This window comes from Oryza brachyantha, chromosome 10 (genome assembly GCF_000231095.2).
Source record: "Oryza brachyantha chromosome 10, ObraRS2, whole genome shotgun sequence".
Taxonomy (NCBI): Eukaryota; Viridiplantae; Streptophyta; class Magnoliopsida; order Poales; family Poaceae; genus Oryza; species Oryza brachyantha.
The window spans coordinates 2398752-2542930 of NC_023172.2; the positions used below are offsets into that span (position 1 = coordinate 2398752).

Here is a 144179-nt window from a genome sequence, read left to right on the forward strand (position 1 = left end):
ACGTCGTTCCTTATCTTCTCGCTCCTGGCGTTCTCTTTCGTCCTATCGAGTCGGCGCTCTTCTACCAGTCGGGCCGCCTCCTCCTCTTGCCGCCTGGCCTCGGAAGAAGGTGACACTGGCTTGCTGGTGGCGAAGACCTCTCGGGGTGTCACGAAGCTTCCGGTGCTGCTGCGAGTTTCGGAAGCATCGACCAAAGGAGTCGGCGCCACCACGAGATCGGTCTCGACCTCCATCGGAACTACGCCTTGACTTGCCTACCGATCGTGCGACTGACTTGGGGGGAGGGCATCTCGGTATTGTGTGACCTAAATTTGATCTGGATATGACCTGATGCCTTCTCATCGGGCTTGAACAGGCAAACCTCTTCGTCGGAGTCGGAGGAGCTCGAGTCGGTGTACGATAGTGCACCGAACTAGTCGGTCGAGCCCGGTGGGAACTTCCTCTTCATGATGTCCGATTTGAAGTCCATCGAACTTTGCTGAAAAAAAACTTAGATCGAAAGAAAAAATAGCTCACCCCCTACCTAGCGCGCCAACTTTTGATGATTGATGTCGGCAAAAACTTATAGGGTGGTTATCGGGCTCGGAATTCGATGCTAAAGATAAAGAGGGAGACGATTTACCCAGATTCAGGCTCTTGACGTGGCGAGATAATACCTTACTCCTGCTTGGCGATCGTATTGCGTAGATGATTCTCCATGCCCTCAAGGGGGCGCCCCGTACTGCATTATATAGTGAGGGGTTACAGATATAATAGAGTCGTAATCTCACAAGACTAAGATCTATCCTAATTCGGTTACAGCTAGGGTCTGTAGTACACGACATGCAATCCGGTACATACCAAATTCCTAGCTGACACCATATAGATATAAACCCCTTCCTATTCGGTACCCCATTGACCGTACGTATTCGTGTAGGCTACGGATACCTTCGTTATATGTATCCCATATAACTCAATACTTACATGTTTGTGTAGTGATATATCTCGTATGAATCCATCTTGTTAAACCAAATTAAATTTTTTATGACATTTCAGGTGACACGACAGCATTAACACCAAATATTTATGTGATCCACAATAAACAAATATACATACTCACAAAATGCATCTTTTTGTGAAGTAATATAACTCATATTAATCTACTTTGTCATTTTTTTAAAATTCTTTCATGACTATTGAGGTGATAGATAGGCAAGAAATGAGTGAACGTCCTACAGAGACAGAGACATCATCGTCACTAAATATTCATGTGATCCACAATGTACAAAAACAGATATTAATTCACAAAACGTTGATACACGGACATCGACTTGAAAGAAAGAAACGTTAACTGAATCCCTTCGAGAGCTACGGTAGGGCGAGATCGATTTCATTTGGGAAAATGATGTGTTGGGCGCTGACACCCAGCAATCTCTCGATCATTCTCGCGCGCGAGGCTGCATATGTACATAGACGGCATTATTGCGTTGCGTGTCACACGACCAAATGGCCTCTCTCGTTGCATGGCTGCCATGGCTTCTGCTCGCTCTCTACCTCCTTGACGTCCTTGCACACTCCCGCCGCCGCCTCCCTCCGGGACCCCGCCCGCTGCCGCTCATCGGCAGCCTCCACCTGCTCGGCGACCAGCCGCACCGCTCGCTCGCCGGCCTCGCCAAGACCTATGGCCCGCTCGTGTCTCTTCGCCTGGGCACGGTCACCACGGTGGTCGTCTCCTCGCCGGGGATGGCCAGCGAGCTCCTGAAGAAGCACGACGCTGTCTTCGCCGCGCGGTCCGTGCCGGACGCCACCGGTGACCACGCCAAGAACTCGGTGCCCTGGCTACCCGGCTCGCCGAGGTGGCGAGCCCTGCGCAGGATCATGGCGACGGAGCTGTTCGCGCCGCTCCGGCTCGACGCGCTCCAGCACCTCCGGCGCGGGAAGGTGCAGGAGCTCGTGGACCACATCGCGCGGCAGGCGAGCGAGGGCGCGGCGGTGCACATCGGCCTCGCGGCGTTCACGACGATCCTGAACCTCCTGTCGCGCACCATCTTCTCCCGCGACCTAACGAGCCTGGGCCGCGTGGGCGACCATGGCGAGTCGCCGTCGTCGTCGTCGTCGAGGGAGTTTCACGAGGTGGTGGTGGAGATCATGGAGGCTGCCGGGCTCCCCAACGTGTCGGACTTCTTCCCGGCGCTGGCGGCGGCCGACCTGCAGGGCTTGCGGCGGAGGATGGACGGCTTGTTCGCACGCCTTCACCGGGTGTTCGACGCGTTGGTGGATGAGAGGCTACGCGACCGCGAGGCCGGCGAGCCGAGGAAGGGTGACTTCCTCGACGTGCTTCTCGACGTTATGGCGCGGGAAAATGACTCGTCCGGGTTGGACCGTGATGTCCTCCGGTCATTGTTCTTGGTAACACACGTACACGTGTATTCTTGCTGCCCCTCGAATATCTCCTAAATATTTTGATGCCGTTGATTTTTTTAAACATGTTTGACTATTCGTCTTATTCAAAAAATTTACATAATTACTAACTATTTTATATCATTTTATTTATTATTAAATATATTTTTATGTATATATATAATTTTATATATTTGACAAAAAAATAGTCAAATTTTTATAAAAAAGTTAACGACGTCAAATATTTAGAGACGAAGGTAGTAAAATATTTTAGTTTTTTCTATATACGAATATATATATATATATATATATATATATATATATATATATATATATATATATATATATATATATATATATATATATATAGGTTCAAATACATTAGTACGAATATGATTTCACCATAGACACATATGCACACTACCTACGTGCATGGTACGGTTAATTAACTACTGGCGGTATGACAAAGCGTCACATGACATTGCTAATTACATACACTACCCGTTCTGAAATATGAATATAAGCTATAAGTAAAATCAATTGTTGTACGTTTTAACTATAAATAAATTACCAGTAATTTCTTACCATCAGACCCATAAAAGTGCTTTGAAAAGATGTCGGTTTTGTGGCCGGTGTTAATATTTTATACAAAAATAATAGTGAAAATATTATGTGAGAGACGGTAAAAAAACTATGCGTAGTAATTAATGTAGGGGCCGGATTGGTGTATCAACATGGTCTAGACTAAAATATTATTTATTCTTTTATAGTTTTTTACGTGTATAAATAAATAATTTAACTACGAAAGAACAAAATTTTACTTTATAAAAAATATACGACAAACTTTTATATACTTTATGACAGACATTGAAAAGCATGCCCACAAGAATATTAAAATATGTTGAGAAAACGAACGGGCCAATTACTCGGCCCGAATTCGTAGTTAATCAACCCTTGGATTGTCTTCAACAATTATTTGTATTCGTCCATGGTTTTGGATCAAATGGTAAAACATTTGGTCCACATAATTTGGTTTTCTCTGTTGCTTTGACACGTAGTCACTCCTGCATTCGGCATGTGTTTATAAAGTGGAGACGGTCCAGCTCATGTATCCCGGCTTGATAATGTTGTATCTCGAGCATGAGTGACCAGAAAAATTGTCCCATCAATTTATTTTGTTTTCTCGCAAATTTGCTTTTGTTTTCGAGCATTTTTACCATCCTTGAGTAGATACTATGAGATACCACTTTTTTTAAGTAGGTACCAAAAGATACTAAAATTTATATATAAAAAAGTGTTATCTCATGATACCTAGTTAAGAATAAAAAAAATGTTCTTTGTTTTCCATGCACGTATATAGAGTATTTTTTCCATCCTTAACAAGGTATCATCAGGCACCAATGTTTTCTATGTAAAATTTGATAGTTTCTAGTATCTAAGGTACCAAGTAAAGAGGTACCAAAAATTACATACAAAATAGGGGTACATTCTTCTCAAGGATGGTAAAATTATTTCAGTGCACAAATTAAGTAATACAGAAAAGGATAATAACATTCTTATAAAAATTCACTGGAAGTACGTTCTAGCGAAACCAATGGTTCGAAATATTTATTTCTCCCTGTAAATGTTGAGTCCGTACAGGTGAATCTGAATTAACTATTAAGTACTACTGTTCTGCTTATTTGAATTTTCTCACTTATCTAATTTGATAATAACTTATTTGTCAGGATTTGTTTGCTGCTGGAAGTGACACAAGCTCTACCACAGTTGAATGGGCAATGGCAGAGTTAATGCGAAATCCTTTGTGCATGGCAAGAGCTTGTAATGAGCTTTCGCAAGTTATTGGCTTAGGAAGAAACATTGAAGAATCAGAGATTGGCCAATTGCCTTACCTTCAAGCTGTGGTGAAAGAAACGTTTCGGCTCCATCCTCCAGCTCCACTATTGTTGCCAAGAAAAGCAGAGAGCACGACGAACATAGCAGGTTATACGGTACCAAAGGGGGCGCGAGTTTTAGTAAATGTATGGGCCATGGGCAGAGACACACATACATGGTCGGCACCAGAAAAGTTTATACCAGAGAGATTTTTGGAAGGTAAGATCGATTTCAGAGGAGTTCATTTTGAGCTCATTCCATTTGGTGCGGGCCGCCGGATATGTCCTGGATTGCCATTGGCAAATAGGATGGTGCATTTGATTCTGGGATCAATGTTAAACCAGTTCAAATGGAGTCTCTCAGCAGAGATGGAAAGGAACGGGATTGATATGTCAGAGAAGTTTGGCTTGGCACTTGTGAAGGCCGTCCCTCTCTGTGCCCTTGCTACACCAGTTTCAGTCAAGCCATCCGACCATGACGTTTTATAATTTCAGTTGTTATATATTTTCCCTGCTTTATATCTACTTGCATCTCGTTTCTGTTTCTGTGGTAACAATACGACATAATTTTATCTCATTTTGCCGATCAAATCATGTACTATTGTTTTACAAGAACTTCATATTTGTATAAATTTGATCTATTTAGAATTGAATACTTTCTCGATACGTATCATTCTCAAACTATGACTACACCACGATAGACATATGGAGGCTTGCAAAATTAGCCTCTAAACTATCAAAATCAGCCTCAATAGAGATTTTAAGACTACTAGTGCTTGCCTGGAGAAGGGATGCAAGCGTTGCTCACATGGGGATAGAAATAACGTGACCAAGGCAAACTAGCAAAATTGTAGATGAGTAGAAGAAGCTAAACGGGCAGCAATCCTATGTTTGTCCATAGGCATCGCTTGAGGCTATCGCGCATTCTTTAGTTCTTCTTCCTCTTGGTAGTCCTCATACGAGTCCTCTATAATTTTGACTTCTTAAAAAGATAATTTAGTCACGTTGAGTGCATAAAGTACTCGCAAGACAGCATTACAACATGATTCATGCATTCAAGAATCAAAAAATGAGGGCTTAGATGCACAACGAAAGTATTCACAATTATTTTGTATACGTATGACATGGCAATTTTGCTAAAATGTGTTTTTCCATGACGAAGGCCCTATATATCCACCTCACCGAGCCTGTGTTGGTTTGGTTTACCGTCATGACTATTCATCTATCTTCCATTCATCATCACCTTCTCCCACTTATTGGAATAAGCCATAATTCAGTACTCTCACAGCAAATCAAGTTAAAAGGTACAGGGCCTCTTCGTTTCAAAGGATTTTTACAGGAAAACCGGAGAAATTGAATTGTTTTCTCTGAAATTCCTGTAAAATTCTTGTGAAACGAAGAGACCCATATATATAGTCTAGCCAATACTACTAGAAGTACCGATGCTATTTAACTACGAACACAACTATTAGAATAATATACTTTTATTAACATAGTGGCGAATGCACACGCCTTTCTAAAACTTCATGACCTCACCCGACGTAGCTTTGTCTGTAGATCTTCTAGTATTACAACACCCCATCCAAAGACCATGTGCCCTTGTGCACCCCCTAGCACTCTGTGTCCTGCCTTACTAGTGTAGAAAGGAGTCATGGACCCATAGATATCATGGAAAGAAAATCAATATTTATTTTATCCTTGACATGTCAATCAATACCATACCAGCCCTATTCCATGCATCTCAAATCCACACCATCATCACAACCATGCATGACTAGGGTGTTGCCCCACTAGTACGACCTTGGTTGCGTTCGGCTTGGTGTTTGTTAACCCGCATAGAAAATGCGGTAATATATTAGTACATAATTAATTAATTATTAATTATGAAAAATTAGAAAGATTAATTAATCTAAATTTTTAAAGCAACTTTTCTATAGAAAATTTCACAACAAATACACCGTTTAGCTGTTCGGGAAGCGTGCGTGTGCAAAACGAGGGGAATATGGGTTACTTGCAGTGGTAAATAAACGTGGCCCTTGTCCACCGGTGATGAGGACACCACCGAATTGGAAATGATCATACATATGCTACATATTAATAAATCAAAAGTGCATTATTTCAATATAAGATTTACTTGTTATATATTTGAACAAACAACGTTGCACCATGAGTTCTATGTTTTAGCACCACCGAAGTACATTGTGGGAGAAGAGAAGGGGGGAGTGCATGGAAGACATGCACGATCAATAAAGTTGATTGGGGAGCAAACAAAGATCTTCCCCATGTCCTTTTCCCTGATACCACGTCACTATTAGGCCGTAGAGGATAAGAGATAAAGTTTCCCTCAAGTTGGTATGGCATCCGAGCCTCCTGGTAGCTTCAACTTCAAATATACTTGCTGACGATCTAGAAGGATTCTCGAAGCTCATGAGAATTTGTTGAAAGTACATGGATTCCTTACAACTTATATACCTAGTCATATATATCTAGTAGCCATCATAAATTTTAATTGGGTTTAATTGATTAAATTATTCTACCATTATTTTTACAACATATATACGCTCGGTTTGTGAAATCTCATCTTATGAGATTCATCTATATTCGTAGGTTATTCAGATTGATTCTTCTATTACCTTGGTTGTGTTCTCAATTCGCTCATAGGATTGATGAAAAAATTTAAGGTGGGGTATAAAATCAAAAAGGGATAAAAGGTTGAGCCTATGAAGTGCACACCACTCATTAGGGCTTTTACAGAAATTATCTCTATTAAGAAATAGTCCTACTCTCAGTGACATATGGGGTCGAGGCAAGGGGACTCAGTCAACTTGACTACTCAAACCAGGACAAGGGATAACCACCGGTTAGTAGTTGATGGTATGTACGTCGGTGTCGGTTAGACCCATATGTCATTGACACCTAGTACGAAAAGAATCACCTTTCCCCATTCTACTCAAACGGCACAGAGGAAGATGGGCACTCTAGGGGAACGTGGGTACGATGGATGGCGGCACAGACGGGATAGTGCTAATGTAAAATTCATACCAGTATACCGAAGGACCGAGATATTTAATTGCTTGGCTTTCGTGAAGGTTCTAATGTTTCAGGTTCGAGGCTTGTCAGTTAATTTGGCCTCAGTAAGGTAGAAATTAAATTGGTTACATTAACTAGCCAGACGGGTGATGGGCCGATTGATGTTGTTGTGACTAGCCGATTGATATATATAGAAACACTTTAATAGCTCAATTTGTTATATGATCAGTGTTAAAGCAATAAGCTTGTGAGATATTATGAAACAGTCAAAATTAATAATAACTAAAATTTATAAAATATATAATTTATCTTATAAAGACAATCTTAACGTATCAGATTCAACCAAGAAAGTATAAGATTACACATGGTAAGAATGAATTAGTAATTCAATAGATATTAGTTGACTATTAATCGTAATGCATTGATAGATGTCGGCTATGGCCTAATATAAATAAATATATCTATTAGACTCAACCAACAAAGTAATTATCTAGCCAATACGATTACCTAATAAAAGGAACTCACTCGTGTACTACATGTCAAATTTGATGCAACCCGGTTGAGAGCTTGCTCTGTTGAAAACTACTCATATGAGTGGCGATGTGCCAAAAGTTGATTTTTTTTCTAAACTTTCTTTTCCAAAGTCCCTAGGCAAATATATTTATACTCTCATGTTCTAACTCGGTTATAAGCAACCGATCGTAATTTACTTCTAAAAGATAAAGGAAAAAACAAACTTGTAATGAAAACTAAATATTTTCAATATGGAAACACGTTATAGCATCTCCAAGAGGATGCTAATATTTTACTTTCTAAAAACTTGTATTGGGTTCATCCAAAAAAATATTAGACGTAAAATTATATACTCCTCTAACAAATATCTAAAACGGAATAAGTTGTACTGGGAACATATTTTTGTCTCAAATTTAGGATACAAGAGAGTTAATTTTATATATATGTAAATATTAGAAATGCATTTGGTAACCTATTAAAGATATATTTTCTAACCTCAATTCCTAAAATTCAGTTTTAGAAATCAATTTTAGATTTCTATTGGAGAGATGCTCATGTTTATGAAAACCACTCTCGGGACTGATGTTCACCTTGCCTTATCTGTATTTTTTTATTTTCTACGTAAGTCCTATAAAGGCATGTCAAAATTTGCCATTAGCGGGTGGTTGGAGCGATGTCAGTGCGGCATGTACAGGAGGGAGGCATTGGTAGTGTTGATATGCACCTGAGCTGGAGATCGGTGCTACCTTCTGTTGAAAATAGTCCTACGTTAGAAGTTTTAGATGTAGTACCAACTTAAAAGAGGAGAAGTCTCTCACCTTATAAGCTAGTTTTTTAGGTGTAGAAAGGCTTCCTTCCGGTTAGACTAGCGTCTCTCGGTTTAGGGCCAACAAGTGGCATCAGAGCTGAGCCCACAATCTCCGTATGGCCGTGCATACTCGTGTGGTGTAAGCCCAAAGCCAAGTGTACCGTGGGTGTGAGGCTCGTATGCGCCTATGTGTAGAGTCAGTCAATGGACCGCGCTGTAAGACTCATGTGTGGAGACGGTTAATGCTGAGGGGCACCAATATGTGACGAGGGAGATTGTTGTCAATAGTCTCACATTGGAAGTTCTAGGGGAAGTGGCACTAGCTTAAAAAGAGGAGTCCTCATTAGCTTTTGGCGTGTATAAAGGGTTCCTCTCGGTTGGACCAACAGCCTCAGCTATATGGCAAGCATGGTGACAACCTGGACCAAAGAAGGACCACCAGCTACCGCCAGTGGCGGAGCCATGGGGTGGTCCGGGTGGTCCCCGGACCACCCAAAAAAATGCTAATCAGCCCTTAATACCCAAAAAATAATATTTTTTATCGATTGGTATTCTCGCAAATGACGTAACATGATCATTTTTATTAAGCGGGATGTTTTTTAAAATGAATGCAGAAGATATAATAAATACTTTTATACCTATTAGAATTTAGAAGGCATTGACTTGATAAAAAGAAATATAGTACGGTAATATTTTTTAAATTTTTCTAGGCATTTAAGATTTTATTTTATTATGGGGAAGCCATATATGTTCTTTGAATCAAAATTTTACTTAACTACTAATTTTATATGTTTTAAGATATTTTATTCATAGATTATTCATATATTTTAGTGTACTTGTAGTCTATTCTATTATCTATACTTACTTTTATATATATATATATATATATATATTAGTATACTGTGTTTACGAAAAAAATCGGTCGGATCACCCATATCCTAAATCTAAATCTAGGTCCGCCACTGGCTACCGCCCAAGCGGCTGAGCGGCGCATGGTGGCCAAACCTGCACCAACGATGAGGGATGGAAGCTTTGAGCTGGGCCTAGCGGTGGGGAGAGGAAGAAAAAATAGAAAGAGACAGAAAGGGGAAAGAATTGGGCAGATATGATTTGGACTTTTCTGCAAATTTTTAAAGTATGTAATAAAATGATTTGTTAAGATACGATTAAAAACATAAGGAAAAATCTAGCATGATGTAATATTTTGATTATTGTGATTTTTAGTTTTTGAATTTTAAATATTGAGGATGTCCACTAGGCGAGAAGATCTGAAGTGAACGCTTCGCTCTAGGCCTGCTACTTCATACATGGATTTCCGATCGTGATACTCCATCTCATGTGTTGACCACTTGACTATAAAAACAGAGTAACGATACGTTTCACAGGATTAAGTTACGCATCCTTGTTTACACTGCATGCATGTGTACCCTCTCTCAGTTGTGTCACTTGTACGTTTCCTTTCTCCTCTTAGAAGAGACTACTAGGATTAGGGGCTGTTAACGGATCGGATAGATCAATCTGATCCGAATCCGTTTAAATTGAGAATGTGGTAGAGGTTTGTAACTAGCCAGCCAATAGGAGTCGTATTCGGATAGTGAGGTGCAGATTCGGATACGGATGTGAGTCGGATTCGGATAGTGAGATGCAGATTCGGATACCGATGTGGTATCGTTAATATCCAGTGGATGCGGATTATCTGATTTTCTTACCAGATAATCCAATAGCCATTTTGGTGGATAATCCGAGTTTTTAGCCCATAAAGCATTCAACCAAAAGCCCATCAATAGCTCAAGTATTTTTCATCCAACATTGAATGACGTATTGATTGCACGTAAATATCACATCCGGTCATAATAATCCGTTTCCGAGTCGACTCCGCACCATTTCCAACATCTGCAACAATCCCTATCCACATCCGTATCCGAAAATATCCACATTCGCTGAAAAATTCCAGTTCAAGATATGTTTGACCTAGGGGCGGAACCAAAACACAGGGAAGCATAGGGCTGAGCGAGTATTATCAAAATTATTTTTAAAATTTATAAGATAACTTCATATATAGTTTCAACAATATTTTGGACCATGCCTGGGGCTCAAGTCCTAATTGCCCCAGGCCTGGTTCCACCACTGGTTTGACCACTATCCGTCCGAATCCGCTCTGTTAACACCCCTAACTAGGATAACATGCGTAATTAGCCGTAGCCTTAGAAACTGATTATCAATGACTTAAATAAATCTGCGCATTTGATTTTCTTGCTTAATTAAACTACGAAACAAATATTACAGACTATTCGAGTCATTTGGTCCGATCTCTAATTATTGTAGTTCTGGAACCTTCGGTGATTAATTACTGAACTACTTGCATTATAACAGAGAATATTTTAGTCGTCGAGAAAGAACGTTGAGATGCTTAAATTGTTAATTCAGTATAAAATGTCAATAACTCTAGGTATTTAATTAAGTTGATGTACAGAAGTTTACACTAACATGATATATGTATTCAGGTACTTTCATAAATATAATAAAATTGTCCATTACAAAATATTAGTGACAGGGATAATAACCTAATTGAAAATAAGAAGAATTTCATGCTGTTTGCTGGAGCTGTCGTAGTGGCTGCTCTTCATTGTCGCTCCTCGTAGTGGTAGTGGGTATATTAATTTGAGGTTGTTGTTACTGTAACAGCAACCGAGTTTTTGTGGTGGCGACCTGAAGCAACACAAACGTTACACATTGGTTATACTGTTACAATTCCATATCTGAATTTTTAAATTCCGTGTTTATTGGTTGGGGGTACTGCTCACTTCTTCCAGCAAACATTTTCAATTTTTCAACGAATTAGGCGATAACTTCTGCAAACTTTCAAGATTATTCATTCAAAATGTTGTTTTCTTTTCTGAAAAATTATGTTAAAAACAATATATGCAATACATATTCTTTAATTTAATACATGTACCTGACATGCATTTGTGTAAGTTCTTTCTATCAGGCCCTCATATATAGAGGGCCATATTTGATTTGATGTACTCCAACAGTTGTTCTATACAATTGTTGCCATACACTGCATGACTCCAGCAGTTGTTACCTTCAGTTAGTTATCGTTGCACATGATCTGTACATTAATTGTACAGTGCAATTAAATAGCGCTATGAAGTCCAACGAGATCGACATATAGCTTGTATTATCTCTAAAGTGCCCATATATATAAGTAATACGCACTCCAATAGTAAATAAATACGGTCAAAACTACACCTACAAAAATAACCACCAGTATTATTTGAAAACGATATTACATATAAAATAGCACCATCCTAATTATTATTATGGATATATCATCAGAAAGTACAATGATCCAACAGTCATTGAGATACATAGTCAAAAAAGTTACATTTTGGATCGGTTGCTAGCGGTGGGACGGTGTTTGCGAGGCGGACAAATAGAAATGGTAATGTTACAAGACACTGCCATACAAACAATTACGCCATGCGACCCTCCTAAACATCCTAGGTGAAGTCCCAGAGAGACAGCCTAGAGGGGAGATGAATAGGTGTCCTAAAAATTCTTTCAAATCGCAGCGGTCAGTACAGGGACCGGACTGTCCGGTCGGCACTCTCGGGTTGGGCCGAGAGCTCTGGTTGGACCGTCTTGGTTAGAACACCGGACCGTCCGGTCAGTGAAAAATGCAGACTTAACAGTCTACCTTTTCGGTGATGTTCCTGCGAACGTGATGTGATTGCGTGTGGAATAAAATAGCAGAAAGATCGCAGGAACAAACAGAACAAGAAATCATAAGAATAAAGACACAAGAGATTTATCCTGAAGTTCGGATCTTTCGATCCTACTCTCCGTTGAGGCGCTCCTGCGAGCGGGATCTCTCTTGTTCCTTTCCCTCTCTTGGCTTCCACCCACAAGGCCAATACGGGCCTCCGAATTCACAACTAGGGACTAGCAACCCCTTTGATCGACCACCAAGGTCAAAATCAAGGCGGCTTGCCCAACCCTAGATTGCAATTCGCTCTACCCTGTAGCCTTCTATGAGAAAGCACAAGAATCCACTATCAATCTTACCTATTCCCTTGCGGAGGTTAGGCACCAACCTTCACAACTTGCTCCCGGACGATCCACAAGAATCGGAGGCTCGCGGACGACGCCTATCCGTCTATGAGATCAATCTCCAAGAGTAATAGGCCACCTTGACTCCACATGTATCCATCAACGCCCGGGAATGAACACTCTATCACTCACTAACCTTAACACTCTCTCGAAGACATGATCCAACGATTAATCTCTCTAGGAGGTGTATTGGGTTAGTGGGGAGGCTTGAGAGGTGCTAAACTTGCCCTAGCAACCAGAAAACTCGAACAGAAAGCCTCTCCAATGGCTAGATCTCAAGGGCCCCTTTTATAGACTAGCAGACGTCACTTAGCCGTTGGAAAAGAAACCTAACCGGACTGTCCGGTTAGAGGACCGGACCGTCCGACCGACACTTAACTCAACCACTCCGAGCAGGGGCCGGACCAAGGTCCGGACCGTCCTCCCACTGGACTGTCCGGCCAGGGGGCTAGACTGTCCGATCCCAGCTGCTTGGAAAAACAACACCGAGACTCCCCTCGACTTTGACTCAACTCTGGTCACTCTTGGATGCATGCTTAGCTTCTGGTGACCTCTCTTAATAGTACGAAGTTCCTACGACTCAAAAAGAAAAATAAAATACGCCTTCGAGCACTTTCGTCTTCGTAGAGCCGTCTCTTCGGGTCACACATGCTCTAAGTTTTATCAAGTAATCCTTCAATCTAATTGATCCTTTAAACTTCTCTGCAATTACAGCTCATTAGCGCACACATGCTTGGCTAGCATTGTCATTAATTATCCAAAACTCGTTTAGAGGCTAAATGCACTTTCACTAGGCGGACCGTATTGGACACAACCAGAGATGGGCTTGCCTAGGGAAGGAATGGACTCCTTGCGAAAATAGCTTATCGCAAGCGGGCCACTTAATACTACTATGCCCAAAGGAGCACAATCATCGCTGATGTTCGACTTAAACGACCATCATCTTAAGTGACCGTTTGTGATGAGTGCACAATCATTTTTACATGGTCACCCAATGTGAGGTTGAGTTATTTGGTTTAAATTGATATAAAATGTTAGATACATGCATTCCAACTTCGTAGTTGCCATTGGTTGTTGAATTTCATCGGTCTGATTCACAAAAATTAGTTGTGTATTATGCTGGACGCCTATGAGATGCTTTCTTATATTTTAGCATGGTTAAAGTAGTCCTTGCATGAGTACAATTTACCCCATACAAAACTATGATGCTACTCCTATTTGCTCTCAAGGCTAGACTCTTTTATACTATTTGATATCAACCCGGTCGTGGTATATTTTCTAGTCTTTAATTTAATGGTAGATATAAATATAGTTTAGAGATAAGTGCGTACTGATTTCAAAGTTGAAGAATCGTACAGTGAATCCACAATAATGCCTTTGAGTGTATAAGGATAGCAGAGTACATAGCAAGTACGTACGTACCATGTAAACCATAGCAAGTACGTACATAGCAAATACTGCAGTCTAACGCACCGGGTTTGATACTGTAGTCAATTTAGTCGATGTGCTTGACCTCCACTGTATTGATACTACTACCTGGTATGCTCCCCAGGCCCCGGCCTCTTTTAGACAAAGAAAACAAGGTTTCTAATTTTATTTTTTTCACACATAAAACATTTTTTTGCACGACAAGATTATAATATTAACTAAATGCATATATTGGCTGACAAAAGTGAACAAATTTCTTATGGAGGTCAAGACACATGTTTTAAGAAAGAAGAAGAAAACATGTTCTCCATGCATGGTTTGCAAGAATCAGAAAATCTGGTCAAGTATCGATGTAATATGGTCGCACTTACTGAAGCTGGGAATTTCTGAAAGACCGAAGGTCCGGTATTGTCACGACGAAATCGCTACTTCCCATGGACATGTTTCTCTTTTGTTATGTGATGTGGCTAATGATTTTACAACTGAAAAAAGTGGAGTTGGTACATAGAGCCATCACGGTTCTATTCGCACTGATGATACACGTGGTGTGACCGATGAATTAGACTTCTATGATACGATGTGTCATGTCAAAACGAAAGTGTTAATGTTTACAATAAAAGGGTTGGATAATTATCGGAAGTTGCAAAAGGAAACCCATGATCTGCTATACAATGAATCAATGGGCTGCAAAAAGAATTTTATTGTATTGCCTTCGGTGCATGAACTAATAAAGTTGAAAGCTCGCAATGTATGACCCGATACAAGTTTCAATGATTTGTTGGGGGTGTTCCAGAATCTGCTTTCTAAACCAAATATTTTATCATCCAAGTCATATCAAAGTGAAGCAATTGATATAACCATTGTCTCTTAGTGTTGAAAGGATACACGCGTGTGTGAAACACTGCATATTGTTTCACAAGGAGTACACAAATATTGATAACTGTCCAAATATGGTGCCAAATGTTATAAAAATACCAACAAGTCTCCTGAAGGTGATGTGGATGATATAGAGTTATCAGGAAATGAAAACAAAAAAATTCCAGCCATAGGGATATTGTACTTAGCAATCAAGTAATGCATGAAGCATACGTTCTCGACCCATCGACCCCTCCGGATGATGAACTTATGAGGATACAGATACCGCCTCAACGTGAACAATCGATGATCCTCAAGAAGTGGAATCGTCTAGTTAATCCTTGAAAGGACTGCAATAAAGGAGAATGGTCTAGAGTATGCTCCGGCGCAAATTTGTTAGTTACAATTATGTGCTTACCGTTATTATTACTTATTATGTTGTTTTAAAATAAATTGAATCGGTTTGTGCCGAGCAGGCAAAACCATCACGGCCTAATCAGAATGTTGCCACCATCATGAAAGATGACGGTAAAGCCACCTAGGCCGACTGTGCCACATCTATGGAGGTTACATCCAATGGTAAAATGGAAGAGATGTGAAAATCATACGAAGAACAAGATACCGGACATCCAATACAATGTAACAGCTATCGATAGGTGCAGGAAGCCGGTGGAGCTGCCCATAGTAAGCGTCAAGTTCAACAACTCATGTGGCTCACTTGTTAAGAATTTCATGCCAATCAATGCTGAGCTATGCGACAGACATGTGTTTAATGGGGTGATAGGAGGGCTAAGGAGGGCTTAAATGACGCAGTGCAGATCAGCTAGGGGGCTGAAAACCCCTTAGTCTCGGTGGTAGATCCGTCCCTGGGAGCTGTCACGGATTAAGCTGAAGAAAATATTGAAATATCCTGAAAACGCTGAGAGGATAGCAAAAGAGTTCACTCTAAAAAATCTGCACGCTTGTAGTGCCCATTGGTTATGCCTGGAGGACCCAAGATGTGGCCACACGCGCCAAGCGTTTCCAAGACATACCTTCCAATGCACTAAAATTCTGGAAGAATACACTGGGGTTCAGGTGGCTAAGGTGAACTCCGAGCACACACAGTTAGAACACAACATCGGAACACTAGGGACTACATACTCTAGCACCACAGTGATATATTATCATCATCTTTGTTAGCTAGGCGGTTGATCTCTTAAATAAATGGCAGGATAGGAGTCTTTTATTTTCTCAACTGTAAGTCAGTAATTCGCAACGGAAGCAAAGGATATTCAACCGGCCAGCTACGACTTGATTGAATACACCTACTAGCCAATAGTTTACGACGCAGTTGAAATGGAGAATACGACGTTCTAGTATCTCCTTTTGCAGGAACAAGCAAGCTCAGGTTAGTCAGCTAGCTAGCTTGCCACCAGTGCATGTTAGTTTCAAGACTTCCAAAGCAATCAATACATTTGATAGCAGTACCCGTACTGGCTGCCTACAACTATACTACTACGTAATTCTTATTATTTCGGATAATAACATGATCTATTAACTCTATATTTAACTATAATTTTTATTAGAATATATAACAAATCAATTTTTAATTTTATAAAAGTATTGTTTACGATGCGTATGCGTATCCCGTTGTTTTTCAAACTAAATATTTTAAAAATTACTCCCTCCGTTTCATAATGTAAAACTTTCTAACCTTGCGTAGATATATATAGATGCTAATGACTCTAGACATAGTTTTCAATTAATAAATTTAGATAAAGTTAGAAAGTCTTACGATATGAAATGGAGGTAGTATTATTTATCAAAGTTTTAATAGTTTAATCATTATTGTCTGAAACGATAAAACTTATAAAAATGGAGCGAGGCAGGCATGCATGCAGCTCGCTTACTACACTAGATAAGGGAGCTGAGGCAGCTACTAGTTTCATTCATAGTAGTAGCCATGAAGGAGAGAGACACGAACAAGCAGCTTCTGCCGACGCGGGCGTCGTCGTCGTCCTCCCGCTTTGGCGGGAGAGTGGGCAGCAATGTCGCCGTCGTGCTTCTCCTCGTCTCCCTGGGCTTCGTCCTCGGCCTCACCTCCTCCAACGCCATGTTCCTCAAATCTTTCTACCCCTCCTCTTTCATGCCATCGATGCCATTACTAGTGCTCTCATCTAGCACTAGTTCTAGCTATCCTCCTATTTTGCCGACGCAGTCGCCGGAGCAGCCATGGTCTTCACCACCAGCTCGGCATGACCAACAGCAACAGTGGCTGCGGCCGCCGCCAATGCACGACATGGCCGACGAGGAGCTGCTGTGGAGAGCGTCCATGGCGCCGAAGAGCCGGCGCCGTCCGCCGGAGGACGTGGTGCCGAAGAAGGTCGCGTTCATGTTCCTGGTGAGGGGGGAGCTGCCGCTGAGGCCACTCTGGGAGAAGTTCTTCGCGGGTCAGAGAGACGACCACTACACCATCTACGTGCACGCCCACCCGTCGTACAACTTCACCGGCTCGCCGGACTCCGTCTTCTACGGCCGCTACGTCCCGAGCGTGGCGGCCAAGTGGGGCGACGCGACGCTGGTGGAGGCGGAGCGGCGGCTGATCGCGAACGCTCTGCTCGACGCCGGCAACGAGCGGTTCGTGCTGCTGTCGGAGGCGTGCATCCCGGTGTACGACTTCCCCACCGTGCACGCCTACCTCACCGGCGCCAACACCAGCTTCGTCGACAGCTACGAGAACGGCGGCAGCCGGTCGCGGTACAGGGACTTCTTCGCCGGCCGCAACATCACGCTCGCCAAGTGGCGCAAGGGCGCGCAGTGGTTCGAGATGGACCGCGCCCTGGCCCTCGAGGTCGCCGCCGACGACGACCTCTGCTTCCCGGCGTTCCGCGACTTCTGCGTCGGCCGCCGCGAGTGCCTCATCGACGAGCACTACCTGGCGACGCTGGTGACCCTGCTCGGCTGGGGCCCCCGCAACGCCAACCGCACGCTGACCTACGCCGACTGGACGCGGCCGGTGAACCGGCACCCGCACACGTACACGGCGGAGGAGGTGACGGAGAAGGTCATCGGCGACATCAGGGCGGACAGGCGGTGCTCCTACAATGGCGCCAGGAGCGGCGGGATCTGCAACCTGTTCGCGCGCAAGTTCGCACCGGAGACGCTGCAGCCGCTGCTGCGGTTGGCGCCAAAGGTCATGGGCTTCGGCTAGGGCTACCTAACCTAGCTGACAGATCGACATGCATGCTCGGGTCATTCCTTGCGTTGATCGGAAGAGAAAGGTATAGATTTGATTTTGTTGAGATAAATATGGCGCCAAGCAAAGCTGGCTGCAGTTGGCGGCATGGCACCCAGAGAAAATAATTTTCGTTTTTATTATATTTCCCACCAAAACATTTTCACATGCATATTTGCCATTTTTTGGCTGATTAATTAACTTTGTTACCAACGGATGATTCCATATACAAGAGTTTTTTGATCCACCTGAGGTATTTCGTCCGTTCCTAATGTAATCATTTCTATAATTTAAATATTATACTAAATATATGTATTTTTAGCAATTAGAGTACAACTTCTTATATGAATCATTTCATATTTAAAATTATTCATATTCTACCCTCACATACCCTCCTATATATCTTACTCATTCCTTAGGTGTCAGGAGACAACATATTTTTTTTACCTTAATATATACTAAACAATTTAGCAATGTTTATATTCTAGGACAGAGACAATATTATGTGTATATATTAGTTGCTTTTATTTCTAGTCCACAATGCAGCATCAAGAGGATTAGATACTGTGACTCTTTGAAACAAAGGATATCGTGATTGTTGAAGACACACTCAAAGAGTTGACAGTAAGGAATTCTTTTACCAGGATGATCCGCACGGTATTAATAGCTTTTTACTTAGCACAGCTTGATATTCGCCTTCAAATTAGGCCCAGCTCGTTTCGTCATATGGAATTTGGATTTCTGCAGGCACGCATTCCAACCCTCAAAATCATACTAATAGTAGTTTTGATGTATATGCATCACGAGAACAGGCTTTCAACATTCTGTACAGCGAGGAAGCATCATTAGTTTTCATGTTTTATAGATCAAAAGATGTCTTTTTATATAAGAGCATCTCCAACGGCTTATCTAAATTTGATCATCCATATTTTCAATTAGATGATCATTTAAAACAGTTTCATCTTTCTTATCTCTATGTACTCCACCAGAGATCATTTATATATGGCATCCTCTATTTCTCTTTGGAGCTTAATTTGTAGTCTTTATCCTCTATTTTCAGGATAGAGGAGAAGATAGATGAGCTGTTGGGGATGCTCTAAGCATATCGAGCACAGTGAAGTAATATTTGAAATGTAAAAGTGTGTTGTTTCAATAGGTTCTATACTTAAAATAATCTCGGGTTCGATTGATTCAGTTTGAAGGTTTAGGATGAAAGTAAAACCAGTTTAAGTTAGAGATTTGAGAGCTGAAGCTAGTTAGTGGAAAGTATCTTCGGAGTCAGCTCGCCGGCATAGCACGAAAACCATCAATCCAAGCAATGTTTTAGTAGAGGATTTTAAAATTTTTATCGAGGTAAAGGGCTAGCTCCATCCCAAGTTGACTTGAGCTGAGGCAATTTGTGGAAACCTCCTTCATTATGGCTCTACCTGTTTTAGGCCTCATGATGATTAGGGCTCATTTCTACTGTAAAAACTATGTAAAAACTATTTAGGTAACATGCATGAAAATGAGCTTATATCAGTGTATTCCTTTAAGTGTATTCCTTTAAGGATAGAAGAGTTTGTTGAACAGATCCACCATCTCTTGTATTGGCCCAAGGTGCAGCTGCATCCCGGGCCCGTGTGAGGTGAGCTACCGTAAAAATCATGGGCCCTAAAATTTACAAAGTATATGTAATAGTTTTGGGTTTCTTTAATTAGAAATCAGTCTCAGTTGTCTTGCATAATAAGTATATATAACAGTTTAGTTCTTCAACATAATAAAGGTCCAGTCTAAATTCTAAATTTCTTGAAGCGATATGAGTGTTTTCCTAATACAACCATTCCATAAGTGTCATTAGTTTTTTGTTTTGGTACTCGATATTAGGCCTCTCCTTAGCGCTCTGAACTGGGCTTCATATTTTTATGGGACGCCGCTGCAAGGTTGAAGAGATTTAGCCCAACACAAACGATAGCAAGTGAGACTAATTGGCATGAGCGGAAAGAGCTTGAGCCCAAAATGATTTTTTGGGGTTAATCTGATATCGTGAGGTTTGCTAGCAGTCCTACTAAAAAAATACAGCACCTATATTCTGATAATCTCCACCTATGTTGGCGTAAGTTGACACCATATGTCCATACCAAACAATTCTTTCAGTCTCTGTCCAGCTATCAAACAAAACCAAACTAATTTCGTATGATTGTATATACCTTCACGCGCGAGCTAGCATCAACAAAAGCTAAACGAATTACGAACTAAATTAATGAAAAAAAATCAAGATAAAGTCATGTCATGTGATAGTGGACATTTGAGCTCGACCATAATTGTGAAGCATATCTTGCCTATATGAATCATTTGTGGTCCATCGGCCATCGCTAAATATATCATTTGTAGTTCCAAAAGTATTTTGGCTAGCTATTCTTTGGTTGAGTGAACCGGATATCCATATCAGGTCTGTTTCATGCGGAACGCGTGCTTTCGAGAAACTTATCACCTGGATCATATCATACATGTAGATCATTTTCTATATTTAATTTGCTTTAATTATAGTATGGTAGTAGGTCGCGGCCTCGGTATAAAATATTATTAACTGAAACGTGTGATGTTCGGATAGTAGTCTATCTCACATGGTCGTAGGGGTGATTAAAAAATCCAAATGACATATTTATAAATAAAAATAAATTTATGAATAAAAATTTTACAAACGTATTATCAAAGACCTAAAGCCAATGCTGAAAATAAACATTCATGAAACAACTCTAAAATCAACTCCAAATTTAGAGTTGAAAATTCAAAATTTGGCTTATAAGCAAAAGCGAAAAAAATAGGGTTGATTTTATTAATATTTTCTCGTTTCACTTTTTTATTTCATACTTACCATTCATCTTGTTTAAAAATACATAATTATAAAATGTTTTGTTATTATCTAATTTATTACTAAACATATTTTAACATGATTATGATTTTGCATACTTGTACAGAAAATATGATTTAAATGAATGGTCACTCGAACGAAATTGGTTATCTCTAACAGGCTTAAAATATCATATCTATCAGATAGGACACCCGTCACTAAGCAAAGGTCAGTGATGTGAGAAAATGTCTTAATCGGGTATCCAATCGTCACGGATGACACTATCTCACTCGGCCCTATGGCCCGTCACAAACGACGCTCATCCTTGACAAGCCATAATTATGGTCCGTCACGGATGAGTCTTATCTCTGACGAGTCTAGATTATGGCCCGTCACAGATGAGTATAATCTAAAAAAAATAATTTTATCATTTGTGTGCCTTTGGTCATCTCTAACAGGCATTTGGTTAGCATTTGCCCTCGCTCGTGTGCCTTTCCGGGAGGTCACCCATCATGGAATTGCTCTAAGCTAAGATTGCTTTCTAGAAAGAAAATATAATTTGTTAATAAAAATATTCTATTAATCATATTAACCCCAAGGCCAGGATGACATGTGCTAGCATCCCTAATTCATATACACTCATTCACAAACACAACCATCAATATATCTAACACAACAACATTCATATAAATTTTACTTTGGTCTTTTTACTATTTAGAAATATGACAACTTCAAACAATATTTTCAAATACTAAATAATTTCACTGAAAAATTCATCACCAACAAAATTGTATAACTCATCAATATATATAACTTTTAGTTTGTTCATTTTTCTGTACAACATTTTTTTGAACGGTTTGAATTTGAATTTAAAAATATGACAACTTCAAACAATATTTTAAAATACTAAATGGTTTCAACTGAAAAAATCATCAACAACAAAAACGTGTAACTCATCAACATCTATAACTTTTACTTTGGTCTTTTTGCTATATATATAACATTTTTTGAATAATTTGAATTTTAATTTAAAAATATGACAAGTTCAAACAATATTTTCCAATACTAAATGATTTCAACTGAAAAAGTCATCAACAAGTCGTATAACTCATCCATATATATACCTTTTATTTTGTTCATTTTTCTATACAACATGTTTTTGAACAGTTTGAATCTATATAGCATGTTCATTTTTTAGTTGAAATCATTTAGTATTTGAAAATGTTGTTTAAAGTTGTCATATTTTCAAATTCAAATTCAAATTGTTTAAAAAAAGTTATATAGAAAATGACCAAAATAAGAGTTATAGATCTTGATGAGTTATAAAACTTTGTTGTTGATGATTTTTTAGTTGAAATCATTTAGTATTCGAAAATATTGTTTTAAAGTTATCATATTTATAAATTCAAATTCAACTTGTTCAAAAAACGTTATATAGAAAATGACCTAAATAAAAGATGTAAATCTTCGTAAGGTATACAACTTTGTTGTTGATAAATTTTCCATTTAAAATCATTTAGTAGTTAAAATATTCTTTTAAGTTGTCATATTTAAAAATAGTCATCCGTTACGGGCCATAATCTATGGTCCATCAGAGATCAGGGTCATCCGTGATGAGCCATAATTATGGTCCGTCAGAGATGAGAGTCATCCATGACGGGCTATAATCTAGGCCGTCACAGATAAGAGTCATCCGTGACAGGCTATAATGTTATCTCAATCAGGCCTAAACTACGGCTCGTCCCTGATAGGTGTCATCCACTATGGGCCTAAGTTTTTTTTTTCCATCTAACATATCTGTGCATGTGCGACCATATTCAATCGGACGATTTTTCGGTCCGTCAGAGATAACTCATCTGTGACGGTGCACTAATTCCAGACATGTTAGAGCCCGTTACCGATTAAAGGTTCTGTACTGGTGGGTGAAAGTACTACTAAAGTTAATAGCATCAAATAATAAATACCGGGTAATACTTAATTTTGTGAACCAGGTAGTTATATTTGTGAAAAATGCATCATGGTATTGTGATGAAATAATGTCCCATAAAAACTATAAAAAATACATCCCAGATTGTAATTTGAAAACTTTCATTAGCATAAATATATATTTATAAACTGCACATGTCAAATATGCATTTTATAGAACATCTTGCTAATAGGTGAACGCTCAATATTCGGTTACTTATGTTAGAATTAAGCTTATGCGTCTTAGCCCATAGAGAAATATAAAATTTTCAAGAAAATATTGAAAACCCATCCCACGAGAGACATGTATACGAAAATTTAGTAATATATTGTTTATTCTAAAAGATCGAGATCTTACTAAAATCAAGTATGCTCTTCTAGTCATGTGAGCTATGGTGCGAGAGAACTAGATAAACGCATGCTTGTTTGCGTCGCTATGCACGAAACGATGGACAGATGGCGCACGTGTGAATGGTCCACCAAAGTACGCTTCCGCTTGCACAAACTTGGCTATGCAATCATATCTCGTGTAAGGTTTTGGCGAAGTGCTATGGGCGACTTCTCACTATTTGTTCACCACAACCGGTTCTCCTTCTAATTTGACCATGTTGCCTCGTTGGCAATATGTCCATGCAGCCGCTGCGAGCAATGCTTCGCTTCAGAACTCGATTCAGAACAGTCAATAATCTCAATAATTTTTCGTACTTTTAATATATATATTTATATGCAGTGGTTCTGTATACATGTCATATCTATGTGAGTTGCTTGCGTAAGTTTATATATTCGTTGTCCTGATTTATTTCTAAATTAAATTAAATAGTTCTATATCTGTGCTAATGCTACGGCTCTGCTTATTAATGCAAATAAGATATCCTAAGTTCCTTCAAATGTAATCCTATAAACCAAATATTCGAAGTTGTCTACCTATCAAATATTTGTTACGTTGATTATCTAGCAAAAGTCTAACAAAACAGCAACAAACCACTAGTTAACAGTGACTATGATAGTTTTACAAAATTATTATAGGTTAACACACATTGCAAGTGCAAACTTCTAAGTTTGGACAACAATTTCAGCAAGACCAAGCTAAATTAATGAAATATACTTTATGCAAACATGACATGCATCTCATTTTATTAAATGGAAAATTATTGATGTTTGTATATATCAAATAAACAAGACAATTGTGCAACTCTCAAATAACACATGATTCAACATCTATTTTTTGTGAGTATTAAAACAAATATCACCGTGTCTCCTTATACTAGATAAAAAAAATTAAATCAAATATTAATTCACCGTGTAATACGTAGAAAATATTTATCACATAAGCTCTTTTTAGCTCAAAAATATACTATAGCGTTAAATAAATAAATTGCAGCAAGCATAAATTAAACATGTAATATACATTTATATAGATGTTATCTAAAATAAGTATATATGTTCAGATTGACAAATAGGAAATAATGGGGGATGTTTTTGTCATGGTGGTATTCGTAATACTCTCCCGGGATTTTTCATGACACCATTGAATTTTGGATCTACTTTTAACCATCCATCTTTTAAAAGTTTTTTACAAGTATACAGTAGTCATTCTTAAACTCTCTTTAGTAATTAATAATTCAAAGTGATAAACATATGCATAATTTCATTCACATGTTCATATATAATTGACACACATCTATTCGTACAGTAATGCTAATCAATAACATGACAGAGATAAATTAGCTTGGATATTAGCTAAATTAGCGGGAGGCTTTTGCTGACACAATGGTATTTATAATGCTTCCTTCGGTCTTTTTATGAGACTGTTAAATTCTAGGTCTATATTTGACCGTTGGATTTGATGCATTAGATTTGACGTGGGAGGATAGATGAAATGTGTGCATGATTTGCAGAACCGATAAAGGGGAGGAGTATATTTGATAGTTGGATTTGATGCATTAGATTTGACTAAGGATGACAGATGGGATATGCGTGTGGTTTAGGGAACCAATAGAGAGAAAGAGAGTACATGGACCATGCATCGTTTGATTTGATTTAGATGATTTGAGTCGTTTGATTTATCCAATGAGTAAAATAAATTTGTGCTCTATAGGATAGATATATTTGATCGTTGGATTTGATGCATTAGATTTGATGTGGGGGGATAGATGGAATGTGCGCATAATTTGGGGAGCTAGTAGAGAAAAAGAGAGTAGATGGAACATGCACTGTTTGATTTGATGTAGATGATCGATTTGAGCCGTTAGATTTGTCTAATGAGTAAAACAAATTTATACACTATAGAATAGATCTATAGGGGCTCATGTTTTCAACAATGTATGAGATAGCTGCATCTTTTATTGAACTTTATTGCGAGCAGAAGTTTCTTCGATGTCTTTGTTATCTCTCTTTAGAGAAATTCTGTAGTCTTTATTCCTTAAGGTGGTAACTTTATGAAACAAACCAAATTTAATTATAGTACTCATATGCAACGGAGAGTGTTATCTCGCATGCCAACGGCCTAATCCATAGGTTTCCATAGGTTGGTACCAACCTCCAATCTCTAAACCCTTTCCATGTGTTAGATCACGCATAATCTACGGCCAGAATTTCATAAGCCCTCTGCTGGATCACTGCATGCGGAGTTAGTGGAGAAAATAGAAGCTTCTTTACGAAATTTATATAATTTTTAATCGATCAATTCTTATTTTTAACTCTAAATCAGAACCTGCACATGTCAGATGTTTCACATGGAATTTACCTAACGCATGTCCAGCTCTTTACATGGAAATAAACAAGCAATTTTGTGACTTCAACCTGAAACTATAGCACTCTCCGTATTTCAAAATGCTGGGTGTATTTCATTTTATTAAAATAAGAATGCACTCAAACATTACTTTATTAATATCATTTATGTAAGTACAATCATAGTATAAAGCATTTTATAATATAAACCTAACAAAATTTATTTTGTTTTATTGAAGTTATATATAAGTAAGGTTATGTTTGGACGCACACCTCTTCTACCAAAACAAAATACGGCCGTTATCTTAAAATACTGGAATTACATCGCTCTAATCGCAATCACAATTTCCCTTTCATCATGGCATGCAAAGCACCCGCCATATATTTTAAGGCCAGTCTCTATGCATAGTTTTATGGTGTAGTTACCAAGACCGTAAACTAGATAATCGAGCCAGGGATGAAACTCATCTCTTATCTCATGAAACTCACTCATTTAATGACTTTGCCAAGTAAAGAACTTTACTGATGTAGCATCCTATTTAATATGCATGACACTTCCATTAAACATACATATTGAGACTGACCTAATGCAAAAATTAACAGCACACGCTGCCACTCGCCGTCCCGTACCATTCATAGGAGGAGTTTTACTCTCATTCTTTTTTTTTACCTCAAGGTACCGGTACCTCGTGGTACCAAATCTCTGATCGTTGGATCCAACAGTACACATCCTACTTAGCTAGATCTTATGGTGAGAAAAGATTTGGTACCTCGAGGTACCGGTATCTCGTGGTAACAAATCATTTCTAATCGTTTTATCTAATAGTGCATATCTGCTTAAATAGATCCAACGATGAAAAACGATTTGATAACTCGAGATAGAGATAAGAGTAAAACTCTTATAGGAGACACCACTTTCTTGGTCGCTCACTCACTCCTGCACTACACAACTGACACACCGATCGATAGTCGCAGCAATGGTGGCTTTGATTCCATGGGCTCCTCGTCTCCCTCCTCTCCGTCTACCTCCTCGACCTCTTTGCACGCCGCCGCCTCCCGCCTGGTGGCTTTGATTCCACTGCCGCTCATCGGAAATGGTGGCTTGGATTCCACTGCCGCTCATCGGCAGCCTCCACCTGCTCGGCAACCACCCGCATAGCTCGCTCGCTGACCTCGCCACTACCTACGGCCCTCTCATGTCGCTCCGCCAGGGCGCGGTCACCACGGTGGTCGTCTCCTCGCCGGAGGTTGCCCGTGAGTTCGTGCAGAAGCACGACGCCGTCTTCGCGGACCGGTCGGTCCCGGACTCCATCGGCAACGACCACACGAAGAACTCCGTCATCTGGCTGAACCCGGGGTCACGGTGGCGCGCGCTCCGCAGGATCATGGCGACGGAGCTGTTCTCGGCGCACCAGCTCGACGCGCTCCAGCATCTCCGGCAAGAAAAGGTGTCGGAGCTGGTTCGCCACGTCGGGCGGCTGGCTCGCGAGGGGGTGGCGGTTGACGTCGGCCGGGTGGCGTTCACCACGACACCACCAGCGTGAACCTTCTCTTCGGCACCGTCACACACACACCCCGTCACAACATTGGTATCCTTTAGCACTGACCGGCCTCACACATGTGGTCCCACTGATCGGTCTAACACATAGACACATATGGACCTCACACCCGCGGTCCACTGGGCTTCGGGCTTACGCCACCCGAGTGTGCACGGGCACTAGAGATTGTGTGACCAGCTCTGATACCACTTGTTGGCCCAAAACCGGGAGACGCCGGCTCAACCGGGAGAAAGTCTTTATACACCCTAAAAGTTAGCCCATGAGGTGAGAGACTCCTCTACTTTTAAATTGGTGTCACTTCCCTAAACTTTCAATGTGGCACTATTCCCAACAATCTCTCCGTCACACACTGCATCACCAAAGCCCACTCATGGTAGTTGGTCCTTGTCAACGGCGGGAGCTCCACGGCGCTAGAGTTGGCCATGACACGCTCGGCGGCACCCGAGCTCGAGTCTTCTCCGATCTTTACTGGCGAGCTGTCTCCGATCTTGGTCATCCGGCTCTGATACCAGGTGATAGAATCAGCCAGGAAGACAAGAACAAAACTCGCTTTCTCTCACACACAAGAACGGCTGGAGGTTGAAGATGAACAGTGGAGTTGCAACGACGAACGCCGCGGAGCTGATGCTGGCTTTATTACTGGACTTAAAAACGGAACTGGCCTGGGCAAAGTAACAACGGAGCACTGGGGCTACATATAGGCCACACCTACGAGGAGCGAACCTCCAGACGTCCGGCCTCTTCATGCCACGATTCGCACGTCTAGCTCGCAATATCCGAGAGCCTCTCGCTCCTTCCGGGCATCACGGCTCCTCCGCACGAACCGGCAACCACGCACACCACTCCATCCTAACTAAACTAACTAACTACGACATGCACGATCACTCCATGCAGCCTACATGCAACACACTTGCGTGCAGCCATGCATGCATAGAACCTGCAACTTCACTCGCACGGCAGCACTACTGGACGAACCGATCTAGCCGAAGCAACCGTGGAGCTAACTGGACACTACGACGCGTCGCGGCCGCAACACAGCGCGACGCACACGCACGGGATCGAGACTCTCCACGAGTCCACGGCATGTTTATTCCTAACACTTCTCGCGTGACCTGACAAGCCTCGAAGATCGCGGCGCATCCAAGGAGTTCAAGCAAGTGATCACGGACATCATGGAGGCAGCGGGGAGCTCCAACCTGTCGGACTTCTTCCCGGCGCTGGCTGCCATCGACTTGCAGGGCTGGCGCCGGCGGCTAGCTGACAGGGCTGTTCGACGCCGAGATGGACCGTCGTAAGCAGCACGGCAGCCATGGCACCGGACAGCACGGGAAGGAGAAGGACGACTTCCTGGAGGTGCTCCTGAGGCTCGCCGCGCGGGACGACGACGTAGCGGAGCTTAACGGCGACACGCTCCGGTCACTCTAATTTATAGTAAGGATGATTCTATCGAAGTCCTCTGCTATAGTCTCTCTCCGCCGCATTCTACCGGCAGTATAATTTAATCAACACCGTTAATCTATTTTTATCAAATGACTATGATCAAATTATACTACCAATGCAGTGGAAATTTGATGGGTAATATCGTGTTTTTATTGTGATTCTAAATAACCTAAGATATTTCGGCGGATGCGCACACGGACAAATCAAACACCGCCGCGGGATGCTAAAGCGAACGCCACCGCGGTCAATGATGCTGCCAGTCCCGTACGTAATACACGTACATAATACATTTTTTATTGATAAAACATATCAAAATTACAAAATACTACTAATCAATTAATTGACAAAATAGTAAATTATCCTTTTAATAAACGGCTTGGATTAATTCTGCTGGTACTGTAACACTTTCAGTGGAATGTACAGGAGAGGAGAGGACACTTCTTAGGCGATTAAGATTTGTCCGAATCCCAGTCCTTTGCACTCTGGGATGGTGGTTCTCTCAAGCATTATATATTCTGGGAATTGCTGACGACAGGATGCTTAGGTTTTCATGTGCGTCAAAACTTTGAACCGACGCTATTTGTTAAGAAGACAGCAAATTGACAAACAACCAACCCTAATTTATGTTATTCCTAAAACAAGTGAGATGAAAAAAAATGTTGTGCATGCTATTACTAATTGTCACCACCATTTCAAACTATGTTTCATATTTTGTTTCTGCAGGACTTGTTAGCTGCGGGAAGTGATACAAGCTCAAATACGATGGAATGGGCCATGGCGGAATTACTGAAAAATCCACTGTCAATGGCTAAGGCATGTGAAGAGATTGCACAAGTTGTCATCAAAAAGAAGAATTGAAGAATCAGAAATTTGTCAGTTGCCAGCCTTATTTGCAAGCTATCGTGAAGGAGACATTACGACTGCATCCACCTGTTCCACTGTTACCACATCGAGCTAAGATGGAGATGCAAATAATGGGTTACACGATACCTAAAGGTGCGAAAATATTAATAAATGTGTGGGCCATGGGTCGAGATAAACGGGTATGGACAGAGCCTGAGAAGTTCATCCTAGAGAGATTTCTTCAGGGCATGCACACTGCAAAATGCATCACCGAGGAGTTTCAACCTCCAGCTAGGACAAAGCAGGTTTAAAACAATTGTTCCCACAATGCATGCATCCCTGTGTGGGCCCTTGCAACAGCCTTTTCACTTCCTCTCTCCATAGCTTTCTCTCTTCTACTCTCATACCGCACGTCTCATCTTTCCTTCTCACTCCTCATCCTCTCAAATCCTCCGGCGGCAAACACCTCCAGGTCGACGGGGACAGCTTCGGGCGGAGCTTGGGCGGGAGGAGGCGGCAGCCGACGGCGACGGCTTCCGACGGAGCTCGCTGCGACGGAGCCCGGGCTCGGGGGCCCAGGGAGGAGGCGGCAGTGGACGGAGGCAGCTAGAAGAGCTCGGGGGTAGCGGTTGGCGGGCTCCAACGGCGGCGAGGCGAGCTCGGCGTCGGCGCGGTGACCTCGGTGGAGGGTGGCACCGACCGCGTTGGCGCGAGATCGGCGGCGGCGCCAACCGCGTCGGCGCGAGCTCGACGACGGCGCTTGGGGGCTGGCGGCGGCTCTTCGTGGGCGGCGGAGGTAGGCGACCGGGGGTGATGGATCTGGGTGGCCGAGCTCGGGTACTAGTGCTTTTCGTGCCACTCTCCCTACCAAACTGACGAGAACACCGTCCCCTCTGCAGGATGCGAGCAACCCCGCAAGGGTGCGGTCCATCGCGAGCTGGCGATGCTGCGCCGACGTGGTGGGCTGTGGCTCCTCGCCACGTTGGCGCACTGTGCATGGGCTCACAAGACAATTGACTTCAGAGGTGGGGATTTGGAGCTTATCTCATTTGGTGCAGGACACCGAATTTGTCCTGGAATGCCATTAGCTATTCGGATGGTGCACGTGGTTCTTGCATCACAATTAATTCATTTCGAATGGAAACTCCTGGTCGAGGACAGAGAAATTTGGCTCGACGCCAGTAAAAGCCATTCCTCTTAGTGCCATGGCCACACTAACTTGAGCCAACAAAATTCAGCGGTACGAACAATAATGGGCTGCTCTTGTCTACTGATGCAATGTATCATACATGGAAATATTTGAAAGTGCATCTAGGCCCCTAATTTGTTTTGGTGATTAATGACAATCAAATGATGAGGACTAATGACGTGTGTGAGAATGTGAAGGCATAAATAGTCCTCATGAAAAAGTTGTTGTTGCGCCACCCACATGAAAAAAAGAAGTAAAGTTGGTATATTCGTGTTGGTGTGTGTATTTACTTTGAATTTAAGTCAACTAGGAACGCCGTACTATAAAGAGGGTGTGCAAATGAAATCTAGTAATGAATCAGGTGCTCGGAAATGTTTTTGAAGTGCATCTTTTGCTATCTTTTTGAAGTTGTGCTGGACTTTACGGAAGTTCCGAAGGAGCTAGAATCGGTTCTGTAAGTTTCACGGAAGTTCCGAAGGAGACCTTCGGAAGTTCCGAAGGAGCCAGAATCGGTTCTGTAAGTTTCACGGAAGTTCTGAAGGAGACCTTCGGAAGTTTCAAGGAGCCAGAATCGGTTCTGTAAGATTCACGGAAGTTCCGAAAGTGTTGACCGGAACTTCCGTTGACTTGACTTTTCGCAGTTGACTTTGAATTTTCTAAGTGTTGGGGGCTGCTATTTTAAACTGACCGGAAGTTCCGAAGGAGACCTCCGGAAGTACCAAAGAAGGAATCCTTTGCCCCCAACGGGCAGAAATTGAGCGGGGGTATAAATACCCCCCACCCCTCAAGCTAGAGTTGCTGCTTCACATGTTCATCTCTATGCCCTTGGCTTGTTCTTTTTGAGATTCACTTTAAGCCTTGCTTTCTCACTTCCTTCTCTCCACGGATCTAAGTGATTTGGATTTTGTGTGTGTGAGAGTTGGTTGTTTTGAGTTGGTTTGAGTGCTTGGTGTTGACTTCGTGAGAAATTTCGTGAGCACTAGATTCATCCCAAGATCTCCTTGCTAGCTTGTTACTCTTGGTGATTGAGGACAACTAGACGGCTAGACGTCGTTCCTCGAGCCACCGAAGCTCTTGTGGTGTGCCGGGAAAAGGTTTGTGAAGGTTGGATCTCACCTCCGAAAGGAAAGAGATACCTCAAGTGAGGGGGAGTGCACGAGTGCAACCCCGAGGAAAGGGTTGTGGAACCCGGCTCAAGTTTGAGCTCCTCAACGGAGAGTACAATCCCCTCAAGGATTGGAACTTCGGTAAAAAGTCTTCGTTTACACTTGTGGTGAAATCTCTCTAACTTGTTATTTAAGCATTGCTTTTGGCTGCCGCGCGTACTCTAGGTGCTGTTTGTGCAAAACTTGGAGGTGGTTTGCTTTTTGAGGTTTGGTTGGCTAGATCTACTCCTTTCTCGTTCTAGATCTGGTGTTGAGAGATATTATTATAACTCATCATGTATGGAGTTTTTCTAATAATGAGGGATAACTAATTAAGTTGATAATTGGATATTTATTTATTTTTGAGTACTTATCAAGAATCCTGAGAAAATAAATCAAGGAGAGATGAAATACAAGTGAAGTGATGAATTCTATGTCTTTCCAAATCAACTTAAGATTGAGGTTCAATTTAACGGGGTGAATGTGATCTCGCATTGAAGGGATTTTTAATTTTAAGTGATCATGCATATAACGATATCTCTGTATTGTTGGTATAATGCTTCTGTGCTCATCAATTAGTTAGTTGGTTTTATTCCCCTTTTTTCAGACAATGTACCGTACGTAGTGACAATAGTATAGTATGTATTTTTATAAGTATATTTATCTAGTTATCTATTTTAAAATGATGTATAACATAATTTTATATATTTTTATTTTAATTTTACACTTATAGAATTTCTACTACACATATTAGCAGTGTAGTATAATAAATATAGAATTTCTACTACACATATTAGCAGTGTAGTATAATAAAATTAGAATTCGTTGGATCCAAAGCTATGGATGGCTCACAATCATTGAGGGTACCTTAAAAAAAATCTTGCTTTCCTCTTTGTTCCTGTTCTGTTTTTGTACTGCGGTTAGAGCTTGTGCGGTAAGTTCGCACCAGTGTAGGATCATGATGTCGACTAGACGAGGGTGAAAACGGCGATTAAAAAAAATTACCCCTGATTAAAACTAACCTAAGTTGCTAGGCTTGGTGAGGACAACACTAACTAAGCAACTAAATTAAGTTTTGCAATCCTAGAGTGATAGTGGCTCAAGTAACACTAGAAAAGTAAATTATGCTTCCCAAATAAAGTTTAGCAAACCTAGGATGAAGTGATCACAAGTATGTCTCTAGAAATGTAAGTTGCACAAATGTAAACGAAATAAGTAAAGGAGACAATAGACAAGGAATTTTTCACCGAGGTTCGAAAACTCGTCGGTTTTCTAATCCCCGTTGAGGCGAGCCCAACTCCACCGCTCAACCACGAAGCCACCGCACGCCCCCTTCGTCAAGGGGTGGGCAAGGCGGGAGACGGCCCAAGGAGAGGACTACCCAAGACTTGATCACTAGGGTTATTCTTCCTCTACTCCGAAGATGGCGAAAACCGAGCCACTCACAAACCGACGCCAGGCCTCCTCCACAACTTCTTGGAGAGATCACCAGGGAACTCCTCCACAAGCCATCTAGGAGGCGGCAACCACCAAGAGTAACAAACGATGACCCGACGTGGAGATGATCAAGTGCCATACTAGCTCTAGAATGAAGCAATGCACTTGACTCTTGGCTAGAACTTTCTCTAACACACTAAATGGATGAACCCTAAGCTCAAATGAGTGAGAGAGATGCAAGGGGTGTGAGCAATTAAAATGGCAGCCAAGAGAGCTCCCTTGCTGCTGGTGGGGGAGTATTTATACCCCTACCCACAAAATCTAGCCATTGTGGTCGAAATGCCCCAAATCTATCCTCTACCGGTCAGACCGGATGTACATGGCCAGTCAGGCCGTGCTAGTGTCCAAACCAGAGTTGAGTGGCCGGTTTGACCGACCTCAGCTTGGTCTGACCAACTGTGGCTCCGTCGGCTCTCTATCGGCCAAACCAAATGGCCGAAAATCGGTTTCCAGGAGACCGATCAGACCGCTCAAGTACCTGCTGTCAGACCGGCCAGTGGCATGTGGTCATACTGCCCTATCACTCTTAGTCTAACCGACCTTGGTCTGGCCGACTCTAGTGAATGTTGCAAGAATAAAAATATGTTTCAAGTGTTTATGCAAATGACCTAATGTGGCAATTAAAATCAACTCTTTGCTAGGTCATTACCCCTCTTAATAGTACGGCAAAGCTAAAAACAAACTATCAAATTTGATCGCCCTTCACCTCGATCAATTCAAAGCTAATGCCCTAGTTTTACCGTTTCTTTTCTTCGGTCCGTGCCTCCAATCTTTTAATCCTTCGATAATCATCCATGTGCAGCAAGGACGTGGTACTAACTACAAATATTTAACTCAAAGAAAGCGATTAGCCCACAATTAGCATTTGTCCTTAATTACCAAAATTAACAACAACCAGAGCGCTTGCTTGAGCACGATCTTGGCGTTTGGGATGGCAGGCGTAGGGATGGCAATTTCCCCTGCGGGGTCGGAGCCTCGCCAGAGCCCCGCCCATATAGGGATGGGGACCTGCGGGGATTTGTGGTCGGGGCCCCGGTTTTGGTCGGGGCTGAGGGCGGGGAAGGTTCAAATCCACAAGGACCTGGGGACCTATATAAGAGATTGAAATGTGAAACATTGAAGGCCCAAAATCAAAGAGCCTACTCAATTAAACCCTAACCCCACAGCCCTACCCTCTCACTCTCTCCTCTTCCTCTCTCTCTCTCTCTTGGTCTGACCAGTCACCATTCATGGGAGTCACGAAGGCAGCGGCATGGAGGGGTGGCGTGTGGCGTCGGGTCGACCTGACGGCTGTGTGGCGGGCGGAGTCAGAGGACCCAGCAAGGGAGCCACGGAGCGGCCGCGTGGCGGGTAGTGATGTGGTGAGCCGTCAGGCGTGGCAACTGTGGCTTAGCGGGCGGTGTCCAGGCAGCCGGGCAGGGGCACAAAGGGACGGCCGCACGATGGGCGGAGTTAGGGCGACGATGAGTCCGTACTCCTTCTCTCTCGGCTTTGTGGGGCATTGGTGCCCCGTTTGGTAACGAGGATCCACTAGGGAGGAAGTTAGCCCCGATTTCGTTTTTGGGGAAGAAGTTCAGGGTTGGGGCTGGAGCTGTTCTTGCCTAACCAGGCCCCAACCAACCCCATTGCCAATCCCTTGGCAGGCACTTGTGGGATCTTGTCTGAGCAATTCGGCCCTTTGTGACACATTGTTATTTTTCCACTTAATAAAAGGAAGAGTCCAAGAAGAAAATGCTGCAGGGTTTTATGCAGTGTCAAATATCTCTGAGTTCCAACTGTTTGTGTTTATGCGTTGAGCGATCAATTGCAAGGGTTTGCTGTCAAGTGCTATCGGAGCCACCGCAACGGCCCTTGAAAGAAATTACCCACTCTAGCAACCATAGCCATGCCTGAGAGCTCTCCGAGTCACCGCATGTATCGTATCTAATAGGCATTAGAGTTAGAGTCTGATCAGGGCTAGTTTTTTCCTTTTATCTATTAGGAAACATGTGTCGTATCCGATATGGATTTATTCACCCATGGGTATAAATATGTATACTCGTGGTCATTGTAAATAATCATATGATCAATACAACTTTTGGTGGATCGCCGATACTTTTGACAGGAGCGTGCTCTCGGTGCGAGGATAGTAAACTTCACAGTGTAAGTTCGTAACAGTTAACCCGTCGAATCGACTAGATAGAACTGTCTCTATTCAGTTTGATCTTCTATTTAGTTTGTTTGACGGTTTATCTGAGGTTTACTGGTGTTTCGATCTACTCTCCAGTTTGGAGCAGTAGTATATCCTCGATCAAGGTTCATACTTCTGTTTTGTCTGATTTGTTGAGATCGGTTCGATTTATATGATTATGTCTCGGTTTAGTCCGATCAATCTTATTTTGCTAAATTATGTCATAGATTAGATTGAATACCCGTATATTCCTTTTGCCAGAGTTCTAGCCAGCATTATCTTCAGTAATCTGTTAGTTTATTCCTTAAATTCATAGATCGTCATGTTTTTTTTTGTAATTACATTGGTTTCGATTGCATACAGTCTTGGTTTGGTCCGATATGTGTTCATTTGATCCGATCTGGTTCCAGATGCTCGTCTGATGTATCAATTTTATCAAATAGGTTGATAGATTACACTGATTTAATACTTTATTATCTGTATTGTGTAATTTTGTGTTAATTTCATGCATGATCATGTTTAAACCTAAATTACCTTGGTTTAGTCCAATCTTCTAGGTTTAGTTTGGGCATGCATGTGGTTAATTATGTTTGTTATATCCTGATGATTAATCTAGTAATCCAGTTGTATGATATTTAATTTATTTTAGATCATATCTGTTGCTGACTACATGTGCGATAATTGCCGAATCAAGCTGATCTGTTGATTAATCTTGAAACTGCCTTAGTTAAGTCCAACCTTTCAGGAGTGGCTAGTCGATTATCCTGCTTTGGTTCTTATCATACTCATAATTTAGCCGATAAGGTATTTTAAGCTTATTTACTATGAAATTCCTTTAAAGTCAAATGACTTAGTCCATCGGCTAGGTTCTAAAGCGATATCGGCTATCTGACCGATAGAATCATTGGGTTAACATTTTATCCATGTTTATTTATATCTTATCAGTTACATAATTGACCGGCACATCCTTGTTTTCTAATAGATTGACTTCCAGGCATTTGTGTGTGACGCTTCATCAAATCAGTTTTTGACGTCAACACCATAATATATAAGATAGACTAGAACTAGAATAATATGTTGCCTTCACGGTAAGGTATAGATCCAATCAAATAATACCATGTAAAAATAAGAAAACTTAGTCATAATCGGTTAGGTTCACTACATAACCCTGACCATCATTATATAAGGAGAGAGGAGCGGTCCCTCAAGAGCACAATGATTAACACCCACCATTATACACGACAAGAGTACAAGCTGCCACGATTAGGATTTTACTCACATTCAAAGACCCCAATTTTTATAATCCTAATCTTCTACGCATCATCATGCTTTCAGCGTCACGTACGTACCACCCCAATTTTTACAATGCGGGTTATTTTATAGGCCTATTTGTGAAAGAGAAATAATTTATGAATAAAACTTTTACACATATATTCTTAGCGATCTAAAAGTAATGGCTAGAAAATAAATTTGAGCAAAATAACAAAAATTTAACCCAAAATTTAATATTGAAGATTTAAATTTTAGGTTATAAGTGTAAAGAAAAGAAAAAAAAGATGAATATCAACGTAGACGAAAGTTCAAGACAAGTACTTTGAGCGCACATAGCAGGTTTGACTTTCCGGCGACCCACGGCACCTCATCTAGTTGGTTATTTGGGCTCAAGCACAGTCGCGTTTCAGCTAGCTAGGAGGAAGAGTAATGCAAGAGTTTTTCTCACCATCGAAGATTTGAAGGGATATGGACAATAATATTTGTATGGATAAGTGTGTGGTCCCAACCTATTGAAGACGTCTAGTTTGTTGTATGAGTAATATTACTTCGTTCATCTTTAAATATTTCACGTCGTTGACTTTTTTTATATACGTTTAACCTTTTATCTTTTTAACTTTTTTAAATATGTAAAGTTATATATATGCATATATAAAAGTATAATAATAAATAAAATAATATAAAAATAATTAGTAATTATGTAAAATTTTTAAATAATATGAATGGTAACGGCGTCAAAATATGACCGAGGCAGTAGTTTCTTATGGAAACTAATTAAGTGGAGCTAGCACTGAGATTCACTGTTGGGCTGAATTATTGCTCTCAGAATGTGATGGATAAGTATGCGGTGCAGTTCCAGTGGCCGGACTATACAAACCTTGCCGGTCAATACCCTCTGCTTCGTCTATTAAAGTCATCAACGGAAACTCGTGCGTAGGCTGCAGTCGTGCAATAGCCGCTACAGTATGTGGGTGAGGTATTTTCGTCCCTCACATTTAATATCCACTCTTTTTCAATGTCATGTCAAATACTCGTTAAATTTTTTTTATAAAAATATAAGATAGATTAATATGAGATATAGCAGTTCACAAATAGGTTTAAATGGTACGGGTTGTAAAATAAGAAATTTAACTGCAGCTGTAGGCTGAATAGTTAAAATTTATTTTTAAAAAATAGAGAAATCAAATTTAAATTTCTATATTTACAAAATAGTATATCTTATACAATTATAAATGAGTGGATCATCCATCGAGAGAGATGAAAATCCATCTCACAGTTGTTTGGCATTGCTTTGCTCTAGTTTTTTCTAATTTGCTCCACTAGCTTCACCCAAGAGCAGCTCTGCTGATAAGTTTGTGAAGTAGAGGGTTATGTTTGGTAAGCAGCGTAGCTCTGGCTTCAAAAACATACGATTTATGTGACAAAGATAAGTATGCCCCTGTTTACAAATCACAATGTTAGAATCTCAAAAAATTCATGTACACCGATTGCTTAATTCAGTAATAAAATTATTAATGAATTAATTAGCATGTGCAATCTTCTTATAATTCAATTAAGTTATGTTTATAATTTGAATTTTATTCTCTCGGAGATGTTTTGCCCCAAAAGTTGGAAGGCGGACGAGGGAAAAATAAATTGATATATATGCTTCTAATGAACAAGCTAGTATAGATCGATGATGAATATTTTTATTGAGATTAATTTTGCACATTTTATATTTGACAATCCCCAAACCAATGAATTGGATCATTACAAGAGCAAATTAAAGGAAGCTACTAATCACAAATTAGCTGAACACGTGGCCGCCGCCTCGAAAGAAGCTGAATCCATCGCCATGGCCGCCGTCGAGGTAGTACTCCCCAAGCAGCACGGCCAAGAAGCCGTCTTCGTCGCCGGCTCGCCGCCGCCGCCGCTGACGCCGACGTGGCCCCGCGGCAGCAGCAGGACTCGGCCGGTCGTTGTGGGCTGAACGGTGGGAAAATGTGTTGAACGCTTCAGGCGGCGGCTGTCGACTCGATCCGGTCGGTTTCGCCGCGGCGGTGTCCAGTCGCAGCCGCCGCCGCCGTCGATGATGACTCCGTCTGCCGGAGCTTCTTGCGCAGCCGCTACAGTATATTAAAGTCATCAACGGAAACTCGTGCGTAGCCTGTAGTCGTGACATGGCCGCTACAGTACGTGGGGGAGGTATTTTCGCCCCTCACATTTAATATCCACTGTTTTAATGTCATCTCTCAAATATTTATTAAAAATTTTTTAAAAAATGTTAATAAGATAGACTAACATGAGATATATCAATTTATAAAATGGTTTAAATTCAACCTGTGCGAGTTATAAACCAATAAGAAATTTAACTGCGAATGTAGACAGAGTGGTTTTAATTATTTTATTTTTAAAACTATAGAAATCAAATTTAAAATTGTATGTTTATAGAGTAATATATCTTATATTAGTTATTTAATTATTTTTAAACACATTAACAATTATCTAGATGAAAAATGAGTGGATCATCCATGAGAGAGAGATGAAAATCTATCTCACAAAGTGCTTCATAATTCTGCTACAAAAGCGCTAAAGGTGCAATTGATTTCATTAGCTTGGTGCCTTCGTGTTACACGACGCAATTTCTTAAGGCTTAATACATATTTCATGGGTTATCGTACTAGGATATTACATCAATAAAATTACTAACTTGATATAGGGTTATTAAACGAGGGAGTTTCATACGATAAGATAGGAGTTTCATCCTCATAAAATTTATCTGACTTTATATTTTAGTAATTATGTCATCGAAATATGCTTGCATACCGGCCTAACGGGATCACACACCGGAACACTGACGCCGTTGTCTCGTCTTTTTATATAGTGGCAAAATATCCGTCTCCTCCGCACACACACGTAGCAATGGCGGCTGTGCTTCTTCTATGGCTCTCATGGCTTCTGTTCTCCCTCCTCTCCGTCTACCTCCTCGACCTCCTTGCACACTCCCGACGCCGCCTCCCGCCAGGGCCACGTCCGCTGCCATTCATCGGCAGCCTCCACCTTCTCGGTGAAAACCCACACCGATCGCTCGCTGGCCTCGCCAAGAAATATGGCCCCCTCATGTCCCTCCGCCTGGGTGCCGTCACCACGGTGGTCGTCTCCTCGCCGGAGGTCGCCCGCGAGTTCCTGCAGAAGCACGACGCCGTCTTCGCCACCCGGTCCACCCCGGACGCCGTCCGTGATCACGGCAGGAACTCCGTCCCATGGCTTCCCCCCGGTCCGAGGTGGCGCGAGCTCCGCAAGGTCATGGCGACGGAGCTATTCGCGACGCACCAGCTCGACGCGCTCCATGAGCTCCGGCAGGAGAAGGTGGCGGAGCTCGTGAACCACGTCGGTCGGCTGGCGAGCGAGGGCGCGGCGGTGGACATCGGCCGGGTGGCGTTCACCACGAGCATAAACCTCCTCTCGCGCACGATCTTCTCGCACGACCTGACGAGCGTCGACGACCGCGGGGCGTCCAAGGAGTTCCAGCGGCTGATCACGGGCATCATGGAAGCGGCCGGGAGCCCGAACGTGTCGGACTTCTTCCCGGCGCTCGCCGCCGTGGACCTACAGGGGTGGCGCCGGCGGCTGGCCGGCCTGTTTGGGCAGCTTCACCGGCTGTTCGACGCCGAGGTGGAGCGTCGCAGGCTGCACGGCCGCGACGCCGGAGTGCATGGGATGAAGGATAAGGACGGCGACTTCCTCGAGGTTCTCCTGAGGCTCGCCGCGCGGGATGACGACACGGCTTGTCTCGACCGCGACACGCTCCGGTCACTATTCACGGTAAGAACGAGTTATCATCATCTTCTGTTGCAGAAACCTCGCTACAGTTTTTTTTTAATTTTCGGTTTGGTTCCTCTAACGTTTAGAACTTTTTTAAGGTACCAGAGATAATTATGAGCCTTTTATTACTTTGGATCTAACGGATCTGATTTTGTTATATTACATCATTGGTATACACCTGGTAGAAATTCTATAAGGATAAAATTAAAACTAAAATATATAACTTTGTAATATAATTATGTCATATATCGTTTAAAAAAAGAAATTTATAAATATATCTAACGAAAATTTTGAAAAAATATTTAATATACTTATAAAATATATTATTAGATATAAATTTTACTACACTCCTACAAGTAAAAGGTATGAAACCTATCGTCGATCTATGGGCGATATGTCAGACAGTTAAAGTTAGGAGGCGCTATCTATTTGTCTTTAGGTGTATGTCTGTGGATCTTGATCGTTCCGTCTGCAACTAATGCAGCTGTGTACTGCAGGCTGCTAAAGCTTGAATGTTCTTTTGACCAATAATAGTAGGGACTGATAGCTTAACTTGGTTGCTGTCATCAAAAACTGTGACATGAATGATTGAAACTCCTCTGTTAATAGTCAAAATATGTTGCTTTGAATTGTATACAAATAAAGTGATTAGCCACTGAGGACACGTCCTTTTCACTTATAGGTATGCTTATAAGCCGAAATTTAAATTTTAGAATTTAATTTAAAGCTGATTTCGGTGTTTTTTATCATACTTTCTCGAGTCAAAAATATCTGCAAAATTCTGAAATTCCAACAAACAATTAATTTTAAAATGCTTAGTTTAAATGCAAAACAAATTATATAAATAGATTTTTTTCACAAAAGGTACTATCATAATATTATAAACTCATTTGGTTTTATCAATTTGTTCTAACAAAAAATTGGTTGTCGGAACTTTACAAGTTTGATTAAATCTTATTCTAAATGAAAAAAAAATTTTACAAGAGTGAGTAGTTTAAGTTTTGATCTTTTCTTTTAAATTCTTAAGAACATGTAGATAAAATTTTCAACCATAAATTATTTTTAATCATTAATAAATGGTTTCATTTGTGCTTATTTCAAGCATACTGACGAGGCTGAAAGAACTTGACTGTGAGTGCAAAAGGAGGCCCTCATGTAAATGTAATAGCCAAAATAAAAATATATATGCTCAATTCCATATAATAAGATGATTGGCCCTACCTAGATTCATCAACAATCAAAGAATATGTTCTATATGTCTCTAGATTGATTAGCATTCATATGAATAAACATCTTATAATATAAAAACGGAGGTAATACATGTATGTATAATATAACTAAAACATAGTTTCTTCTTGCCTCGGGTAAAATTACAGTAGGACTTCTAAAACAGCACGGCATAATAGCCTGAAAAACTTGTACGTTTGACCTCTCTATTCTACTCAAAAAGTATATATTATCTTTTAATTTGGCATTGCTTGAAATATCCTATCATCTTCACAATTAATCTTATTCATAAAAGCACCTTTCTTTAATTACCAAATCATGCTACCAAGTATGTAATTAGTTTTTTAATAAAAAGTATATACTATAGTTTTTTTGGGTTGGGAGTGACGGTCGGCGTGTGTGCGTTGGGGGTGGGGGGAGGGGGGGGCTTTTTTCAGCGATCATGCGGAGATATGTCGGGCAGATAGCAAAAGCGGATACACTAGCTTTTAAGCCCGCAATGATTCCTTTGGTTGCATGTGGTACAATGAAAACAACAGAAATATCCATTATGGTATTATATATTTATTCACTACAAGCATATTAAGTTCACTAACAAAGCAAATAAAACTGCACTTTTTAATATATATATTCACTACAAACATATTAAAAGTCTATATTTCTGGTAGCTGCTGCTTCTTACATAATCTTTGAAAGTCAGAATTTCTCCCAAACAGCGCGCAGCTTTTGAAAATCTGAAATTGTAGAATCTAGAAAATGGACTAGAAGCCAGAAGTTAGGAAACCCAATTTTTTTAAATCCTAAGAAGTTGGCTTTCCACATGCTGCTTCTCGGAATCTTAAGCTCCTCCAACCGAGCCCTAACACATATTAACTTGAACTAACGAAGCAAATAGAACTGCACTTTTGATATACATATATGTTGTTTTCGTTTTCATGTGTACTGACATATGATCTGAATTTTGAAGTTTTCAGAATTATGTAGACCTATCGCATAACAGGACAGGGTTAGGAACTTCTCCCAGAGAAATGGAGCAATTGATTATCGTATAATTAATATAGTATTAGGTAAAAAAAACTTTAAAATTAGTTTAATGTGCTTTTTAAACAACTTCTCTATGAATTAGTTTTACAAAAATACACCATATAGTAATTCTGAGGCATACACTCAAAAAGCCAGGGAGTAGAAGTTAGAAATACACTCAAAAAGCCAGGGAGTAGAAGTTAGAAAAGGACATAAGAGAACACATATATACCCAAAGCTAACATCAAGGGGAAAAAAAGGCTCACTTTGTTCTGTTGCGTTCTTGCCCTTGAGTCAAACATCTCATATTCTATAGTTGACTGGCTAATTGCATTAGTACAATATATGGTTAATTACTCGGTAAAAATTCAGAGACAGCTCGTTGTACAATTAAATGCTTCTTACTTGCATAGTTTTTGCTCTATTGCTCTGCTCTCTATTTGTTTGAAATGAACCATGTAACACATTATCCATTTCTACATATAAGTTAGAAGAACTCACTAGTTTGCATATTAGCATAGAGCATCTCCAACATCTTTATTTTTAACTCTTTAGTTGTCTATTTGGCCTACTAGCTAAAAAGATTTTCCTCCATATCTGCTAAACACTCCAACGGCATCTCCATTTATAACTATCTAAATACTAATGTCTAGACAATATGTGTGAGGTCTGCCATTGGTAAGGCAATTTTGGCTAACCAAATATGGCTAGCAGGAAGGGCAGTTTGGCCAGCCGGATGGCTAGGTTGGCAAGTTTGTTGAAGCTAAAATTCAAAATTGGCAAAATTTGGCTTGGAGGGGTATAAAGCAACTTCGTTGGAGATGCTTTTATCAGTTATAACACATTATTTATTTTGAGTTGGTTTTACGATGGTTCTTTTTTGCTAACATTGGTATTTACTATCTCCATTTCATAATGTAAGATATTTGACTTTTTTGTTGTAACGTTTGACCATTCATCTTATTCAAAAATTTAACACAAATAAAAAAATAACAAGTTATGTTTAAATTTCTTTTGATAATAAAGTAAATCATAAGCAAAATAAATGATATTTTCATAGATTTCTGAATAAAACAAATGATCAAACGTTGTAACCAAAAAAAGTCAAATATCTTACATTATAAAACAGAGGGAGTAGACAGTTAGAAAACGGATAAGGAATTTAACCCATAAATTATATTTTTTAACTGTATTTTTGGTTGCTTCGTTTGACTTATCATTATTAGAGCATCTCCAACAGATATCCAAAATAGACTCTAAAAACTAAAATTTGGAAAGTAGATCAGCAAATACTTCTCCAACATATGTCTAAATCTATTTCTAAAATTTAGGTATTTCTAATATCACCTCAATTGTATCCATGATTTGAGACGATCTTGTGCATTCCCAAATACGGTCCAGCGTGTGGAACGTGAATCAATCGTGTCCTTTTCTCTGTCCAGTTCACGCTCTCGATTCCAGCAACGGCATCTCTGTCTCCACCCCGCCGCGTGCGTCCTCCATCGCGCTGCACGCGGCGTCTCCAGCCCGACACCCGTGCTAACTCCAGACTCCAGCTCGCTGCTTCCGCCATTTCTATCCAGCCCATCGCTCGCGTCGTCTCTAGCCCTAAGAGCATCTCCTCATCCATCCCATCCTCCATCCTATAAATAGAACATCATCTATTTTTAGATGTCATCCATATTAGAAGAAAGAAACTCTCTCTAATCCTCTAAATAGATATAGAGGATGTCATATATAGATGATCTGCTGAAGTACAAAGGAGAATATGAAGGATGAAAGTATTTTAGATGATCATCCAAATAAAAGTATGCATGACCAAATTTAGATGAGCTGTTGAAAATGCTCTAAATCTCCCGCATCCACCACAGCTGCATGTGTTCCTGAGTTGTTGTCTTGCTCAGGCGTCCCTGACTTCTGCAACAGCAGCATGGCCTTTCGACTCTGTCCATACACAGTATTAGCCGGCGTTGCCGCTGCTCCATACACCAGTGCATCTAAATCAACCAGTGTGATAAAAGGTATCGGTAGAATACGTAGCATTGTTCAAGATTCTATAGCTTTGCTGTGTTGAAGAATATGTAGTTTTGTCTATTAAAATTTTATCATAGATAGAGTAAGGATACATAGTTTGGATCGATTGGTCTAGTCAATAATTAGTTGAAAAGGGCTGACATTAGTGATTTTTTAGCCCAATATTTTTGGGATGTTCCTAATACATGAATATTGGGACTCTAATTTTGGACATCTCTCGGAGATGCTCTTAAGTAAATAATGAAAGCTACCGATACATCTAAGCACTAATAATGCACATACCGTCCACACTGACTCTCGGACGTCCATGTGGATTTTTTGTTTCTTCGGCATACGCGTAAATAAGGTGCAAGCCTAGCATTAAAAACTGGGCACGGGGATGCTGTAATTACTGAAACCCAACATATTATTTCTTACAATGCTCCAAGATGTTTTGGCCGTCCATTAATTTTATTTTGATCCAACGCTTGATATTGGCACTACTCCTAGGAGATTAACCTTAAATAAAGGAAATAAATAATATGTTGCACTTGCTATTTACAAGAATGACTAATAATGAATGCGGTAATTTCACCAGGTATATGCCTTCTTTCAAATTCAAATCACATATAGCTGGTAAATTTCACTTTCAAAACCATATAAACATCATGAATGAGTAATCCAAAAATTATAAGATCAAATAAGATCCAAAAAATTAACATAATCTGGTGTTTTAAACTATATTTTGTGAAATTTTAACAAAAAGTTTATAGGAACACATTTTTATTTCTATTTCAGCTATTTGAAGTTCGATTATTGTGTTTGTACTAGTTATAGGGCACAAGTGAGCCCAATATTTGTGTCGGTTTTGCCATCAACCGACACAAATAGAACATTTTTGGATATTTCATTTGGCCGGCACAAATGAGCCCCAGTTATGCCAGTTATTCTTAATACCCGTTACCCATAGTGAGGTACCGACCATTGCTTTTTTTTTTTTACCGAGTTTGCCTGGCACAAATGCGTATATATTTGTGCCGGTCTTTGCTGTGAGCACACGGGATGTCCCAGATTTAACATTATTTGTGCCGGGTATTGTACAACCGGCATAAATATCCTGACGAATTTGTGTAGTTCTGTGGTAGTCATGTTCAACAGGTACCAAAGAAACAGTCGATATCGAATAGCACTAAGAACATATGTTGATAGAAGATATCACTCTTGTTTTAATCAAATGAGTCATAAATTTGGACTCTTCTTCCAAACAAATCACTGTGAATTGTGAAACAACGTTTAGGCTATGTATGAACAGAAGCCTACACGTCAAGGGTCACCGTTCACCAAAACCGCAAAACGTTTCCATATATATGGAAGTGGATTGTTAGGTCGGTCATCGAAGACAATTTAAACCATTAGATCTATAATTATTGACATGTGCAGACAGGTCTGAATCTTTGATAGAGCAATATCAGAAACGAGTAATTTATTATAATAGTCAGTTCTAGACATACATAATTGAATGCTTAAACAAATACTATACGCATCTGGTTATAAATATTTAATAATAATTAGTCACAAGATATAGTTAAGCTTTTAAAACTTTTAACCTTCAACTTCAAGATGTGGATGCACAAGTTAATGGTTAGTATTGATCCATGGTGTGGGTACTGTTCCACTATTGTGTGCTATTAATTCATTGCCGTTTAATTGTGTATTTTTGTGTTGTAGGACTTGTTCGCTGCCGGAAGTGACACGAGCTCTAGCACAGTAGAATGGGCAATGTCAGAATTGCTTCAAAGCCCATTATCAATGGCCAAGGTATGTGATGAGCTCCAACGAGTTCTTGGGTCAAGAAGGAGAATTGAAGAATCTGAAATTAGTCAACTGCCCTATTTGCAAGCTGTCATAAAAGAAACATTTCGGCTACATCCACCTGTCCCATTTTTATTACCTCGGCAAGCTACGAAAACGATTCAAATATTAGGTTATATAATACCTAAAGGTGCAAGAGTGTTGATAAACGTTTGGGCCATGGGTCGAGATGAAGATATATGGCCAGAAGCTATGAAGTTCATGCCAGAGAGATTTCTGCATAAGACAATTGAGTTCAAAGGTGGAGATCTAGAGCTCATCCCTTTTGGTGCAGGACGACGAATCTGCCCTGGATTGCCATTAGCAGTTAGAATGGTGCATGTAGTTCTTGCATCACTATTAATTAATTTCAAATGGAAACTTCCTGCTGAGGTCGAAGGAAATAAGATTGATATGACAGAGAAGTTTGGTGTGACTTTAGCAAAGGCCATTCATCTGTGTGCTATGGCCACACCAACCTAGGTCAATAAGCCACTTGTCTAGTAAAAGGTAGTAAACAGCTCTTACCAATGAAAATATTCTATCAGTAATGAGATTATTTGTGTAAACAACTATAAAAAAACTTTTGATGAATTTCTGCTTATGTTATTAAATGTATCGTATCAGATAAGTAAATACTCATACATGAGTATGTATATTACTATTTTTTCAACTAGTTCTATGAAGAGTTTAAAAATAGGCAAAGAAACATGAGTTTTTTCTCCTGATATGCAAAACAAGAAAAAGACAAATACGAACCAATAAATTGTACACAAAAGGGTGCAAATATATTGTTAATGATTTTAACCAAAGCGGACATATAGGGTGTGTCTAATATGCCCTAGCATACCCTGCACTCCTATACTCATAGATATATGTATTTCAAAAAATAAAAAACACTAACCTCCATGCGGCAGGACGCGGGGGGCAAGGGCAGACTAACTGGCGGAATTAAAAAAATATATAGTAAGTGTTACTACCTCTTATGATTTAGTGAATTACACCAAAATAAAGATTTATAAGTTACTCATCACGACTCAACGGTAGCGTCAATTAGAGGTCGACGGGGCTGCTATGGCAGCAGGTCCTACGACAAGGGCAATATGGTTTTGTATCTATTCATTTTGGTGGTTTTCTGCATAGACAAAACGGTTAGTGGCGTCTCCAATGGGGAGATGAGTAGTCCAAACTATAGATGGCCATATGAGTAGCTTGACATGGCCTGGCTCAGGCATGATAACGGCACGACCCAAAGACTTCCAAGCCAGCATAGCCCAACTGTCACTTTGTATTATGTTGGACGAGCCCACAAGTTAAGCTTGCGGCCCAAGCACGACGCAATTAATAAGATGTGGGTCATTCGCTACTTTGCTCAGAGGCATGATCAGGGCCAACTACTATAGTCATGCTGATGGGCAAACTCTATGTAACCTTCAATACTATGTTTTTGTTTAGATTTTGGTAGCATGGGCAAACTCCATGTAACCTTCATGGCGGCCACGGTAACGGCAATGATGTCACCACACGAGCAAGCATCTTCGTCGTTGTCATTGTTTATCGACGTCACATCAGCGCTGGGTTGTGGCCAGGAAGCTGTACCACGGCGTCTAGCAACGGTTATGGTGTGGGAGAAGTCAGCAGGAGAAATTCAGGTCCCATAGAAGGCAGTGTGTGCGACTCAGCACCTTTGACACCTTCCAGGGTGCTGCCCCTGGCCTACGACAAAGCCACTCTCGGCTTCCATGGCTGCTGCGCCAAGCTCATCTTCCCGGGGACGTCCCTGTGATGTCTAGCTCATGCTTGTACAGCATGCCACGCTGGACGCTTTGTGTTCTAGCTGGTGACCGTGTTGCTGTTGCGAGAGCTATACCTCGGTGGTCGTCAGGGAATGTGTTGCATCCATCGGATGGCCAGTCGCTGCCAGCAAAGGAGCCCTCGAGCTCCCTATATTCCATCTCCTCAACCATGGCCCATGGGCTTCCATAGCCACACGCAGGCATTCTATCAAGGTGTGTTGGCCAGCACGTCGTGCCGAGGGAAAGACCCATGCATGGCCAGGGCGGAGCCACTGTTGTGGCGGTGGTGTCAGCTAACACCAATAGATTTTGATTAGCCTAATTGCTATGAGTCTATGACACCATCCATCCAACATCCTGGCTCCGTCCCTGTGCATGGCTCCACGGTCAGATCAGGCTGACATGAGCCCAATAGTATTCGGGTTGTGTCACGCTTAGGTAGTACCAAATTTTCATGCCTTGAGTTGGGCAATCAGGCATCAGCCTTTCTAGCCAACTAGAGGGCAGATCAATTGTATCCGAGCTTCATCTTATTGCTGAAAACGAGGTTTCCAGGACATAAAGATTAACTATCAGTGTGCAAAACGAGCAGAACAAAAATTAACACTAATTACCATATAAGTATCTTAGGGAGGCTATGTAAAACGTTTTCTAGCTTGCTCAATATTGGCTTTCTCCACCCTATAGAAAGAAAGAATAAACAATCCAGATGAGCAAACTGAAAAGGGCAAGGACATGTTTAATCAAGAATAAATAATATCTCCTGGATAGGAGCAGAGATAATAAAGAAAAAAGTAAATAACTAGAAAATTTGTCTGTGAAGTATGGTGCATGTCAGTATTTTAATCCATCGATCACTAATATATACTTTCTTTATAGGTATTATGCATTAGCTATAAATTCAACATATAAACACGCTATACCATCTTTTTCATTCACTAGCAACTATTATATTTAAAACTAATACAAGCATGCTACATAAGCTTAACATGCAAAAATATCATATAATAACACGATCGTAACTATTGGATTTAAACCTTATAAAAACAGAGTAGATCATGTACAATTTATTAGATTCTAAATATTAATATACAAGCATGTCAAATCATTCTGCTCCACATCATTCTTACAATATTTTAATGTATATCATTCATTATTTTAATATGCCTATTTAACATGCATTCATCTATATAATCCGTAACAAGGACATATCACATTTTAACATATTTAAGACGTATTTAACCATATATCTCGTAATAAAGTGAGGAATGCCATGCAGTAATTTATTATGAGTCCTCATTGATTGATTTTTCTTTCGCCATTGACAATTCATATATCGATAGCTGTTTCATGCCGGGCATGTGCAGTCTACAATATTAATATCTCCTGGTTCGGATCAGGTTAGAGCTTCATTTTAGGTATTATTTATCTTATCATGATTAATTATATGTACATCATGGATGTGCAATAAACTATTATGAACTGAAGCGTGACGTTTTAATATTTAAGGTGCGTCATCCAAGGCACTTTTTCCTGATCAGCTTATGTTATTCGGAAAAACAAATTTAAAAACTGGTGAATAGAATCATAAATCGCCTCCTCAACCCAATGATCAGGGAAGATTTAAGAAAACTAACACATTCACCTAATTCTTGTATGGGTCTAAGATAAATTTAGCCTGATGCTCTGTAAATTAGCATTGACAAAGCAACTGAAGAGGGCAGAACTAAGTCCATTGACCGGCTGATCAGTAAGTCAACGGCGTTATGCTATTAATCTCAACATATAATCATGCCATATTATCATTCGCTAGCAAATATTATATTTAAAACTCATACATAAGCTCAACAAACAAACATAACACACTAGTAACTATTAGATTGAAAGTTCATACAAACATACTAGATCATGTGCAATTTATTAGATTTTAAAGATTAATATGTAAGCATGTCAAATCATTCTTCTCTATATCATTCTTACAATACTTCAATTTTAACATATATCCATCCATTTTTTCGATATGTATGTTTAACATACATTTATCAATGTATTTCGCAACAAGTATATTCGTCACATTTAACATATTTAACATACATTTATCATATATCTTAGATAAATATCTCAAAACAAAGCGTGAGATGTCATGTACTCCCTCCATGTGTTTCATGTTCGTTTCATGTTCTTTATATGACACTATTGATTTTTATGGTTACGTTTGATGGTTACGTTTGATCATTAGTCTTATTTAAAAAATTATATAACTACTAATTATTTTGTTATAATATGATTTATATTGTAAAAACTTTAAGTATGACTTATAATTTTCCATATCTGAATAAAATCTTTGAATAAAACGAACGGTCGATCCAAAAGTTAATAGTGCTATATAATTAAAAAAATATGGAGTAAGCAGTAATTTGTGAGTCCTCATTGATAGATTTTCCTCTCGCCATGGGCGATCCACGTACCGGTAGCTGTTTCATGCCGGGCATGTGCACTGTACAATATTAATATCTCCTGGTCCCGATCAGCTTAGAGATTCATTTTAGGAATAAGTTATCTTATCATGATTAAATATATGCACATTATGGATGTGCTATAAACTATCATGAACTGAAGCGTGATGTTTTAGGGTCTCTTCGTTTTACACGAATTTTATAGAAATTTTAAAAGAAACAGTTTAATTTCTCTAGTTTTTGTCTAAAAATCCTTTGAAACGATAGGCCCTTAATATTTTACGGTGCGTCATCCAGGGCATTTCTTCCTGATCAGCTTATGTTATTCGGAAAACAGATTTAAAAACTGGTGTCCTCAACCCAATGATCAGGGAAAATTTAAGAAAACTAACACATTCACTTAATTCTTGTTTGGGTCTAAGCTAAATTTAGGCCGTGTTTGGGATCGGAGTGGGGTGGGGAGGGTTAGTTTTATCCGACACGGAAAACGTAGTAATAGATTAGTACATAATTAATTATTAATTATTAAAAATATAAAATAGATTAATATGGTTTTTTAAAACAACTTTTCAATAGAAAATTTTAAAAAAAATATACTGTTTAACAGCTCGAGAAACATACGCGCGAAAAACAAGGGGAAACCTAGATAACTTAGCCCCTACGGCGAACGCGGCCTTATGTAAATTAGCATTGACAAAGCAACTAAAGAGGGCAGAACTAACACCATTGGCTGGCTGATAAGTAAGTCAACGGCGTCACAGAGTATATATGTTTGGCTACCTCCAACATCAAAGATAACATACTATCCCTAAAATTTTAAAAGACAACTTCTTCGATAGTCTAGCTCTAGCAAATAATATCTCATAATACAAATGACCATATAATTTATTCTCACTTGATATTAAAATATGTGCAAGTGACTATATCTTGATTAAGAAATAGTTTTTATCTCTCTTCTACTAAAAAATTGTATGGTATATCTTATAGATAGCTTAGAGCAGGTACAGTAGTAGACTATAAGTCAATCATAAGTGTATTTTAAAGAGATAAGAGAGAAGAGCAGTGGACTACTAATTTGTAGCTAGCTATAGCACGGGCTCCAAGACATCATGTATATATGTCATGTTGGACCATATATTAAATTTTTGTAGGTAAGTATCGTATAAGTTGACTATTAGATTGAGTATAAATGAATTTGAGCTAGTAGTTGGCTATACTATTAAACTTGCTCTTATAGATACCTATTGGAGGTGACCTTAGAGTATAAGCCAGCTATAAGTATATTTTAAAGAGATAAGAGGGGAGAGAGATGAGAGATGAGCTACTAATTTATAATTTATAAGTCAGCAACACATGGGCTCCAAGACAAAATATATGTATGACATGTGGGACATGTATTGATGCTTTGTAGATAGCTATTGTATGAGAGCAAGTTCAATAGTATAGTCAACTACTAGCTCTAATTCATCTATAGCCAATCTAATAGCCAACTCATACAATAGTTACCTACGAAACATTAATACATGGTCCGACATGTCATACACATATTTTGTTTTAAAGTCCGCGTGTAGCTGGCTACAAATTAGTAGCCCACCTCTCTTCTCTCTCCTCTCTTATCTCTTTAAAATATGCTTATAGCTGGCTTATAGCCTGCTATTGTACTGTTCTGAGTTGGCTATTAGATTGACTATTGCTACTGAAGTGGTTGACATCGATGGAATCTTAAAGGCTGTCACCAAAGTGTCAGTTTCTGAATCAAATCACACCCAGGAGTTGACGCTGACACCTGCCGTCATTTAATTTAGCATTTATAGTACTATTAGTACTAGCATTTTTCCCATTTGTAGTTTGTCGAACACACTGAAATGCGTAGCCATGGCAGTTTTGTTGCTTTGGCTGTCATGGCTTCTGCTCTCCCTCCTCCCCGTCTACCTCCTCGATCTCCTTGCGCACTCCCGACGCCGCCTCCCGCCAGGACCCCGTCCGCTACCACTCATTGGTAGCCTCCACCTGCTCGGCGACCAGCCCCACCGTGCTCTCGCCGGCCTCGCCAAGACCTACGGCCCTCTCATGTCACTCCGCCTCGGCGCGGTCACCACGGTGGTCGTTTCCTCGCCGGAGGCTGCCCGAGAGTTCATGCAGAGGCACGACGCCGTGTTCGCCACCCGGTCCGTCCCCGACGCCACCGGTGACCACGCCCGGAACTCCGTCCCATGGCTGGCCCCCGGGCGACGGTGGCGCGAGCTCCGCAAGATCATGGCGACGGAGCTGTTCGCGACGCACCGGCTCGACGCGCTCCGTCGGCTCCGGCAAGAGAAGGTGGCTGAGCTCATCGACCACGTCTCGCGGCTGGCGCACGAGGGGACGCCGGTGGACATCGGCCGCGTGGCGTTCACCACGATCCTGAACCTCCTCTCGCGCACCATCTTCTCGCGCGACCTGACGAGCCTCGACGACCATGGCGCGTCCAAGGAGTTCCAGCAAGTGATCACGGACATGATGCAGGCAGCCGGAAGCCCCAACCTGTCGGACTTCTTCCCGGCGCTCGCTCCGGTCGACCTGCAAGGCTGGCGTCGGCGGCTGGCTGGGCTGTTCGTGCGGCTGCACCGGCTGTTCGACGCGGAGATTGACCACCGCGGGGTAAGGGGCGGTGGCGCCGCTCGGCATGGGCAAAAGGAGGAGGAGGACTTCCTGGAGGTACTCCTGAGGCTCGCCGCGCGGGACGACGACACGGCGGGGCTCGACGGCGACACGCTCCGGTCTCTGTTCACGGTAAGGATGATGCACCTCTTTTCGAATGCACAAACGTCTGGCAAGTTCTCTTGTCATGTTCCCGTTTACCACTACTGAAACATGCATTTTCTTCCGGTCCGCCAGCGATCAAATATTTAAAAATTTTAATTCTATCAATCAAATTCAATCACTGTTATTGGACGATAATCTAAAGGCATACACACAAGTCAAAAATCTCATACACGCCCTCTCTATCTAGTCCCCCATGCATTGCACGCGTGTTTGATAGAACAACAATAAATCAAACGTTTAATCAATAGTAAAAGTTATTTTCTTCTTAATAGTCCACAAGGTAATAGTTAAAAAAACTCATATCGTTAAACTATTAGATAATAAATAATTATTTTTATCCAAAAGCTAGTCAATAAGGTGAGTGAATCTCCCACTTATATATTAGGTACATTACCTTCCAAACCAATGTATGACGACTATTTAATAATTTTATTCTTCACATCTGTTTCCCTTAATCTTCAATCTCTTTGCCATACCCAACGGTCTCTTAGGTATATTGGCCACACAAGTATCTACGGTCCATGGGACCTTCGCACCCTAGTATTCATTGGCTATTAAACTATTAGCCTAATATGTATGTGGGAAAGTCACTCTCATTGGCCAACTCTTAAGATGATAAAGATCATTTACGGTTCTACATAATATCTACTAAAAACTGTGGTACTCTTTTGAATCACCTAAATTGGAGGGCATAATTTTTGGGAGCAGTACTCATTGGAGCACATTTTGCTTCGACCTCTCTTTTTAGGTTGGTTTCTCGAACATGTCAAGATATGGGCCTGATAAGTGATAACACAGATGGATTTTCAGCCCTTGACGGTATATGCCCAGGTTTCGTCATATGGTAAAAGCAGTAGGTTATCACATCTTCTACACGAAAATCTTAAGTTAAACTGAATCAATATATCAAGAAAAATAACAAAGTCAACTGCAGATAGTTGCACTTTTACTATACTCTACCTCCGTTCTACAACAAATATATGCAACAAAACCTCAAAATTTTAAATAATTAAAATTATTATTTGATATCTGAGCATGGCATTACTATATTTTTTGATAATTATATATTTAATATTTTTACAAATATACAATTAGAAAAAGGTTGTGTCGATCTTCAAAGCGTCCTGTAAAAGGAACTGACGGAGTACTAATTTGTTGTTCCCTGTTAGGGATATATGATACTTAAGTCTAGAAGGACTAATTGTTTTATAGTTTTTTATAACTATTTGGACCATGTGTAAGAAAGTGAGCCTGTCCTCAGGCGGTTCAAATAGTTTTGGGAGCATTTGTAAATTTGTCACTGGTTTTTTCTAAATTGCAAGGACGCTATCCGAATGATAGTTTTAGTGGTATTTTTGTAATTTTCTAGTGGCAGTTTTGCAATAACGTTTTAAACCAATGACAAATTTACAATTGTCCCAATAGTTTTCCGTGAAGACTGAAGTAACTCTAAGGCAACATATATTAAAAAAAACGGCTTTGGTTTTCTGTTTCTTGTTTACCTGAGGAAAACATATTGTATTCTAGAGTTGACTGGATAATCCCATTAGTACTCTATATGCTTTATTAGTCTCTATTAGTGTGTAGAGTAAATTTAAAATTATATGTACTTAAACAAAATATCACAAAACTGTAGATTTAACACAATGTATCACAAAACTAAAGATTTAACACCAAATTTAGGACAAACCAATAGATTTAAGGTTAAAAATCACAAAAATACAGGTTCAATATTAAAATTATCACAAAATCACTGTTATGTTGAAGATATAAATGTTTTCCTTTACTGGTGAAATTAACACTAACACTAACATGTAGTTTTGCGATAAGTTTATTTATAAATCTGTAGTTTCATGATACTCAATGCTAAATTTGCCTATGACAGATTTGTTGTTAATTCTATAATTTTGTGATGCAATGTTTTAAATCTGTAATTTTATGAAAGTTTGATCAAAATACTTGAAGTTTTGCGAAATTTACTCTAATTCGTATTTATAAAAGCTCATAGCACGATTGAATGGTTCATATTTACTCTGTTTTCTTTGAATCAACCGTGGAACACGCTATTGTTTTTATACAAGTCAGATACATGTAGACACTCACGTATATACAAGTCAAATTTTGAATCAATATAGGACTTGTTTGCTGCTGGAAGTGACACGAGCTCTAGCACAGTAGAATGGGCAATGGCAGAATTGCTTCAAAACCCACTATCAATGGCTAAAGCATGTGATGAGATAGGACGAGTTCTTGGATCAAGAAGAAAAATTGAAGAATCTGATGTGCTTCAATTAACCTACTTGCAAGCTGTCATAAAAGAAACACTGAGACTACATCCACCAGCTCCATTTTTGTTGCCACGGCAAGCTACAAAAACCATCCAAATATTGGGTTATACAATACCTAAAGATACAAAAGTATTGGTAAATGTGTGGGCCATGGGTAGAGACAGAGATGTATGGCGAAAACCTTTAACGTTCATGCCGGAGAGGTTCATAGAAAGGTCCGTTGACTTCAAAGGTGGAGACTTTGAGCTCATTCCATTTGGTGCAGGAAGACGAATCTGTCCTGGATTGCCATTAGCTGTTAGAATGGTTCATGTGGTTCTAGCATCCCTATTACTTCATTTCAACTGGAGACTCCCAGATGAGACACAAAGAAATGGGATTGATACGACTGAGAAGTTTGGTGTGACCCTAGCAAAAGCCACTCCTCTCTGTGCCATAGCAACACCAAATTGAGTAAAGAAGTTTGCAAGCCACCCCAATGGTAAGAACAATAGGCAGCTTGTGTTGATGGAAACATTGCAGCTGGCATGAGATGATTGGTGTGAAAATTGTAATAAATCATCAGCTGTATTCATGGGGCATATGTTAATCCAAGTGGGATAAGTAATGTTGGAATAAACAAGTTAGGATTTGGACATTTACTTGTTCTTCATATTGATAGCTGATAATAACCTATAAATAACTTTCGGGATATTTGCAAATGAACAATTTCAATATTTTTATTTTATTATTTTCAAATTTATTTACAAAAATGTTTTTCTTTAGCCTACACTTTTTATTGTGTCAGTTAGCTTGGCAACTCCGTGTATTTTAGTATGTTTTCCAAGCTATTTGACTTCTTAAAAAATGTGTACATAAAGTTTCTTAAATAAATCCATATTCAACTTTACAATATCATACCCGAACCAATCTCATTTCGCATGCATATAGATATGAAAATGGATGACAACCTCGCTCTACTAGATTTGTTTACATATTTTTTAGGAATCGGATCATCTAGAAAATTGAAATCAGGTAGTATCTTGTATTCATAATGAATCTCTCTAAGTGAAAGGGGAACCCTGAAATGCAAAATTGGTGTGCCACAACATAAAAAAATATACAAATCATTTGATCCTCGCTCCAAATGTTGCAAGTCGTTGGATCCCTTGGATGGCAAAACTTCTTCCACCTCTTTCAAAAAACTTCTTTTACAATCATGTCCTTCCACGTCCCTAAATGAAAAATTCATGTTTCCTCCCCCACCCCTCCCCCCTTGTCCGCCTCCCCCTAGGCCACCCAGCCTCAGCACTTCCCTACTGCCGCCACCTCCTCTCTTCATCGTTGTATCCACTTGCCTCCTCCTCCTCTGTGTGCCTCCGCATCCTCTTCCTTCCTCCATGTTGTCGCTGCCTCTGCCATATCCTCCTCCCCATGCCAAGCCCTAATGCAATCTCCTCTGCATCCCGTCTATTCATATCCATCACCTTCGTGTCTCTTGCCCTATGACACTAGGAATCGTTGTGGCGATCCCAGTGGTAAGATGTCGTCGAATCTAAAATGGCGGCGGCGCATGGGGTGTAGCTTCGATGGTGCCGATCGTGACTAATGTGTCACCGGTTACTGCGAAATACTCTGTCTTACATAGTTTATATGAAATCAGACCCTGCTCTAGGAGGAAAGAAAAATAAGAAAATTTTCTGTTAAAATAATATTAATATTAATACATAAACAGCTCCCCAGCTTAACTAATACATATGAGCTCATAATGTTAGCCACCTAATTTGGTTTACATGATTCAATGGAAAATTAATGTGACCTGCAAATCGGTTTATTACTTATGAACTCATGGCCTTAACCAACTAATTTGGTTTGCATGATTCAATGGAAAAATGTGTGAATTTTTCCCTCATGGCAATTATTTTCTGGGAAATTTGCATCATTGAGCATACTGTTAGTAATTGTATGCACCTGGAGGTCCTGTGGCAAGTCAGTAGCTTGCTGCACTTTTTACATATCTCAGACTGCATTTTCTTACATATGAAGTGTTCCAGGAGTTTAAATACTACCTGAATGTTTGACGCCGTTTTTTATACAGTTTGACTATTTGTCTTATTTAATTTTTTTATCAAATATGTAATGCTATATATGTGCATAAAAGTATATTTAACAATAAATACAATGATATAAAAATAATTAATAATTATGTAAATTTTTTGAATAAGATAAAGAGTCAAACATGTATAAAAAGTCAACGGTGTCAAACATTTAGGACAAAGTGAGTATAAGTAATATTTTCATAACTCAGATTGTGAATTGAGACATGTGTCTTCTTTTCATAACCCAGGATTTTAGTAAATATAACTAATATTCACATAAAGTTTTCCAGTATTTTCTTTTCTAACTCGGATTGTGAATTGAGACATGCATCATTCATTTTTAAATAAATCATCCTTTTCATTTGGGTAGCTACAAGTGTTAAGGATCATCTGATTACAGCAGCTGCTGCATAACTGCTATTACAACTGTTTTAGGACCAGCTTATGTAAAATCTCTGTGGAAGCTCGTACCCTCTTTTTTCAGGTCGTAGGGGTTAACATATTTTAGTAATCGCCTATTTTAGTTTAGTGTTAAGTAGGAGCAGTAGATATATTTAATGTTAATTGTTACCAAATTTAACCGTCACTATCCAACCTAACAAACAAAATTAAACCATTCCTATTGGCCTCATCTTTTTTTATAACTCAAAGTTTAAATTTTAACACTAAATTTAAATTTTATTTTTGGGATTTTATTTGCCTCGTCTTTTTGCTTTAATTTTCAACCTCAAATTAGAGTTAATTTGATATATTTTCATTGTAGTTTATTGATTTAGTCCGTAACATTTAATTTTTTTAGCTATATTAATTTCAGAACCACTACATTGTCAAGTTCACATATAATATCATATATATATGTGTGTATATATATAAATTACTTTTCATTTATAAATACTAGCAATATACTTGTGCTAATGCTATACTCCAATTTAATAGTGTAAATAAGATATTATAAATTCTTTTTAATGTAGTTCTATATGAACCAAACATTCAAATTTATTTGTCTATCGAGCATGTGTTAATTTGATTATTTAAACAAATTTTGACAAATTAGTAGCAAAACATCCATTAACGGTGACTCATAGCTTGCGTAATTAATTATAGGTTGGACCATATTGTAATAATTTAAGAGTTTTTACATTTGAATGGTAATTGTAAAACTTATAAGGCCTTATTTATACGTTAATTTTACAAACATTGCAACAATAAATTAATAAATTAATACAGTCATTTCAGAATCACTATATTACATGAACAATTTTAATTAAATAATTTATTTACACTATCTAATATTAACATAAAATTTAAAGTCTATAAGACTAAATTTAATGAAAAACCACTTTATTCAAAATGAGTTGCATTACAAGACTTTCCGTCTTTCCATAATAAATGAAATTTTATTGGTATTATATCTATCAAAAGTACAAAATAATTGTGCAACTCTCAAGCCTAAATATTATATGAGTTATTACCGGTACGTGCACATATTGTTTTTCTTAACTAAAAATATATTCTATAGCAATGTGTTATTTGATAAATAAAAAAATTACTTATGTAAAAATTTACTTATTTCACATAAAATATTTATATTTTATCAGAGATTTATGTTGATATTATCATTAGTGATTTAATTATTTAGGTGTCCAATAACAATAGTATTTGGATGTCCAATAATAATGACATGCATTGATCTTATGTTTACTATGGTACAGCCTTGATCACACAACTTCATGACATTTATATCAATATTTATGGTAGTGCGTTGATCACAAACTTCATGACATTTAGGGGTGTTTGTTTCCTCGTGAATTTTTTAAGTCACTGTCACATTGAATATTTGAACACTAATTAGAAGTATTAAATATAGACTATTAATAAAACTCACATTACTCTGCACTATTTTACGAAACAAATCTATTGAGCCTAATTAGTCCATGATTAACGAATATGATGCTACAGTAAACATTTGCTAATCATAAATTAATTAGGCTTAAAAATTTGTCTAATGAAATAGTCTTTATTTATGCAATTACCTATATTTTAATACTCCTAATTTACATCCAAATATCCAACGTGACAAGAGACTAAAAAATCCTTAGATCCAAACAGCTACTTATATCACAATCGCTGTTCTAACGTGACTAAAAATAATGATTGAACTTTAATTTTAAAAATTTAGATATTTATGATTAAAAGATTTATATAGTTATCTTATATGAAGTGAAAGTGTTTCTAATTGTTTTATGTTTTCTAATTGTTTTATCTTTATTTTAATCTAGAAAGTCAATTATATATGAAAAGTCCTTTTAAAGAGATAAAAAATCTGTCCTAACCTTCCCATTGGAAATGATGAATGAAATAGGTAAAATAAGTAAATATACTTCATGTACCCCTACCCCCGTTTAGCATGACTATATACCATCTACTTCTACCGCACCCTTAGATACTGCTTTCATATATTGGCACCCTTCAGAGTTTTGGGGTTTATACATTGGAACGTCGTACGTATTGTCTGATTACTGAAGTCGTTCAGGCAAATGATAAGCTTATTTAATTAGTTAACAATAGTAGCTACTTAGAATGACTACCATATCCTCTAGCCATCCTTGAGAATCATCCTGTCTAGCTAGCGCCGAGAACATGGAAAAAGAAACTTAATAGAAACACGAAATGCTGGCCTAAATAAAAGCAACAAAGAGACTGACAAAAGACAAGCTCTGTATTAAAGATCCAGCAGGTTTCAGAGAAGATCGCGCAAGCTCACAACTACACATCACCAAAATTGGAGCAAGTTTGGGGGTAAATGTCCGCTCACAAAGTCCCACACACTGGGCATTTATTTTCTCGATTCTACGAGCTTTTTTAACTAAGTAGTTCCACCGGGAAGTCAAGTAGGGATAAAAGTGGGCCATCTGTCTTCACAAAACCCATGCACACGATAGCAGTGGGCATGATATTCACCGTCAAGTTTAGTAGGGCTCCACCGGTGCGCGGAACTTGGCGCCGGCGTAGACAGCAGCCGCACCAAGCTCCTCCTCGATCCTAAGAAGCTGTTGAAATGAGAACAAGATGAGTTCGACCGCTATTCTTGAGTAGCAGTATGTTAAACTGATCTATGCATGACTTCGTGAACGCCACAAGTATGCATGAACTTATGAATGCGTGTATACTCAACCAAACATGAAGAAATCTCAGAACAAAAATACTCGTGTAATCAATGGCATAACGATAGAACTAAGTGCACAAAAGAAATGCAGCGATGGGTTGGTTCGGTCACAAGATTGGTTTTACAGTGCACGACATGAAAACTACTTGCCTGGTTGTATTTGGCAAGGCGCTCTGAACGGCAGGGTGCCCCGGTCTTGATCTGGCCCTGTTTCAGAAAGAAAAAAGGATAAGCCCTCATATCCATTACTAACTAAAACTGGATTTAGTACAAGCTGCCTACGGTAGCACAAAATCTTACCGTGGACAAACCAACAGCCAAATCAGCAATAAAGGTATCCTCAGTCTCACCACTGTGCCAATGAAGACAGGTTAGCATACAAATGGTAGCAAGTTAGACCAGATCCATAAGGAGCAAAGACAGGTATGCATTAGAATACCTCCTGTGGCTGGTCATCACTCCCCAGCCAGCATGCTTCGACATCTTCACTGCCTCAATACTTTCAGTGACAGATCCGATTTGGTTAACCTGTTTAAAGGTAAGGGTGATATATCCAAACATGCAAGATAAAAATTAAACATGAAGGAAAGAATCAATGGAACAATACCTTCAGCAGAAGAGCATTGCACGACTTCTCCTGGATTGCCTTTGCAACCCTCTGCATAACATATTGTTAATATTAATTATCGATCATGCTAAAATAGTGATCATATAGAAAAGAAAAATATAACTAAGCACTCACGGTTGGGTTGGTGACAAGGAGATCATCACCAACAATCTGCACTTGCTCTCCAATTTCACCTGTCATCTTAGCATAATGTTCCCAATCATCCTGGTCAAATGGATCCTCAATCGAGACAATGGGGTATTCACTGACAAATGACTTGTATACATTCTTCAGGCTATCACCAGAGATCTTTTGTGAACCATCATTGTTCTACAACAAAAAGAATCACAGATTCCCAATAACGTTACAGAATTATATACAGCTACAGGAAATTTATAGTGGCCAATCCGTACTGATCTTTCAAATAAAAAATTTTGTCACCTACCTCCTCCTTGAAGTTAAGGTCGTAGGTTTTGTCCTTGTCATTGTAGAATTCTGAAGCAGCAACATCCATTCCAATGACAACCTAATATGTCAGTAGCAAACATGGCTCAATACCTTAGTCCATCAGAAACATCAACTTATGCAGACAGGTAATCAACAAACTAAATAAAATCAGACAAACCTTGCCAGTGTATCCAGCCTTTTCAATTGCAGTCTTCAGGAGCTCAAGACCCTCCTTGTTTTCCTGCAATATCACAACACAAACAATTCAAACCACATGCTAATTATATTCATTTAGATTTTTTATAACAGGTTAGCTTCAGACGTCAACATCAATCAAATATAAAGCAAAGCAAAGAAACCTAATTTAAGTGAAGCACCTCATGGACTAATGGCATAGTACAGTACCTGGATGTTAGGAGCAAAACCACCTTCATCACCAACATTGGTGGCATCCTGGCCATACTTCTTCTTGATGACAGACTGGACATAAAATAAAAGGTAATTCAGTCAGATGAATGATGAGAAAACGTTCAGAATGGTTTCTTGATAACAGACCGTACAAAAAAAATTCAGTCCGATAATAAACATTCAAAACGAAGATGAAAGAATTACCTTCAGGTGGTGGTACACTTCAACACCCATCTTCATGGCCTCCTTGAATGAAGCGGCTCCAGTGGGAAGGATCATGAACTCCTGCAATATAGAATGGATTATTAAATAACATTCCGCACAACAGGAAGAATGAGATCTTAGTTAAAATCATTGCCTGCATGGCAAGCTTGTTTCCAGCATGTGATCCACCGTTAATAACGTTGAATGCAGGTACCGGCAGTACCAGCTGCTTGTTTCCAGCAAGGTTGGCAATGTGCTGAAAAAAAATATATTAAGATGATAGCTCCAGCAAACTACAAATACATGAATGAATAACTGAAAGCATAATAAACTGCACATGTTCAGTTGCTCAAAAACATGTTAACATGCAGCAAACCTGGTACAGAGGAATCTTCTTGATGATAGCTCCAGCCTTGCAAACAGCCAGTGACACAGCCAGGATAGCATTAGCACCAAGCTGAAATATTACAAAATGGAAGACATTAGAAACCATTTATAAATGGTACAACTACGATTTTCACGACTCTGAAAGCTAAGGTACATAACTATATGTATTAGACAATACCTTCTGCTTGCACCACCCCCACTCATTTTTGGTTCCATCAAGCTGCTGAACCATGTAGTTATCAATCTCAGCCTGTGCTGTAGGGTCCTGCAGAAGAAATGGAGCATATGATGAATGCTAGGTTTAGTCTCAGAGTACAACAGAACAGGTGAAAACTGCCTAAGACAAACCTTGCCAATCAACGCTGGGGCAATAACCGAGTTCACATTGTTAACAGCCTGAAACAACAGAAGAAAATGTAAACAAAATAAAAGCAACAAAAAAGAAACATTGTAACAGGTACTTAAAACAACTTGACATCTTATAATCAATGATACAAGTATACCTGATTAATGTAATAGGACCAGTATAGCAAGTTGCCTTATTATTTTAACAGTTAAAACGTGAACAAATCGCAATTGAGTTGACTTGTTTTTTTAGTTTAACCAAAAGACAATATGACTTTCTCATCTACCACTGATTATTTGATAGAGGCAACATAGAATCTGAACTCTGGAGTACATTTAATTGTAGCACAAGGAATACAATTAGAAACATGCTCCGACGAGCAATTTAACCAAAATAGATATTGTCAATAACCAAGAAGCTTTGAAAGCTAATAGAGCAAAGCATATTACAAGCAATTTAACCAAAATAGATATTATCAACAGTCAACAAGCAATTTAACCAAAATACATATTTAACATCTGATAAATTGCATGTAGCATGTTAAAAGTGTCAGAGACATACCTTGGAAACACCCTTTCCCAAGTAATCAGATCCACCGTCCCTCAATTCAAGAGCTTCATAAACACCTGCCAAATAGGGAGACATTTGAATAACTTCTAGCAAAACCATAATTATATCTTTTTTAAATAGAGTAAAACCATAGTTATGCAGAAACAGAGAGTTTATGCTGGTCTAGTAATAAAATAAAATGATAGCGAGATAACCCACCCGTTGATGCACCACTGGGAACAGCAGCCCTTGCAAAGGTTCCATCTGAGCAGCACACATCAACCTGATACCACATATATTATCAACATCAATTAAACAATCAAGCCAAATATTCGCTATGATACTGTCGATAATATCAAAGGTACGATAATACCAAAGGACAAGTATGGACAGGTGAAACAACAAAATCCTTGGTATCAGCTACAACAAGTAGCTCGTAAGCGTTGAAACGAAAATCACACCGATTTCCTCAAAACAAAACAATTACTGAACGCAGGACATTGACCACTGATCTCAAATCCAACCTGTAGCGGTTTCGTATTTGGACACAGGCCGCGAAAATGTATATTCTGAAACAAACCATCGACAATAACCATGCATGACCCACAGATCTGTACCATGCATCCTTCAAGTGGGGAATACTGTGCAAACCACAGCACCGCACCAACCAAACTAGGCAATATCCTAACATCCGCATTAAATCCTAGACAAAGGCAGTTAAATATCTCCAGATCCCAACCGCTCAACCAAAACCCCTCAAAAACCGTATAAACCCTACATCCCATTCCCAAAAACATCCAAAAAAATCGCCTAGAACCAAAAAAATCAAATCCACAAAACATAGCATCCGCCCCATCACCCCCCAACAGCGCGGGATCGATCTAACGAGCACACCGGAGAGGCGCATCTGGCCAGATCGGACCGGATAGCACGCCAGAGATCAGATCAGCGGCGGAGAGTTCGTCTCCGTCGGCGGCCGCCGGCGTACGTGCGTACCTCGACGGTGGGGTTGCCTCTGCTGTCGAAGATCTGGCGCGCCTTGACGGACACGATCGTCGCCGCCATCGGAGGAGAAGAGTTTCTTCTAGAAGGGGCCTAGCGGCGGAGACGGGAGATGCGCGACGGATTTGCTAAAAAAAAATTGCGTGTGGGCTTTCGGTGGAGGCGAGAGGAGTTAATTTATAACGAGGTGGGGAGGTGGGTTGGGAGCGGAGGGATGAAGTAGCCCTAATAGTTAGGCGCACGCGGAGGCGAATGTGCGGACGAGGTGCCGCGCCGCTGACGGGTGGGCCCGGGGACGGAGTGGTCCCACGTGGAGGTGGGGGCTGTCGATGTTCTCGATGCGGAAACTTGTGGGCGTGTGAGGAGGCGCCGCCCCCGCGGCCCGCCGATGGGAAGGAGTTCCCCAGCCGTCGGATTTGGAAAAGGTAGGGAGAGAGAGCACGGTTTTGCGGTGATGGCCGGCTTGGCCTTGGTTTTGGTTCTTGGCGCTGAGCGGATGCACGCGATGGACCCGCAGGCCCGACCCCTGGGAATTGTTGGGCTGTCAAAGCAGGTACAGTAGCCGACTATAAGTTGGTTGTGAATATATTTTAATTTAATGAGATAAGAGAGAGAAGAGAAGAGCAGTAGGCTACAGATTTATAATCAGTTACAGCATGGACTCTAAGACATAGTGTGTGACAGGTAGGACATAGTAGTATATGTTTTGTAGGTAACAATAGTAGTTGGCTATACTATTGAACTTGCTCTTACGATACGTACAAAGGGCTCTTATTGTCGTCTCTATCGTTATATGCTCGCTTATATGAAAGAGAGAGGATAGAAGAGAGAAAAATGGTTGTTTGCATGGAGTCAGCAAAACATCGGCTCTTGACGCATAAAACAAGGAGACAACCAGAAAATATGCTTTGCACGTGTGCTGACTCTAATCAGAGGCACTGATAAGATAGAATGTGAATGGGGAATTAATTATCAAGTAATTATAAAGAGTTGGCTTAAAAGATTGTACTTTATATAAGGAGTTTTTTCTGCTGACGGGACTTGAGATAGAGCACATAATAGGCTATACCATTGAACATGCCCTAGACCAAGAGCATGTTTGGGGAGCTTTAGATTCTGAGAAGCAGCTACTTGGTAGCCAGCTTCTGAGAATCAGAAAAAGCTCCTAAACCTAGCTTCTAGATTCTTAGTTCATTTTCCAAAATATGTAGCTACAGATTCTCAGAAGTTATGGACCGTTTGGAGCAGCTTTTAAAAAAAGCTGTAGCTAGGAGAAGCTCCCCCAAACAGGCCCTAAGGATGGGCTGGCTGGCTACCCGTGGGTATGAGTTTAGGGATGGCAAAATCCCACCGGGGACGAGGACCAGCGAGGCCAGGGAGCCCTAAAATGTTTTTAAGAAAAAGAAAAAAGAAAACCCAAGACTCAGCTACTGGGCCTAGCCCACTCGCCCACACGGCCCACTCTCAACCTACAAAACCGAAACCCTAGCCGCCAGTGTTGGATGCTCCGTGGAGGCGTAGACGTGAGTGGGCAGTGACGGAGTGTGGCTGCTGCCGGCCGCTAACCCACTGCCCTCCATCGGCTCATCGCCCTCACTGCCCCCAACCCTTCGCTCCTTGGCGCCCACGCCCCGCGGCATCACGGCGCCCACGGCCGCTCGACGCCGCCCGAGTGTCGACGCCTCCTGAGTCCCGACGCCACCCACAGCCGCCCAACGCCACCCGCCTCTACCTCCGATCCGACGATCCGTCAGGTCTCTCTCTTCCTTGCTTACTTGGGTAGTTCGGAGCCCGTTCAGGAGCGGGGCTTGGGACCATCCCCTCCACCCCGAATTATGTTTCGGGGTCGGGGACCTAGTTCGGGGTCGAAGCCGGGGGCGTTCTAGTACTCCGCGCTCCCGTCCTGCCCCGTTGCCAACCCTATATGGGTTGGATTGGCACATTTATCTTTGAGAAAATATAAAAAATATCATTAATAAATGTCTAAGTCTAAGAAATATCATCGATGAGGGTGGATTTTATAAAATGTCATTATACAAACGACTTTATCTGAGAAATGTCATCGTTGTTAGGATTCCATCCCTTTCTGCTATTAAACACACAATTCATACTATAGCACTTAATGGGGAAATGACAACGGAACCCTAACGGCTATGCATTTCTTAGACAAATTTATTTGTACGAGACATTTTGTAGAAACTTGCATTCGTTAATGGTGTTTTTTAGAATTAAGTGTTTGTCAATAGCATTTGCTAGATTTTCTCGTTATCTTTACTAGTTATATATGTTTGTGCTTCGGAATGAAAATATATTTAATAAGAAAAATAGTTAGCTCAAAACTAAATAATTTGGAGGGGTGATACCTTACGCTCTTTTGCCACAAGACATAAAGGAGTGTCATTGTCGCTATCGTAGTTGAAGAGAGTTGGTGCCAGTGGTGAAGACTTGATGGTGACGGTTGCCATCCCTTACTCGTCACTTGAACTTGAGTCGCTCTCGGAGTCAGAGGTCCATTCACCACCAATATGAGATTGCCCCTTTCCTCCTTCTTCTCATGCTTGCCCCTTGCACTTCTTGAAATGTCTCTCCTTCTTCTTCTTGTCGTCATCGAGCCTAGGACATTCGACGATGAAGCTTGACTTGGAAGGGAATCCCTTAAAGAAGCTGCTTCTTCGCATGTACTTCCCAAGCTGTCGAACAAACAAAGTCATGTCATCCTCGGCTTGAGAAGCACACCTCAGTCTCCTTGATGGACTTAAAGGCTATGTCTTGTTTCTTCGGTGTTGAGCGTTGAGAAATGAAGTTGCAAGCATTTTTGGATTCTTGCTCCATCAAGTCATGACCGAGGATTCGCCCAAGCACGTCATGAGGTGTCAATGTCTTGTAGTCGGCACGCTCACGAATGAGAATTACCAAGGTTGAGTTCCTTGATGTGATGGCCCAGAGCATCTTCTTCATGACATAACTATTCGTCATGTTCATGCACCCAAGTCCCTTGATCTCGTTGATGATCTTGCTCAACCGTTCGTACATCTCACTTTGGGTCTCCTCTGGCTTCAACACGAACCTCTCTAATTGTCCCTTCAAGATTTCCACCTTGGACTCACGCACCCCATCGGTGCCTTCATGGACGTTGCGAAGGGTCTCCAATATTTCCTTGGCGCTCTCGAACCCATAGACGTGGCTGAACTCACTTGGACTCAATGCACTAAGCAATACATTGGTAGCTTAAGCATTCTTGTGCTCATTCTTATCATCTTCTTCAGTGGGTGTCGTTGGGTTCTACAAAACATAGTCATTTACGACTATTCTGCAAACAGACGTGTTAATAGACTTTAAATGCATCTTCATCATATGTTTCCAAGCGGTATACTCCGTACCATTGAAGTACGGTGCCTTACCGCTATAGGAGGAATAGGATGTAGACGTGGCATAGTCATGCCAGACGGCGGAGTATTCACCACCGCTACGGGTATGAGTAACAATGGTGCTATCATCACCCTTCTTCTCTCGGAGAGACATGATCTCTCCAAGTGGTTAAGCCTAATAAGGAGTTAGGCTCTGATACCAATTTAAAGAGTAAATCAAGGCCTAGAGGGGGTGAATAGGCGATTAAAAATTAAATCTAAAAAGCGGAAGCTGAAACTTTCGAAAGTTTCCATCAGAGCTTCGGAACTTCCGGCCTTCAGAAGTTCCGGTTACTTTCGGAACTTCCGACAGCACCGGATCTAGAACAAAAAATGAGTAAATCTATCCAACCAAAACACAAATGTCACGCCCAGAAATTCCTCACACGAATTTCTGAACTTAATTATGTATTAAAATCCCTGTCCAGGACCAGCCAGGGTACACAAGTAGACAATGTTGATTACATAACCATCGTTCTTAGAAACAACTGAAAGTAACACTTATTCTAATGAAAATGCAGCGGAAAGGAAAGGTAGACTAGCTCTAGCGGATACGGCTCCAGTCCACAGACAAAGCTTCGACGGTAGACCAGCTCACTCCTGAGAGTCTCCTCCATCGGACTCCACTTCTAACTCTGGAGGGGGGAATAGGGCAAGACTGAGTACAAACCATCGTACTCAACAAGTAGCACGGAAAAGAGGGCAATAAATGATGCATAAGGATCATCAAGGACAGGTTTAGGGTTAGTTGCAATAAAACAACATTTAAATAAATAACAAGGATCGAATCGAATAAAGGTAATTAAATACATTAAAGGATAAGTAAATAATAATTGTAAAATACCATAACACTGTCTAACGTTACACCATGTTGTAACAGGCCCAACCACTGCTCAACGTTACACCACGTTGTAGTAGTCCCAAGTGAAAACCAGTTTACCCAAGTCATTAAAGGTTCACTAATCACAGTGAAGCTGGGAGTCCGCCCGTAACCATGGGCACGACTATTCGAATAAATTATACTCTAATCAGAGGTGTACTACTGTACCCACAAGACACGACTCCACTACACTTGAACGTGCGCCGACATACCACCATAACATACCAAAAAGGAGACCGTGATAGGACCCGTCACATAACTCTCCCTATTTAATCGCACCGTACTTCAGGTTTCACCTCCTCCTTTACACCAAGTCGGGCAGTCCCCTCTTGTGCCTTGGTAGATCCAGAAGCAGCAGCAGAGGCTTTCGTTACACCACGATTGCCCGTTCATACTCCATCATGCATACCCTTGCCTTGGTACGTCAAATAGTTCGAAGCCATGCTCTAGATCCCACCTTACCCATTCGGCATGTGGTTAGTACTAACTTACTTCCAGGGTTTCCCGTGAATCGTTCCTTAATTGCCATGGATGCGACTCTCAAAACCATGCACCCACAGCCCACCCTTCTCAATATTTTAGTAGACATTAACCCGAACCGGGTGATAAATCATAATTAACAGCTATCCAGAACTAGTGATGATTAAGTGTAATCCCATGAGCTACTTGTTCTAAGAACAGCTAAGCATTAACCTAGACCTAACTCTACTCAAGTTACCCCTGGTCTAACATGAATAAAGTTGGGTAATCAACGACATAATAATAAGGATTACCCGAGAAATAAATACAGTAAATATTTTAATTAAAACAATGTATATTTGAATAAATAAAGCGGAGAATTTGTAATAATAGGTTCAATATGATCAAAGATGATTGCCACTTGCCTTGCTTTGGCCCCTGAGGAACTTCGGCGACGATTTCGAAGTAAACCGGCGCTTCGGCGGGGTCCGAATCTAAGCGACAAAGCACAAAAATAAATAAAATAGGCACAAACTCTACTGAAACAGTAAAAGAAAGTATTTTAATGGATTTTTGATAATTTTATGAATTTAATGAAATTTGAATGGACCTAAACAGAGACTAGATAAATTAGATATGAATTTTAGAAGTTTTCTGGGTTTTAACTAAACAGAAAAGTCCTAAATCAATTATTGCGCAATTAATAGGGTTTGCTGACGTCATCGGAGGAGAGAGGAGGCGCTGACGGGTAGGGACCACTTGTCAGTGGGAAAAAGAGAGAGAAAAGGGACTGACAGAGGGGGTTCACGTGCAGTGAGAAAGAGGGGTGAGGGAGGATGACGTGTGGGCCCGGGGGAAAGGAGAGGGGAAGGTGGGTGGCGCCGGCTGACGGGCGAGCCCCACCTGGCGGTGTGATGGGAGGGAGAGAGGAGAGGAGGCCTGACGGTGGGGTCCACCGGTCGGTGACCCGGGGCAGAGAGAGGAGGGGAACAACGGCGCCGACCGAGCAGAGGAAGGCGGCGACGGCGTCCGGCGAATGGCGGCGAGCGGCACGAGGTCCGGCGGGTGACGGCGAACCGGCGGCGTGAACCGACGGGCGATGGGGAACCGACGGGCGACGGGGACGGTGGACAGGCACACGTCGGTGGCGACCGGAACGCGCGAAGGCGCGGCGACGGCTCCGGCGGTGACGGGCGAAAAGGGAAAGAGAGGGAGAGAGGAGGGGAGGGCTCACCAGCGGCAATGGAGGGCGGCAGCAAGTCGGCGAGGACCTGGGACAGGTGATGACGGCCGGTGGCGCGGTCGATTGGCGGTGGCGGCGGAGATTGCTCGGCGGCGGTGAGGAGGTGGGCGCGGTGGCGGAGGGGAGGAAGAGGCGCGAGGGCGTTCGGGTGCCCACCGGCAGCGATGGAAGCCGGCGGAAGGTCAGCGAGGTCGAGGCGGCAGTGGTGACGCAGAGAGGCGACGACGTCTGGTGAACGGCGGCAGCGAGCTGCGGAGCGCGGCGGTGGTTCGGTCGAGCGGAGGAAAGGCGGCGGCGACGCGAGAGCTAGGGGGCTTTATAGGGGAGGGTGGCGCGGTTAGGGCGGCGAGGTGGTTGGGGACCGAGTCGGCCCCAGCAGCGGATTCGGCGGCAGTCGTTGCGGGTGGCGGGTGGAGTTCGGCTCGGCCACGGTGGCGGCGCGGGCTCAGTTCGGCCGGGAGGGAGGTGAAGCGGACTTCCGCGCGGCGCGCGAGAGCGAGCGTGAGCGTGGCTAGGCCGGGCCGACGGCAGCGGCCCAGGCATAGGGGGAAGGGGAGGCGCGTGCGCGGGAGAGGGGCGGGAGGCCGGCTCGGTTGGGCCGGCCGAGCGGGGAGATGGGCCGGCTCGGCTGGGCTGGCCCGGGAAGGGAGAGGGGAAAAGAAAAAGGAAAAAGAAAAAGAGAGAGGAGGAAAATTGGACTTCGGCCCAATTTGGGAAGGAGGGAAAGTGGCTCAAGGAACGACGTCTAGATGTCTAGGTGTCCTCAACCATCAAGAGTAACAAGCTTGTAAGAAGTTCTTGGGGGATGAATCTATTGCTCAAGAAATTTCTTCACAAAGTTAACACCAAGCACTCAAACCAACTCAAATCCGCACACTCTCTCTCACACAAATTCAAATCACTTAGATCCATAGAGAAGAGGAAGTGAGAAAGCAATGCTCAAAGTGAATCTCAAGAAATGCAAGCCAAGGGCAAAATAACGAACAAGTGAACCAACAACCCTAGCAGCTTACGGGGTTGAGAGGTATTTGTACCCACACACAATTTCTGCCCATTGGGGACAAAAGATGTTCTCTTCGGAACTTCAGAAGGTACCTTCAGAACTTCCGGTTAGTTCAAAATAACAGCCCCCAACACTTAGAAAAATCAAAGTCAAATGAGAAAACTCAAGTCTTTGGAAGTTCCAGTCAAAACCTTCGGAACTTCCGTGAATCATACAATATCAAAATCGATTTTCTTCGAAACTTCCGAAACTCTTCTTTGCAACTTCCGTGAATCTTACAGTATCGAAATCGATTTTCTTCGGAACTTCCAGAAACCTTACAGTACCGAAACCAGCTTTCTTCGGAATTTCCGAAGATTCCAGAAAACCTTCAAAAGACAGTAAAAGATGCGCTTCAAATATATTTCTGAGCACCGGAATCATTCCTAACATTCATTTGCGCACCCTCTTTATAGAACGACATTCCTAGTTGACTCGAACTCAAAATAAACACACACGCCAACACGATTATATCGAAATTCTTCTCTTTCCCATACGAGCGATGCAACATTCATGCTCTCGTGAGGACCTACTCAAACATTCACAATCTTACATAAGTCATTAGTCCTCATCATTTGATTGTCATTAATCACCAAAAGAAATTAGAGGCCTAGATGCGCTTTTAATCTCCCCAATAAATAAACTATATAAAAAATAAGTAAAACGTGTAACAAAGAATAATAACATATAAAATATTTCACATACATACTATGTGTGCGTGCATGATTTTTCTTTTTTCTATGTGGGGGATGATAGATGGACGGACAGATGAAACTCCTCTTTTAAAATAATGATTTTTCCAAAGCAGCCCTTTCTTGATCTCTCATAGTTAATTATAGTAACATGAGATGCATTGCATGTTGATGTTATGGTCACAATCACAGGCTTGAGTTCTTCCCTTTTCTTCTGTTTGAGACTTTGAAGGGAGCATGTATGTTTGCAGTTTTACTGACAAATTATCCTCTAAAGCAGCTCCAATTGATCACAATCAGTGGAAAAATTCTCTCAAATGAGCATATATACTACAGCAAACAAATCAAAGCTCCCTTAAAAATGAAGATTAAAATCTATACAACAATTGCGAACAGCTATGGAAATCTAGTGGAAATCCAGAAACAGAAGAACAGCTGAGAACCACATTAAGGCCGTGTTCGGCCTCCCTCTGAGTTAACTTATCCCCCTTGTTTTCCGCACGCACACTTCCCAAACTGCTAAACAGTATATTTTTTGCAAAAATTTTATATAAAAAAGTTGTTTTAAAAAACATATTAATCTATTTTATATTTTTAATAATTAATCATGTATTAATTTATTACTACGTTTTCCGTGCCGGAGTAAGTTAACTTACCAGCTCTGAAAAGAACGCGGCCTAAGAATACTTAGTAGAGAAAGGGACACCTTCCTCTCGCCATCTCGATCTCAGAGGGCGATGATGCTTCATCGATCTTGATAGCGTGTAGCCGCCATACGAGCCCTCCTGAAGGACGAGCCGACACGAGGAGGAGGGAGATGAGCAGGTTGAGGCTCACACGGGAGTGCACAACGGCGAGCACGGTGGCAATCGAGACGATGACGGGCACAACATAGTTGTCGATTGAGCAGCCGAGCAGCTCGCCGTCGCTACGGCCGAAGTAGAGTCCAAGCCTCACGTTGAACACCTCCCTCCACGTCCTGGGTCGTCCCGCCACGGCCCCCGCCACCTGCATCGGTCGATCGTTCCAACATGCAAAAGCATAACATCTTTCAATTGATTGGCATTAAGATTACAAGAAGTCACATCATGATTTCAGAGGAAAAAAAGAATTCGATTACCCAGATTGATGCTCTGGTTGATGGCTCTAAAGAACTTGGAGGCACAGAGGGAGAACATGTTGGATTTGAGGAGCAGTTCATCGTCACTGGCAGAAGAATCGGTGGTGGTCGCATACATGATTCCAACTTTGCAATGGTGCCACTTAGCTCAAGAATGAAATGGACATCAGTGACTAATTAACTGACTAATCATGGTCTTTCCTGCTCCGGCAGAGCTCGACAACGACGTTATTCAGGCGGACGACACAGACCACCCGCTCGGCCGCTCTACACCGGCGACGTCGGAGAGGTGAGACGTCCCAAGGACCTAGATGTCCTCTGGCGCAAAAAAGTCCAGCAGGCGCCACGCTGGCACGGACTCGAACCGACGTCGGGGCACAGGCACCAGCGCGACGAACTCGACAAATAAACAAATGGCTTATGTGATTATATACTAAATTAGCAAGCCCAGCCTGAATATTGGAATTAAGCCGTTTCAAAAATCTAGTCATTGTGTTCTCATTACTTTCTTTTAAACCACTATAAGTGATACAATTTTAAACACATGAAAATACTCCTGCACATTTTTGTCACCTTGTTTTAAATGTTCAAATTTCTCAAGGAGGGCACATTTATAGTATGAAAACACAAATCTTTTCCTCATCATTGTTTTGCATTCATCCCAAGTTTCAAGCTTGTTACCCACAGTATACCACCAAAAAGATGCAGAGCCGGTACATCTGTTACTAGCAGCCTTAATCATTTGAGCATTAGAGAAATCATACTCATCAAAGTGCTTGTCTACTGCTAGCTCCCAATTAATATAAGCGGCAGAATCATACTTTCCATCAAAAGTTGGCAAAAGAGAATTTACTCTTGCAAGATTATAGTCTTGTACCTTATATGCATCATGTTGATCACTCGCCATGTGTTGTTATGAGTGAAAAGGTGTATGTTGAGCACGAACGGTTCCATTCTTCTTGCGTGACCCTGCCATGGTTAGTAGCAAACAAGAAACATACACATAATATATATGTTCCTATCAACAACTAGGTTGTGGAGGCTCAAAAATCACACACACTCGAGCATTTTACCAAGCTCTTACAACTTCTCACCAATGTAAGTTGGATGGCGTCAACACCGATTCAACCGAGCACCCCAATGGAGATTGGATGTATCGATGCCTTGGCAAATACTTGCTGTACGATTGCAATCAAATCTGTGGAGCTTCGGGTAGGCTTAAACATGTAGCAAAGGAGTAGCAGATGCTCAAATCAGATAATGCAAAGTTGAATGATGGTTCAAAATCAAGTACCGTGCTAGTCCTAGGCTAGAATGTACTAGAGACGCGAGACTAGACACAAATTATACCACTAGAAAGAACTCAATCACACTCTGATATGTGAAAGAAAGCATAAAGATACAATTGATTTCTTTCTTTTTTTTCTTTTTCTTTTCTTTTTATGGTGTGACATTTTTTCCTTTTTTTATTCTCCTTTCTGCCTTTTCTATTTTTTTAATATATTTTTTTCGAATTCTTTTATTCGGTAGAACTGACCAAGGACCAAAATGTTAAAGGGACTCAACAGTAAATATCAAAAATTACAGGGACCTAAATGTAAAATTGTCATCCAAAAATTTGCTACAAAATGGAATCTTGATGACACGACGATTCCGTTTTTACAAACGGATCTCGATTCCGACAACAAATAAAAATTAATTTTCCAAATTGTTTGACACAACTCAAAACTAAGTGAATAGGGGGAGGGAGAGCACGAGTCACTTCACGGAGGGGGAGATCGGCCAGGTCAAGTGGAGGGGGAAGACGGCCGAACCAAAGGAAGGAAGAGATCTAACCAATCTAAACCTTCCTTTCTTGTGGACCAAGTAAGAAAATAAATCAATCTAGACTCTACTAAAAAAGAAACAAACTAATCTATGATTCTATGCTTCTCACGTGCAAATGTTTAGTACATAAATGGGAGAAAATTAAACCTAGATGCAAATGACGCAACTCCCAAACTAACCAACGAAAAATTTCTAAAACCACAAAAATAAAACCCTGGAAGTGAGCCAATTCCATTTTTCTAGGTCTCGATGACAACAAAGACACGGTGGCGGTGACAGCAGTGGTGGTACGTGAACAGAACTCAAAACTCTAGACGCACTAACCCTACCACCAGCAACACGACTCGACAATGCAACGCAAAACTCAATATGCAAAAACTGAAAAGAACAATGCAGTGGCACAAATATGGCTAGGTACATGATACAATTTTTTTTGTATGGCAATTTTCTAGTTACAGGTAGATAAAAACTCACCGAGCAACGAAAGCTCTGATATCACTTGATGTGCACGGGAGTGGCCTAATCTTTTAGTGAGTTGTGATAACTACGATTTGAGAGAAACATTGACGATCCGACTACAACCGTACAAAACGTTATGTTGCACCTTAGCGATCGATACACCTCTCCTTGGGTTGTTGATCTTGTCGGTGCAAGTCAACCTTATTGCTACAAGCAAATCGAAGAAACAAGAAAGAATAAGATAAAAGCAATATGATATTGCAAATAGGAATTGAATATAAATGATATGTTGGGGTTCCGAAGAACAAGCAGGCGGGTGGTCTAGCTGACACGCGCGCTGCAAGCAAGAAGCAAAGACTAAACTTTAATTTAACAAAACCCACCAAACCCTAAAGGGGTAACTAGCTATTTATAGAGGTGAAAGTATGACCAAGGGTGCCCTATGGTTGTGATCCACCAGATTGGGGCGCACTCTACTTGAGACCCTCTTGAGCCGGGGTCCCAAACAAAGTTACAAGCCTAAAAACTCATGACAGGTGAAGCAACACCTTGTTTCTTCATCTACGGATGACTGGAATGAAATTTGGCGATAAGGCTAGACCCGTTGGAAAGAGGACTCCAAGATCTTTCTATTAAGTACTCACGGACCCAAAACAGAGCTCGTATGCCAAATTGGCGGCCGTTTGAAGTCAGCAATGGAGCGGGTGACCGAATCAGATTCCAGGACTTAGCATCTTGATCTTGATGTGAGCAATGGTTGTATCAATGGTAGGCTTGGTCACATCTCACAGATTTTGTTATTAAACCACCAGGCAAATTTTTTTCCAAAACTGAACCTTTTGGCCATGCCGGTGTTGGTGGCGTGGCAAGCCAACGCTGCCATGCAACCTAGTCGGTGCGATAGTCTTGTCATGCCAATATTGGTGGCGTGACCAAAAGGTCCATACGGTAAAAAAAATTTTCCTAGAGGTTTAGTAATAAAATTATTTATTAAAAAGGTTAAAAATAAAAAATTCTCACAAAAGACTCATGACTCTAGGACAAATTCGACGGAATTAATCATCTGCAACCAAACTAACAGCTCATATAACAGCTCATATCATAGATCATATATGGAACTAATACCATTTAGTTTCCACTTTTGCGCCATATTATGCATGCATTCATGCAAATCATGCACACAAATCATGCATGCATGCAGATAATTTGCCCACTTTTGCGCCATATCATGCATGCATTCATGCAAATCATGCACACAAATCATGCATGCATGCAGATAATTTGCCGTGCATGCTAACTAACCAAAATTGATGAAAAATGAATGCTAGCCGTCGATTTATCCTGTGCATGCATGGACATCCATCCGAGGCAGCAATTACCCATCATACATGGATTCTTTTGAAAGAGTAATAAATCAAAATTATAAAGAGATAATCAAATACTTATTATATGTGTGTCTATATATATATATGTATATATATTAACACGAATGATCAACCTTAGTCCCCAAATCAACCGTGTTAAATAAAAAATAAACTGAATATTAATTTAAAAATATATTTTATATATAATCTAAAATTTTAATATACGTTTGGTTTGACAAACAAGGAATAATGAGAGCTATTTTGCATACGGTGGTAGTTATAATAGTTTTTCTTTATTTTTATATAACATCGCTGAATTTGAAATTCTCGTTTAATCGTTCGTCTTTTTCAATGTTTTTGTGTAAACATAGAATATTATACATCATTCCTACTGTCCCTTCTAATGAATTAAATTGATAAATAAATAATTTTATATGTATATATATATCAACACGAATGGTCAACCGAAGACCTCTAAATCAACAGCGTTAAATGAAAATAGACCGGATTTTAATTAAATAATGTATCATTCATATATAATCTAATATTTGTATATGCAATCAGGTTGACAATATGACACAACGAGAGATATTTTTCACATTCAGTATTCTTTATATGAATATATCAACACAAGTGAATCAACTGTGTCAAATTGAGAAGGAACAGTATATAAAATAAAATTTGTAATATATACATATGTATATTATTTAAATTATAAATTTGTGTGCTCAAATTGACCTATAGGTAATTCCGGGAGCTAGAATTTGTCCTACTCTGCTTGGTTTTTAGGTGCCGTCAAAATTTCCGATCTATTGTTGACTGCTTGTATTTTTTAAATTTTATTGCAAATATACAATACCATAAGTCATTCACAAAATAAATAAACAACTTGTTTGGGTCCAAATTAAATTATTTATTTACCAGATATGCACATGTATCATGTAATATATATGAGTTGAAGTGGCTGTCGGTCTCCAGTTGTCAATACACACATATTATTTACTTATATCACAACAGTGAATTTTGAATCTTCGTATATTATATGTATAGTACCTTTACTAATAATAAATAAGTTTTTATATGTATATATATTACATAAATGGTCAACACAAACCTATAAATCAATAGCATGGTGGATAGTATATATGTAATCATGAAATTTATTTGGTTGAATATGACTATAGATAGATAAAATTGAGCAATGTCTGAAACATAAATTTTATTTCAATCCTTTAATTTTTATTATTAAATATCACCCGACGTTAGCACATGTATGTTTGATATGTGCCTTGAATCGAATTAAGTTACAATTAGACATATTTTGGTAAAATTAATTTAACTAATGAAATCAAATAATATATAAATGAAAATATCATAGCATTAATACAAATAGATTGCTAGTACAGTGAGGACGTGGTTATAGATAGCGACCTAAGACTAAGGCCTACTCGACCCAAATGCGGTGGATACAATAATTCTAATATAAAGTCTAGATATTACTAAATTCCTAACTAAATGATGATATTATCTTCCTATCCGATAGCGTAACCTATATGGACATAAACAGATTATTGACAAAATTCAAAATAAAAAGATAAGTTTAAAAATAATTTAAAGTGAAACTTAGATAAAACGTGGCCCCAAATGCAATTTACTCTTGAAATGATCAGGACTGAACACAACGAAGCTGGAATTGAATTATCTAAATCCTTTGCGAATCAGACCAGCAAAACCTACGCAAACCCTAGCTCCCCCGATGCCTCCCGCTGCCGCAGCGGAGATCTCCCCGCCGTCCCCGGCGTCCGACGGGCAGACCACCACGGACACGGCGGAGGCTGGTGTCACGGCTGGTGAGGAGATGGAGATGGAGGATCGCGAGGAGGTGGCCTCTGAGGAGGATCCTGAGGAAGTCCCGGAGGCGGGCCCTGGAGACGGCGCAGTCGCCGCGGCTGAGTCGGGGGTCGTCACGAAGGAGGCCGGTGGCGATGGGGAGACGGCGGTGGAGGTATCCATCAAGGATGGAGGTGACCAGGAGACTCGGGATGAGCCGGTGGAAGTGGAGCCCAAGGAGGAGGTAGCCGTGCCGGTGGCCATTTCCGATGGGGGTGATCTGGAGAGAGGGGTTGAGCCGGTGGGAGAGCCCAAGGATGTAATGGAGGCAGATGAGGAACCAATAGAGCCGGAGGATGAGGATCCAGAAGAACCAGAAGAAGCAGAGGATGGGGATGAACCTGAAGAGGCTGAGGAGGAGGACCCCGAAGAGCTGGCCGGTGAGGAACCAGCAGAGTTGGAGTTGGAGGAGGAGGAACCTGACCATGCAGATGCAGAGGAGGCGGCTGAGGAAGACGATGAAGGAGGAGGTACATTTGATGGTACGCAGAATCTATGCATTTTAATTATGCAGTTTCTTAATTTGTTAGTGCAATGGTAACTCTTATTTGGCTGGATACTTGTTACTAGATGTTTCTAACCACGTAGTATTACTTGTTGGAGCCAATAAGGTTGAGGGGCTGTGCAGTGGAATGAACTAGATTTTGAATGTGTACTGCATGAATATTCGAGAGCTACATTATACTTTATTTTTAAAATCATGCATTTATTTGCTTATTCAGCACGAGCTTTTGAGTCAAAATAGCTGTATGATATGAAAATGGCAGCTTGCTGCTTTATCTATGACCAATATCGACAGTTTACCATTCTGTATGTGAGATATGTTTAGGTTGCCAACTGATACCTCGAATGTTATCTAAAACCACATCTTATGATGTCTAAAGCTTTGAGTTTAGTTTTATTTGTTCATTGAGGCCACATGTTAGAATCTACTTAGGAGCAAAGATTAGCGCGGGTCTCTACTGTATATGTTTTTTTTTAATAAAATCTCTTTAGCTAACTTCAAATATGTATGTTTATGCTAATAATTGAGCATTATATACAAGCATATTTCTATTTCATGCTTTTTGTTCAGTACCTCTTAAGTCCAACTAGACAATAGTTATAGATGGGTCACCTTTTTTTCCTTTAATACTTCAGACATGAATGAAATAGTTGACAAGGATTCAGAAGAAGCTCAAGATAACGATAAGCATGGGGATAATGATAAGGATCAAGCTGCTGACCGGTTGAGCAATGACGAGGATGCTGGTGCACGTGAAAATGATGATCCACCAAATGATGAACTTGACAAGTCATTATCTGTGCTGGATTCAGTTTCAGATGGGAATGATGAAATCATTGAATTATTTGTTGGTGGCTTGCCTAAGGACTGTGTTCAAGAAGACATTAGAGTAGTGTTTTCTCAATGTGGGGAGATCGAATCGATTACAGCAAAAAAGAAAAAGGGTATTGCGTTTGTTCGTTATGCAGATACCAATGCTGCAAAGAAGGCCCTTTCTGAATTTAAGGATGGAATTGAGGTTTTGATTTTATGATGCTCAGTCCTTGATTTCTCTGTGAATCAGTTGTTGCTTATGGAGTAATGATCCTATCCCTCTTGCATGTTTCCCTTAGGTAAAAGGCAAGAATGTCAGAGTATCTATTGCTGAACCCCATAGAAAATCTAGTGAGAAGGCTCTTGTGAAGGTAATAATCCAGTGTCAGTTTAGCATATTAAAGTTGTTCTGAAGTTCTTTTTCCCATTATTTTGTTACTTTAACTTATTTATGAGCACATATTTAAACCATTCGATGACTAGGTTTTTTAGTGGAGTCTTGAGTCAGAAACAACAATTCACTAATAACCGTGCACACAATGCATGCCACGATTGATGAGGGCATAAAAGCTGTGGGGAGCAGTGGTGGGGAGAGAAATATGAGATAACTAGATGATACCCCGTGCTTGGTTGCGGGATATATGGATGAACACATATTAAATATGTTGAAATAATATATGAATATACTTAATGCTGGATACATGGATGAATACATGTTAAATAAGTTGAAATAATGGATGTATATGTTCAAGTATTATAAAATGTTATTATGAAAATAGTAAAGAGGATGATGATTTGATATTGTTTTATATTAATCTTTCGAATCTAATAAATTATATATGATGTAGCATGATTATATAAACTTTAAATATAATAGTTGCTAATGGGTTATGACATATCATGTTTGCATGTTGAGCTTATGTAGTATGCTTGCATGAGCTTTAAATATAGTGGTTGCTAGTGACATACTTGCATGAGCTATAAATATAATGGTTGCTAGTGGGTGATGACATGACATGTGTGCATGTTGAACTTTATAGGTAGTTGGTAAGAATTATATAGGAAGTATAGATTTGATTTGGTATATGTGGGTCTGATTAACTATGACCATTGGGTGGAAGGAAAAAAATAGTGGTTCAATGATGGCCATTTAATGCTTTGGAGGCAGTTACCATAATAGGTATTTTTTATCAAGCACATTCTTTTTCATTTCTTCAGCCAAGTTCAGTACTCCTACGCTCCCAAAATATTAAACAAGCAGAGAGACAGTACTGCTATGCTTTTATGCAGATCTGGAAATAACAACACCGCAGGGTTCCAACATCCTTTGGCTTGAAGTTATTTTGCATTTAGGTTAAACCATAAAACATGGCATTTCTTTCTTGCTCATATTGCTATTTCTGTAGGTTAAAACAGTATATCTGGAACATTTTCCTTCTTCTTGGGATGAGAAAAATATTGAAGAATTCTGCAAAGCATATGGGAGTATACAGAAAGTTAACATTTTGCGGTCAAAAAAGAAAGTTTTTTCTTTTGTTGAATTCTCATCAAGGAAGAGTGCATTAGCTTGTGTTGAAGGAATAAACAATGCTGACATTTGTGATGAGGAAGTTAAGGTATTCTATATCTTTACAGATACCGCTGTTGAATACTTGAATTCCATCCAAGTACCACTTTTACTTTTGTTGTTTTGCCTAATTGCTTAACATGGTTTTTATCATTCCATACCTAGTTGGCTGCAAGTCTTGCTCGACCACAATCAAAAGTTCGACTGGCCAATGAGAGTACTAAACATGGGCTCAAGGTCCAAACTGATGCAACTTCTAAAAGTCCTGATAAATCTAAAATGATAAAGGACCAGAGAGATGAGGTTCTTTTGAAGAAATCACAGCGTAAATTGTTGAAAGGTAATGAGAGCAAGCTGCCCTTCCAAGATGATGTGGAAGTACCAGAAATATCAACCCGTTCTAAAGGAAAAGCGAAAGTTGGAAAGCGCCAAAATACATCTGTAGTTGAAAGGCCATCAAAGAAAGCACGTAAAAGTGGTATGTTCTCTATGTGGATTCGATGATGTGAATTATATTGTGATATAGATCTCACAATGTAAATTTCTGAAAGGTGATGAGAGCAAGCTGCCCTCTCAAGATGAAGGGAAAGTTGGAAAGAGTAAAAATACATCTAGCAGTGAAAGACCATTGAAGAAAGCATCAAAATATCGTATGATCTATCTGTCAACTTTGTTTTTTTACATTATTTTATTAAGGTTGTTATCAATAATAATTCACCAATATGAATTACTGAAGGTGATGATGGTAAGCTAGCTTCCCAAGGTGGCTTGGAAGAAGCAAAACCACAAACATCCAACCGTTCTAAACACAAAAGGAAAGTCAGAATGAATAAAAATACAACTGTAAACGAAAGACCAGCAGAGAAAGCATGGAAGAATCGTACGTTCTTTCTGTCAATTCTCATTTTGTAAGTTGCTTGATTGATGGAATATATTTCTTATACATGATAATGTGCAGGAAATATGAAGCGTCCTGCAGGTTCTAGATATGCAAATAACAACCAAGCTTACCCCAGTGCGGGTGCAACTTCCAGATCTAAACTACATGCCCATGATTTGGTAGTATATCACTTCAAATTTATTGACTTTGAGTTCTTAATTCGAATTCTTGCATGTTTCTTTATGCTACTGATGTGTACATGGTTTTTAGGAACCTCATGCTGGATTCATCGCTCCATCAAATCGTGTTCAGAGAACTACACATGATCACCGAAGGTTTTCATTTTTTTCAGCTTTACTCATTTGGTACTGATAAGAATCATTAGATCCGAGCCTCTTACTAATCCTACTATTTCCATGTTTTGGCAGAACTGCACCGTACATTATCCATCAGAACAGTAATTTTCCTTATGCTAGAGGTACATTGTTGAAATAATTCATTCTGTTTACATATTCATATTTCAAGTCTTAATAATATCCTACATAGTATGCATTATCACTGAGATGAGGTACATCTATTTAATTATCTTCATAACTAATCTTTGTTGTAGTTTTTTCTGGTGTTATTTTCACCTTTTATTTTGTTTTGACACAATTTATCATGGGTCTATCTGGTATTTGGTATAGTCTGTTTGACAACTTCAAATTTGTATTTCTGCTACCTAATTTGAATAATTAATGCTATGGAAAGTATGGAGCACCTATGCTTTTGTGCCATGCCCTACCATGCCCTCTAATCTTTCTTTTTGTTATGGACATTTTGCTTAGGCTGGTACCAGATTTTTATGTCAACAGATTTATCGCAATGGATGTCTCACAACTGTGGATATTCAGTACACGATATACATAAGAAAGATGTTCAGATTCTGTAGAAGTTTGCAATTTACACAATAATTTTAGAGGCTAGCAAAGCATGCGGCACCAGCTAAGTTTGTGAGCCCTTAAGTTACCCTTCTATACATGGGCCCTTTTGATTAAATTATAGCTCTATTTTCTTACTCCATGGGCAATGCGGGCCATATCATGGAATTTTTCAGCTGAACCTAGCATCAAAAGAAAGGAATAAGTACATTTATTCCCACCGTTTGTCTTAGCCCATAGTCCACCCTTAACTATAAGCAGTCAAACTTTCATCCGGTAAACTATGAATTCTGGACTTTTGCATATCGGACAGCTACAGTACTAAGTTTTGCTGTCAAGACGGCTATTCGGCCCTTCCAATCTGTCTCCTATCAAGTCTCTACCACTGCTTCGAGCAGGGATGAGCCATCAATAATTGATCTATTTGAACTTCCAATCTGGGGCTCAGGCCTGGTACTAGTTGGTTCAGAGGGGCAAAATCAAGCCCATGTCTGCAACCATCGATGCCATAATAATTCGTTCTGGATAGATCTAATCACTGGAACTGCTGCAAATATGGGCAGAAAATGTCTATTTGCTTCTGATCTTTTGGTACTTGTTGCAAAATCCCTGAAATATTTTTATTTTATTTTGGATGCAACATTGACTTAAACACATAGAACTATCCTTGTCACTGGTGTTGGGTGCTGTGGGGGCCTGAGGGTAGAGCATAGACACTGCCCTTGTAGTTGTTGAGGACTTGAGGGTGGACTGTAGCACAAGGCCAATGGGCTTGCAGAGCCAGCTACTTAGGCCAGTGGTTATGCAGGACAAAAAACTGGGTGCTAAGTTGGTTTAAAATATCCCCCACCTAAAAAGAATTGTTCACACTCCACAGGGTGTGCTTGGAGTCTTGGACTTGAAAGTTGCATTAGTGTACAAACAGGTTGTATTGTACACAAACTTCCAGGGAATTTTTCTTAATGGAAGCCAGGCTAACGTAACTTACCAGACAGAATGGTCTCAGCAAGTGGCTTGACTGGGATGAGAGGATACTAGTATGATGAACTTTGGGAAGAGAGACTTAATTGCTTAAAGAGGGGATGACAATGCTGTGCTAATAAAGAACCATCCCTAACAAATCAATCTAAACCTTCAATCTTTTTGAAATGCAGCCTTTGAACTTTTAACCTTTTCAGAACTCTTAATTTGTAGTATAATTTTTTGTTCCTTTTGCCAGAACGAGCAGCTCCGCAACCAGCATATTCTGTTCACACAAGCAATGCTGCTGGATACGAGGTTAAGTCATATTACTAATGGTGACATACTTGTTTAATTTGCTATAAATTATGAGCTAGAATTGGTTAGGAGTCAATATGAATATAACTATCTAGTGGACACATGGTGCTTCATTTGAAACTATACATGATTATGAAATATACCTCCTGAGGGCCTCTTTGGAACACAGGAATTTTACATGATTTTCAGAGGAGACAGTTCAATTCCTGTAATTTTTCTTCAAAATTCCTTTAAAGCGAAGAGACCCTAAAAGGTGTGAACATTTAGTTTCTAGAAATAGATCTTAATGTTTTGCAGTAAATGTATTGCATCCCAAATCCACGGAAATTGCACGTTAAGGGGGACATTTGTATTGCAGACCAGATGACATACAGTTATTTGTTTGAATAGTCAATATAGCAACTTTAAGGCCTATTTGCATTTCAATGGCCTGTACTTGGTTGCCCCTATGATGCCATATTTGGTCTGGGATCAATAAGGCGAAAACCCGTCTTTGGATGGTTACCAGCGCTATAAAAATCTGTTAGGACATACCTTAGGAACTCCTAATAGGTTTTGGTGATGCAAATTTAATTATTCTTTTACAACATGCTAGTAATATATCGAAATCTGCTTTGACAATCCTTTGGAAGTTCTATATCGTCTTATTCGCCATGCTGACTTTTCCTCCTGTAATGCCCTTGCAGGCTGGATATGCATACACCTACCTTCCCCCACCACCGCCGCCGCCTAGCTTATCTTATCACCCACCTCCTCCACCAAGTGTATCTTATCATCCTGGAAGTGGCACATACATCACTCGAAGATACTACTGACTGAAAATCCAAGTGGCTACAACACAGGATGCCCCAGCATGGTCTCACAATAACAGGCAATTACAGCTCGGCGGCAACCTTGACGCTGGGAATGTACGTGCGAAATTAACCGTACATAGTTTTTTTTTTCTGTTTCTTTGCGAAATTAAGTGTACATGCTTGGTTGTTTTAGTCTAGAGCCTGTTCTGGTTCAAGAATGTTTTAGGGTGATAAGACTGTGTGCCTCTCTCGTTGGCTATAAACAAAAGGTGATGATATCATGAGAGGAAAAGAATTCATTAGTGGCCAGATTAGCATATAGCACCAAACCGTGCCCCATTATTTTACAAAACGACGATCTGCCTGGAAATAATGGTCTTGTTTGGTTATTTGCTAATGTAACAAAACAGTAGATTCCACTACAGTCTGGTGGAACATGAATTTGTGAGGTGGGTATAAATTAGTACATGAACTTATAAAATACTTAGAACTTGTGAGGTGGATATAATTCAATTCTTGAACTTTTAAAATGCTTATTTTAGGACACGGACATGTGTAGTGCGTCTAATGATAGACTATGGCCGCGTTTGGCACTCGATGCAAATCTAGATTTCCTTGTTTTTCTTGTATATATTTCACAAACTATTAAACGGTTATTTTTTTGAAAATTTTCTATAGCAAAGTTATTTTAAAAAATCATATTAATCTATTTTATAATTTTTAAATTAATAATTAATTAATTAATTATTAATTTATTATTATATTTTCTGAGTCGGATAACTAAGCCTCGTACTCCTTTCTGCTGAACACGGCGTATGTCTAACCTTTAACCTTGCAAACTGGAACACTGATTAGGGCATTACATACGTATAAGAACAAATTTGTTGGTGGCATGTTACATATAAGCTTAACAATACAAATTTAGCACAAACAACTTACTATACACCTCTCCTGTGCTAAATTACTTCCCATAAGCTAATGTAAGGGGGTGTTTGTTTCCCCTTAACTTTTTTTAAGTCCCTGTTGGACACTAATTAGAAGTATTAAATATAGACTATTGATAAAACCCACCTCATACTTTGGACTATTTCATCTATTGAGCCTAATTAGTCCATGATTAGCGAATGTGATGCTCCCGTAAATATTTGCTAATCGTGGATTAATTAGGCTTAAAAAAATTATCCAATGAAATAGCCTTTATTTATGCTCATTAGTTTTGTTATCAGTTTATATTTAATACTCTTCATTAACATTCAAACATCCGATATGACAAGTAACTTAAAAAAAGTCCTTAGGATCCAAACAACCACCAAGTCTAGTTCAACAATTCACATAAAAGCTGAAAATAATCACAATTCTTTTTCTCTACAATTAACTAGTTCAACATGTATCGATGGAAGGAACATAGTGTTCTCTTAGTTTTTTTTTAAAAGGCAATCTTTAAAATTGAACGAAATCCACATAAAAATCACATCATTTTAACTCTATACGAACTAGATACTCGTCGTGAGCGGCGACAGGGTGTCCTAATCGGCATTTAACTTAGAAAAAATAGCTTCGTTGTGCCATCTTAATCTTGGTTCCCACATGTTACAAAAGTTTATGCAGTAAAACAAGCATTTTGCAAATTTGTGCACTAGATCACATTCACCTAAGAAGTTCATGTACCACCGGCGCAATTTACCCTTAAAAAATATGAAAATGTTGGTGCCAAAATTTTGTTGGAGCTGTAGCATTTCTGCTTTGCTTTTCAACTGAAGGCCAACTTTTGATAGGATTGCTGGGGCTATAATTCTAGGTTTATTTTACAGTACCAAACAACCAAATGATACAATTGACATAACGCAGCTTCCACGAAGCCAGACACACATGTCAAATTGAATATAAGAAATTAAGAAAGTGAGCCTAGAAATGGGTTGCCTTCAAACATGTTTTCATCACGATTATGAGCACTTTTGGCCTCAATGTTCGCCATACAAACCCATTTCGATCATAGGAAATAAAAAGGTACAACAAGACGGAACATAAGAATATTACAAACAATAAGTTGAGCTCATTTGGCTGTATCATGGAAAATCAGAAACTGGTTAGATTGAGCTTCACTGAAATTTGCTAAACCATTTATCAGGCAGTCACAATACTTTTTGTTCAAGTGTTAACGATCAATCTGTCACTTGAATTCAACTGGTATTTAGATTGTCTTAAAAATGCTAGCAAATTTTGAATGATTAGAAGTTACACGATTATCATGAAGTGTAAACCCTACATGATCTATCTCCAGTTAGCATAGTTCTATTTTCCGAGCTCATGGCAGTATACCACACAAATAAAATGTTCATCCTATTCGTACTTTGATTTAGTTATGAGACTTCGAATGCTTGACAACACAATTCAGTGACGCCTCAGCGTTCCTCTTCTTGGATTGAGCAGACAATCTTTTGACATAAGAAATGTAAGCGTCAACGTCAAACTTTCTCTTGCAGCCCGCGTAATTCATGTAACGTATCTTTCCAAATACTGGACGCTCCTTCCAACCCTGAGAAAACAGCAGAGGTGTAAGCAGCACTCACTTGTAGAATGTGGCTTCGCATAGTTGCTATCCCTGCGAAGTGAGAACACACCGACCTGATCATGGAGGCCACATATGGACCACATACAGCCGACATATCCACTGGGGTCCCTGCCATCTATCTCATACTGCCACAATATTGATTTGTAAGACTTTGTTGAAAAGCGTAAATAAAATCAATATAGGTACTTGCAGGCAAACAACTATTAAGACATTTCACATCCCCTAAAATTTATTTCCCCAGTTACTGTTTGTAGCTTATGAATGGTAATGAACCTCTGAAGTCCGAAACAATAAAATGATAGTCCAGCTTATCTGAGGTAAACATGACATGACTTTTTCCTGGCTATCCCCAGAAGGATGATGTTTTAACTTAAATAGAAGATAAATCTGATGAAAAATGGCCTCAAGCATATGACTTCCTGCCGTATGTGAAAATGAAATTGTATATTTCTTGATTTGACAAAAGTGAGTCAAACTGTTTTTAGTAATCAGTGCAAGAACTTATTTAAGCATATAATTCTTGCAAGTGGCAACCCAATGGTAAATTTTCATGTGAACACTTTCTTTATCATGTTTCATGTGTCAATTATAGCTATTTTAACTAGGACTAGCAAAACTATTAAAAAGACAAATACAAAATAGTACAACTCTATATATCCCAAGCATGCGCATACCTTGTCATTTAAATAAATTGCTATTGAAAGGGCTTCTTCAGGCCCACTAGTCCATTCTAGAATCTTTTTGGCCCAGTACATTCTGCAGACAACTATCGTATATTAGAATAGAGAAGAGGACTATCTTTTATAATCAATGTTGCCTCAGAACTAAGAATCAATTAGTATGGACAACACAAACTCTTATAGAAAACTAAATTTTTAACAAATGTGTTTTTCCAAATAACTTCATATTCGCTGACATAGGAAAACTATGATGTGAACAAATTCCTATTCTATTCATTAAAAAAGAGAAAAAATCCTATTCTATTCAGTGAAAAAGAGAAAAATCCTATTCTATTCAACAGAGCAGACTAATCAATTGTGTCAGCATAAATATGGCCAAGATGGGGGTGAGGGAATCAAATGCCCTTAATTAGCACCATGCATGGCTAGTTTCCCTACCTGACTGGTAAAATAACCGAATGTTGTCAACAAGTGGGGCAACTTGTACATAAGAAAAAAATATGCAGTCTTGTAAAAAGAGCAATATGCAATAAACATTTTATAATTGTATGATTGTGTGACAGTTTGGTCAAGTTATATTACCTCATGAATCCATGCATTTTTCCATGGTATACCATCTCCAATTGCGATGCATTCCACAACTGATAATCATTCAGAAAAAAAATAACTCAGTGGGTCAGAGTGACTTCAATGTCAGCAAAAGAGTGCAGGCATGTAGTAGAACTTACAGGATCATGTGTTTTTGCATTCTCAAGCTGTTCCCTCCTGCACCAATTAGAGCAGAGCTCTTTTAACTCAACATGACAAAGAAGATAATTTACTTAAAAGTGTGACTACAAATTATAAAGGACAACTTACTCACGTATAGCTGTGCTCTCTTTTATCAGCAGCATGATCCATCAGTGTCTTCCTAGCCCAGTCCCAAGCACCAGACAGCGAATCATATTGAGGTTGGTAATAGCAAAAGTTGTCAGCCAATTCCCTCCTCACTACCAACTCCTCCAAGAATGCATCGACAGACTGTTTTGAAACATTTAAAATTTCAAACATCTATTAGTGAAACAATAGCATCAAGAGTACTAGTAAGTTCACAGTAAAGAAAAACAACGTCCTCTAATAATTAATTACATTGCAGGAGGATCATAACAAATCATTTCAACAGCAGCACCTTGGGACTAAGATGTCGGCGCTTCTTTGCCTCAAGGGCACACCGCTGCACCGAGATGTGCCCAAAATGAAGGTATGGAGAAAGATCAGACAATGCCCGTGGCTTCGTCGGATCGTTCCGGTCAGTTTCGTAGCTCTTGATCCTCATGGTCAAAAAACCGTCCTTGCTCCCGAGAAGCGCCTCCATGGCTGCCTCCTCCCCAGGCTCACACCAGTCAATCTCCGGCACATTCTCTGCCTCACTGCTCCAACAAACCAAGAATCAATAGCCACATATTTCTGCACAAAACTGCCTCCCAAGACACCCTAGAATACTCATCCACACCTGCAAACCCTTTCAATGAGTGCGTCCCAGTCGACGGCCTCCGGCTGCTCCCTGTCCCATGGTGCCACCGCAGGCAATTCAGGGAACTCCACCATGTACTCCTCCATCACCTTGCTCACCTTGCTTCTGAAGGTCTTGGCCGAGTACTCCAGCTTCCCCGATGCCGCCCACACAGGCACCACGTTGTGCGCGTCCACCTGCGTGCGTCAATCTCCGGGGAATTCATTATTCACCCAAGCGAAAGATCACAACTTTTCATGGGAGTCTGATGCTGCAATAGCAGTGGCACACCCACCTGGTGCACGGCCACGCCGGGCGCGTCCTGCCGCAGGTCGCCGACCACCGCGTCGAGCGCCTCCCTCACCGGCCGGAGCGGCGAGAAGTCAGTCACCAGCGTCGACGCACCCAGCCGCCGCACCAGCGCCGGGATTTCCGCGGGCCCACCTGTCAACGAGCGATAGGAAGAGCAAGAACCGTCTGCGTCACATCTCGCAAGCCGGGTGGCCCCACATGTCATTCTGACGGGGGAAAGAAAAGAAGAGAGGAAGCGCGTACCGGTGAGGAGGAAGAAGGGGAGGCGGCGGGCGGCGGCGGAGGAGGCGAGGCGGCGGAGGCCGCGGAGGAGGAACCCGAGCTGGCGGCGCCGCGCGGAGAGGAGGAAGGGCTTGGGGAACAGCGCGAACGCGATGGCGAGTGGGGACTCGGCGGCGGCGGCGAGGCCGGCCGCGTGGAGGAGCGCCCAGTTGTCGGCGAGCCGCTGGTCCCGCAGCATCCAGTACACCACCGGCCCGCCGCCGCCGCCCCCAGGGTGGATCACCCGCACGCGGGACGGGTGGGCCGGGCTCGGGCCTGCCGGCACTGGGCTTGCCGGGCTCACGGCGGTCGGTGGCATCGCTCGCGCGGCGGGTCGGCGGTGAGGGAGGAAGAAAGGGAAGGGCGTCTCTTCCTCGGCCACCACCGCGCGCGTCGGTTGGTGTGAATTTGGGTGCACCCGGTGTAGGAAGGCTTGAGCTTGGCATGCGAGGAACTGCGGTGCTGTGGGTTCGGTGGTGTATGGACCAGTTGTTGGGGGGAAGAGCGCGAGGGGGACGGGAGTTACGGTCGGGGAGGGGCCACGTCGGTTCGAGGCTCCGGTGGTGTTGCTGTGCGCCTGCACGTCTTCAATTTCGAGATTGTAGAAAAAACTTATAGTGGTCCTTCCTCCATATAAAAATATTTATAGGATGATATTTAGTTAAAAGTTTAAATTTTTTTAACCACCAATAATTCAACAAATACTCAGTTTAAATAAAAATAAATGGTACAAATAGATTTACCTAAAAAAATACTATGGTAATATCATAAATTTACTAGGTTTATAAATCTAATCTTCTAAAAGCAGATGTGATAATGAAATCTCCCATCCAACTATTATATTGTAGTTATCAAATAGTTTAATTAAGTTGATATACCTTGTTTATGTTACATCACAGGTGTAGCTATTATATAAAGATATAAGCCATCGTTTAATTGGTAGCTAGTGTAGATATCCTAACCTTTTATTTTTATTTTATACTATGTTTAGATCTGATTTATCAAAATTATTCTTAATAAATTAACCTTACGAGTTGCCACAAAGGTATAACCTATTAAAGGTATAATGTCTCTGTGATGCATCTTAATTTGACCACAAGTACTAGAATCGTGTCATCAGAGGAATTGTACTAGAAGCGTCCCGTGGAAGTCGATTTACGCTGATCTCCCGCGGCGTATCCATATAGTGTTGTTAATATATATATATGGTGTCAGTGCCAGTGTCACAAAGAGGACGCTCTCTCGTAATCATCTTCTCTTCTATACCAAAAGCCCCCATCACCTTAGTGTTAATGTTGAAAATTGGATTTTAGCCATTGGAGGCAAGGTCATGGAATTGGAGACCGAATCAGACTATTGGGACAATCGGACTAATGATTGGAGGCTAGATCAGTCTGGTAGTCGAGTTTGGGTAATAGATGAATTGGACAACGAAAGAAGTCCGATGGGATACGAAGCATATAGAATTCAACTCGGGAGAAATAGAGTCCGCATGAAGACACGTATATGTGAATAATAGTTTATTTTTGGTATTTATTCTATTAGGAAAGATAGACTTTATATTTGTTAAGATTACTTAAAATATACGTATACGTGCTTATTCTAGGCAGTTAAAGGGGTATAAATACAAACACCATAGTTTGCAGTAGATATCAATCACAGATCAATAAACTCGTTTCAGTGCATCACCGCTGTGGAATACCCGTACTAGGGGTATCCGTAGACTATATGTATACATACAGTCGTAGGGGTACCAAATAGGAAGGAGATTATATCTGTATGGTATCAATCAGAGTTTGATTACTGTAGGCTAGCATGCCACATGTACCGGATCCGAGTTATAACCGTATTAGAATAGATCTTAGTCTCATCAGATTAGGACTCTATTTGTGAGCCTTATCCCCTACTATATAAGGGGGACAGGGGCACCCCTCATAGGGAGATGGCCAGATAGACGACATATTCAGATCGACTATCTTCTAGTTGATCTGCCCACAATCCAATACAATTGACAAGTAGGAGTAGGGTATTATCTCGCTAGTCGAGAGCCTGAACCTAGGTAACCCGACGTCTTCATCCTAACCATCGATCTTTACGCCTCGCTAGCTACCCCATTTATATTGCCGACACCCAAATCGTCGAAAGTTGGCGCGCCAGGTAGGGGAAGCTACTCCGAGGTCTTTGACGAGATCAATGGACCCAAAATCGAAGATCATGAAGACAAAGTTTGTCTCGGGCAAACCTTCAAGTTTGGCAGCATCAGATTCCTCGCTGATCAGGGTGGTGCGCTCTCCTACACGTGTTCAGATTCATCTGAGCCTGAGGAAGAGGTGTGCCGCTTCGGACCAGACAACTCGGCGCAGTTTCAAGATGAGATCCAATCTAGATCTCACCACACCGAGCTGCAGTCTCCTGAGTCGACACCTCCGCCACTCAGGATTAAGGTCAATGCAAAGCCGACTGCTTAAGTCGCCGCATCAAACACCTACAACAGCTCGGGAAGCTTCGTTCCTCCCATAGAGGTCTTCACCATCACTCGGGCAACAACGAACGAGGCTGAGAAGAAGCGGCAAGAGGAGCAAGCAGCCAAGCTGGCTGGAGAGCAGCGGCAGGAAGACGAACGCCATCGACTTGAAGACGAAGCCAGATACCAACATGAGAATCAACCTCATGAACATCTAAGGAGCCAGTCACCGAAAGTGCAGCGTGATCTACTCCACACTCGGGTTGAGGGGCATGCAGTCTTTAAGACCCCTCAACAAAACGTCCAAGCGGCGGCAGATCTACTCGGCGATGTCATTCAGCAGCTACCTCAACAAGATCTACCGATGGTTGAAACCATCAACAAGATCAAGGCAATGGTAACAACAACTGGAATCCAACACTCATTGCAACGCAACTCGGAAACACCACCGATACGGTCGGAGGCTCAGTCGACTAGGTCACCCCGATCTAGATCGAACGTTTCCAAATGACCATTTGGATCTCGGTCACTGACTGATAATAGATTGCGCCGAGCATCTCCCGACCCTGAGCAGAGGAAAGAAACAACCAGTAAGCAACGTCGCCTCAATGACGAAATCCATCGACTGGATAAACAACGCCAAGACCTTGAGACCGAGAAGAAGCGTGTCTACCAGGAAGATAGCTTCAACCTCCGCTGAAAGATCGAACGCCAACGTCAAGCCCGCCAGGAAGGTCGTCGTCGGGACCGCGAACATCAGAGCCATAGCCGGGGGTCTAGGCATCGGTCACCCGAGAGCTCAAACACCGACATGGTCGATGGTGTAGCGGCCTTCACCAAAAACTAATTTCAAGCCGACTGGTATCAAGCAGTATGACGGCTCCACCGACCCCAATGCTTGGCTAACGGTGTACACCATGGCTATCCGAGCAGCCGGCAGCGACGCTAAAGCGATGACCAACTATCTACCAGTCGCTCTGGATGACTCGGCTAGACATTGGTTGTTGGGGCTCCCCAAACAGTCTATTGACTCCTGGGCAGAACTCCGCAATCGGTTCATAGCTAACTTTCAGGGTACTTACGATAGGCCACGGCCCAAATACGACCTATACCAGGTCCAACAGAAGAAGACCGAATCTCTACGGGCCTACATCAAACGGTTCTCCGAGGTTCGCAATTCCATCCCCGACATCAATGATGACGTGGTCATCGCCGCCTTTTGCAAAAGTGTGAAAGATGAGCCATTCATTGCGAAATTCACTCGCAAAGCGCCAACTACAGTCAAAGATCTCTTTGACATGGCTAACTCCTATGCCGCATCGGCAGATGGAGTTTATGCATCTTGTCCCGATCGGCACGACGACTCGGACGACATGAACCGGGATAATTAAATCTACTGCTCATTAGCTCTTCATCTGTTTATTGAATCGATGTCTGGATGTGGTTATACGACTTTGTGGCTACACCCTACTTATTGTACTGAACCGGGTAAACGATGCTACGCTCCGCACTGGCTAAGTCCGCCTGGGGGCTGTCGGGGTGGGCACAAGCCATGAAGCCAACTCATCTCACGACTAAGAAACATACAACAGTAAAAGACTACTAGCAAACAGATTAACACCAAGCATAATTGAAGTCTGCCGAGTGGTCAAGATAAAACAAGTGGTCACCAATGACCCTAGTTTCCAGTAGAAGGTCATTGGTTCTTCATCAACTTCATCACCCTCGAGATCATTGTCACCGAATGGAGATCTCTTCGCCAAGTCGGCCACACCCGACTTCATCCTCGCCGAGTGGTGATCCCATCACCACACCGAATGCATGCACCGCCATCATGTTGGACGCATCGACTTCGTCGCCGCTAAGTGGTAATCTATTTACCATGTAGGTCACGTCTCTCTTCGACATCAGGATCATCACCACCAAATCGTGATCGCATCTATATGTCGATCGTCATCATCGTCATCAACGAGAGAACTTATGGAATATCAAACAACTAATTCCCTTTCATACTTAGTACATTTTCTATCAATGTTTTCTTTTTCTCCATCCTTCGACTGCCCACGCCGAGTGGTTTTCACCCTCAGCAAGCCAGTCGGGGGGCTACACTATATCATGTCATATAGGTATTTTTGAAAGTCTATTGTTTAAAAGTTCTTTTTTGATCCTGAGATCAATATCTGAATAAAGCTAAACAAACTTTGCGGCTATGCCCTACTTACCGTACCAAATCGAGTAATACGCTACGCTCCGCGCTATCTAAATCTACTCGGGGGCTATCGGAATGGGTACACAGCACAAGTTTACATAACCAATTTCAGATTACGAGATCTAAATCAGATAAAGTCTTAAAACAATAGCAAAACAATTTACATTACAGACAAACAAAGGTCTTACAAAAGACAGGTTACTGTTAATGGCCATATTTCCTATTTGTAGGTCAAAGGTACGAACTATGGAGTCGGCACCGGCTTCAGCCTCCTCTACTAGCGCCAACACCTTCTTCGAGTCGCAATCGGCTATAAATTCTTCAGCGATGGCTAAAAAGACTACCCAGGGGCAAATGGACTTCATTATGACGAAAGCTTGACGAGATGCAATCATCGTCATGTTCCTTACCTCCTCGGCCACACGCCCATGTGCCTCTTTAAAGCCTCTCAAGGATTTTATTGGGTGACATGGAGCTGAAGCTGGTCGCCATAGTCTCGAATGACCCAAAGATCACCAAAAGCCGCAACAGCAAACCGGTCCCGAGTAGCTTTGACTACATTAAGTCATGCCTCGAGATCGGCTACTGCGCCACGAGTGCTTTGTCGCACCAAATCTCCAAAATTACCGAACTAAAACAGTTCAACGACTCCAAATCTCCAAAATCAACTAAGTGTTACTATGTCCCTCCGTGGGCCTAGCGGACCCATGTGTAAAACTCAACACTGGTATAGTTGATACCATGTCGATGAGAACGTTGCGGGTTTATGGTTCGCCCAAACGATGACATAAAATTCGTAATTTCTCACAAGTCGGGAATCAACGGTGCGCCCATATAATGGGGCTATAACTGTTTTTACACATGCACTATTTGATATCGCCCATGACACTTAATTGCGCTTTTCAGCCTGTGTCTAAACTTTGAGTAAACCCGAATATACTCGGTATTAACTACTCGGCTGTAACGGTTAGGCAGTACTGCATAACCTACCCTAAGGGCACAATGTAATTATAAATTACATGTATGGGGAGACACGACACAAAAACCATCTCCATATCACTCGGGTTCAAATCGCTTGGAGAGAGCAACCAGAGCTGGGTACCACTCGGGTTAGGAAGTACTCAGAACAGTGTTGCTCGAGTCAGAAAACTTGAAACTTCGAGAAACATCTATTAGGTAACAGTCCATAGAAAACTCTATATTTAATTGTTACGCATTAAAGCATAGAGTCGGGGGCTACACCTATTAGGTGCATCTCCTTTCTTCCATTCGGAGCCATCCACAACCTCTACAATCATCACAGAGTACTCAGGATCGCTTGGGAAACACTCGGGGAGCGCCGAGGAAGCACTCAGATAACGTCAAGTATACTATGTGAAGATACGCCTGATGATAAAAAATCTACACGGATGATTTGCGCGGCTATGTACGACTTCAAGGGCTGCTGTGGAATACCCGTACTAGGGGTATCCGTAGACTACATGTATACATACAATCGTAGGGATACCGAATAGGAAGAAGATTATATCTGTATGGTATCAACCGGAGTTTGGTTACTGTAGGATAGCATGCCACATGTGCCGGATCCGAGTTGTACCCGTATTAAGATATATCTTAGTCTCATCAGATTAGGACTCTATCTGTAAGCCTTATCCCTGGGGACAGGGGCATCCCTCATGGGGAGACGGCCAGACAGACGGCATATTCAGATCGGCTATCTTCCAGATGATCTGCCCACAATCCAATACAATCGCCAAGCAGGAGTAGAGTATTATCTCGCTAGTCGAGAGCCTGAACCTGGGTAACCCGGTGTCTTCATCCTAACTATCGATCTTTACGCCTCGCTAGCCACCCCATATATATTGCCGACATCCAAATCATCGACAACCGCCTATTTCTACGGAGCAAGGTTCATCGACTTTGCAACGTAAGTTCATGTTTATTAACCAATTAAGTTGATTAGTTAAAACTTTCTCGGTTCGGTCCAATATTCTATCCATTCGATGGTTTACCTGAGGTTTTGTGGTTATTTCGATCTATACTCTAGCTTGGAGTAATGGCTTACCGTCGATCAAGGTTTATGCTTCAATTTGGTTGCGTTTATCAGTATGAATTGAGTAGATGTGATTCTGTCTCGGTTTAGTCTGATCATTTGTGTTTATCTAAGTCCATGTTTGTAGACTAGATTGAATGCTTGCCTGTCCCTTTTGCTGGAGTTGTAGCTAGAGTTACTTTAGTGTTTTGTTGGCTAACTTGTTAAGCTTACAGATCGATGTGCCGTCTATAATCATATCAGCTTCGATTGCATACTGTCTTGGTTAGGTCCGATCTATGTCAATTTAATCCGACCTGGTTCTGGAAGCACTCCTGATTTGCTAGATTTAACAAACGAGCCAATGAACCACACTGGATTAATAATTAATTGTCAACACCACACAATATTATGCCAAGTTTTTATATAGACACGTTTAAACCTGAGCTGTTGTTGACGTCAAAAGTTGACTAGTAATGTGTCACACACGAAGGCTGGGAAGACTTTCTTAGATCGCTTCAGTGCAAGAACTAAGTTCTTAGAAAAACCAGACGTGCAAGTCAGTTTGATCCTGTAACTGACAAGATATGAAAAAACAAGGATAACTATTAAACCCAAAGATTCTATTGGCCAGATAGCCGACATCGTTTTAGGACCCTAGCCAATGGACTAAGACAATCAATTTTGTTTGAATTTTGTGATATATAATATAAAAATACCTTATCGACTAAATTATGTGTATGAAAACAACTAAATAAACCAGCCGACTAGTCTTTCTTAAGAGATCAGACTTAACCGAGACAATTCCAAGATTAACCAGCCGATCGGACCGATTTAGCAATTATCGCACATGCAATCAACAGCCAATAGGGTTTAGTGTAAATTAAACATAGTAAAACTAGATTACCAGACTAATTATCAACGCATAACAATATTAAATAACTACATGCATGCTCACGCTAAACCCAGAAGATCGGACTAAACCAATGCAGTTCAGGTTTAAACATGATCAAGAATGAAATCAAGATAAAATTTCAACATGCTGATGATTAACTATTAGACTAGCGCAATCTATCAATTTATCCGTTAAACCCGATAGATCAGCCATACTTCTGGAACTAGATCAGACTAGACTTAACATAGATCGGACCAAACCGAGACAGTATGTAGTCTAGAACAATATAATTACAGAAAAAACATGACGATCTTCGAACTTAAAGGATAAACTCATAGATTACTCAGTATAAGGTTGGCTAAAGCTCGAGTGAAAGACTATACAAATACTCTCTCTAATATGTAAACATAAACTCGACAAACCAGATTGATCTGACCAAAAAATCAAGCATGCAAACTCATATTGACAGATTTGACAAAATATTAGCATAACCTTGATCGAGAACTAACTATTACTCTAAACTAATAAATAGATCTAAATAACATAAAGTCTGAGATAACTCGTCGAATAAACTATATAGTAGATCGAACTAAATCGAGAACACTATATAGTCGACCCGACGGTTCGCAATCACAAGTTTACGTTGCAAAGCTGACAAACCTCGTGCCGAGAACCCGCTCCTGTCGAAGATTGTGGCGATGCATCGAAAGTTGTACTGATCTGATTGTTGATGATCGTTTACAAACCATGGGGTGCTGTATTTATACCACTGATACGTATTCATATCTATTACCTAATTTATTACACACAGACTCTATTTAAAGAAATTGCCTAAAACAAACTCTAATATTGCTATATGCAGATTCTATATATCTGCATCGTTTCTGGCCCAATCAGAGTCATCTCCCAATCCGAGTCGATTTCCATGGGCCTTATCCGATTCGCTTTTCAGCTGATTAGTCCGATTGCTTCAGTTCTTGTCCAATTCGGTTGTTTTTCTCCTGCTTTTGTCTCCAATGACTAATTCCAAATTCTGGCATTAACAACTGCCTTGGTTTAGTCCGATCTTCTAGGTTTAATTTGAATATACCTGGATTTGCTCGATATTGTATAATGTTGATTATTAAGTTAGTAATTCAGGTTGGCAGGTTGCCATGTTTAAATTCATAATTAGCTTTATCAGCTGCAGAATGCAAGTATAGTAATCGATAAACGAGTCGATTGGCTGGTTCATTATAGAACTGTCTCGATTGAGTCCGATTTTCTAGGATTAGATGGTTATCAACCAGTTGTTTAATTATTATATCAATAACTCAGCCGATAGAGTACATTAGTGTTTATCTATTCTAAAATTCATGTAGAGCCGATCGATACTGTCTATCAGCTAGGGTCCTAAAGCGATATCGGCTGTCTGGCCGATAGAGTATTTAGGTTCAAAGTTTTCTCTTTGTTTTTTCATATCTTGTCAGTTGTAGTATCAAACTAACTAGCACACATGTTTCTATTTGAAAGAATATAAAAACTTAGGTCCTGCACTGAAGCGATTTAGAAGACTTCCAGACCTATGTGTGTAATATGTCAAGGTCAACTTTTGACGTCAACACTTAGCACTAGGGGGAGAACATGCGGCTGTCCATGGGCAATGTAGGTGGCAACTAGAAGGCTACTGCTCCCTAACAACCCGTTCCTAGCGACCCCTTAAGGATCAAATTGACGAGCCCACCTGCGACCATTGCACTATTACTAAACTACCTCATCCACACCGAAGCGCAGTTCGTGGGACTTCATCCCCCTACATCCTCTCCAAACACTGCAGAGGAGACCGAAAATCTTGCATCTGTGGCTTCCCAACACACCGGTCACTGACCCATACTTCCACGTTAGGCCGATCTTGATTAGGCTAAGCACATAGATTAGTGGATTAGAATGCCTATAGTGGGGCAACAATGATTAAATTATGAGAATTACTTCGGTCCCCCGGCTGGTACCTCTCGGTACCAGTACCGGCAGGACTAACTCAACTCTAACCGTTAGATTAGAGGAGAATTAGCTAGGGCGTGATGGTAATTTGCCTAGCATAGCATTAACTAGATAAGCTGCGCTGCGTCTCCCTTTTCTCGGTGGCGCTGCGGCGGCGCTTCCGTTTTCTAGGCGGCGCACGTCTCCTCTTCTCCTCCGATTTTCAGCGGCACATTTCTCCTCTTCCCCTTCGATTTTCAGCGGTGCAAGTCTCCTCTTCCCCTCCAAATCTCAGCGCCGTAGGACAGACGACATCCCGTCACCGCCATTTTCTAGCAAATCCTCCTCCGCCGCCGCCACCCTGCCACGGTTTCATCCTCCGCAGCCGCCACTACCGTGCCGCGGCTGGCTCCCCGTCGCCCAAGCCGTCGACGCCGGTAGTGGAGAGAGAACGGGAGAAGATGAGTATGCGAGAGATTGGACGAGGGGATCGATCCATCAATCCCAGTGTGAAAAGAAAAATTTACCCCAGTGAGACGCAGATAAGTTGCGGTGCCACCTCCGCAAAACACCAGTACCGATCGGTACCACCCCTCTCCTGTCCGTCCGATCTAAACACGTGTATGGCTTTGGGTTGGTACTGTTAGGTACCAGTACAATATGTGGGACTATAAAAATTCTCTTAAAGTATAAAGGGTTCTCTTTCCCATCATCATTATTACAAACCCAAAATAAATATGTCCAAAGAATGTACAATACATTATACTAGTATACATAACAATTCAATACATTAGAACAAACACAACACACACAGAGGAAAAAATAATAGGAAAACCAGACAAATACTCTATTATTAGCATTGTTGTGTCCTTCGCACCAACACCAACTGGACATTAACTCGTCTGATAATTCTTACAATTGTTGTTGTCGCACTGAGCCCCATCTTCTGATGGCTGTCTTCGCCTGTTGAGGAAGAATGACATCACTGGATAGGCTGCAATATAGGCCAACACAGGGAAGATCAAAGCTAGGACCTTGATGGTTGTCCCCATGTCCCTGTTACTACCTGCTGCATAGGCTGCAAGAAGGCCAAGCATGTCCAACAAAATGGCTGTATGCATGGGCCAGAGAGGTAGCCAGTGGCGGTGTAGAGTCCATGGAAGAAGCAGGACAATGACGACTATGGAGGCCATGAAGGAAGTGGAGTTGCTGTAGAAGAAAGCAAGGTACCTATGTTTGTTGCTTTCATGGAGAATTGAGCTGCCGGTATCATGTCCATTTCTTTCATCCGGCCATAGTCCTCCTGGTGGTTTCAGGCCAGCCTGATATGTGACACTAGCAGCCAGGATTCCTAACAGCATCAAATACAGACGCAACTCCTTGTTTCTTGAAGATCCAATAGAGCCGGTTGATTTGTCAATGTCTCCTTGCCCAGATGAATTCCCTCCTGTTTCACTAACTCCTGGTGTAGAGAGCACGTCATTTGTGGCACCACCTTGTGCTGTGAATTTATTTCCGCTGTCATGGATATCAACTCCTTTCTGTGCACATCCATGACTTCTCTTGTCAGGAATCTTGACATCCATGGTCCCATTCCTTTGGAAGCTCTGTTGTTGCTTTGGGCTCCTTTTGCACAAGAATATAAAGACCTGTATGGTTACAAAGGCAAAGACTGCAATAGCCAACACTAAAACATATATAGAGGTGCGTAGATGCCTGGAGCTTCCAGCAACATAAGCACCCACAAGGCTAAACATGCCCACCACCGAGCACACATAGAGTGCATAGCAACGTATGCCCGGCCTATAAAGATTTGGATTGACCAGAAGAAGAATCAGAACCACAGACGCCATGAAGCTCGCTGCATTGCAATAAAAGAATGCCTTGTAACGCAAAGGGTAGTTGTCAAGGAGTACCGGGAAGCCAGCATAGTGTCCAGACCCATCATCTGCTGACCAGAAGCCTCCTGGTGGGGTCAACCCAGCTTGATAAGTGAGTGTTGCTGTCAGGATTGCCAGGAGTAGCAAAACCTCACGCTTATGATCCATGTCCTTAATATCTCCAGGGCTTTCTTCGTGATCTAGTGTGAAGAATACTATGTGGATTACCACATAAACAAGCACAACACCTGCCAAAGAGACAACATAGATGGAGGTGCTCACATCCCTACAGCTCCCTGCAGCATATGCACATATGAGGCCGAACAAATCCAGCAGCATTGCTGCTTCCAGTGTGTGGCGCTGAAGCAGAAATCTACTTTCGACCATGATGATGACAACTAAGGACACCACAAAAGCCGCCGAGTTGCTGTAAAAGAACACCTTATACCGTGTAGGCTGTGTTGCGAGGAGCACCGAATCGCCTGCCTTATGTCCATTTTTGCCATCATCTTGCCAAAGGCCACCTGGTGGATCTAGTCCAGCTTGGTAAGTGATGCTGGCAACAAGAGTTGCCAACAGCATTACAAGATCACGTGCCTTCTCGAGTGCTTGATCATTCCCTGTGCCCCTAAAAAATTGCAAAAGGAGACGTGAGGAGATTTTATTGGTGCTGAAGATGCACTAGCTACAAACATACTTAAATTGTGTCATAGAAAGGAGAAATAGTGATACCTGCTCGCATGTTTAGTGATGAAGAATAAACTTTTTATGCTTTGTCCACATTTTGAGGCAACACTGTATGCAGCTAAGAGCACTTTACAACAGCTCTTATTCTTCATGCCTTTATGCATGGCTTTAGTACAGGCCACTTGCAGGAAGATGCATGCAAGAACCGCAATACCCAGACCAATGACATAGGTGGTATTATCATGCTCCCTAGAGCTTCCAGCGGTATAGGCCCCCACAAGGCCAAAGAGTGCTATAATGACGAACACATAGAGAGCAACAAACCGTGGAGAGATTTCCTTGCTCAACTTCTTGTCCAACAGAAGTATGATGATGAGCAGGGATGCAACAAATGCAGTCGTGTTGCAGATGAAGAATGCCTGGTAGCGTTGTGGGTGGTGTTTCTGTAGAACCGGAAACCCCACAAGGTTGCCATTCTCGTTGTTACCCCAGAAGCCACCTGGCGGGTTCAACCCAGCCACATATGTGATCGTAACTACAAAAGTTGTGAGCAGCATTAAGACCTCACGCAATTCATCGTGCTTATTCTCATCGGCACTCTCATCATCTCGTTTCTCAAGACCAATGCTGGTCTTAGTGTGCAACTTGGCGATGGCAAAGGCGAAGAAAGCGATCACAATATACGCAAACACAATGGACAGGATCACTACCGAGTAGATTGTTGTGAACTTGTCTCTGCAACTACCAGCAGCATAGGCTCCCATGAGGCCAAGCAAGTCGAGCACCATCACTGTCCGCAGCACAGCTGCAATGCCCGAGCTCTGCTCGTGCAGGACGAGGAGGAGGAGGCATACCACAAGCGACGCGGCGAAGGCGGTCGCGTTGCAGTAGTAGAATGCAAGGTATCGCCGGCGGTAGGCGTCCGGGAGGATTGGATCGCCGACAGGGTGGTCGGTTTGCGTGTCCTGCCAGACTCCTCCCGGCAGGTTGAGCCCCACGACGTATGTCACGGTAGCCACAAGAGTGGCCAGCAGCAGGAGGTACTTCCTCAGCTGGTACTCCGTTGATGCTACCTTGCTGACAGTGGCCATATGAGTTTTTGGTTAATTTTGGGGGTGGAGAACTTCGGAGAGGCAACAATGCTCGATTGGTTTAGCTCTATTTATAGAGCTGATGATGCTGGTGGACTGGACACAGCTTTGTCATGTGTTGGCATGGCGTGATCTGGTTATGATCCTAGAGGTCAAATATTTTGTGTGCTCACCAATATTGGCATGACTTCATCAAGTCATCTTATGTAGACTTTATTCTCTTCTTCCTTTTGTTTCTTCAGAATGGCTTTATTCCCTTCTTTATCACAGGCATAGGTGATTTTCTGTCCTTTGTGCGTCAGCAGGAAGACTTATTTAGGTGGGCATTGATCGTACGCCATGCTGAAGTTCTTGGTGTCACAGCTGCTATAATCTGCTTGCTGGTTTATTTTTCCTTAGTAGTCGTTCGTTCTACAAGATCTATTATCTATCTATACGTATACTAATTGGGCATTTTCTAAGAGCACCCACGTTAATCAGAAAGATGGAACCGTTGATTCAATAAGTCATAACATCTCAGCCGTAGATTATTCTGAAAAACTCCTTAACAGCCACGTAATTATTCCTCACGTGCAACAGAGTAATATACTCCGTATCAAACAATTAATGATTTGCATTTGTGCTAAATATATTTTAAGAAGGAAATAATAAAGAGATATGCATTTAGTAGATTAAATCTCTAATTCGAATTTAATTAGTTAATTAATTTAGCATGCAAATTACACTTCATCAAATATATTTTAATTCATATTTAAACGTCACTTACTCTGCTTAATATATGATTGAAATGTTAATATTTATAATATCAACAATAATACGTTTCACTTTTGTGTTGAATAAACCATGTTGGAAATGCCATCGACAGTTTTGTTTTTATTTTCCAAAATTAAATAATAGAAAATTTGAAAATATTACGAATCCCATTAATAACGTAATGTTGCTCCATGCAGTGTACAATAATTATTTTTAATTTTAATAAGTATAATATTAATAACTATAGCCCGTGCATCGCATAGTTTGGAAAGAAGTTACTGCATCCACTCGGTGAGAGCATTTTTTCCATCATTGAGCAGGTAGGAGGTACCATTATTTTCTATGTAAAATTTGGTATTTCTTACTATCTTAGTATCTATCTTAGTATCTAGGAAGGTACCAAATTTTACATAGAAAACAATTTTGGTACTTCTTGATACCTTTACACCGAAATTTTGGTACCTCTTAGTACCTACTCAAGGACTATAAAATTACTCAAACAGTGATATCTCATAGTACCTCTTTGAGGATGGAAAAAGTGCTCACCCAGTGAACCTAGAATAAAAATTAATTAGAAAAAAGAGGAAAATAAACACCGCTATATCTGAGTGGGTCTAGATTATAATGTTAGAGCTTGATTGCCTCAATTTACATCGGTTTTAGTCTGTATTACACAGCTTTATAAAAGAAAAGAAACCCGAGAGCTAACCTATAAAATTGGACACTATAGAACAGGGTAGATTCCTTAAACCATAAAATTGGACACTATAGAACCTAACAAAAGAGATGGGACATCTGTGACCAGGCCCATTAGCCCATCACAGACCCAGTCATCTATGATGGGCCGAAATACGGCTTATTATAGATGATTGTAATAGGTCCGGTCCGTCACCGATGATATATTATCCATAAAGGACCAAGATATCTGCCCGACACGAGTTATACGTGAAGGGCCAAAACTAGTGTCCGTCACTAATGAGCCACATCTTTGATGGGCCACAAAATATGGTCTATTACCGATGACTCATTCGTGAGGGTAAATAAGGTACGACCCATCACCGATTACGCATCCATGATGGGTCGTATGTTGTGGCCCATCACCGATGGCTCATCTATAACAAGCGTATATTAAACTCATCACTGATACATCCGTGACAGGCTTACTGTACGCCCCGTCACCGATGAGGTTGACTGCTCCATTGACTAAGTTTTCGGCACTGAGTTATATCTAGATTGACACGATGAACCACACTACCACGCGCGGTACTGGCCATTTGCCCCAGCAAACCACACCGCTGCCAAGCCAGCACCTGCTGCCAACTACAGGCACCGCCGCCGGCCACTGAGGGCACGGCCATCGCCGCACCACCCGAGGAAGAGCTTGGCACCAACCGTTGCCAAGGCAGCATGTCGCCACCAGCTGATAGAGCTCGTCGGCAACCATCGTCGCCTCTAGCGAGGTCCCGGCCATCCGCCATCGCCACTGTCCATTGCGGAGGTCACCGCTGTCCACCGGTCACCCCGTCCATGGTACGCCACCCTCTATTTTTCATGCATGCTCTTCTTTATTCAATTGAATTGGTGATTATTTTTGTACTATATACACAGGAAGAATACGTCAAATTAGTACAACTTTTTGTATTGAGCATTTTTTTTGAAAAAACACATTTTATTATAACATATCTTGCATATAGCTAGGGTATTATCGTAGTAATGTTTCACAAACCTCACGCCCATTTAAAAGTGCTGATCAGTACTACGACATTATACCGCCGAATATTTTTTATTTGACGAAGAGTGGTATAATATTTTTTGTATTTGTCGGTGATATGGGCCTGAGCTATACCATGTAAAGGGAAGGAATCTGCCCTTGGGCCACATGGCGTGCATGAAGAGGGGTTGGGCCCGAGGCCACAGAGGCAGCACCCTTCCTACGCTCGGGGTCAGGCCACCCAACCCCCACCCCCTTGTCCCGTTCACGATGGGGCACGTGGCACGGGAAGCATCACGCACATGCGCACTCGACGGCCTGTCACCATATTTAATGGTGCTCCGCCCCTCCGCGGAGCAGCTCATTGAATGCATCTTGCTTGAGGCGCGGTAGGTCGCCCGTAGTGGAAACGACGGATGTGTCGGTGGACTGGGAACAGGGCAGAGCCCTCCGCGCATGCGCCTGCCCCTAGCAGGAAAGCATGGCCCACGTCAGCCCTGTCTCGTTGGCCATTAATGAGAAGCTTTTTTGCCCCACCCTTAAAATTGAACCGATGCTCTTATCTTCGCCGAATCATTCTCTCTCCCATCGCTGCCTGGTGGGACCAAGCAGTCGGAAGTCTTCGACATTTAATGAAGAATGACGTGGGTTTTTACGCTCACATCGCAATGGGACGTGGCCCATGCTGGGATGAGACGTGGATTTAATGAAGACATGACGGGCATTAATTACCCAAAAATGAATGCTTTCCTTTCCTTGGAGGTTGAGTCCTGGTAGCTATCGTAGCCCGTTTTGGTATAAAAGGACGCCCTTGCCTAGGAAAAACAGAGAGCTTCCTTCGAAGACAACCAATAGGCTCTTAGTAAGATTGGCTGCCAGCCAGACCACTTGTAATTCCTTACGCCCCAAGCAGCCACCCACAGCAGTAGGGTATTACGCTTCTCAGTGGCCTGAACTTGTATAACTCGATTATGTTTGTGTCGTTCCCAAGGGGCCTGACCCCCTCCGTCTCTCTTACTTTGTCTCAGCCCTCACGTTCTCACCCGCACCCCCGGTCCGAACCCAAAGGGGCCCCTTGGCTTCCTGCTCGAGGAGTTTACGATCTGACAGTATTGAACTTGAGATATATCAAATTATATATATATAATATATATATAGTAAGAAAAGCTGATTCCACACCATATTGGTGATTATGAAAGAAATTTAACGACCAAGTTATAGCAGTATCAAATACAGATTAAAATACTAGATGTCAACTGGAAATTCGAATGCTTAAAATTAGAGTGAAATGCACCAGCGGTCCCTAAACTTGTATGCATGTGTCATCTAGGTCACTGAACTCTAAAAATGCATTTTTGGGTCCCCGAACTTGTCCAGGAGTATCATATAGATCCAAACGGGCTCCAACACGCTCCATCCGCTGATGTGGCATGTCATGGTAGCGCCTACGAGAAGGGAGAGAAAAGAATAAGGAGGAGAGAGAGAAACTGACATGTGGGACCCACATGGCACCACCAACACGTAGGCGCTACCGTGGCATGCCACCTCAGCGGATGGAGCGGGTTGGAGCTCGTTTGGACCTATATGACACCCCCGGACAAGTTCAGGGATCCAAGAAAACATTTTGAGAGTTAAGAGACCTAGATGACACATGCATACAAGTTTAGGAACCGCTGGTGCACTTCACTCTTAAAATTAATTTAGTAGTGTAAACATTTGTGATGAATTACCAATGTTATGATTTATTTAAGTGCTCTAGAACCTTGTATATATATTTGTGTGTGGTGCAGTGGGTTCTAGCTTAATTAGGATATTGACATTAATATATATGTGTGTGGTGCATTTCATATTTATAGCATCATATCACTTAGACCTATCAAATAAGTTGGGTGTAGTTTTTTAGAATATGGATAATAATATAGAATATATACTCCATTTAGTATATTATACACTCATAATTTTCTCATGTAGTTTTTCTTGTAATTCAAGTTTTTATGTAATTCATGTTTTCTTAAGAAAATAATGTAGTATGTAGCCATTTTGTCAAACTTAAGAATTTTGTATTCGATTTTTTTACATGCAGGTTAGAAAATGTCTGAACAAGAAAACACCATGTCGTCCACAACTATTGGAATCTCAAGCCGTAGTCAGAGGTCAAATAGTAACTTATCAGACTCTAAGCTAACAATAATCGAGGTTGACAGAACCCGAACTCCTATAGCACGTCAAGTAGCGGCAATGAAGTTTGCTAGTGTATGTGGAATTCTTGGAAGGCACCGCTGGAGCATAATGCACATGGATGTCGATCATGAGGCTGATGCATAGAAGGAAGAGCCATGGGAAATTTTGAAGGGATGCTATGACTTTCCACTCAACAATGAGTATCATTTGAAACAAAGAGCATTCCATAAGATGGGTACTGCTGGAAAGACTCTAAAGCACAAGCTACACACTGAATATGTGCTCAACCTCAACCACCCAACCCTCTTCACAGAGTATCCTCACATAACACTAGAGGTATGGGAGGAATTCAAGAAAATAAAGAGCACATCAGAGTTCTAGGTAGTCAGCGAGACGCATAGGCAGCTTTAGGCAAGGGATGCGCACCCCCATAGGTTAGGAACTGGTGGCTACATCAGGTGGTTAGAGCAATGGTGTAAGGAGGATGTGGTAGCCCGAGAATCGAACATCCCAACTCCATTTGTTGGCATCCCTGATGAACATGCAAGGAACTGGGCAAGAGCGTGCGAGATCGAATCCAAATAGGATGGTTACGTTCACAAACCTTGTATATACCCAATTATATGAACAACTTGTGAGTTTTCGACTACTATCTCTTTCATTTGTAATGGTTCTCTTCCAAAAAGTATTTAGTAATTGTACTAAAACTATACGTAGGATGGTTTCATTATGGAACAAGATTCATCATAAGATGAATTGCAGTCTCAATATAGGGAGGATGACATGCTCACACGCGCACTTAATAATCCTAAGCACCGGGGCTGCACAAGAGGATTTGGCTTGGCCGTTCCATGGAAATTTGGTTTGGCCAAGTATAGCTGGCAATAGAAGAAGAAGAAGATCAACAAGGAAAGCAAGGAGCTGTGTATGCAGCAAAAACTCGGAGCGGAACTTAAGGAGGAATTTATTCATGAACTAAATTCCAAGATTAAAGAAGTTGAGGCGAGACCAAGTGAGAGCTGCAACAGAGACAAAATCCAGAAGACCCACCTGCACCGACGCAATAACCAAGCCCTACACAATGGAGAAGTAGTTGTGCATCAACTAGTGAGGCTGAAGAACATGCACTAGCTAGTTCTAGCTGCAGTCAAGCAAATCAAAATAAGTTAGCTTATAGTGAATACTACTTGTACTCACTATAACATATATAACTCTTTTCACTAAAAACGAGCTACCACTGAACACATGAGAGAGCAATTTGCATCCTCCATGTAAGAGTGACATCTGCATTTGTATGAGATGCCACCACGGGCAAAGCTTATCCAACTCCGATGACAAGAGTGCATGACACAGACTTGCTGGCTAGACAGGCTAAGGTCCAAGTCAACATAGTCAAGCATAATATGGTGAATTGGACATTATAGATACCACCAAATGACAAGATGTCAACACTAGGGGCTGCCCAAGGATATGATAGTGCGCCGAGATCAAAGTATCTAGTCGCAAAACCTATGGGTCAATCTCATCGTGCTCCCTTAGCTCCTACGGCCATAGTACTTGTGTCGACCATTGAAGCCACATTTCCAGGTGGCTTGCATTTTGGGTCCAATCTTGAGCTGGCCTATTCTTCGCCAATAATGGTGACTACCAGAAAGGAGTGCAGACAAGGAGAAAAAAGGAAAAGAACTACGGTCATTAGCTCCAAAGATGCTAAGAAAGTGGAGTGTCCCAAATTCTAGATTGGAATGTCTTTGGTTGCAGACAATGTCCTTGCAAGGATGGTTCCTGTGGAATACTGGTACCGGGGCTATCCTTAACCTTGCAAGGATGTGTCGCAGCCCGGCTCATGCCAGCGTCTCGCCCGCGCGCCTCTAGCTTTCTCTATCGAGCCGAGACCTAGCTCCTCGCCCGTGCACGCAAGTCTGCGGCCCCTTCCCCTCGCCTCCCCGAGCTGTTGACGACTGGACCCCACCCATCAGTTGTCCCCTTCCTCCGGCCCGTTTGAGCCCGTCGCGCCGCGGTGCTCCGCGCTGACTCCTGTGCACTGTAACCGTCGCCGTGAATCTCGAACACGTGTGCGCCGCATGCCCCAACCGTCCGGCTGCCCTACGTGCACCGCACCCCCTATAAATCCCCCTCCCTAGCTGCCACTGCTACCCTCCTCCGTCTCTCTCTCACGCTCGCCTCTCGCCGACGCCTGTTGTCACCGTCCGCCGCCGAAATCCATCGCTGAAACGCCGTCATTGTCCTCCACCGTTGTCGGCCATGCACCATCGTCGTGCACACGTGTACCCGTCGCCATTGTTGACTCGTCACGGAGCCATCGGCTTCACGCCGTCACGTCACTATCATCACCCCTTTGAGGATGAAAGAAATTGAGATCAGAATGGCAGAATCAAACAGATACAGAAGCTTATAAAGCAAGCAACGGGAAGATGACCATTATGCGCTGTGCGGGAAAATAGGAAATCGTTAGAATTGTACGATGAAAACAGAAAACAACCCATGGATAAAGGAATTGGTTAAAGAAGAGAAAATTTGGGAACAAAAAATCATTCCGAAATTAGGGGGGCATGTGTTAACGCTAGAATTTGGAATTAGCCGTTGGAGAGAAATGGGGGAGAAAATAACCAAATTTGGATAGGAATTGCGAAAATCGGACTAATCCGCTGAAAAAAGGAATCGGATAAGGCCGATGAAAAGCAAATCGAATTAGGAGATGAGTCCAATTGGGCTCGGAAACGATGCAGATAGATTCGAGAAAAGAATAGAATCCACAACGAGCAATATTTGTAAATATTAGAGTTTGTTTTAGGTATTTACTTTAAATAAAGTCCATGTGTAATATATTTGGTATTAGATACGAATAGGTATCCAAGTTTAGCTAGTTTCAGGGGTATAAATACAACACCGCGTAGCCTGTAAAGAGATCAACAATCATATGATCAATACATCTTTTGGCACATCGCCACAATCTTTGGTAGGAGCGAGTTCTCAGCACGAAGTTTGTTAGGTTCGCAATGTGAATTTGTAATTGTCAACTCGTCGGATCGGCTAGATAGGACTGTCTCCATTTAGTTCGATCTTCTATCTAGTTTATTCGATGGTTTATCTCAGACTTGCTGTTATTTTGATATATTCATTAGTTTGGAGTAGTAGTTTGTCCTCGATCAAGGTTTATGCTAACACTTTATCAAGTTTGTGGATATGGGTTTTGTGCGCGTGATTGTGTCACGGTTTAGTACGATCAATCTCGTTTACCGAATCTATGTTTACAGATTAGATCAAATATTCACATATTTCTTCTGCTGGAGTTCTAGCTAGCGTTATCCCGAGTAATTTATCGGTTTATTTGTTAAGCTCATAGATTGTCATATTTTCTGTAATTATTTCGTTCTGAATTGCATACTGTCTTGGTTTGGTCCGATCTATGTCAATTTGGTCCGATCTGGTTCTAGAAGTTTGTCTGATCTCCAAAGTTTAGCAAATAAGTCGATAGATTATGCTGGTTTAGTAGTCAATTAGCAGTATTATGTAATTTTACATTGATTTCATGTCTGATCATGCTTAGACCTAAATTGCCTTGGTTTAGTTCGATCTTCTAGGTTTAGCATGAGTATACATGCAGTTATTTAACATTGTTACGTGCTGATAATTAGTCTAGTAATATAGTTTTACCATGTTTTATTCATATTGAACCCTATTGGTTGTTGACTGCACGTGCGATAATTTTCTAAATCAGGCTGATCAACTAGTTAATCTTGAAATTGCCTCGGTTAGTTCGATCTTTCAAGAGAGGCTAGTCAGTTAACTTGTTTGGTCGTTATTATACGCATAATTCAGTCAATAAGGTATTTTAAGCTTACATACCATGAAATTCCTGCAAAGCCAAATGACATAGTCCATCGGCTATGGTTCTGAAGCGGTATCGGCTATCTGGCTGATAGAATATTTGGGTTTAATAGATTATCTATGTCTTTTATATCTTGTCAGTTACAGGATCAAAATAACTGACACACCCATGTTTTCTGAGAATTTAGTTCTTACACTGAAGCGGTCTTAGAAGGACTTCTAGGCTTTCGTGTGTGACACGTCAACGGGTTAACTTTTTGACGGCAATACCTCTGCTCAATCCGCAACAGCCACCGCAACCGTCGCCAAAGTTCTCCGGTCACGTCCCGCTAGCATCACCAACTACCCCCATCCTCCACACGTCGCCGCCACCTTTCCCCTCCTATAAATCCCCGGCCGCTGCCGTTATCGCCCTCCTTTGCCTCTCCCACGCGCTCGCCCCCTTCTGCCGCTCACTCTCGCCATCGCTCGTCGACGTCATCCTCGCTAGAACCCACTGCCAAGCATCGTCCTTGTCAAGCCATCGTCGTCACCGGTGAGCATCGCCATCATTTCCCTCCTCGCTATCCCTTCCACTCCCTCGGTGCACCACTGTCTTTGCCCCGCACTGGCATCATCGTCGTCACACTAGCATCGTCATCGTGGCGTCGTCACCACCTCGGCCCGTCAACGCCACCAGCTCTATCACCGCCTACCGGGGCTGCCATTAGTCTTTGTCGTCGGTTGTTTAACACCGTCGCTCCCCGGCCAGGCGGCCACCATCGCTGCCATCGCCCAAGCCATTGCCGTTCACTCGGCCGGCGCTACCCCTTGTCCCCCTCCTCAGCTCCCACTCTCTGGCCGGCTAGGCCCACCAGTCAGCCCCTCTTCTCTTTTTTGCCTCCTCTAGCCGGTGAGCCCACTAGTCAGTCGCCTGCCTTCTCTGACCCGTGGACCCCAGCTGTTAGGCCCCTCTCCGCTCCCTTATGACTCTAGCTCTTTGGCCCCCTTTGTCAGTCTCACAGCCTCTCTGGCCCATGGGCCTCGCATGCCAGTGGCTGCCTCTCTCTCCCGAGGGCTAACGCCATCTCCCTCCATTTACTGCATTAAGGTCTTTTCTGTTTAGTTAAAAAACACAGATAACTAATTCATATATTTTCTATTTAAGTCCATTCAAATTTCATTAAATCTAGAAAAATGCCAATAATCCATTAAAAATAGTTTCTCTCTCTGTTTCAGTAGTTTTATAGCATGTTTTTGCTTGTGTTGCTTCGTTTGTCATAGGTTTCGCTCCCGTGGAAGCACCAATCATTCTCGAAGTCGTTGCCGAAGTTCCTTGTGGTTCAGAGATGGGGAAGTGGCACCCCATCCTTGAACATATGGATGCAATGTTTATAAATTTCCCTGTTTTATATTCAAATATGCATTGTTTTAATTACATTACTTTATCTACTTATTGGGCAATTACGTTTTATATATCCATTGATTAGTATTCAATATTCTTGTCATACCATGGATAATTTGACTAGATTTAGGGTTCGGCAATTCTTAATCATGCTTAGTTCAACTAGCTCACGGGTTATTATTTAACTAATTCTAGACTTTTGATAGCCGTTGATGATGATTAATTACCCGGTGAAGGTAAACGCCAACTAAAATATTACTTTTGGTGGGCTGTGGGTGCATGTTTTTGAAAGTCGTGCCCATGGCAATTAAGGACCGGTTCTCGAGAAATTCTAGAAGTCTTACAAATAATAACCATAAGCTAGAGTGGGCGACGGTGGGACTCGTAGCTTAGCTTGTCCCTATTCGACGTACCTAGGCAAGGGTGGGCTGATGGAGTATGGATGAACCCCGGGATGGTCTATGCCGCTTCTAGATTCACCTAGGCACAAGAGGGGACTGCCCGACTTGGTGCAAAGGTGGGGGCGAAACCCGTAGTGTGGTGCGATTGACTAGGGAGAGTTAGCTGAAAGGTCTTATCATGGTTTCAATTCCGCGGTGTTGTTGTGATACGTCGGTGCACGACAACATGTGTGAGACCATGTCTTATGAGTAAAGTTGTACACCTCTGGTTAGAGTAAAACTATGCGATTAGTCATGCCCGTGGTTATGGGGCGAACTACCAGACTCGCTGGGATTAGTCAAACCTTTAATAAGATGATGAACTTGGAACTGGTTTGACCCTATCGCAATGTGATGTAAGGTTAGACAGTGCTTTAGGTTTGTTGCAACATGGTGTAACATGGTTGACCCTGTTGCAATGTGGTGTAACGTTGGACAACGGTTTGAGCGTGATGCAACGTGGTGTAACGTTGGACAACGGATGATTCTTTTAAATATTTACTTTATTTTATTTAGTCTATTTTTTTTACTTTTTGCTAAATATTACCGCTTTATGCAAACTAACCCTAGCTTCTACATGATACTCAATTGCATTCATTTATCTTCCTCTTTTAGGTGCTACTTGTTAATTACTGTGGTTTGTAATTAGCCTTGTTTTATTTTTCACCCCGCCAAAGCAAGTGCTAGAGCTCGAGTCAGAAGGAGCAAGTTCACAAGGTTCGTCCGCCATCGAGAATACCTATGGAGTGGAGTCGTCTTCGTTAGCTCAAGATCAGATAGTTTGAGTTTATTTCTTTTTCCCCTGCATTTTGATAGACAGTTGTTTTTATTTGTTTTTAAGTCATGAAGGATTTGTCATAGTGTACTCAGGCTGATTCCTGGTCTGGGAATTAATACATGCTATTGTTTGGAAATTGGTGTAAATTTCTGGGCGTGACATCCTACCATCGAAGCAATCATCCGACTGCTAAGCCCATCATCAGAGGTGAAATAGAGATTGTCATAACTCATAAGTGATAATGCCGCTGATGATATACCACGTCAAGCCAATCCCAAACAAACCATCATAAAGATAAAATTCTGCTTTGCGACTTATCTCCCCTACGCTAACACTTATTCTCCTCCTCGTAGTCGTTGAACGATCTATTTTCCTTATATATTGGCAAATATCTAGAAGATGGTGATGAGGCCACCAGCAGCCAGCGAACTCAAGCAATAATCCCAGAGGATATCCGAGCTCAACTTACAGACATCGTGCATCAGCTCGAGAATCCAATCACCACCCTGGTGGAAGAAACTAGCCTGATCCCATCAACGTTCACAGAGATTTAAGAGCAATTGTCCAAAGACCTCATTGATGCCTTGACAACATCATTCTTGGAATCTCATCGGATCCAAGTTATCAAGGCAAGGCAACGCACGACCGATCGAACAATCTAGAAATATTGACTATCTTTAGATGATGTAGATGCCATTGGCTTGTGCACAATCGGTCGTAACTTAGCAGATTTAAGTATCAACCCATACACTATGATGATTTGTTTTTTGAAATATTTTCCATTAAGTGCTCTCCTTAATACTTCTCCTTGTAGACTTCCTAGCATATATATATGCATTTCGTGGCTCACATCGGCTAATTTGAAAAGGTACAATCCAATTCAAAGACCACTTGCCAAATCTATTTTTCTTAGTCTCAATTGGGAAAATTAATTTCCATTCTATCTTCCCTTTAGAGAAAATTATTGGAACACCTTCTGGTTATAAAGTCTTTAAACTCTTGCCTTAGTTTCTTATATTTTTTCTAAAGCCCTTAGCCCAAGCTACACAAAGTCATTTAACTCATGTCATCAACTTCTAATAATCGTTGGTTGCTAATTCATTATGCAACGGAATCTGTCTAGAGACGATGTTGGTCTCCCATGGCAAAACAACTTCGTGACTATACGCTAACTAAACTAATATAGAGGTACTTGAGTAACTAATATAAGTAATCCGATAAACACACAATGAATATACCAAAGAAGTATGTCATCTTATGGTTTGTTTGAGTCTCATACTTTTAATAAATTTAATCAAACTCTTATTACAAGTTTTTGCTTGACCATTAGACTAGGCATAATAAAGTGAAAAATTTAATAACTTGAACCCCGTACCTTGAGGAAACTATTGAAACTCATCAAATACAAAAATATATCCTTGATTTGTCGTACTCGTCTAAGGTATCCTAAATCTATAAATTATAGGCTCCTTAACAAAATCAATAGCATCTTAAGACGTAAGCTTTTTAAAGCGAATAGCTTCTACCCATTTTGTGAAATAATAAGTTGCAATAAGTATAAACATATGCCCCTTACTTGATGGAGGGTGTATCTAGCTGATGATACTAATAGTGATGGGGATATCACTCATCAAGTTATTATGCATGTCCAATTAATAGAGCTTGTGCCTGCTAATTGAATTTACAGGTTAGCTTGTTCTTAAGTACTTCTTTTTATAGTTTTGAGAATATGTTACTATCTAATGATGTTACCATGCTTAATAATGGAGAGACTCATGAAGTAATTGGAGAGAGATGTGGAGTTGGAGAAGACCAACAAGGACGTCCAAGTAAAGCAAGAGTCCTAGCCTAACTCAAGTTCGGGTCTGCCTCGGCCTCCAGGACTAGCTTGCAATAAAATAGACACCCAGGATACATGCAAACTCTGACGGGTATCAAGGTGCGGTGGAAGCCGTGAGGCAATGACGGTAGGTGGCAGTGCTGGTGTTTGATGTGTTGGCTTCCTACTCCTCCCTAAGATTTGTCTCTCCTACACTAATTAACCTATAATTCAGTGGGCTCTAGTTTTGGACTTTTTATAGGGGTGGGGGTCTTTGTAGGTCAAATTCTAGGGTGGTCTTAGCCCCATTGGACTTGGCCCTACTAGAACCGTCCCTAAAAAGAAACCAACAACTATGATGTTGTAAATTAGGGGTTCTATAGTAATGTTGTCATGTACATTTTTAATTGTCATATTTGTTTTGGAATGCAAAGGCATAATAGTATTTGAATGTTTAATTCAGCAGTAGTCGTAAGCCGATCACTATATATGAAGTATCGATGAGTATATAGATGATGGTTGAATATAGACACAATTTCAAGCCCTTCAGTACACTACAATTTCTTTTTCTTTGAATCATATTAATAGGAAACGAAAAATGATGTCTCGTTGAGAATAGAGAGAGGAGAAAGGAGACATAAAAAGAAAAGAGAGGAACTTTGAACTCAAAACTTGCTCTCGATTTAGACAATGTTTTAGCACATGGCTACTTAAACTCCATCGAGAATTGCAAGTCAAAAATTCGAACTACATTTAAATGTGGAAATTAAATTATGGAATTTAAATGCATAAAGTGAAACGAAATAAACAAGGTGCCAAAGTAAACTTTATGTTTTATTAAATTGAAATGAATTTTACACAACTTGTTTTCTAGTTTACAAAGTTCACATGTGAACCAAAAATCTCTATCCTAGATCTAGTTCATTTCTAATAAATTCTCACAGAAACTAAGAAACAAACTCCTCACAGGTTTTTATAATTTCTCTCACATTTTTGTACACATAATCATAGCTCTCACCTCTATTTATAGGGTGGAGAGACCATGCAAAAGGTGTAAAACACTACTAGGACGTCATCCAACTTAAACTATATTTTAGCCCTTAGATCTCATCTCAATGGCTCTCATGAAGCCATATCATAAGGCACATGAATGATCACACGAATAAGTCTCGTTCACATGAGATCACCAAAATTAGCTGCCACTGTTGTTCGGTCCAGTGACGAGTCGTCACGTCTCTAGTTACTGGATCGTGTGCTCCCCAGCCAGCGTCTACTGCATGCGCGCCTGCGCAGCTCGCTGGGCTGGCTTGCACCTCGCTGCCTGGGCCGTCGACGTCCTGCATTATGGAGGCGATAAGTTAATTTACTCAGCGTGAAAAAAATAATAATAAATTAGTACATAATTAATTAATTATTAATTATTAATAATATAAAATAGATTAATATGATTTTTTAAAAATAATTTTTCTATAAAAACTTTTATAAAATATACCCCATTTATCTGTTAGGGAGGCGTATGTGTAAAAAAAAAAACAAGAGATTAACTTATCTTACGGCCTGGGCGCGAACGCGGCTGGCTGCCCTTCGGGCACGCCCGCCTGCCACGACGGTCCACGACCAAGCTAGCAATTGTCAGGCTCCTTGGACCAAGAGCACACAAGCCGAGCTAGCCATCATGTACCTCGGATCCATCAGCCAGCTAGCTCTATTTTCTTGGCCACATGCCAAGGTCAAATTGGCTTGACCGCTTGACCACTAAGCCAACAGCACGTAATTATGCGTATATGCAGCTACAGTAAACTAATACGGTAGTATATATCCCGTCCATACCGCTTCTCTTTTTTTTTTTTGCGCCTTTGCAGTTATACAGTTGCCTAAAAATTTTCAACGTGCCAGTCGATTCTTCCGTCAGTGCACAGATTTGCTTTAAGATGTGTGCATGCTATTGGATTTGGGCTATTTGACGAAGATCTCAAGATGCACAAGAATCGACTGACACAAATAAAATTTTCAGTCACCTGATCAATAGGCGGACCATTTTTTTTCTCTCTAATTTTCTTCGCCGACTTCCACACAATTTATAAAGCCCGCTGTGAATTCGTGTCCACACAATGTCTATCTACTGTACGCCACCTTGGATCCAACCTTGTTACTCGGCATTCTAGATTTATCTGGATCTCAATTACTCCCTGAGTCTATTCTCTGATTCACTGTTGATGACCAAGGTTAACCTTCGTCGTCATCTGCACGCACATAGACCAAACAATCGTTCTGAATACAGATGTCGTGACCTAACTCATGTTAACCGTATACACGCACACAGTAAGTCCACCAATTTTCTATTACAAACAGTACGAAAACACCCAACAGTACTTCGATATAACTCTGCAATATATGCCGTTCTCCAGCGCTCTTTTTTTGCAACCATCTCGGTCTCGGACAAGTGAGTTTAGCCCTGCACATAATTAAGGAACTCAAATAATGATCACCGAAATGAAATGGGGCTCAACCGTTAAACATACATGACTCCATGTTTGCTTTGGTCTGGGGACCACCATCTGACCACATAACGTGGAAATGGGCGGAGTACGTACGTACCTCGTTTTGCGGCTTGAGATCTGCCGCTGTATCCGATAAGTACCAAGGTGGTGGCCACTGGTCACCCGTTGAGGGTCCTTGTGCCGCTGCCTTGATACAATGGATCCATTGCACGCACGTTCAGCGAAGCTGCCGGACGACACAACGGAGGCGTTTGCTGGCCAGCGAGCTCAGGGGGCGGTCGTATCCAAGGCCAGTTAATCCGATCATTACGCTAAATCTAATAACAAAATAACCTGCTCTAGTCACTCACATGAACGATGTGTATCGATCGCCGGCATCGATCGTATCCCCGACCGAGGCCACGTGCAGCTTCCCGTTGTGAACTAACACATGCATATAACATACGCTACGTAGGTACACGAGGGGACGATATTGCTCTGATCAAGCCCTGACACCTCCAAATAAACAATTAACGCCAGGAAGATGACAACGCTTGGAACATGGGTCGCCTGCATGATTTACCCGGTCTCGATCCGGTTTCTCCGAGAGAATCATACCATATTACCATAGAGTCTGCTATAAAACGGGCACACAAGCGCGCCTGGATCGATCAGTGAGCACCTCACTCCAAGGCGAGCTAATTAGCTGTAGCTGAATCTTGATCCAGAACCGGCCATGGCGATCACGGCCGTGAAGCTGGCGGTGGTGGTGCTGTGCGCGGCGGCGGTGGCGGCGGCGGCGTACACGGAGCCGGTGGAGGACTGCCGGACGCAGACGACCTACTTCAGCAACTGCCTGGGGCGCGGCATCAAGGAGGCCTGCTGCGGCGTGGTGAAGGACCACGGGTGCCTGTGCCAGCTGAAGCGGGAGGCGGAGGTGCACTGCATCCCCGGCCGCCGCTGCTCCGTGCCCAAGGCCCTCAAGATCGCCGACATGGACCTCCCCTGCATGAAGAACCTCAGGTGCAGCAAGCACGCCTAGGCTAGCCATATCGACCTATAAGCTGCAGACAGATATGCATGCCTGCAAGTTATTATGCGCTTTGTTTGTTAATTATTAACTACTGTATCCTATGTTCTTTTAATTCTGGATAATTATTTTGAAGCAATCCGGCCTCCCTGCCAACCCTGATCTATATATACTGTTGTATCCTATGCATGTATTATCATATATGCATTAATTGTTCTCTGAGCGCGCAGAATGTATGTTTCTTACATCTTTTTAGCTTGTAGCTCCTTTCGATATATATTATTTTCAGGGGGCGGAGCTACAGTATAATTGTCAAGGTCAGTTCAATCCGATGACCTTGAGTAAAATCCACGGTTAAATTACATGGTCAGTAGAGATAAGACTACATATCAAGGCAGATCGATCAGTACGTATTTTGACTCCGGTGAACATTCTTTTTCTGGATGCACATCTGATTACTGTATTAAGGACACGAAGCCTCTTTGATTAAAAACAGGAAATTAAAAGACCTCATATTTCTTCATTTTTAATGAAACATTATATATTTTATAGAAAAAGGATTTATTTAGAAAATGAATATCTTTGTCTTCTAAACCAACGTGCATACAGCAACTTTCACGCACACAGATGAAGAAAAACACACTATTTTTATTGAAGACAGCATGGCCCAAGCCGTCTCGATAGCTGCCTGGGCTCACCTGCTCTAGGTAACTAGGGCGCGTTCGGTAGATCGATCCGGATCCATGGATAGCTACAGTAACCAAAATTCAGAGCATTCTTTTGCTGTCGGATTAAAACGGATGGACTAGATCAAACGCTGCAGCGATGCCCGGTATTTGCTACTGTGCCTGAAATCACTACGGCTACATTACTTTTGGTTGTTCATCACATTTTAGTGTGTGCTCCCCACATAAACAGTCACATGAACAGTGAGTGATTGACTGCATTACTGCAGACAATCCGGACCCTCGGTAGATAGGTAAGTAACTGGCGCGAAAAACATGGTGATAGATAGTATATGATTAATTAATTATTAATTATAGGAAAATAAAAATAGATTAATATGACTTTTTAAAACAACTTTTTTATAGAAAATTTTGGAAAAAATACAACGTTTAGCATTTAGAAAACGTGCGTACGGAAAACGAAGGAATCTGGGTTACTAAAGTTGGTCCATGACAGTAGCATATAACATGTTATTTTGTCCCTCTCAGTTAGGGCATTACCATTCCATAACACTAGATATAGTTTCTATAAATTCCACATCATCAAAAACTAGTACTAGCTAGACACTACTCCTTCAATGCAAACACCACTATTCTATACTTCAATTTAATGCTACTTATCTCATATAATATTTTAAATGTTGTGAGAAACCATGTCTCATGCAAGACATGGTTTCATTATCTTTTCTCATTTATTCACTTGCCACATCATCTTTCATCCTAGATGACAACTTATTTAATGTTATGGACACTATCCTAGTCATTGGGTTAGGAATGCCCTACGAGATTCTCACCTTGAATCAAAAAAATAGAGGTATCTAGACTCCCTCTATGGTTCTCACGATAATTTCGGGTGGTGTGGCATCTACAGGGTATTAAAATCAGCGAAATATTCCTTCAAAAAATATCAGCGAAATAAGTTTATAAACTGTAGAACAAACTTGGTGAGGCACTCCTTTATTTTCCTCGCTCTTCCGTCTCCTCGTTTTTTCTCCTAGTCTTCGACCGTTAGGGCGCTGAACGGGTTAGAGCTCACTAAGGGTAACTTAATGTGTGTTCCAAGGAGAATCATAAACAAAAGAGAAATATATGAGATAGATACTATACATTGGAGAAATGGTGCTAGGCTAAATTTTCTAAACACCCATTGCTTATTCAGAAAACTAGTGCTTAGATAAAAAAATATATTAGCTAAATATTTAATGTTGTATGGTGGGAAAAAGTGAAAAGGATGACATTTTTATCTCAATGGGTCCCACACTAGTCTAAGCTATAGTTTAAACATTAGAGCATACTTAACCAAATTAACATCTTATAATATGTACAGCATTATAACTTCCTAACAAAATATACATTAAAGATGCACTAAGACAGCTTGCCAAGCCCCTCAAACAATGCATTTTGCTAGTCTAGCTCTTATTGTCCTAACCAGCCGCCGACGACATTCCCAAGCTCGTCGAGGTGGAGTATGGTTGTGACTTTTTTATTTTAAATATTTTTAATAAATAATTTTATTACTAAATCTCGAAACAAAATATTTTCACGTATGAACCTTTTAGCCACGCACGTATTGATAGTGTGACAAGACAATATTAGCATGTAAGCTGATTGGGGCGGCAGGCTTACCTCACCACGTACAATGGAGTGGCAGCGTTGATATATTATCATGCTAGTGTCACTGGAGTGGCAAGCTTGTCACACCATCAGCGTTGCTTATCACGGTAATGTTGGTGGCGTGGCAAAAAGGTTCATATGGTGAAAATATTTTTATTCGGGATTTAGTAATAAAATTATTTATTAAAATATTTGAAAAGAAAATACAAAAATCCATGACTGCAATGCACTGGAATTTGGGAAAGAAATTAATGGTTTACGTGATAGAAAATTTTGTTTTATGCTATTATAGCCTATCCATATCCCTACACCCACCATGCCATTTGTTGTGTGAGATACCCTATAAAGAGGTCAAGCTTGAGTTTACGGTAGTTGGGAAGGGATGGATAGAAAGAGAGGGGAAAGGTTTTGCAAACAGTTGGAGCACATACATGTTGACTCATTACCGTCAACTAAATCAAAGTGCCACATCGACTGAAACAATTGTCAAAACCATCAGAATATTTGCGCGTTTTTTTCTATAGTTTCAAAAGTTAATGGAGCCTCTATAGCCGGATTTGCAGCTGAAGGATGACAACGAGACTCACCTGATAACAGCAGGGTACACTTGAGATTCGCTATTGGGCCGTGCCGTTGGGGTCGGCGATCTCATGTCCTTGTTGGCCCACTAGTTGTGTACTACCTCTTTGCCTAAATGTTTGACGTCGTTAACTTTTTTATATCTTATTTAAAAAAATTTCAAAATTATTAGTTATTTTTATATCATTTGATTTATTGTTAAGTATACTTTTATGCATATATAGCTTTACATATTTTAAAAAATGTTTAAATAAGACGAATGGTCAAACATGTATAAAAAAGTCAACGGTGTCAAATATTTAAGGACAGAGTGAGTATTAATTTTTCCAACACGATTGGGCCTTGGGCCCTTCAATGAAGAAACCAACCAGGGCCACGTGGACAGTCAAGGGTCTCTTGCAATGTTTGATAATTTGTCTTATTTAAAAAATTATAAAAATATTATTTATTTTGCTTGTGACTTACTTTATTATCAAAATAAATTTAAGCATGATTTGTCATTTTTATTTTTTACTAAATTTTTGAATAAGACGAATGGTCAGACGTTGCAACAAAAAATTCAAACATCTTATATTATGAAATATTTATTTTCTCTGACTCATCAACATGTATCACGGCAGGACCAGTTCATGATCAGCAAATATTTTTCCCTTAAAATTTATAAAGCCCGCTGCATGTCATGGACTCAAAAAACAGAGAGAGAGCATCAGTTATGCTTGAGAAAGTAAAATAGGGAGAGATCAGAGCGAAGACAGTAGACAGAGCAGTACCAATTCTTATTTCCTAAGCCTTAACTTCCACTTTTTGAATCTAAAAGGACAACCAACTTAACACAGCTTTTGTCAACAAGCCTAATCACTCAATAAAAATATTAATCACCTATAGGGTGGAGCATCCTGCAGAGGAGAGAATGCCACATTCGAGAGCATCATTCAAGGTAGCTACTGGCTGATCTAGAGCCTGTTGCTTAACTGGCTGTATTTTTTTATTTGCGTAAATGATTGTTGTGCAGAAAGAAACAAAATTGGCTGTTGGCACAACAAAGGGGCTCACTCTGGTGCATTTTACTAGTAATAGAATTTAATACACACCGTTGATCTATTTTTATCAGACTGCTGTGATTAAATTATACTACCAATAATATTATGTGTAGTAGAAATTTGAAGGGGTAATATCCTCCTTTTATTATGATTTTTATTGTAAAAAAATACAAAATTACAAAATACTGCTAATCAAGTAATTAACAAAGTAAAAAATACTCTTTTTTACTAGTAGTATAATACTATCAGTAAAATGCACCGTAGAATTGCCCTGGCAGAAAAGAAGAAAACGGCAAGCAGGATTGTTGAGGTGTATAAAAAGTTGAAGATATAGGAGACATTGAGGTCTCCTTGAGACACAGGGGTTATGGGAGAAGTAGGCAAGATACCAACAAATTTCGTCAAACATATTGCTTGTGTAGAACACGTCCAGACCTTGTCGTCAGAGCTGGCTCAGGCTCACCACCTTCATTTGATTGTCACTCAAATAAAATAGTAAACAGGGAAACAAATGTGTTAGCAGCAAATCCATAGCTATCATCACCAACTGACTATACCTAGATGGATGGAAGTAGAAAAATTCAAAAAGTAGAACTAAGCTAACATAGTTTTGATTATTTTTGAAATATATACAGTGATTAATTTCATGTAATTTTAAAAAGATTATAGACCGGGCATAGTGTTCAAGTGCTAGCTGCCCTAGCTCTAGTTCCGCCCCCTACCTAAAGATAGGGGAACAAAACATATTACCGGTGCTTCCGTATTTGACATGACAGAGTCACAGACATAATTGATTAACTTTGTAGATTCAAGAAACTGCGTCAGTACACAGCTTCAAATAGGAAACTTCAAATCCAGAGGTTTGACACAATATTTAACATATACTTTTTCACATGCACAATACGGTTACAGCTATGACCATCAATCTGAATCATCAAGAAACACATAATATGTAGAATGTGTAGAAAGCACAAAGTTGATAACCATAACCTTGAACAGAGAAACATGTCAGTCTCGTGCTAATCTTTCATTGGTGGTATAAGAGCAACAGTGTAACTTAGAAACCTGTCAATAAAAACAATTCAAAAATATCTGGGAGCTGCAACCCTATTCTGATACAGTAAAGGTAGTGGTTTCACAAAGAACTTGACTAAAATACGATACCGTTCTAGCAATATTGTTTCGACAATATGGAGCATGGCAAGGGTAAATGTACTGTTGGGCATGTAATTTTACTTTGAAAACTCCAGGCTTATGTTTTTTGGAGATTGCTTCTATTTCAAAACAAAAGAGTGAAGGCTGGTTATATGCAAATTCTTTGAATGAGGTTGTATCTGAATGTTAATATGCAATATATTTGGATCGTGATATTTTCTAATATGATTTTTAGTCAGCAGTAGGCGCCTGAAGTACTTAAGGCATGTTCAATGGTAGAGCTTATTATGGGCTCTATCTTAAGCCGCGTCAGCAGAAAAAAACTCCTCATACAAAGGACAATCTTTTCAAGCTGACTCTTCATAATTACAGGCTAATTAATTCTCTGTTCACATTTCATCTGATCAGTGCCTCTGATCAGAGTCAACACACGTACAAAACAGATTTTCTAGTTGTCTCCTTATTTTATGCGCCAAGAGTCGATGTTTTGCTGACTTTATACAAAACAACCGCTTTTCTCTCTCCTATCCTCTCCTTCTTATGTTAGGACCTATTGAATCATCTAGGGTTCTAGCTCTAGTAGGGTTCTAGTGTTGTATGAATCGATGACATTGCACGGGTATCAAAAAGGGATTAGGGTTATGGGTATAAACCAGTGGAGCCGCTTGCAGATGATGAAGAAGAAGAACCGGCCGTCGTCGTCCTCGCTGCGCCTTGGAGCTGACGGCAGGGACGGTGGTCGGAGTAGTCCGGCGAGGTGGCGGCGCGACGGTGGCAATCCCGTCACTGGCTGCGCCCCTCTAGATCGGTTAGGGTTTTGTGGGTTGGAGTGGCGATGGCGATGAACTTCGTCCCTTGTGCCATCGTCAGCCTCCACCCCTTTTATATGGTGCAGTGTGACATGGGCCCACCAGCCTATTGGGCTGGACACCCCCGATCATGTCACGATCAAGGCCCCTTTAGCCGTTAGGCTAAAAGGCTGGAGATCAATCCTAACATTCTCCCCCTTGATCTCAGTATTTCTTTTAGGCTTTTTCTATTCCATCACAGGTCTGCACATAGAGCATGTTTCATCGTCTCAGTTAATCACCGATGGATTCCACAGCCACTATGCACATCTCTATTGAGAAACAGACACTTTACTTTTGGGCCATATAGTCCAGGAATCATAAGGCTTCCCATAAACCCATGCCGGCTACATGTTCCTTGAACACGTTGGGTGGTAGGTCTTTCGTGAGCGGATCCGCGAGCATTTTATCCGTTCTAATGTGCTCGAGACTGATTGTTTGATCCTAGACTTTGTATTTCACAACATAGTACTTTATGTCAATGTGTTTGGCAAGACCACTTGACTGATTGTTGTGAACGTACATTGTTGCGGGTTCATTGTCGCAGTATAACTTTAGTGGTTTCTCAATACTGTCAACCACCTTTAAAACCGGGTATGAACTTTTTAAGCCAGTTCACCTGCCCTATTGCCTCATAGCATGCTATAAACTCGGCATACATTGTAGACCCTGCGGTGATTGTCTGTTTTGAGCTTTTCCATGAAATAGCTCCTCCCGCAAGAGTAAACACGTATCCCGATGTTGACTTTGTGTTGTCTGTTGCAAAATCAGAATCAGAGTACCCCACTACCTGTAGCGATTCTAATCTTCTGTGAGACAGCATGAGGCCTTTTGTTCCTTGCAAATAACGCAAGACTTTCTTTACTAATTTCTAGTGCTCTGGGCCTGGATTACTCTGAAATCTACCAAGTAACCTGGTAACAAATGCCAAGTCAGGTCATGTGCACACTTGCGCGTACTGTAGGCTTCCTACAGCTGACGCATAAGGCTTTGTTTTCATTTCATTTGAGCTCATATTGATTTCTAGGACACTGCGATGCCCCATACTTTTCGCCTTTTACTATAGAAGCAGGTGAAGAACTACAGTTGAATATGTTGAATTTCTTCAACACCTTTTCTATATATGTTTTTTGGAAAGTCCCAATGCATACTTTCTTCTATCTCGATGAATCTCTATGCCCAAAACATATGAAGCCTCACCAAGGTCTTTCATGTCAAAATTTGATGACAAGAATTTGTTTGTTTCCTACAGTAGACTGACATCATTAATAGCTAGTAAAATGCCATCCACATACAGAATTAGGAAAATAAATCTCCCATTCTTAAACTTTGAATAAATACAGTTGTCCTCAACATTCTCTTGGAACCCAAATTTCTTTATTGTCCCATCAAACTTCAAGTACCACTGTCTCGAAGCTTGTTTTAGACCATAAATCGATCTCTTCAATCGACATCCCATATTTTTATTTTCTTTTATGAAAAAACCTTTCGGTTGTGCCATATATACTTTTCCTCCAAATCACCATTTAGAAATGTTGTTTTTACATCCATCTAATGTAATTCTAAATCATAATGTGCCACAAATGCCATTATAATTCTAAAGGAATCTTTACATGAGACTGGAGAAAATGTCTCGTTGTAATCAATTCCTTCTCTTTGCGTGAAACCTTTGCCACAAGTCGCGCCTTAAACCTTTCTATATTCCCTCTAGAGTCATTTTTGGTTTTGTATACCCATTTACAGCCTACTGTTTTGGCTCCTTTGGGAATTTGTACTAAATCCCAGACATCATTTAATTTCATTGAATTCATTTCATCTTTCATGGCTTCCAACCATTCAGATGAACGGGCGCTTCTCATGGCCTCTTCATATGAGGTGGGATCATCCTGCATATGAGACTCTTCTATACTATAAACTTCATAGTCATCACGAATAGTTGATTTTCTGACTCTTTCAGACCTTCTAGGGGCCTCCTATTCTAGCACATTATCTGTTTGAGGCTGTTGAGGCTCCTCCTCTTGTGTGGCACTAGTTTCCGTTGGATCTTGTACGACAAGTTCCTCACTTTCATTCATCATTGTCACAGGAGGGGTAACAACAGGAGTTGGTACCACAATGTCAAACGGAATTGACGGTGTTGGCCCGACATCAGTAGGTAGAGAGAAGAAAGGTTCTTGAGTCGACAGAGCGGGTTCTGACACCTGCCTCTCCTCAAGATCAATCTCTCGAACTACCGAGCTCCCCCTAATCATCTCGTCTTCCAAGAAGACGGCGTGTCTCTTTCTACAATTTTGTATAATTTTCGGGGCAGTAGAAACGATAACCCTTTGATCTTTCAGGATAGCCAATAAAATGGCAGCTCACTGTTTTGGGATCCAATTTCCCAATGGTTGGGTTAAATACTTTAGCCTCTGTAGGACTCCCCCCCTCCCCCCCGCATGGAGGTGAGCTAGTAAGGGTATTCTTCCTGTCCATAGCTCATACGGTGTTTTGGGCACCGATTTGCTTGGAACTCTGTTGAGAATATGAATGGCGGTTTTTAACGCCTCCATTCATAACCCCAATGGGAGGGTGGAGTAACTCATCATGTTGTGCACCATATCCATGAGGGTACAGTTAAGCCTTTCAGCTACTCCATTCTGTTGAGGTTCGCCCGGTGTAGAATACTGGGCTACAATTTCATTTTCTAATAAGAACCTTGCAAAAGGTCTGGGGACTTGCCCATATGGAGTGTGTCGACCATAGTACTCCCCCCACGGTCAGACCTGAGTACTTTAATCTTTTGGGCATGCTGATTTTCAACTTCAGCCTTAAATATCTTAAATTTATCCAAAGCTTCTGATCTTTCTTTAATTGGATAAATATAACCATAGCGGGAGTAATCATCTGTGAATGTTATGAATGAGTCATAGCCATCCACGCTTTTCACAGGAAATGGACCAGAAATATCTGTGCGAATGATCTCGAAGTTTTCCGTGGAACGAGTTGCACTTTTTTGATGCTCTTTACAAATGTTCCTTTAATGCAATCTATGCATTGTTCTAAGTCTGAGAACTCCAATGGAGGAAGAATCTCATTCTTAACTAGTCTCTCTATTCTCCCCCTCGAAATATGGCCTAAGCGACAATGCCATAATTTCGATGAGACATTAGGAGTTCTCTTTCTTTTCTTATTTTCTGTTGTCGACAAGGACACAACATTCACACTTTCAGATAGAGATAACAAATAAGGTTCATCTTGCAAACAGCAAGACCAATACGTTCATTATTACACCATAGCTTGCATTTGCCGTCTCCAAAACAGCAATGATATCCATCCAAAACCATTGGCTTCAACTTGGAAGCCATGTCACTCATCCTTAGGATGTGGTCTCTTATACCACCTCCACGGTACTTTTGCGAAATGAGCTGCTTGATCAGCTGAATTGCATAAGTCTTTGAGGAACCAGTAAACTGACCCTTTATTCTATCGAGGTACTCTGCGACAGTCTCACACTCTGGGATTGAGCCCAATATGCTAGGGTCAATTGTATTCTTTACCACAACCAAACATTTCTTGTTGGCTAAGGCCCACTTTTGTGTTCCATGTCATATGACATGACGAGGGGAGCATGGTCCCTCTCTCTTTTGCCAGTCAACATTTGACTCTTCTACACCTCTGACTAGTGCAGTAGGCTCTATAGGACATGGGGTAGTAACTACCCAGTCCACCTCTCCCAAGATAAATGCAAGGTCAAGTTTTCTTTTCCATTCATCGTAATTATCTCCTTTCAGGGTTGGAATGTATGTGCTGCGACTCATCTAGGAGTAGCCACCACTAACAATCATGTATGGTGAAAACAAAATCAATGATAAAATATTATGCATTAGGCCTAAATTACTGTTGGGTAAAAATTAGACATAACACATAGAGCTATAACTATAATATTGGGATTAAAACGTTGGTCAAAATCCAATATCATAGCACATGTTTAATTTCTCTAAAATTAAATTCTCCCGTTGGTTCGAAATTTAATTTTAGAAACATCAAATTTCACACTTTTATCCATTTGCAGCGGAAATGCAATTAAATACTTTGTAAAATCTATTCGCAGCGGAAAAACAATTAAATATCCTCTAAACAATTTTCACGTTGGTTCAAATTGCTTAGAAAAATTCAAAATATCCAAATTCTATTATTTAAATCGGCCCCGAGAGACCCAAAATAGACTTCTTTCCAATTTAATCGGCCACTAGGGACCAAAAGTAAACTTTTTCAATGGGGAATCGGTCAGCCCAGCCGGCCTTTCCTCCCCTTCGCGTGCCACCCCCACCCAGGCCGCAAGCTGGGCCTGGGCTGGGAAAGTGGCTACCGCGCGCGCCCCTCGTGGGCGTCTTTCGGCCCGAGAAATGTCGGTCGTCCGATCAAGGGTTGATCGATCGGACGGCCGACCGACCGAATTGGGAGGTCAAAAAACCCCCTCAGCCACCGCTGCCCCCCGACCTAACCCTAACCCTAAGCTCGTCTCAACTGTCTCTCTCGGGCGCGACCGCGCCGAACGACGCCAGCGCCGCCGCGCCATGGCCGGTGATCTCGCGCCGGCCCCGCGACCTCCATCTCTTCTTCCCCACCATCCGAAACCATGCCTTCCCCCACTGTCGAGCGAGAGAGAAGGAACAGAACAGCGGCGGAGATGGCAGCGCCGCCGCGCGGCCCCTGGCCCGTGCGCGGGCTTGCCTACGGGTGGATGCGCCGCCGTCGAGCGGCCTCACGGCGGCGCCCGAACGACGACGGCCCTTCGGCCATCCGTCGCAGGGCGGCGGCCCTTGGCCATCTGGCGCACGGCAGCGACCCTCAGCCACTTGCGCACGGCGGCAGATCTGCTCCGGGAAGGTTAGGGTTTTCACCCCTCCCCCGGTCCATCTTTTCTTTTTTTGTTCCAATTGGTTTTTTTGGGATCGAATCCCTTTCGGTTTTTCTTTGGATTCCAAACCCATAACAGAACTAAACCCTAGAGTACCCGCTTTGATACCATTGTTAGGACCTATTGAATCATCTAGGGTTCTAGCTCTAGTAGGGTTCTACTATTGTATGAATTGATGACATTGCACGGGTATCAAAACATGATTAGGGTTGCGGGTACAAACCAGTGGAGCCGCTTACAGATGATGAAGAAGAAGAACCGGCCGTCATCGTCCTCGCTGCGTCTTGGGGCTGACGGCAGGGACGGTGGTTGGAGTAGTCTGGCTAGGTGGCGGTGCGGCGGTGTCACGCCCAGAAATTCCTCACACGAATTTCTGAACTTAATTGTGTATTAAATCCCTGTCCAGGACCAGCCAGGGTACACAAAAAGACAATGTTGATTACATAACCATCGTTCTTAGAAACAACTGAAAATTACACTTATTCTAGCGGAAATGCAGCGGAAAGAAAAACAAAGGGGTAGACTAGCTCCAGCGGGTACGGCTCCAGTCCACAGGCAACACTTCGACGGCGGAACAGCTCACTCCTGAGAAGCACCTCCATCTGACTCGACTTCTAGCTCTGGGTTGGGAAAGTTAAGCAAGGCTGAGTACAAACCACCGTACTCAACAAGTAACACGGACAAAGGGGGAAAATAAATGATGCAACGGGATTTACAAGGACAGGCTAGGGTCAGTTGTGATAAAGCAGCAGTTTAAATAAATAACAGAGTTTAAAGAATAAAGGTAATTTAAATACAGTAAAGCATAAATAAAATAAGCAGTTGTAAAGTACCACAACACTGTCCAACGTTACACCACGTTGCAACAGGCCCAACCACTACTCAACGTTACACCACGTTGCAGTAGTCCCGAGTGAAAACCAATTACTCAAGTTATTAAAGGTTCACTAATCACAGTGAAGCTGGGAGTTCGCCCGTAACCGTGGGCACGGCTATTCGAATAGTTTATACTCTGATCAGAGGTGTACTACTGTACCCACAAGACACGACTCCACTACACTTGAACGTGCGCCGACATACCACCATGGTATACCGGAAAGGAGACCGTGATAGGACCCGTTACACAACCCTCCCTATTTAATCGCACCACACTTCAGGTTTCACCCCCTCCTTTACACCAAGTCGGGCGGTCCCCTCTTGTGCCTTGGTAGATCCGGAAGCAGGAGAAGCTTTCGTTACACCACGATTGCCCGTCCATACTCCATCACGCCTACCCTTGCCTGGGTACGTCAAATAGTTCGAAGTCATGCTTCAAATCCCACCTTACCCATTTCGGCATGTGGTTAGCACTTAATGACTTCCAGGGTTTCCCGTAAACCGGTCCTTAATCGCCATGGGTGCGACTCTCAAAACCATGCACCCATAGCCCACCATTATCAATATTTTAGTTGACATTAACCCGAACCGGGTAGTGAATCATTATCTCAGCTAAACAGAACTAAGCATAATTATATGTGATCCCATGAGCTATTTGTTCTAAGCATGGCTAAGCATTAACCTAGGCCTGACTCTAATCAAGTTACCCCTGGTCCAGCAACGAATAAAGTTGGATAAACAACGGCATAATAATAAGGTTTACCCGAAAATAGCATAAGGTGAGTACTTTAATTAAAACAATGCATATTTGAAATAAACAAGCGGAGAATTTGCAATAATGGGTTCAATATGTTCAAGGATGAGTGTCACTTGCCTTGCTCTGGCCCTTGGGGAACTTCGGCGACGATCTCGAAGTAAACCGGCTCTTCGGCGGGGTCCGAATCTAAGCGACAAAGCACAAAAATAAATAAAACAGGCACAAACTCTACTGAAACAACAAAAGAAACTATTTTTAATGGATTCTTGATAATTTTATGAATTTAAGGAAATTTGAATGGACCTAAACGGAGACTAGATGAATTACTTATGAATTTTAGAAGTTTTCTGGGTTTTTTAACTAAACAGAAAAGTCCTAAATCAATTATTGCGCAATTAATGGGGCTGCTGACGTCAGCGAGGAGAGAGGAAGCTGACGGCTGACAGGTGGGGACCACCTGTCGGTGAGAGAGAGGGGGAGGAAGAGACTGACACGCGGGCCCCACGGGAGAAGAGAGAGGAAGAGAGGCGGGGTGACTGACGGGTGGGCCCCGTTGGTCAGCGAGAGGGGAGCAGAGAGGGGAGCAGTGAGCGCGGCGGCGGCGGCGCACGACGGCGCGACGGCGACGGCGACGACCGGCGACCGGCGACGACGGCGACGACCGGCGTCCGGCGACAACACGAGGTGCGTGACCGAGCGCGGCGCACGGCGACGACGGCACGACGGCACGGCGACGGCGGCGACGACGGGCGGGCGCGGGAAGCGGCCACGCGGGAAGGCGCGGGTGGCGCGAGGACAGCGTGACGACGGCGGAGCGGGGCGACGGTCTGGCAGGGGCTGCCGGCGACCGGCGGAGTCCGACGACGACGGCGCGGGGGAGAGCTCGGCGGCGATGATGGAGGGAACGGGAGAGGGAGAGGGGAAACGCTCACCGGCGGCGACAGGGACGACGGCGCGTCGGCGAGGGCGAGGCGGAGGTGATGACGCAGACGCGCGGTGGCTGGCGACGCGTGGTGACGAGATCGGCGAACGGCGGCGAGGCGGCGAGGCGGTGCGGTGGAGGGGTCGGAGGGGCGGCGACGGGCGCGAGGCGTCCACCGGCGGCGACAGAGCCGGGGAAAGATTGGCGACACCGAGGCGGAGACGATGACGCGGCTGGACGACGACGTCCGGCGGCTGGCGGCGAGATCAACCGGCGGCGGCGAACGACGACTGCGCGGCGGCGGCTCGGGCGGAGGCGGAAAGTGGGCGACGGCGCGCGGCGGCTCGGAATTTATAGGGTGGCTTCACCGGCTAGGGCAGGTGGAGGTTGGAGACCGAGTCGGCGACGACACGGTCTCGGCGGCGGCGGTTGTGGCGCGGCGGCGGACTCGGACTCGGCCAGCGCGGCGAGGGCGCGGGCGGCCGAAACGGTCATTGACAGGTGGGCCCCACCTGTCAGTGGCGCGCGAGAGAGGAGGGAGGCGGCGCGGACTCGCGGCGCGGGCGACGCGGCGAGCTGGGCCGAGCGGCGGCCCAGGCGGGAGCGCGCGCGGGCGGAGGGAAGGGGCCGGCGCGGCTGGGCTGGCCGAGGAGGAGTGGGCCGGCTCAGCTGGGCCGGCCCGGGAAGAAAAAGAAAAAGAAAAAGAAAAGGAAAAAGAGAGAGGGAGGAAAATTGGACTTCGGCCCAATTTGAGAAGGAAGGGAGAAAAGAAAGGAAAAAGGAGGGAAAAAGGAAAACCCCACTTTTGCCGAGTTTTAAATTAATTTGTTTGGCCAAATTTTATACTTCTGCAATTTGAATTTAAATCCAGTTAGTCGATTTGCGAGCCTCGATTTAATTGAATTAATTCCTTTTAGAGGGATTTTTCCTGAGTTGATTAAGCCAATTGTTATTTACGGATTCCTTTTTACGATTTAGGCTTAGGACGAAACTCCGGGTGTGACAGGCGGTGGCAATCCCGTCACTGGCTGCGTCCCTCTAGATCGGTTATGGTTTTGTGGGTTGGAGTGGCGATGGCGATGAACTTCGTCCCTTGTGCCATCGTCAGCCTCCACACCTTTTATATGGCGCAGTGTGACAGGGGCCCACCAGCCTATTGGGCTGGACGCCCCCGATCAGGGCGCGATCAAGGCCCCTTTAGCCGTTGGGCTAAAAGGCTGGAGATAAGTTCTAACATCTTCCACATCAGCGAGCATGCAGCGATAGAGACGGCAATGAGAACCCTTTGTACGTACCCTTATGCGTGCCGTACCATCGTCAATAATCTATGCAGTGGTTGTGCAAGAGACGTAGAAACAAGGAGCAGCCGGGCTGTTCTTCCTCTCTCTTATCATGATTCCCGAGCGAAAATAGAAAATCCATTGCTTCATTCCTTGTGATGTTCTATATAGACATGGGGTGCTCCCTAGCTCCCTACTATCAAGATCAATTTTTCATAGTTTTTTCCCTACATGCACACGCTCATGGTATCAAAATGGTTTCTTTCTCTGTTGAACCTATCATATTTTTTGATCTATTTTTTTTCTTCTAACAATCTTTTACCAAATAAGACACTGAGAAGTTCCTTGGCAATATCAATTTTAGCAAATTTTAGCAAAATGTCAAAAATCCAGAAATCTTATGTAAGTTGGTGGTCATAGGGCCAAAAACAATTCCACTTAGAGTAGATTTTGATGGTTCCCAATAATTACTTTGATCAATTTGTTCTAGGTGAATTAGCTACATACACTAACACACGTACCAGGAGATCTATATACTTCATTTCGCTTTTCCGCTAGGTTTCACCAATTCATACTAGATTTAATCTCACGACGAATTTAAACTCTGATTCATTGCTTCCGTTCTGATCATGTGATTCCAGTATAATTGCTATAAGCAAACGACCAACCTACCCTGAGGTTTGTCTAGAGATCAATGTATTTTATTTTGGTTTACATCTCAATTAGGTTACACCAAATTATATTAAAAGATTTTTAATATATAGATAAATATAAGCAAATTCACGCAGTACGGTAATATAGACGGGATGGATTGCTTTAGAGCATTCCCAACACTCATCTAAATTTGATCATCCATATGCTTATTTGGATGATCATCTAAAACAATTTCATCTTTTATATCTCTTTGTACTCCACTAAATCATCTATATATGACATCCTCTATATCTCTTTGAAGGATGAAGAGAGATCATCTAAATATGAAGTTTCTCTTTTCTAATATGAATGGCATCTAAAAAATAGATGATAGGATAACCGTTCTGTTAGAGTTTAATTTATAATCTTTATCCTCTATTTTTAAAATAGAGCATGAGATATATAAGCTGTTAGGAATGCTGCTAGTTGATATCAATCCTTACACTGATCATGGGTGGGATGCCTTTTGCTTGAATCCTGTAGTGCAACAGCATCTAGATCGGAGAACGCCGGTGCTTCCACGGAGAAGACGAACAAAGCGTGATTGTCCAGATCCCCATGGCCTAAGTACCCCGTGGGCCCACCTGTCCCATACCCGCCAAGCAAAAACACCCCTCTTCCTCAAGCTGGATCGCCGGGCCCCACATCCCCCCACGCTGCCCGCCTCGCCCTTTAACACCCAGCGTCAAGCCAACCGACGCCAACAATGTCTCCCTGCAGACGGGCCCCACCCGTCCCTCCCAGCACGGGACCCACCCGTCAGTCAACCAATACTGGAACTCGTGGTTTATCCCCCAATTCCCCGACGGCCAGGATGGACGACGGGCCCCACCCGCAGGTGCGGTGCTCCAGCACACGCGCGGGGCCCACTGTCAGTGAGGGAGGGGCTGCGTCCGTCTGGTCATCTTTAACGCGGAGGAGGCGAAGATCCCGGCCGTCTTCCCCTCCTCTCCTCTTCCGCCTCGCCGCTCGCCTCCGCTGTTCCTTCTCGGCGGCGGCCGGGGGAGGCAGAGATGAAGGGCGGTGGCGCGGCGGGGGCGGCCCCGGGGGACTACGTCTACTTCAAGTCCGTCGTCCCGCTCCACAAGATCTCGGTAAGCGCGCACGGCGGGAGCCTCCTCCTCTCCTCCCGCTGGCTCTGCCGGCGGAAAGAATTTCTGTTCCCGTAGGGGGGTTTTTCTGGTGCGGTGCGGTATGGGGATTGTGGTGGGGGAGGGTTCTCGTGCGCGTGCGAGGTTTGGGTTGATTTGGAGGCGGATTGAGCGTGCAGGATCTACGGGATCATAATGGTGAACGGATGATTTTTGGCTGTATCTTGGTTATTTGGGCGGATTAACCGGGTCGATTATGTGTTCTATTCGGTTATAGTGTGAGGGAGGGAGGAAATGCGTTTCGGTTGATTGGCATTGAAGTTCTGAATGATGCCATTCTGTGTGCTTTTGTCTAGATCATCAGCTCACCATGATCATGGGTGATTCAGGTAGAAGCTTAAGATTATTGTCTGGTTATGATCCCATTTTAGAGCTTAAAAAGGAGAACTTTGTAGTTTGGAGGACTCTGTTATAGCTTAAATTTCTTAAAAACCTGGTTTATTCAAGTTTTTTCTGTATTGAATCTGTATAGCTACTAGCTAGTGATCAGTTGAAATCAAATTTTCTACCCGTTAGGGTTGATTTGGATTCATGATAGTAGCTGCTGGGCAAATTTGATCCCCGTTGGAGTCATTCATACATTTTATTTTTATCTTCGGATTGTTGACTTGCATTTGCAGAGTGCGTCTTGGTTTAGTGCATTCTTGGTGGTTGTGTGCTAATTTGACATCAGTGATGTCATATGAACTTGCCATGTATAATGGAATCGTCCATTGGTATGCCAGGCTCAGAAAGTTTTTGTTGATCATATGTTTCGTTTTTCTTTATTTTCCATTGACATATGTGCGTTTGCCTTCTATTATGCATAATAGAATATCTTAGATTAATTTCTCTTTGACTACTTGTTTGCTGACACAGCACCATTCTGATGAGAGCAAAGCTGCCTTCAAATTCTTTAGCAAGAATTTTCAATTATTTCATACGGTTGACCAGTTTATATGCTCTTTTCTTGAGATTCTAGTTTTTGATGCATGCATCTTTGAAGAAATTATCCGTCGTCGTAATTTTTTTTCAACGTGCTTTCAACTATTGGATATGGTTGGCTAGACTTAATCTCTTCCCATCTTTGCATGTTTTGTAGATTGGGCCGAAATTGTGGCGGTATTATGATTTTGGACCCAAGGCTGTTCCACCTCTTGTCTGCATTCCCGGAATTGCAGGAACAGCTGATGTGTACTACAAACAGATCATGTCCCTCTCCATGAAGGTGCCTACTTTGACTGATGAATATCTTCCATTTCTTTCTCATGATAGCTGCTCTAGTTTTAGATTTCAGTTCTGAGAGTTCATATATACGTGCAAATATAGACCTATATGTTTATTAGTTTTTACTTAACTTTGCCACAAGTGTGGCCAACAATTTGTTGGCCATAAATGTGGCAAACTTTGGCTAGGAGTCGTGTGTATGGCATGTGGGTCCATAGACAAACAAAGTGTAGCTTGGCACAATTGCAATAACCAACCAACACTAGCCTAAAAATGTGTGGCATGCCTACCGTCTGGTGGCAATGTGTTGCATCCAACCAAACTGACCCTTAATTAATGCAATTTTGTATTTGAAAAATTGCTACAGCAAAGACATTTGTCTCACTTAAGTCCTACTCTTAGTCCTTGGACCTGTTGCTCAACCAATCTGGCAAACAATAATGTAGCTGTTAGAAAAAAACATTTTTTATGTTAAATTACTAAAATTTTGAAGTTAAATGAAGATCTGAACTGATTTGGGATTATTAATACACAATGCAATTTTGATTTCTGAGGGATATTCTGCTTAACCTTTTGGTTTTATTAAAATTATAGTGTTAGTATAATTAAGAATCCTTTGAATTCTTGGCACAGCTTTGGTAGATTTAGATGTATTCATCTTTGAAGACATCCAAAATATTTACTACCTCCGTTTCATATTGTAAAATGTTTTGGCTATGCCTAGAGTCACCCATTGATCAATGTAAATTGTTTATATATATGTCTAGATTCATTAACATCCATACGAATCTATCAAATGCTACAAAGTTTTACATTGGGAAACGGAGGTGGTACATCGTTAGATTTCTATTCAGTAGCTTTAGCATTTAAGATTTGAATTTGTACATCGCCATCAACTTAAAACATCCTCAAATATTACTGAAACCTTATTTATGCCTGTTTACTGCGGAATTATGTTATCACAATTGCATTACCTGAAGATTTATTTCTCACTTCTCTTTCAGGGTTATCGAGTGATTTCAATCGATGTGCCTCAAGTTTGGAATCACCTTGAATGGATTCATTCATTTGAAAAATTTTTGGATTCCATGAATATCCATCATGTAAGTTAGTCGGATCCCTATCGCTTCTTCATTTATTTTAATGCCTTGCAGTCTTAAATAAAATTACCGACTTGCTTCTTTAAAAATTCCATGTGTTCCACTCTTGTGTGTCTTTTGCAATGTGCACAGGATTTTCATATTATTGATAATATAGATGTGGTACAATCAGCTGCGAACAATGTGATAACAATTTGACTTTACCTCCTTGTTTGGCAAAACTGCTTTTTATATATATTTTTTTCTGAAGTTTCCAGTTTTGCATGATTCTCTTCTTTGTTACAGTTTCTAGTAGGGTTATTTTATTTGTTCCTTATAAGTATAGCAGAAGTTTTGGTTTTGTTTAATTTAGTTCTGAATGATTTCAATGAATATGTACTAATTTAAATGTTATGATCTGACAAATAGGTTCATATTTATGGTACATCTCTTGGTGGATTTCTTGCACAAATATTTGCTCAACACCGTCCAAGGAGAGTAAAGTCTTTGGTCCTATCAAATACTTTTCTTGAGACACATAAGTTTGCTGCTGCTACGCCATGGTCTCCTGTGTATGTATTCTTTCTCAAATTATGTTATAGTTAGGAGTGGACAGAAAGCTCGTGGCACGTTAGTTCGCTCGACTTGTGACAAACTCGGCTCGGCTCGTTTTATTTTTCTAATGAGTCGAGCTAGCATTTTAGCTTGTTAGAGATAACGAGCCAGCTCGAGCTGGCTCGTGAGCTGCTCGCGAGCCTAACGAGCTAGACCAAAGACACAAGATTCACCGGCGTTCATTAATTTCATCCTGGAATGCATGTGTTCCGTACTTCATAGGTTCACCATATAATTTGTTGGTTCAAACTTTAATATTTAAATACAATTTCATATGATTTGCATGTTTGAAATAAAAATTTGCTTGTATAACCTATTAAAAAATTATTTAGGTTAACTTTTTATGTATGGCCTATTCATATGCCATGATCATGCAAACGCCCTGTTATCTGATTTCTGTCCTTTGGCAAAAAGCATTTTGTTCAACTAAAATTACATCTCTATCAGAAAAAAAAAATCGCAACATGTTAGCTGACACAACATATTTTCTGAAATTAAGCTTAGCAAAGCTGCTTATTAATGATAAAATAATTTTTATTTGTTAAACTTTTTCACGTGTTCTTAGTGATCCAAAAGCAAAGGCTGGAAAATAAACTATAATGAAAAAACTCTAAAAATTAACTCCAAATTTAAGTTTTAAAATCCAAAATTTCAATTATAAGCATAAGCGAAAAGATGGGTGTGGGGGTGGGGCAATAATTTGCATATGAAAATGTACTTTATTATTACTGCATATAATTAATAGAGAATAATTCTGTGAAACAACTTTTTTCATACTGCAGCGTTAATTGGACCCCTTCTTTTTTGCTGAAGAGGTACTTATTGTCTGGAATCCGAGATGGGCCTCATGAACCATTCATTGCTGACTCAGTCGATTTTGTTGTGAGTCAGGTTGGAATCAACTTTAAACACTTTGTTTGATATTTTGGCATTAATAACTTTAAACTAATTTCATACATGTTGTAAGTATGAGCCTTCAAACTTAATCTAAAATTGTATTGTTAGATATTTCTAGTTAGATGAGTACTAAGGTTGACAAGGCAATGTTGCTCTTCTATTTTACCGCGCTGCTTGTTTCTGTTAACAAATAACTCTAAAATTTGCATCCCAGGTGGAGACATTGTCAAGAGATGATCTCTCTTCAAGGTTGATGTTAAATGTTAATGTTGCATCAGTTGGATCATTAATGCTACCTGATTCACTCATCACTATAATGGATGTAAGTTGCCTCGACTCAAGTAATAGAACGGAATCCTCATGTATTTCTGTTTATGTAGGATCTTTTTTATTGTTCCCTGTTCTATTCATTGCCAGCAATAGTTGAGAGATGTAATCTATGGTTAGCATGATGTTAAGAAAATCATTCTTAATCAGTATGTCTAGGTATGCTGAGAGATAAGCATGTCAAAGTTTCGTACCATAGAAGTTACAATCAAGCATTAATTTGATACCATCAGTAGCAACTGTCCCTTGAATACTAACATTGTGTGCTGAACATATTTGTGCAGACAAACGACTACTCTGCTGTTCCTCAGCAGTTAAAGGACCAAGTGAATGAAAGATACCCAGGTGCAAGGCGTGCAGTACTAAAGTCTGGTGGAGATTTTCCCTTCCTGTCACGTCCAGATGAGGTTAATTTGTATCTTCAGGTAGTGTAAATGCATTTTCTGCAATCTTTCGTTCTTGAAGGATTTATGAATGACAACTCTGGAAAAAAAATGACAGCTACATTTGAGGCGAGTTGGAGTAGAACCTAGGCCAGAGCTTGTTCAAGGCTTCACACATAATGGCAGTGCTGGGAGCTCAAAGGATAAAAAAGATGGAGGAAACAACTTTGATGGTCATCCTGGCGACAATGGAGACCCTAGGTCAGGGGGTCATGATCATGAGACACAGAATTCTGGATCAGAATCACATGATTCTGATGAATCAATACCAACGAGCACAATGCTTTCCAATACCATTCTAGGTACAGTCAGGTCAACCATGCAAGCTTCACTATGTGCCCTCTTGATACATCATTACTATGCGGCTGCTTTGTATATTTCATCAAGACAGGTATTGGACGTATGAAGTAGGAAATCACCTCTTTTGCCCCTATGTAGAACTCGCTTTGTAGAATATCATCATGGCATGATTGTCATAACTGCTTTGGAGTGGGTTCTAGCTTCGTCGCTGCCAACGGGAAAAGGCACATCAACAACCAGAGATCAAATTTTGTATGTTTGTATATTATCTCTTGTTTCTTCGTTAGACCCTTTTTGTGTTTCTAGGCCTGTAAATTGAATTTGATTTTCCTGAGACATCATTACGATTGCTCAATTTTCTTGTAGTTGCACCATAAAAGGTTGTGTACAGTTTCATCCAACTTATTTTTCATATATCGATATTTGTTATTTTTATTGTTATAGTTGATTTGTTATGTCTATTATTATATTTGATTGCCATCGGCTCTCTACCGGGAACCGAACATTACTATCCTGTGATAATTTCTCGACATGGATATTTACATTGATATTCAGTTAGATTATCTACCTTTGTTATTTCTGTAGGACTTGCTTTTTAATCTATTCCTTCTCTATTTTTCTCCTTTGGGACCGCTAGGTGAAGGTAGAAAACTGTACTAACATCCACAAAAACTATTTAGTTTAACTACATCTAAAATTGAATATTGTGTTTGAAAGTATTGCTATATTTTTCAGTAAATTTGGTTAGACATGAAGTGATTTCACTAGGGATAAATCCAATGCAACCTGGAATACGAAGAGGTTTAACTAGGGATACATCCAATGTAACTTGAATATGAAACGGTGGGAACAGATCAACCGAGGGAGTAGTATGGTTGATAAATCTCTGGGTAGCTGAGAACACACGCCGATCAAAATGTACACCTTGGCGAATATAGTATTTAGCAAAGGATATGCCTGGTCAAAAATTATCGTATACAATTTGGTAAATCTATTTTAGCAAATTGATAATGATTACAAAACATGATTTAATTTAAGTAATTCGTTAGGGCTTAAATTCATGGATTAAGCTAAAACCATCACCAAATAGAACATAAATAGTTTAAAAGATACATCAATATTTGAAATATAGACAGAAAAGAGTACGAGAGACTTCCAATGCTATTTTCTTTGACTATTTTTTTCAACGGTTTTAAATGAGCGAATTTTATGAGATAATGAGATAAGAGAGAAGTTTCATCCCTATGAAACTCATATTTTTTTCAACGGTTTTAAATGAGAGAATTTCATAAGATAAGAGATTTATCCCCATAAAACTTATCTGGCTCGGTTATCTAGTTTACCGTCTTT

At 41.3% G+C, this 144179-nt stretch overlaps 8 protein-coding genes and 1 pseudogene across 10 annotated transcripts; 6 read left to right on the forward strand and 3 right to left on the reverse strand.

Moving 5' to 3' along the window:
• The first annotated feature begins 1485 nt into the window (after window positions 1–1485).
• Window positions 1486–30890, forward strand: LOC102716723 (annotated as a pseudogene).
• LOC102701659 (glycosyltransferase BC10-like) lies at window positions 16946–18193 on the forward strand. Its single transcript, XM_040528157.1, has one exon. It carries the CDS (start codon window positions 16946–16948, stop codon window positions 18191–18193), a length of 1248 nt encoding a protein of 415 aa, XP_040384091.1.
• Window positions 30891–39755: 8865 nt separating the features above from the next.
• LOC102702216 (geraniol 8-hydroxylase-like) lies at window positions 39756–56577 on the forward strand. The gene is given in 5 exon segments (XM_006661592.2): window positions 39756–40664; window positions 45075–45114; window positions 52903–52936; window positions 52938–53802; window positions 55971–56577. Coding segments are annotated over 5 exon segments (2448 nt in total). The 5' UTR covers window positions 39756–39761; the 3' UTR covers window position 56577.
• Window positions 56578–60901: 4324 nt separating this feature from the next.
• LOC102702497 (enolase) lies at window positions 60902–65480 on the reverse strand. The gene is made up of 17 exons (XM_006661593.2): window positions 65312–65480; window positions 64535–64598; window positions 64328–64392; window positions 63769–63816; window positions 63599–63685; window positions 63410–63490; window positions 63188–63289; window positions 63034–63114; window positions 62827–62901; window positions 62600–62662; window positions 62420–62500; window positions 62110–62304; window positions 61975–62025; window positions 61807–61895; window positions 61668–61719; window positions 61518–61574; window positions 60902–61251 (listed from the first exon to the last, which is right to left on the reverse strand). Exons 1-17 carry the CDS (start codon window positions 65378–65380, stop codon window positions 61171–61173), a joined length of 1341 nt encoding a protein of 446 aa, XP_006661656.1. The 5' UTR covers window positions 65381–65480; the 3' UTR covers window positions 60902–61170.
• Window positions 65481–79475: 13995 nt separating this feature from the next.
• Window positions 79476–86752, forward strand: LOC102702782 (nucleolin-like). Of its 3 annotated transcripts, none has more exons than XM_006661595.3 (12): window positions 79477–80170; window positions 80841–81223; window positions 81318–81389; window positions 82425–82634; window positions 82751–83063; window positions 83137–83235; window positions 83322–83465; window positions 83544–83644; window positions 83736–83800; window positions 83894–83943; window positions 85605–85663; window positions 86350–86752. In XM_006661595.3, exons 1-12 carry the CDS (start codon window positions 79567–79569, stop codon window positions 86476–86478), a joined length of 2229 nt encoding a protein of 742 aa, XP_006661658.2. In that variant the 5' UTR covers window positions 79477–79566; the 3' UTR covers window positions 86479–86752. The 3 variants fall into 3 exon arrangements, with proteins under 3 accessions (XP_015697457.1, XP_006661658.2, XP_006661657.2); XM_006661594.3 differs by having other exon boundaries at window positions 79478–80182; XM_015841971.2 differs by lacking the exon at window positions 85605–85663 and having other exon boundaries at window positions 79476–80182; window positions 86350–86490.
• Window positions 86753–88344: 1592 nt separating this feature from the next.
• LOC102717555 (deoxyribodipyrimidine photo-lyase) lies at window positions 88345–92187 on the reverse strand. The gene is made up of 10 exons (XM_015841623.2): window positions 91757–92187; window positions 91497–91645; window positions 91202–91398; window positions 90878–91118; window positions 90572–90729; window positions 90438–90474; window positions 90292–90350; window positions 89704–89785; window positions 89083–89154; window positions 88345–88993 (listed from the first exon to the last, which is right to left on the reverse strand). Exons 1-10 carry the CDS (start codon window positions 92091–92093, stop codon window positions 88814–88816), a joined length of 1512 nt encoding a protein of 503 aa, XP_015697109.2. The 5' UTR covers window positions 92094–92187; the 3' UTR covers window positions 88345–88813.
• A 9841-nt stretch (window positions 92188–102028) lies between these two features.
• LOC102717831 lies at window positions 102029–104991 on the reverse strand. Its single transcript, XM_040528233.1, has 3 exons — window positions 103946–104991; window positions 102564–103841; window positions 102029–102327 (listed from the first exon to the last, which is right to left on the reverse strand). Exons 1-3 carry the CDS (start codon window positions 104989–104991, stop codon window positions 102246–102248), a joined length of 2406 nt encoding a protein of 801 aa, XP_040384167.1. The 3' UTR covers window positions 102029–102245.
• Window positions 104992–121016: 16025 nt separating this feature from the next.
• LOC121055588 lies at window positions 121017–121702 on the forward strand. Its single transcript, XM_040528430.1, has one exon. It carries the CDS (start codon window positions 121126–121128, stop codon window positions 121429–121431), a length of 306 nt encoding a protein of 101 aa, XP_040384364.1. The 5' UTR covers window positions 121017–121125; the 3' UTR covers window positions 121432–121702.
• A 16047-nt stretch (window positions 121703–137749) lies between these two features.
• On the forward strand, window positions 137750–143219 carry LOC102703248 (maspardin). The gene is made up of 8 exons (XM_006661596.3): window positions 137750–137905; window positions 139044–139169; window positions 140173–140271; window positions 140677–140819; window positions 141645–141753; window positions 141974–142081; window positions 142371–142511; window positions 142588–143219. Exons 1-8 carry the CDS (start codon window positions 137825–137827, stop codon window positions 142933–142935), a joined length of 1155 nt encoding a protein of 384 aa, XP_006661659.1. The 5' UTR covers window positions 137750–137824; the 3' UTR covers window positions 142936–143219.
• The last annotated feature ends 960 nt before the right edge of the window (window positions 143220–144179 follow it).

What these genes read in the sequence shown, in the direction of transcription:
- LOC102702782 (XM_006661594.3), top strand. Translation starts at nt 79,567, where the DNA reads ATGCCTCCCGCTGCCGCAGCGGAGATCTCCCCGCCGTCCCCGGCGTCC. An exon ending in AGGAGGAGGTACATTTGATG is followed by an intron (nt 80,183 to 80,840) that starts GTACGCAGAATC and finishes TTAATACTTCAG; the next exon opens with ACATGAATGAAATAGTTGAC. An exon ending in AATTTAAGGATGGAATTGAG is followed by an intron (nt 81,224 to 81,317) that starts GTTTTGATTTTA and finishes TGTTTCCCTTAG; the next exon opens with GTAAAAGGCAAGAATGTCAG.
- LOC102702497 (XM_006661593.2), bottom strand. Translation starts at nt 65,380, where the DNA reads ATGGCGGCGACGATCGTGTCCGTCAAGGCGCGCCAGATCTTCGACAGC. An exon ending in AGGCTGGATACACTGGCAAG is followed by an intron (nt 62,501 to 62,599) that starts GTTTGTCTGATT and finishes CTGACATATTAG; the next exon opens with GTTGTCATTGGAATGGATGT. An exon ending in ACCTTAACTTCAAGGAGGAG is followed by an intron (nt 62,305 to 62,419) that starts GTAGGTGACAAA and finishes TTTTTGTTGTAG; the next exon opens with AACAATGATGGTTCACAAAA.
- LOC121055588 (XM_040528430.1), top strand. Translation starts at nt 121,126, where the DNA reads ATGGCGATCACGGCCGTGAAGCTGGCGGTGGTGGTGCTGTGCGCGGCG.
- LOC102703248 (XM_006661596.3), top strand. Translation starts at nt 137,825, where the DNA reads ATGAAGGGCGGTGGCGCGGCGGGGGCGGCCCCGGGGGACTACGTCTAC. An exon ending in GCTACGCCATGGTCTCCTGT is followed by an intron (nt 140,820 to 141,644) that starts GTATGTATTCTT and finishes TTCATACTGCAG; the next exon opens with CGTTAATTGGACCCCTTCTT. An exon ending in AGGTTAATTTGTATCTTCAG is followed by an intron (nt 142,512 to 142,587) that starts GTAGTGTAAATG and finishes AAAAAATGACAG; the next exon opens with CTACATTTGAGGCGAGTTGG.
- LOC102717555 (XM_015841623.2), bottom strand. Translation starts at nt 92,093, where the DNA reads ATGCCACCGACCGCCGTGAGCCCGGCAAGCCCAGTGCCGGCAGGCCCG. An exon ending in AAAAGAGAGCACAGCTATAC is followed by an intron (nt 90,475 to 90,571) that starts GTGAGTAAGTTG and finishes TAATTGGTGCAG; the next exon opens with GAGGGAACAGCTTGAGAATG. An exon ending in AAAATGCATGGATTCATGAG is followed by an intron (nt 89,786 to 90,291) that starts GTAATATAACTT and finishes AGTTGTCTGCAG; the next exon opens with AATGTACTGGGCCAAAAAGA.
- LOC102701659 (XM_040528157.1), top strand. Translation starts at nt 16,946, where the DNA reads ATGAAGGAGAGAGACACGAACAAGCAGCTTCTGCCGACGCGGGCGTCG.
- LOC102717831 (XM_040528233.1), bottom strand. Translation starts at nt 104,991, where the DNA reads ATGGCCACTGTCAGCAAGGTAGCATCAACGGAGTACCAGCTGAGGAAG. An exon ending in ATCACTAAACATGCGAGCAG is followed by an intron (nt 103,842 to 103,945) that starts GTATCACTATTT and finishes GCAATTTTTTAG; the next exon opens with GGGCACAGGGAATGATCAAG. An exon ending in CATGAAAGCAACAAACATAG is followed by an intron (nt 102,328 to 102,563) that starts GTACCTTGCTTT and finishes CCTATATTGCAG; the next exon opens with CCTATCCAGTGATGTCATTC.